Raw genomic sequence first — 116,956 nt, forward strand, 5'->3', positions numbered from 1 at the left:
ATTTTAGTCCCTGAAAGCGAAAAAAGTACGATAAATTCATTTATTTGTTAATTTTCTTTTGTTACCGTTATTGAAAAAGTCTGTGTGACACAGAACTTGTGAGCGTCCTACACATTAACATTACATTAAACAGTTCAAAAAATAGGAAAGCAAGCATAAGTTAAAATAAACATAATAATAAGCATAATTTCTTTATTGCTCTGAAATTTCTAATGTGACATTATCTTACTCAAAATATGATACTAAAACAAAAAATGCACATCCATTAAGTTAATCTTTACAAAAAAATGAGGCCCGACTTGATTTTACTACTACCTAATATTGTCACAATAAAAATTTTAGAGTAACAAATAGATTATGTTTATTAATTAAAGTTATATTTATTATTATGTTTGTTTTAACTTATGTTTCCTTTCCTAATTTTTTTTTAAATTCACCACCGAATGTGTCATGTAGGCTCTTTCATTAAGAGAAGTTCACATATAAAATTGTCACACTTTTTTTACTTTAAGAGACTAAAATTTGGACTTTTATCTTTTAGGGATGAAAATGACTATTTACTATAAAAAAAAATAATTAAGAATGCATGTTATGTTGCTAAACTTATTATAACATATTAAACATGAAGTGGGGGTCATTACGCTGACACACCATCCACTCTATCAAATAAAAATATCAAAGGTTTAATGTGTTTTTGGCATTCGAAAATTGATTCTAGGTTCAGAATTAATGTTGAATATATTTTCATATGTTTGATTTTATGTTAATGAAAAATTCAAAATTGATTATGAGTTTAAACAATTTTGAGTAATTTTTGCTTTAGATCCAAAATTTTGTATTGAATTTTACTCATAACTTGATTTTTTTTATAAGACATCCAAACATAAACTGCATCATTTCAAAATCATTTTTAACTAAAATTAATAATACAAAATCAATCTTGTCAACGGTCATCCAAGCATACTTAAAAATTAACCTTTTCTCTTCGATTTTATTAATTCATGTTTCCATGCTATTATGGAATATAATGATCAAAGCGAAAAGGGTTATTTTCTAAAATTGAAGTAGTTTAGTATAGGATGTTAATCATGCTATAGTTACATTGTTACACTATGTGTTCGAATTTTCTTTAGTTGTTAGAACTATAATAAAACATGACATCATGTTGCCTTGTATCAGCGAGTATAGGTCTGTGAATATTATTGATAAAGAGGATTCCCTTTCGAACACCACGGGCACACAAAATATGGGGAAAAGGAGCAAAATCTACTTTATTTCTTAGGTTATGGTATAAATATAGATAGATTCCGCTTGTATTTTTCCCCAGCTTCTGTCACAGACCTTAAAGTAGTTATTAAAATATATTTACGAAGAATACAATGGAGAGTTTGAGGGTGGAGATGGGAGCCCATTGGATTTCAGGGGCAGGGACGGGAAAATGGAGAGTTTGAGGCGGGGGCGGGGGTGGGATAAGCAAAAACCGTCCCAACCCGTCGGGTAGCCATGCCTAAACAGAATATGCAGATAAAACACCCAAGGCTCAAATACCCCCCAATACTAAAATATAGAAAACTATGCATGTCTACCAGAGATAGGTACATGTTTACTCTAAGGACTCTGTTTACTGATGATCTCCTCAATAAGATCTGCAGCTTCCTGAACTATTGGGATGCTCTGTGCACTATCTTCTTCTACAGTGATACCAAATTCCTCCTCAAGCCCCATCACAATCTCAGCCTAAAGGGCACGCCAAGTAAAAGTAAATCAGAACAATCAAATTCTTGGCTATTAATTTATACTCAGATTAGCTAAATAAATCTAAGGAGCATTGAACGGAAGCAACTCTAATGTATGGCAAGATGTCCTTTACCGTGTCAAGTGAATCAGCTCCAAGAGCCGTGAATGTTGACTCGCCAGTGACTTTAGAGTCATCCGATAGAGCCAGTTGGTTCTTTACTATTTTGCACACCTTTACTACCGTCTCTGGTTTAACCTGCTCAGTGCGTTCAACATTAAAGTGCAGTTATAACATTAATTAGAAAATCAAAGGTTGAGATAATAATGAAACACATACACATGTATTAAAAACTATGAAGTTGTTTAAATTTCAACCAAAATCAATAGTTATAATAGTACTTTATCGGTTCATCCTCTATCGTGCACCATTTGTCTTTATATTTTATTGTTGAGTTTCTGTGAAAATAATAACATTTCATCTTTCCCATCACAAATTCTCTAAATCAATCATTGTCCCAGCTTCAGATTGTAAGACTTCATGATGTGCAGTTCAAATAAGTTTCTATTAACTGCGGTTTCAAAACAGTCTAACATCTAGTAATTTAGTGTCCATGCGAGCAAAGTAAAATTTCTAAAAGAAAAGTTACATACAGCACAGGAAACTGTAAGGCGAATTGAGCGTGGCTGTGAGCTAAAAGAAAGTCCTTCTCCCATAGCTTGAAATAGAGCTAGACCTTTGGCCAGCAATTGAATTAAATGCCTATTCAGTATGCATTGAAAGAAACTTCGTTAAAGAATAAATATAAAAAGAACGAAACAAGAACTAAGCACTATTGCTGCTTTTCTAAATAAAAGAAAAACTGTGAGCTATTACTTAGAATCATTGGTGTTGTTCTGATGCACAATGCAGGAAAATAATATACAAAGTATTTTACAGATTCTGGTCTAAAATTTTCAGCTTCAATTTAAATCTTCATAACAAAATTGGATAGGGAGCCATAATGATGCAATCCTACCCCGCAAGGGCATTGGATAGAAAACTGCAAGTAGATTGGGCCAGATATGCAAGAGAAGGCCCTAGGGTCCTTATGAGCCTTAGGGTAGATTTCGGGCCCATGGGCTAAGTACGAGCCCACTTATCTTTGTAAATATTAGATTAAGGTTTCATTATTTTTGGGCCTTGTATTTAGGGCTCCATAATGTAGGTAGGGTACCCTAGAAATATAGGATTTTTCAGCCCTTGTATTTTAGGGCACCTAGACTAGTTTTTGTATTAGGGGTAGTTTTGTAATTTCACATGCACTAAGTGGATATTTGATGTGTGTGGTTGGAAATAAATTTAATTGAATTGGTAGAAGCCCAATCCAATTAAATTTTAGAGGGGGAGGTGAGCATTTGCTTACTACACCCCATTGCCACATCATATAGTCACACTTTGTGCATGTCCTTCATGCTTTTCATGCCTCATGACACCTAAGCACACTTAGTGGAGAATCTTGGAATTGATCTTGGATTAGTGGGCTGAACCATAACTAAAATTCACTAATCATAATTAGTGAAATTTTGGCTCCAAAGTTTGGCTCCACAAATTCAATTTCAAATTCAAGTGAAATTTGAATTTCCCTCCAATTTTGTGTGACACTTAGGCTATAAATAGAGGTCATGTGTGTGTATTTTTTTCAACTTTGAACATTTGAATATTAAACTTCAGATTTCAAAGCTCATTTAGAGCACAAAATTTCGTGCTCTTCTCTCCCTCTTCCTTCATTCTTCTCCTTCTTCCTCCAAGCTCTTATCCATGGCCTCCTATGGTGGTGAGCTTCTTCTAGACTCATCTTCTCCTTGAAGTGGCGTCTCCTCTCTCTCTTCCTTCCCCATTCCGCTGCCATTTATCTTCCAAGAAGCAAAGGAATCCATTGATGAAGAAGATCCTAGGCCTACAAGCTCCCATGGAGCTTGCATCATGTGGTATCAAGAGCATCTTCATCTAGGTGATGTTCTTTTGCTTCCTCTATCTTTTTGTTCGGTGAATTCTCTTTAATTCCTTGTTCTTCATCTTATTCTCCATGTATATCCTCCATTGTCTTGTGGTTTGGTGCTTTTTAGAGTAGATTAAAAAAAAAACCGATTAAATCTTAGATCTACAATTGTTCTTGCATTTCTATGGTTCAAATTTTGTAGATCTACTCTTGAATCTTGTTTTTGTGATTGATTTTAGGTTCTATCAATTTTCATTCATAATATTCTTGTGCTGAACCTTTAGATCTAAATTTTGTTCAAAAATATTGATTAGAAAAAAAAACACAAAAATCTAAGTGTAAATCACTTAATCCATGTTGTCTTAGAGTCATGTTTAGTCATAGTAATTGTCACATTATGTTCTAAGTTTGTGTTGAATTTTATTTTGTTGATTGAATTCTAGATACATTTGTTCATGTATTCTTGTCATTCTTAGCCTATCTTTTGAATTTTGAGTCTAATTCATGCATGTTATTTAGTTCATAACATGTTCTAAATCAATTCCTAGAGGTAGTCTTGTTCTTGAACTTTTTTTTTTTGCTTTCTAAGTTTCCTACATGATGCCTATGATGAAGTTGAGGTTTGGTGCTGAGTTGTGGCTAGATTTGTGAATCAAAATAAGTCTTAAGCTCTCTTTAATTGTGTTACTCAAGATAATTGAGCATAAGCAAACACAAATTGTAACTATCCAAGCCTTAAGCAACACAAACACTACTCTTGATTTCTAGGTTGAAATCGCTGGTGCTGGCAGCTTGAACATACGAACTTGTATAAATTACTGGGAATCGGTCACTACGTGTTTTGAGCTGAAACTTTTACTGAATTTTCTAGACATCTGGAAAAAAATTATAAAAAAAGAACCAAGCGATTTGGATTAAAGGAAAAAATAAGAAAAATATTACAAGTTGGCAGAAAAATCAGTGTCCAGGAAAAAAAAAGAAAAGTGAAAGGAAAGTGTGCTTGTTGTTTTGGCTCAAAATTTGTTCTATAATTGGTGCCTATTTTATACCAATCCTAGTTCTGAAATTTCAATTGAAAATTATTGTGAAAACAAGTGCCAAAACTAGAGGTTTCTTGAGTCTTTTTTTTTTAGTTTTTTCTACTCTACTTTAGAGCCATTCTAGGTTTCTCTTTGAGTCCTAGCTTGCTTTTTTGTGCTTTTCATTGCTTTAATTGTTGAATAATCCTTGGAAATTTGTCTTGTTAAAACTTTATTGGTTTAGCTTTCATTTCATTTTTTTTGGTCTTTGGTTATTGCTTGTCTCTTTGTTTCCTTGCTTGTGAGTTGCCATATAGGGAATTGGAAAGGAGGATTGGTGCCATATCTTGAAGAATTTGAGTCCAGAAGCAAGGGGCCAACCACCTTAAGAGCTATTGGACTAAGAAACACTCCAAATTGAGTGAAATACTAAAGATATAATAGCCACCACAATTGAGGACTTTTTTTTTTGTAATTTTGTAATTGGCAATTTGTTTTGCTTTCAAATTTTGTAACAAAAAGGCCTTTCATTGGAAGTAAGTTGGGAGCCTCCAATAGTTCACCCTACTTCCATTTGTGTGTAATAATTTTAGGCAATTTCCCCTTAGGATAGTGAGTGTTTTGTTGGGAACCTTAAATGAGGTCATCCAAACACTCTTAGGATCCGCCTAGTTTGCATTTCTTGCACTTTAATTTCTTGCTTATTTTCATAGTTTATTTCCTTTACCCTCCATTGTCAAACCGCCTAGATAGCTTGCCTTTTACCAATTAGTTTTTACCTTATCTTTCACACCTCTTTTAGTGTTTATTTTGGCTAGTTTCAACCATAGTTTCTTTTAGCTTTTGTTTTCAAACCCCCAACAAGAAAGAACCATAACTTAGGAACCAACATGAGTCTTCATTCTTCATCTAGTGTTAATGGTGAGGGTTCTACTCCTAAGGACCCCTTGTATAAGATATTAGATGAGTTGAGATCCCTTAAGTTGTGGAAAGAAAAACAAGAGAGAAAAGAAAAAGGTAAAAAAAGAGTGGAAGAAATAAGTCAAGATGAAAGAGAGAAAATAAGAGAGGAAGAAAGAAGAAAAATAATGAAAGAAATGAAAAGAGAAAAACATGTCTCCTATAGTAGTCATAACTCTTGCAAGAGCCTAAGTGAAGAACTTCGTGACTATTATGAAGGAAGGCATAGGTCACATCTTAGACCTCACTCCCATAGGAGAGAAAATGAAAGAAAGCCTCAAGAGGTTAACATTAAACTCTCATACTTCCATGGGAAGGACAATGTAGAGGCTAATTTAGATTGGGAAATAAGGGTAGAGCAACAACTTAAAAGGAAGTCTACTTCAAAATCTTATGGCTCTCACTCTTATCCAAAGAAAGACCAAGGTCAAGGAATCTTAGGGGTGAGACCTTCTAAGCCCAAAGATGATAAGGGTAAGACAATAGAAAAGCAACCCCTTAAGGCTAGTATGCAAGAGAAGACTAACTCCATGAAGTGCTTTAAATGTCTTGGAAGAGGACACATTACTTCTCAATGCCCCACCAAGAAAACCATGATTATGAGGGGCCAAGACATTTATAGTAGCCAAGATGAGGCTACTACTTCACCTTCCTCTAGTAAAAGTGAAGAAGCAAAAGGGGAAGAATCTAGTGAAGAGATCTACCCCCAAGAAGAAGGACAACCTTTAATGGTTAAGGAGGAGTGTAAGGAGGTAAGTGTCTCCTCCAAGAGGTTAGCTAAGAAGGAAAGACATTTTGAAATAAAGACAAATATTAAAGAAATTTCCCTTCTTAGACAACCTCCACATTTTCTCCTTTGTAAAAAGACACTTGTTAGCATTGCCACATCTCTTAGGCTTGAGTTTATTCCTCAAGTAAAGGAGTTGTTGGATGAGGGTTTGGTTCGCAAGAGATTAAATCTTTGTGCTTTGTTGGTGCCCAAAATAGGTATTATTAGGCGCCAAATCCCAAAAATAGGTGGTGTGATGAATGCTTTGGGTGGTGCAACACTCTTTTGTAAAATCACTCGTGCACCCAACATCTTCATGATTTGTGTACATAGGGACTCGTTAGGTAGGTTTGTTCTTATTTTTAGTTTCAATACAAACTTAGGCACTCATATGGGACACCTTAGGTTTGTCATATTTTTTGGTAGGAATAATCAACATGAAAATACAGAAAAAGGTATGTTCTATTGCTTTACTTTTCTTAATTTTTTAAATTGTGATCAAGGGGTTCCCATGAACCCTAAGAGAATAAAGGTCATTCCTGAGTGGCCCGCTCCACCAAGTGTAAGAAAAATTTGGGGTTTCCAAGACTTAACAAACTTTTACAAAAGGTTTGCCCCGTATTTTTCTATACTTGTAGCACCACTCATTGAGTTGGTGAGGAACCATGTTCCTTCATGGGAAGATGCCCATGAAATGAGTTTTCAGACCTTACCTTACTTCAGCATACTAAACACCACTAATACATATGTTTTTGTTATTTTTACAGGTGTTGAGGGAAAAAGCCCAGAGTTTCAAGAACCTCGGGATTTGAGGTCAAATCCTTTTCAAGGGGGAGGGAATGATGCAATCCTACCCCGCAAGGGCATTGGATAGAAAACTGCAAGTAGATTGGGCCAGATATGCAAGAGAAGGCCCTAGGGTCCTTATGAGCCTTAGGGTAGATTTCGGGCCCATGGGCTAAGTACGAGCCCACTTATCTTTGTAAATATTAGATTAAGGTTTCATTATTTTTGGGCCTTGTATTTAGGGCTCCATAATGTAGGTAGGGTACCCTAGAAATATAGGATTTTTCAGCCCTTGTATTTTAGGGCACCTAGACTAGTTTTTGTATTAGGGGTAGTTTTGTAATTTCACATGCACTAAGTGGATATTTGATGTGTGTGGTTGGAAATAAATTTAATTGAATTGGTAGAAGTCCAATCCAATTAAATTTTAGAGGGGGAGGTGAGCATTTGTTTACTACACCCCATTGCCACATCATATAGTCACACTTTGTGCATGTCCTTCATGCTTTTCATGCTTCATGACACCTAAGCACACTTAGTGGAGAATCTTGGAATTGATCTTGGATTAGTGGGCTGAACCATAACTAAAATTCACTAATCATAATTAGTGAAATTTTGGCTCCAAAGTTTGGCTCCACAAATTCAATTTCAAATTCAAGTGAAATTTGAATTTCCCTCCAATTTTGTGTGACACTTAGGCTATAAATAGAGGTCATGTGTGTGCATTTTTTTCAACTTTGAACATTTGAATATTAAACTTCAGATTTCAAAGCTCATTTAGAGCACAAAATTTCGTGCTCTTCTCTCCCTCTTCCTTCATTCTTCTCCTTCTTCCTCCAAGCTCTTATCCATGGCCTCCTATGGTGGTGAGCTTCTTCTAGACTCATCTTCTCCTTGAAGTGGCGTCTCCTCTCTCTCTTCCTTCCCCATTCCGCTGCCATTTATCTTCCAAGAAGCAAAGGAATCCATTGATGAAGAAGATCCTAGGCCTACAAACTCCCATGGAGCTTGCATCACATAATATGGTTTTGCAAGCAGAGTTAAGGTGGCCACAAAATTCATCATTGTATCATTCTTTAAACATAAAGCAAATGCTACAGGCACTAAGGCACTTTCTTTAGGCTGTATCGTTCAATTGCACATGCAATAAATGAAAATTTTATGTTTCACATTTTTTTCAAAAAAAAAAAACCACATGTCAATTAAGAAATCAAACAGATTTTTTCCACAAACACATGTTCTACGCAAATCCGTACACACGTAGTTATTATCATCGTTGTATTACATGCACAGTATTTGACAAATTAGATATAAAAAAATTTCTAGAAACGAACCTCTGCAGAAGTGGATTACAGAATTGAGAATTCAGAGAAAACTTGCACGTAAGAACAATAATAAAGAAATAGAAACAAATAAACAGACAATTGGAGGAATCATAAAGCGATCCATCACGAGTTTATCACAAAAAGAATGAGTAAAGCAAATCGCAGAATAACAGTCACAATTAAAAGGTTGAAAGCGCCAGGGAGGATCAAACGGAAAATGAAAACGATACCAATCTCTTATTCAAGTTGAGACGGAGACAACGTTCGGAGAGTAATGCTCCGGTGAACGTGTTCGTGGCCATGGAGGTTGGTGCAAAGATGCAAAGATAATCGAAAGAGAATTGAGAAGGTGGCGGAGAATGCGAAGAGCGTGAATAGTGAAGTGAAAAGGGCGTCGTTAAAGAAAGAATAAATAGAAACAGCTCTTTCCTTGCGCTGCTTTTGTTTGGTTCCTTCTCTCTCTCTCTTCCAAGTCAGACTCAGCTGAGAACTGAAATAGCCGTCGTCTAAGATTTGGGCCACACATTGAGCCCAAAATAGTTGGGCTAGAATCAAGGCGCGAGCCCAAATTACCAGACTGGGAGTTTGATTTGCTTCGCGTAGCTCACATGCATTCCAACAATTACTGTGTTTTCATTTATTGATTCTTCAACAAGGACAAAAGATGACTTTTTTTCTTTTAGAGAACACGAGTACCTTTCACTGGAACTAATTTTATTTGAGCCAAATAAAATAACTATAAGCTACAAACTACATGCCAGAACTACCTCGAAAATATTGGTTAAACTAAAATAACTTTATGTTAATTGATTCATGTGCTAAGGGATGCAAAAGATTGTTAAGTAAGTATATAAAAATGGTAATATTAAAAATAAATAAAACTAAATGTACAGCAATATCTTTAATTTTTCATGTGAGTTGTACATACAAATGCTAACATGAATTGGGCCGTATCGAAATGAAGGGAAGGAGTCCACTCACGGGGCATGACTCACAGGAGATGGGTTAAAATTTAAGAATCACCTGAATCAGTACATAAAAATCTATGTAGGACTATAGTTTATTCATGTGAATATGACCTGACATAATTTTGATTAAGAAATCTCACTTTACAAAAAAGGATACGATTATTTGATCCCACGTGTGCATTATTATATCATTTTCATAAATTAAATCAAACACTCTTGCTTCGGAAATGGATTTTAAAATCAGACTGTTTTTGAATGTAACTTTAAAACTTTTTTGTTTTATATGAATAGAATTTTCGACTTGTATATATTTTTATGACCTGAATGCTGAATGTGATGATGAAAATGTACGTGACCCTAAACCACGGCAAAGTTATGAATGAGAGAGAGGAAAGGGTTCACGTTCGTTGAAGGTGCTTCGTTGTGCAATTTGTGTGTTCTTTATCATCATTTAATGTGAGTGATAAACATTTGGCAGAGGTTTATTGAATTGCCTTTTCAATCATGACCAAGGTTGCTAGGTGAACCATCTTAATAGGTAATTTATTGTGGACCGTGTTAGAATATAAAGAGAAGGCAAAATTAGTTAATATAATTAAACTACTGATGATTTAGTTAGTTATTTAAAGAGATTTATTAGATATAAATAAATGAAGAAAAATAAGAGAGGATAAATTTATCATGTATATTAAACATTAGTTATTTGTAAAAGGAAAAATTCTTTTATGAAGGAAAAATCCTTAAAAGAGAATTTTGTCTCTTATTTTCTATTCTTTTTATAATCGGTTAATAAAATTTTCTTTTTTTTTTCTTTCTTATTTCAATTTCTAACATACCATTATTTCTAACTATTGATTTAAGGGTAAATAATCACTTTTGTCTCTTAATATGTAATTTGTTAATAAATGTGCTCCTCAAAGATGAAAATACAAAATTTAGTCCCTGAAAGTGTAAAAAGTGCAACAAATATGTCCTATCGTTAACTTCCCGTCCGTCGTTAATAAAATAGTCTATGTGGCACGAAGGGACAAATTTGTCATTGAAATGATTGTCAACGTGGATTGTCAGCCTATGAACATATTTGTTATAATATTTTGTTTACTTTTCGTCTTCCCACTCCGCTAATAAATACGTCTCTGAAATATGAAAATGCAAAATTTGGTCCTTAAAAAGTACAACAAATATATTCCGACGTTAATAATAGATTGTGATTAATTATTATTATTATTATTGTTGTTGTTGTTGTCGTTGTTGTTCTTATTCGTTTAGTACTTATGCAATATATTTTTAAAATTTCATTTTAATATATATATTTTTATTATTTTGATTTCCTTCTCAAACATTAATCTTTACTGTTAAAAAAAACATTTATCTTATATCTTATAATTTTATCAAATTTCTCACTTTTAATCTTTAAAATTATTCCATATCACAATTCCAACTTAAGTGTCCTCATATTTAGATTGAAAATAATATGTCAAGAGTTTTGAGTAGAAAAAATACAACCGACCGCGGGACCAAATTTATTTATTTATTTATTTTAAAAAAAGAATTTAATCAACTATTTTTTTATAAAAAAAAATCTCACAAAATTTAAACTAGATAAAGTTAAAGTAAAATTATAAGTCTTTTTCCTTAATCAATAATATATATATATATATCAAATATGAAAGAATCCCTTGGATAAATCTTATGTTCTTCCATTTGAGACAACACTTATTATACATAATATGAATGAAATGAAAACAGTTACTAACAAATAAAGAACTCAAATAAATTTAGATAAAAAATACAATAATTTTCAAACTAATATAGAGGTTAACTTTAAAACAAAACAAAAAAAAACTAATAAAGAGGTTTATTCTTTATTTTTGAGACGTGGAGTTGTATCTCTCACTGATTTAGGGGCTCCAGCGATCTTGCATTCCATTTGATATACTGTGACAGAGTACGTAATAAAGATTAATAATTAATTGAAGAAAAAAAATTCAAAAAATAAAAGGCTTTCATTTTTTTAAATGGTAACTCAATTTTTTTATATCATAAGACTAAAGAATTTTATTTTATTTTGGAAAATAAGTAGTTACATTGATTAATTAAAAAACTAATTAACAATTTAATAAATGGATAAATAGATAGTTAATCAAAATATAAGAGTTCAAATCTTAAGTTGTAGTTTACTGTTTTTTAATTCCTTTTTTCATAGCTTCTCTCCTATACAATTCATTATTAATGTTCGGATATATTTGTCGCATTTCTTATGCCCGAGGACTAAATTTTATATTTTCATTTTTCAGGGACGTATTTGTCAACGTAATGAGAAGATGAAAAGTCAAAAAAATATTATGACAAATATGCCCCTATATTGACAATCCACGTTGATAATCATTTCAGTGACGAATCTGTCCTTTCGTGTCACATAGACTATTTTATTAACGCTGACGGACAAAAGTTTAACGACAAAATATATTTGTTGCACTTTTTACATTTTCAGGGACTAAATTTTGTATTTTTATCTTTCAGGGACGGATTTATCAATGAATTAGATATTGTATTCCCATAAAATTTTCCGACCGTTAGCCGTCACTAGAGGTAATTTTTGGTGGCCGCATTTTTTCTTCTTCTTTTCTTGCCACCTCTACCCTCTTCGCCTTATTCTCCGACCCTGACTACTCCATCTTCTCTCACACCGAAACCCCATCCTATGCATTCTCCACCAAAGAAGATGCAACGATGAACATAACTAAATTATCAGGTGGAGAACCTAAATAAGAGCCTTAATCCGATTTTCATTAATTCAAAGTGTTAATGTTGTCCTCAACCAATTTTCCAAGGACCAAATCAAGTTCCAGGAGCTCTCGTTGTTTGTTTATATGTCAAAAACGAGTAAAGCTATCAAGAAAATGATTGAAAATCCCCTGAAAGTGACAGACCTATGGTTATCAGTAATAGAACACCATTGAGCATGCGAAGCTCATCCTCCCTCGCCTCGATTCTTCACTCTGAATATGATCATCTTGTCGGCGCAAAGCTTGGTGAAATTGATTTCGTCGACATTGATGTTTATGAACTGGTATTGTCCTCTACATTCAAGCTAGTGGAGGCACGAAAGCCGTGCCCGACAACACGAAGACAAGAGGTCAACTTCGAAGAAAAAGAGGATGGAAGTGGTGAGAAAAAGATGAAAAAATAAGAGAAGAAGAAAAAAACATCGCTGCCAGATATCGTCTCATCAGGGGCGAATGGTGGTCGGAGATGAGGCGGGAAGGGTAAGAAAATCAGGTGTTAAAGGTCCTATATAATAACATGATTCATTTGATGGTTAAGCATCATGATATCCATTATAACCTAAACCTATTAAAGTTATCTACCCTAGTATTGAGGGTTAATCATTTATGTAGTTTGAAATTTTTTTTATATACAAGAATTGAAAATAATATAAGAGGATTTACAATAATTTATATTTTTTTATTCAACAAATAGATTAGTTTGAATTTTGAGGTATGTATGTACGTTTTTCTTTCCTGTGCGGTAGGTTTCGGAAAAGTGTTGTGGTAGCTTTAAAAGAAAAGAAAAATAAAGAGAGGTGAAAAGTGGTTTTCATTTTTGGCCATCTCAAGTCTTTTTCAGGTTCAGGGTTTCTCAAATAATCATCCAACTTCCTTCAGTTTTGCCATTTTGAAATTAATGTCAAAAACAGGTGCACTGATTGTATCTAGATGTTAACTCTCCCCCTGTCGATGCGTGAGACATATTTGGATTGTTCTAGGAACTACAAGAAAATAATTTAATATTGATGATAAGGACTTCTTAGTAATTGCATGCATTATTAGTTTTGGTTAGATGTTGATTTCGAACCCATCATGCTAGATATAATTTTTTAATTACATGAAAAAGAAAGAAATTAAAATGGTATAATAAACTAATTTTCTCACATAAGTTAAAATCAATTTATGTATTTTAATAAAGAGATTTTTTACTCTCAATTCATATTAGTTATATATATACTTTTTTTCTTCATAATTGATCTTTATAAAAAAAACATTTATGTTTAAAATATGATTAGATATTATAAATGGACATCTTTTTCTAAGAAAATTTGAACCTTAATTTCCACTTTTGTAAGAGATTAGCTTTTTTTATTGGATCAAATGTCATTGTTAAAATAGGAGAAAATAAGTTTGATTCTCTCTTGAAACTCTTTGACCCAATCCATTTAAGGCATAATATAGTTTAGCTTATCTAGCAAAAAAGCTGATATCAAGTTTTTTTTTTTTTAAAAAAAAAACAATTTTTTTAGTTAAGTAGATTAGAATTGTGTTTCTCATAAAAGCTTACTAGACTTAACATACCGATATGTTTATAAATAATATTAATTTTGATAAAATAATAATAATATTCAGTATACAATATAATATCATGATTTTAACAATTAAAGTATTGTGTTTATGTTTTAAACTAGTTTTACTATTTATAAAATACAATACGTTTTTGTGGTTTTAACCATTTTTAGTTTGATAAATTCGTTGACCCGTATACGTATGCTTATTGGTTTGTTTAATGATAAGTCTTAGTCCATATATAAATCTATTGGTTTTTTAGTGATAGAGCTATTAGTTTGGAAGTATATATATTGAGATATTTAGATAAGTATAGATCCGCTGATTGATCTATTAAAGTCATAATATGAAATAAGCTTTTAACATGCTAACAAGCAATACTAAACTTACACAAATATCATGTCAAGCCTAAAAAACAATGTTATGACATACTATAGGAATTTTATTTTATTATAAAAAAAGAAGTTAATTAGTAGGAGATTTAAAGGAGAAAAAGGGTAAAAAAAAACTAAAAAGTATGTTGATGTTACTTTGCAAAAGGAATAGATTCAGGAAAAGGGTAAGGGTACGTAAGTGGAAGATATACATCATAAAGTGAGCTAATAATACGTATCATGGCTAACTTTCTTTTTTCTCCTAAACAATGAACAGATTTTGAATCTTTATATTCATGTTCAAGAAAGATTATTTCAAAATTGATACTAATGCAAATTATAATATGAGTAAATTACGAATAATCATCCTAATATTTCGTGTAACTATATAAATATTTGTTCTTTTTTTTTAATCATCACCGTCATCTTTCTTATAAAGGGTGCTAATCTAACACATAAGATATATCAGTCTAATATTTTTAAATATACATAAGAAAATATCAATGTAATATTTTCAAACATAGAGGAATGTTAGTATAGGAATATTTTTTTTTTATATTATGTATAATTTGAGAAAAATTCAACAGATACGAGGATAATTTACACTTATAATTTTAGTAATAAATTATTTTTATATGTTAGCTCAAGCTCATTATTTGTATTTTATTCAATAATATTTATTTTAATAGATTTTCTTTTTTCACTATATCCACCCAGGTTTCTGGTATGGATATGTTAATTAGTTCTTCATTTGCAAATCAATTGATCTCAAAATGATCTGACAACCTAGCTTTTTTTGCCATTCGCGCTCTACGTTGGATGATTGTATACTCTCCCAAAGGTTGATCTATCCAAGACTGATCTCTCTAGGGTCAGGTACTCAAAGGAAAACCTTTCTAGGTTGATCTTTCTTAGTGGTAATATTTGAAACTGATCTCTCTAAACTAATCAGCTTAATCTATCACTAAGTATCTCACAAATTACATATAAGGAGAATCCCTTTCATGATATGAGATTATTTTCTATCTCCGCCCACAATACAAAGAACTAATTCTTCACAATAAAAAATCATTCGTTAGTTTAAATTGAGTATTTATATCTTTTCAGGAACTCTAAAAAGAAAATTACACACTTTTTAAATAGTCACCTTAAACCCAAAAGAAAACCTACATCAAAACTCCTATGAATATAATAAATCAACAAAACAAAAATATTAATTGAAAATACATTTATTTTCATTAAGCAATATTTAAATACATTCTATAATCTAATTATGAAACATAAAAAAATCAAATGCAATTCAATTTCAACACAATAAAGTAATTATAAACAATCAATTACAGACTTATAAACCCTGTATTAGATTCATGTATACGATTACCATCTCTTGCACTTATTTAGTTATATACTTCCGGTAAAATGTAAAATAAGGCGCTATTTATCGGTTCAATTTGGATGTTCATGACTTCATATATATATATGGCCAGAAACGACACGGAAATAATTCTATAATAGTAAATTACTGGGATTGAATATAATAATAAACCAAATCATGGGAGGGATAACATTTGGAAAGTCCTAACACTGCTATATGATCGTTGACAACGCCACTACCTGAGTGACCAACAATAAAATAAAGGAAAAAGTGTTCCATTCCATGCATGATCATGCTTTCAATTGTAAATTATTGAATGATCGCCTTTCACGGAATAGGAGCCAGGCTTAAGAGCTTAGCTAAAGGAATGAACAACAATTTTTACTAATCATTAAAGGATGTCAATAATTTTATGGATTATTTATTTATTTATTTATTTTTAAAAGAGAAGTTTCTCTCTCGTGAGAATTCCTATATTTGAAAAATAAATATTGTGAGTAGTTATTTCAACATAATAAACTCAAATTATTTAATTTCCAAAATACTTTTTGTTTAAGTTTTTTCATTTTTGTTATTATTTCCATACAGGCTCTTAGGATTTGAGGTCACCTTACCCAAGATATGTCTATCTTAGTACTTATGATCTAATATGTTTATATAATGATTCTTAAGAGATAATCTTATCATATCTTATTTCCTTTCTTAATTTCAGGAATAAAATATAATAAAGACAAGAAAATATATTATCAAATACGTAATTATATTACAGTTAAGATATGATTAAGTAATATAATTAGGTAAGATATCTTTTTTTTTTCTTTAATTATATTACAGTTAAGAAGTCGTCGAATCATGACCCCAGTTGATAAAATTGATGGTGAACCTCAAGGCTTGACTTTCGATGGTGATATTTTTAGATGGTGGTGATTAGAGCAATCACCTTTGCTGTTTTTCTGCGGGAAAGCATTTGTGTGCAAAATGGGAAGGGTTTCCACATGCAAGGGGTCCATCACGGAGTGTTTCGGAGGAACACTGTTTCGTGCTCCCGACACAGTGCATCCTATTGCGGTCTCCATTATAATGCCATTACGAGGTGCAGAAGCTTAAATTTTTTTTATTTTTTATTTTTCTCCGGTGGGATTTGAGATGTTTTTGTTCATTTGCTTGCTATTAACATATAAGTTTTTTATTCATGAACATATGTAGTAATCCACCTTTGGGTTGTTGTTTTGACTTTTGAGAATACACTACATTTAGTGTTTGCTTCCAAAGTTTGAGATGCAGCGGTCTTGCATCAATGGAGGAGGGGCCACCGGATGAAAGAAACACTAAAAAAAAAAAAAAGGAATGTCGTTGTCGCTGCCAAAAATGGCGTCTGATAGTGGCGAATGGAGAGTTGTTGAGAAAGAGTAAGAATCTAGTGCAAACAATCCTATATTATAAGATTAATCTAAGAATTAAAAATGATAATTCATAATAGGCCATTTATCAAGGTGGCCTACTCTAGTCTTAGACCATCATTGATGGGATGATTTTTCAAAATTTACCCCATTTGGTAAAAAAAGCCGTTTAGTTGCTTTTTGTCCCAAATTTGACTTTATTTTCTCATATCTTTCTTCAACAAAACTATACTGGTATTTTTAGTTTTTTACAGATGCCATATGCCAAATTCTGACAGACAGTAGTAGTAGTAACTGTTAAGTGTAGCTGGCTGCGCCGAGCCAATAAAAAACGGCTCCGTGTCGGTAAAAGGTCTTCCGTAGGAGTCACTTTCTTTTGGGATGCTACGTGCTCCTCACTTGAAAAAGGCATCAAATTGGAAAAAAAAAAAAAGAAATCACAATATTTCAAGAAAAAGCGTTTTTTGTTTTCCATCCCCTCCTCCCCCCTTTTTCTGCAACTCAGTCGCTCTGTTTGTCTGCTCTCCTCTCCGTTTCGAAGAAGATCACACGCTTATTCCTATTCAATGCATCCACTTTTATCCTAACCTTGCATGTAAGAAAAAGAAGAAAGAAAAAAAATATCCAACTACCATATAGGCATATACGGCTAATTCCATTTTAGCGCATCTTTGATCTCTCTCCGCGCCCCGTGTTTAAACGCTGCCGTTTCTTCTCGTTTCCCAGCTATTCTTTCCACTTTGAAAAAAAAAAGAAGCTACTAATACTACTTTTTTTCTCGCTGCGTGGTATGTTCTTGCTGAATTTTAGGTCTTCATGTTCATCTACAATTTAATGCTTATTTTTCTTTTTTTCTTTTTTCGGTTTTCCATTGTTCGAGTTCAGTTCATTTGACTCGTTGATCTGCCACGACTTGACTCGGCCCCCGCTTCTTCACCGTCTTCTGCGTCGAATCGAACGGCTTCACTGAAACACTGCCGTTTTAGGCGACGATCTCGGTTTCGGGATAATCATGAGTAAAGCGCCGCTTCTCCTAATCGAACCCAAGGAACTCAAATTTATATGTGAGTGCATTTTTCATTTTTCGAATACTTCTATTATTGTGTGCGGCCATGCATGCTGATGCTGATGTCATTGAACCTAATATAGTTATGCGTTTGTATATGATCAATTGAATAATATGTGCCGTGATTTTTCGCCTATTATAGTTGAGTTGAAGAAGCAAAGTTCATGCTCGGTTCAATTGACCAATAATACCAACCACTATGTAGCGTTCAAGGTCTGAGCACCTTTCTTTTATGATCCCCATTATTATTATTATTATTATTATTATTAATCGTTTTTGTATCATTTATGTTTGCAGATCAAGACGACGTCCCCTAAGAAATATTCAGTGCGTCCAAATGTTGGAGTTCTCGCGCCGAAAGCTACTTGTGAATTCATAGGTATAGCTTCGTCTTATGTGTGTTTGTTTGGTATTTTTCCTTTTGAGACACTTGACTTATTATTCTATACATTAGTTAAGCTCTATTGAGAATAAGTACAGTCATTGTGGGTTGGATGGTTAAGGGAGAAGGGAGAAGGGAAGAAGGGAATGGTCGTGGGTTGGGTTCGATCCCTATGCTAACAAAACTAACATTCTAACAAATTAACATTTGCCTATAAAAAAAAATTGTGGACTTGTGGTGGATGATTTTGGGATATATGCCATTGCCAAATGGCCTGAATTTGGCACGAAACTGTTTTCTTTGAGTGCACAATGTTGCTTTTCAATTTTAAATTGTTGTGATTGCAGCCCTTAACTTTTTAAGGAATGTCGTTTTTCCAGGAACAACAGTTGAAGATGAATCCACACACGTGGAAATTAATTCTAGCATCTTAGTTTCTGTCACCCCCTCCCTCCCCAAATTCAATTTTCATTGTATTTATTTTGTCATCAAACAGTTACAATGCAACCCCAAAGGGAAGCACCTGAAGATATGGTGTGCAAGGACAAGTTCTTAATCCAGAGTACAAAGGTTCCTGCCGAAACAATCAGTGAAGATGTTACTTCCCGCTTGGTATGGATATTTATTAGTCTGTGATTTTGAACTCTGGTAGATTTTGTATTAGTTTATATCTTTTGACTTATTTATTTGCTGATGGCAGTTTGTTAAAGATGGAAGTAAATATATAGAAGAAAATAAGCTGAAGGTGACCCTAATCTGCCCACCCAATTCACCAGATCTCTCTCCTATTAATGGAGATTTCAAGAATGGGCTTGACCATGAAAAAGTTCAGATATATAGTAAAGATGAAATCCAATCCCCAGAGACCATGGTCAGAGGACGCTTCACTAATGTATGGCTCTAAGCTCTTTTCTTTCCTCCACTTTTTCTCTCATAGATATTTCAAATCCCTGAGAAAGATACTTGAAGAATTTCTTAGTTACATATTTTAAGGGTTTTGTTGGTTTTTATTTCTGGATTGTTATTTTCATAATTTAAAAGGTGTATCATTATAGAGTTGCAGACTGTCTTCACCTTTCGTGTTTCCTTGAGAATGCATTCTTTTAAATTGCCATAAGTTTCCTTCTTTTCCGGTGTTGTCATCTCTGTTGTTTTTCGTAGTCTTTGTGCATGTGTGGATGATCAACTTTACAATTTCAATTCATACTTTTTAAATAAGCCATTCACATTTTTTGTTCTGTGCCTGGTATATGTCAGGTTCTTAAAAATCCAGACATGGTTCATGAGGTATTAGAACTAGAAGAGGATATGGAGTTGAGGCCAGAGTATTATGTGGGACACACCATGAAACATGTAGGGGAGCCAAAAGAAGAAGCAAGGTTGAAAGTGTCAAAAAATAAGGAGTTGAATATGGTCAAGGATTTAGAAGAATTGAAGCCACAAAAAAAGTTAGAGGTTGAAGTGCCAAAAGATCTGGATTTGAACAAAATAAAGAATGCAGAGGAGTTGAAACCAGAGAAAGCAGCAGAGGAGTTGAAACCAGAGAAAGCAGCAGAGTTGAAAGTGTCAAAACTTCTGGTTTTGAACAAAGTAAAGAATGTAGAGGAGCTGAAACCAGAGAAGGCAGCAGAGTTGAATGTGTCAAAAGTTCTGGATTTGAACCTCGTAAATAATGTAAAGGAACTGAAGCCAGAAACAGAAACAGAGTTAAAAATGTCAAAAGATCTGGAGTTGAAAACAGTAAAGAATGCTGAGGAATTGAAGCCAGAAAAAGAAACAGAGTTAAAAATCTCAAAAGATATGAAGTTGGAAACATTTAAAAATGTTGAGGAACTGAAGCCAGAAAATGAAATAGAGTTAAAAATAACAAAAGATAGGGAGTTTAGAACAGTAAAGAATGTTGAGGAACTGAAGCCAGGAAAAGAAGCTGAGTTGAGAGTTTCAGAGAGTATAGAGCAGCTGAAATTATTGAAAGCTATCGAAGAGATGAAATTAAAGCTAGATGGACTTGAGTCAAAACTAAATGAGGTCAGGCATGCTACTATTCTTTTACTGTGAAACTTTTTATCTGCTTGCATATGTGACATGCTTCCTAGCAAGTTGCATGTTGAAGCAAATTGCTTTATAAATTTTCCTGCAACGAGATCAAGAGTTTGATTATTAATACCTTTATATATGTTTTCATTTGAGAGGTTTGAAGTATAAAGTATTATTTAGACCTTGTTTTCACAGACTTTTGTATGATTGTGACTATTGATGAATATGCTTGATTGTTATGTACATTACTTTTTCCCATCCTTTCATTTGATTAATTTGTATACACATGGTTTGAGACAGCCAGGGGCTAGGGTTGCTCTTTTATACATCTTTTTGAATGTACAGGGTGCAATATGTGGCATGATTAAGTTCCACAATGTGGTATAACTGCTGTTTTTTACATCCTTTTAGGCTTGATTAGTTGACATCCTATAGACTTAATTCTATGAAAATGTTTTCTTTTTATTGCATATAGCAATGAAGCAATTGTGCCTATGGGTTTCCTCATTAAAATGGGGCTTAAAGTAATAGTGGGTCTCGACTTTTATGCTAATCTGAACTGATTTAACTAAAGTGACGATAATGTTTCTTATTCCTTGCAGTCTGGAGTAACAATATCAAAGTTAACAGAGGAGAGGAGGCTCAGCAACCAAGAGACAAAAATCTTGCAAGAAAAATTAGTAAGCTTGGGAACTACTGTTATTAGTAATGTTCTTTTGTGGCCATTATTAATTGGTTTTTGTCATAATCCCTGAGATGCTTAACATAAATTGTCTGTCATTCTAGAATTTGAAGTACTATCAATTTATAAATGGTGCAACGAGAGAAAACGGGGTCAGGGGCACCCTTATATTTGATTACAATGACAAAACTGAGAAAGAATTAATCAAAATTTTAATTTAGATTGGCAATTTCATTTTTTTCTTTGTTGGGGATCAGTATAAATGTTGTTTGCTGCTTTTGAATTCTTCTCCATTTACATGCTTGAACTTGTGCAATTTTGTACTGTTTCAACATTTGGGGCGAGTAGATTTCATTTCTTAAATGCTGCTGGGGTTGTATTATTTTTTGCAGGCAGATCTTATTAATAAAGGTCCAAGAAAAGTTCAAGTCGGCTTCCCACTTCTATATGTCTGTATGGTGGCACTTATCTGTGTCTTCTTGGGATACCGTTTACACTCTTGATACCTGGACAATCAATCGTCTACAGGAAGCTACTGACATTTTGAATTTCCCCGAATTTGTTAATAGCGGAAGTTTAGGCATAAATCCCCTTTATATCTATGAATGTAATAGTAGGGGATCTGTATACTTGACGGTCTGTGATATTCGATTTAATCTGTCTAGTCCATATTCATGTACGTTCCTGGTTTGTATATGCAAAAATTACCCAGGTGCACAAGTACAAATAATGAGATATATAGCCCAGGTAGATGACCTTTTGTGGATAGTAGAAAACTGAGTGTTGTGTACACATACTTTAGACTGTTCTTCACTTCTTTATGATTTATATTCCCTCGACGTTGATCAGTGTTTCTCTGTGGGGTGGTGGCATGAGTGACTACCAGCCGTGATATAGCATCTAGTTTGAATGTTTAAAAAAGTATTCATAATTACCTTTATGTTAACGTGGAATACTTTGATTCTGTCTACCTCTGCAGCAATTATTCAAATTTAGGAACCTGTAATGATTTGGCACAACCAAAAAAATATGTTGCATGTACTTGTTATTTATTGACCACGATTGTTGATTTAGGACTAGTCCAAAGTAGATTGTTTATCCTCCTAGTATCAAAATTGAGGCTGATGCGGCCGTGCTTTCGTGTATAAAGTATCTTCCTAGCACTTAATAACACTTATTATTGTTTATCTATTATCACCAACAACTCTCTATAATAACCTCTTCCTTCAAATAGGCTAAATCTCACAAGTTGTGCGGATTGAAACTGGCGAATAACTGGAAAAAAAAAAAAACCAGTTATTATCCCAAGTATACCCCTTCATTTCAATATATATAAAAACTGTTCAGCCATATGTCACGTGTTGGTTGGATAATATTATCAATATATATTTTTTAACTTCTTTCTTTTACTGTTTCTGTGATCTGTACTTGCTTTTTTTGTTTTATTTTTTAACGTGCAAAGCACGGGCATTGCACCCTAGTTTTATCATAAAATTGGATGGCAAGCAAAGAAATTTTTATACTACCATTAGTTCATTACTTTAATTGTTAGAGTATAAAAGCTAAACCAAAAAACAATAGTCCTAGTTAATTTGAATAACAACCTTCTCTCTCTATATATATGTGGGATGTTTCAAATGAAAACACTTCTTAAATGAGAAATGAGAATTAATCATTAGCCATTAGATCACAATTAAAAAAAAATGAACAGCCAAGATTAAAACACAATTAAAAAAGTTATGTACCTCTCTTTCTCTCTCTTCTGCCTTTTCCTTCCTGTTTTGTTTTCACGTCATCACAGCAATGGCTTTGTCACTCTAATATGAGAGTCCATGACCCAAGCATAATAACTCTCTTTTGATTTCTTCTTCTTCAAGCTTTGAGCTTCTCCAAACCTCTCTTTGATCATGTTTCAGTTCATCTTCAATATGGTATCAGAGCTCTGCTGCGCAACTCTATCTTCTTCCCCATTCTTCATATTTTATTGATCTTCTTTTCTTCTTATTCTCATTCTTTTGATTCTTGATTCTTCGGCTTCATCATCATGAATAGAGAATCAAATCAATCCCTCAATGTTCATAGCCCCTACTCCCTGCATCCTAGTGAAAATCCAGCTACTGCATTGGTTTCACCCGTCTTGGATCCAACTAATTACAATTCATTGAGGAGATCCATGTTCACAGCTCTAAGTGCGAAGAATAAAGTGGAATTCGTTGATGAATCTCTTCCACAACCTGCATCGAATCATATTCTGTTCTCAACATGGAAGAGGTGCAACGACATGGTGGTATCGTGGCTGGTGCACTCAGTTTCAACATCGATTCAACAAAGCATCTTGTGGATGGATAATGCTGTTGATATATGGAAAGATCTGAAGTCACGCTATTCCCAAGTTTGCACTCATTGTGGCATCAATGGACACACGGTGGATGAATGTTTCAAGAAACATGGATATCCTCCTGGCCATAGACTCTATAAACCTCAAGGAGCCTCAATCAACAACACAATGACAGATGATGCAAGTAACTCAGAAAGCAATGATCATAAAAAACAAGAGACTCAGAATCATGAAATTCGATTCACACCACAGCAGTATCAAGCACTCGTGGCATTGCTTTAACAACAATCTAACCATGGGATATCTACCTCTAATGCTTCTCACATCCACTAGATTGGTACTCTCCCTCTTCGTGCTCACTCTTCTGTTATAAGTAATGCGGTTCCACTTACCTGTACCATACACTGAAATGATCCAGCTACATGGATATTGGATTCAAGAGCAACTGATCCAGCTACATGTTGCTTCCTCTCTGAAATTCTATACAAAGTATAAAGAAATTAATCCTATAGTGGTTAGATTGCCTACAGGCCAACAAGTTTTGGCAACACATTTAGGGACAGTAAATTTCACTGAATTCTTACATCTGGAAGATGTCCTATATTTACCCAGTTTCAATTTCAATCTCATTTCTATTTCCAAATCAGTCTCATCACTAAATTGTCAATTGACCTTCTCTGCCAATAAATGTTTGATACAGGACGTGACCAGCCTGAGGATGATTGGTATAGTTGATGTTGTGGGTGGCCTATACAAAATGTTGATGCCGTCTGCTAGTTCTGGTGTCAGTTCTGTTGTTGGTTCAGTCAAAGCCTTTCCAAATCAAGTTTTTTCAAATTGTCTTTTTCTGTAATAAAGTGCCTATAGACTTGTGGCATTTTAGATTAGGACATCCTTCACATGATAGATTACACACCATGAAACAATATTATCCAATTCTGTCTAGTGACAAATCGTTTGTCTGTGATACTTGTCATGCAGCTAAACAAAGAAACTTCCTTTTCCACATAGTGATTCTCATGCTTCTGCACCTTTCTCTTTACTGCATGTTGATATTTAGGGCTTGTGTGCCACCACATCTATAAATGGACATAAATATTTCTTGACTATTGTTGATGATCACACTCGCTATGTTTGGACTTTTCTCATGCTTTCAAAAGCTGAAACACAAACACATCTCAAAGCCTTTGTCACTTTAGTTGAAAGACAATTTGAAACCAAAGTTAAAGTCATACGATCTGATAATGGTGCAGCATTTATCATGCATCAATTTTTTGAATCAACTGGCATTGTTCACCAAACATTACGTGTTGAAACACCTCAACAAAATGGCATAATTGAAAGAAAACATCAACATCTTTTGAATGTTACTAGAGCACTTCTTTTTCAGTCCAAACTGCCACCCATGTTGCTGCACACCTCATCAATTGCCTTCCTACCCCTTTACTTGGCAATATATCACCATACCAAAAACTGCATCAAGTACCATATGACACTTCTTTACTTGCAATTAAACTATATCAAGTAATATTTTAATATATATATATATATATATATATATATATATATATATATATTATTTTTACACATAAAATTAAAATTAATTTTTATTTTAAATAATAAAAACCTTAATCGTTATCATAAAAACAACAAACACACAATTAGTTTTATATAAATTTATACCATAATAAAAACAAACACAATTAATTTTATACTAACTAAACTTAAACATTAATAATAACATAGATAATTAATTTTGTAAAATTTTACATTAACTAACTTAGAAATATATACCTCTATACATTAGAAGTGTCAAGGGGGGTTCAGGCCCCTACCTGCTCCTTCTCCATCCGTCCGTTCTTGCGTATATCACTTAATTATGTTTGCACATGTTAAAATTCAAAGATTTTGTAAATAATATGGATTGGTCCTTCATCCTCTAAATTATCATACTCTAATATTGTTTATCTATTAACACCAGCAACTCTTTATAATAACCTCTTCCTTCAAATAAGTTAAATCTCACAAGTTATACTGATTGAAACTTGCGAATATCTGGAAGAAAAAAACCCGATTATTATCCCAAGTATACTCCTTCATTTTATCATAAAAATTTTATACCATCATTAGTTCATTACTTTAATTGTTAAGAGTATAAAAACTAAACCAAAAAACAATAGTCCTAGTTAATTTGAATAACAACCCTCTCTCTTTTAACAATATAGTTTGTATACATGAATATGTACGTTAATGATACCCCACCATCCATTATTCCATTATTCCATTTCCCATTTACATATTTTCCTAAACAAAACACGAGTGTTTTTATCTCTCTTTTCCTCTGCAGCATAGTGCGCGCACACACTCGTTCAACCTCGTCTCCTCGCAAAATGTCCATCAGCAGCGCGCCGGTATCGATTTTCTTTTGCTAATTTCTTTCTTTCTTTAAAGAAGATATTGTGCATTACTTAATTAGAAAGTTGGAATAATTAATAAAAAAAATGTATCTTGATAACATAACGCAAATATCCAGTTCCAGTGGGAAGCTGGAATTGGAAGTGGAGTGAGAAGAAACTCAACATTAATATGTGCTTCGACAAGCGCGGAATCAGTGGAAGAAATGGTGTTTGAGATGGTGAAGGCAAAAGAATTGGGTGCTGATCTAGTAGAGGCTCGGTTGGACTTCTTGAATGACTTCCATCCTACTCAACATCTTCCTTCTCTAATCAATAACCGTCCTTTGCCCATTTTAATCACTTACAGGTATACATATAAATATCCACAATATTTATTTTTAACTCCATCATTAATATAATCTGTGCATGCATGCATGTTTTAGACCGATATGGGAAGGAGGAGACTATGATGGTGATGAAAGCCAGCGACAAGATGCTCTACGTCTAGCCATTGAATTGGGATCAGAGTTTGTTGATGTTGAGCTAAAGGTAATTTAATTAACTGCCTTACTGTTTTTACCTAGCATGCCAAACATAATAAATACAACAATGTTAAATAGCACGATACTATGAAAAGTGTTATCCGTTTTCGTACGGATATTATGCAAAAGAAAATTGTTCATTTATTATCCACCTAATACAAAATTTTAATATATGTTTGTATTATTGAATATAAAATACTAATATCATAATTTTTAGGAGTTTAAATTTATTTCTCTATTTTTTTTTAAATTAATCCTTCTTCTTTTTTTTAAATTAATCCTTATGTTCAATAAAATATCCTCTCACCAAAGTGTTTTTTCTGGTTCCTGCAAAAAGTATTTTTAAGGAAAAAAAATAAATGCCCATGCACTAAAAATAAATAAAAATGAATTGATTTTAAAAACTTTCATTGTTTTAAATATAGAAAATTTTAGATAATAATGTTTGAATAAAGTTATCTTCATATATACTACGCTTTTATATTTTTCTTCTCTTCGTTACCTAATATAAAAAATATCTTTTTAATTTTTGGTCTTTTATTGCATTATTCTTAATTTATAACCAATATAAAGGAAACATTTATGTTAATTATCATATGTGCATGTTTACTTATTTTATTGTTTTTGAAATAATTTTAAAAATAAAAGGGAAAAAATACAAATGAAAAGAAAAAAAGAAACGAGACTATGAATTGTAGCAGTACAGTGCCACAATAAAGAGTCTTAGAAGTTAGAACATCAAATTTGTAAAGTAAATAGATAGTAGATGTTAGCAACTCTAGCTAATATTATTGCGCATGTTTTTGTTTTTTATATTAATGTGATGCCATTTATTTTTTAATAACAAATAAAATAAAATACTAACAGGCTTAATTTTAATAAACTATTAATATAAAAAAATATGCATTTCAATATCAGTCAATCAAAAATACCCTAAACATAATTTTTAAAATGATTATCGTAAAAAAAAAGATTACATTAATAATCCATAATTGATACATTTTGTTTGCATTCTAATTAAACTTGAAAGGATTGCAACAAACTCTGGTTTTATTTTGCTAATTACGTAGGTGATTTTTGTATTGAAGGTGGCTGATGAGTTTTACAAATCCATTGGAGGGAAGAAGGCTGAGAGTGTGAAGATCATTGTGTCTTCACACAACTTGGAAAGTACTCCATCCGTGGAGGAAATAGGCAACCTTGCTGCAAGAATTCAGGCTACCGGGGCAGATGTGGTCAAGATTGCTACAACCGCCTTAGACATCACAGATTGTGCACGTCTTTTCCAAGTCCTAGTGCACTCTCAGGTAATTCATTTATTAATTAGCAAGAATCAACACCAGAGTGTTGCTAATTCATGCGTTTTTATCTTACATTAACATCAAATGCATATTTGACAACGCTTAAGTTATAGGTCCCAATGATTGGAATTGCAATGGGTGAGAAGGGATTTATATCACGGATACTCTGCGCAAAATTTGGAGGATTTCTCACGTTTGGTTCAATTGAGGCTGGAGCTATATCAGCTCCAGGACAAACAACTATCAAAGAATTGTTGGATTTGTACAATTTTAGGCAGATTGGGGTTGGCACCAAAGTGCATGGTGTTATAGGAAATCCTATTGGTCATAGCAAAAGTCCTCATCTTTATAATCCAGCTTTCAAGTCAGTGGGATTTGATGGAATTTACTTGCCTTTGTTGATCGATAATGTCTCAGATTTTCTCAACACTTACTCGTCTCCTGATTTCGTTGGATACAGGTATGATAATATCCTCCTAGAATCTTCCATTCTGTAACTTATAGTTGAATTAAAGGAACTCCAGATTTTCTATTTTTTTCTTGCAATGTTGACTCGTGTGAGTATTCTTAATAGACTTTAGGGACATAATTTTATGGGCTTTTGTATCAGATTGGGGTAATTTTTTTAAAAAAATTATCAAGCGTAGTTTTTGAATTAATTACGGAAATGGATAAATTGTGTTTTAAAAAAAATTAAAAAATTATCCCAATCTAGTACAAAAGCGTAATTTTATGATCTATAGTTTATTTATGGAGTCCAGCAGTTACAAAAATTCGGCAGGACAACATTTTTTTTGTGTGTGAAAAGGGCCAAGTAATGATTCTGTCAAAATTATGGTTTCAATCTCACGATTGCTTAGAGTAATTCTTGGTTATTTAACAAAAACAGCTACACGATTCCTCACAAGCAGAATGGACTTAGATGTTGCGATGAGGTCGATCCTATTGCCAAGGTATTTAGCCTTAAAACCTCTTTCCCATCTTTTCTATTATTTGAACTTAATATAGCTTCCTAATAAAATCATTTTAGTAGGCAATAGGAGCTATTAGTTGCATGATTAAGAGACCAAATGATGGAAGGCTAATAGGCTATAATTTTGATTATCTTGGTGCCATTGCAGCTATTGAGGAACGACTACATCTACAAGGTTTCTGTGTTTCTGTATTTTCTTTGTGGATATTGAGGAATAAGGACTATACGAGGTTTTGGATTTATTCATAGGCTTTTCTTACAACTGTTTGCAGATTCAAACGGAAGATCCATATCTGGTTGTTCACCTTTGTATGGCAAACTGTTTGTGGTTATGGGAGCTGGAGGGGCTGGAAAGGCACTAGCTTATGGTGGAAAAGAAAAGGGTGCAAGAGTAGTTGTTGCCAATCGTACATATGGTGAGAAAAATGTTGTTGGTTTAGTTTGGTTACTATTCCTGAGGATGCAGAGCATGATCTGTTTTGTTTCTTTTCTTTCGACTATTAATTTATCAGCCAAAGCCAAAGAACTTGCCACTAAAGTGGGAGGAGAGGCCATTACTCTATCTGAATTAGAGAGCTTCCACCCGGAACAAGGGATGATTCTTGCAAATACTACATCTGTTGGAATGAAACCAAAAATTGACCTGACACCCATACCAAAGGTTTGGTGTTAGTGATGCATATTCTGGTATTAACAAAAGATCTATAAATAATAATGTATATGCATTTGCGTAACAAATAGTTTCTGCTTAGTTTGCACTAAAACATTATAGATGTCACGCCACATGTTGTTTCTGTTTTAACAGGAAGCCCTGAAACACTACTCCTTGGTATTTGATGCCATCTACACACCCAAATTGACAAGACTCCTTCGAGAAGCACAAGAAACTGGAGCTGCCATCGTCTATGGTACAGAAATGTTCATCAACCAAGCATTCATGCAGTTTGAAATGTTCACAAAGTTGCCAGGTTAGACAAAAAGAAAAATAGCATCGTAATTTTCTTTTTTTTTTTATCGTCTCCACTTTCTACATTAATTCACTTCACAATATCTGTCACAGCACCAAAGCAACACATGAGGGATGTGCTGGCAAGAAATACGTGAGAATAAGATACTTCAACTTATTTGAGGTATCAACCAAGTTGACTTTTGTGAGTGTTCACGATTTTATTCGATGTCTCCGTAGATTAAAGAAGAAAAGGATTTATAATCTGTAATCAACCTTAATTCCCATCGAATGTGGGACTCTTGGTTAGAGTAATTTAAGCAATCTGCTTGGTTCCCCTCAAATTTATTTCAGAGGTCAAAGGCATGTGTGTGTGTGTGTGTTTCTTTTTTTTTTAGATATATATATATATATATATATAAATACATGCATAGAGATAACTACAGTATTCAGTACCTGTGATTGTGATTGTGATTCTGATCGTTCAATCTATGTTTGGTGGTCTGCTAGGTAGGTAATCGGGTGGTATGACAAAATCGGAAAATGATGGTATACACCGTATATTATTTGACACTTAAAAGATCATGTGATGGGAGAAAAAGAAATTAATATATGGTAGGTGATATAATATATAGAAAAGAGAGATAAAGAGAAATGGTGCATATTAATGAAATGCTTATTCATATATTATTACTGAACAAAAATATATAAAAAATAAGAATGTCAAACTCAAAAATCATACAGTGGATCGGAGTTAATATATTTTTTTCTTACCACTAAAGGGTGTAAAATAGGTATAAGTTTTGAACTTGACTTCTTTATATATATCTATATATGATAAAAATAAGGAGGTTTTGAATTTATTACCCGTATAAATTAATAAAATCTCTCTCTACTAATTGAATTTTAATTCCTAAATATTTAAGCTAGATTGTTATTCATGACTTTATGGATAAGGATTTTCAATTCATTTAGATTTTTTTTTCCTTAACAATGAGATATTAGTTTTCTTACTGAATTATTTTTTATTATATTACACGTAAGTATATTTACTATCGATCCCGATAAAAAAACATTATTGAATTATTATTAGTAGTAGTAGTATATTTACTATTGACTAGTTTAACTATGATTTAATTACGACTAGATGAAGGAATTATGAACTGGTATTTTACTGTTTTAATAATTAGTCAACTTAATAAAATAATTTTAATTGAATACAAAATAAGCATATTAAAAATGCTTCTATTGTGGGCTTATGTGTACAAAGAAAAGTTTAAGAAGAGCACCAAACCAAATTCTTGCAATCATAATACCATTTGTAAAATCACGTCCATTTCATTATTATTGTTTAAGTTTATTTGAAAAACATGAAATTTTTTAAAAAAATAGCTTACTCATATCTTGATTATTCTTTCCTTTAATAAGTTTCTCGTTGATTTTTTTAAAATAATTGAGTATTTAGCAAATATTTATGCTCTAAAAATAAAGTAAAAAAAATAGTTATGATTTCGTATTGACAAAAATTACTTAAGACTAAGAGATGACATTGAACATGGAGAAATTTTGTTTGAGAACGTTAACAGTTCTTTATTTAAAGTTAGAATTAATGTGAAAACTCAATATTTTTAATAATCAATTATATATATAAGTTTAGGTCTGTAATTATACATATATATAAAAGTTAGAACTTGACTCATTTAAATAAGAACAGTGTTTATACATAAATTTGAGGATATTTATTTAATTAAAAACTGGTTGTGCATTTAATAAATTAAAATTAACAATTCATAGATATTTGGGCTTATCTACACCATTTATCTTTACAACAAAAAATAGAAAGAAAATGGTATGCAGAATAAAATATGTTTTATGGGCTTTGGCACACATCTCACGAAAAAGCCATGTTCCCTCCGACTGAGTAAAACTTCCCTCTCGTTTTGAAAATTTTGTTTGCTTTGTGGCGCCCTCTTTTTATCTCTCTCTTGCAAGCGCGCGTAATGCTTTATTGCGTCTTCGATTTCATCGCAAGTAACTTCCATTCTCTTCCTTTTCGTTTCATCTTTGGGTTTTACATTCCCGATTCCTTTCTCACTATTGACTTCATATCTGTTTACTCATTACAGAACGAATAACGTAGGGTTCGAGAACGTAGCATTCTTACGTCCAGATGTGAAAATCAATCCCAGCCTTCCTCGATTTCGATTCATGTTTAGTATTCCAAAAAACCAGGTACCTTTTCTTAATTGTCCAATTCTGAATTTACAGTTCGTGTGCGCATGATTGATGATTCATACACATACTTTGTTTTGTTTGAGTACTATGCAAAATGTTGGTAGTTAGTTTTAATTCCATTGTATTAGGTTAGTTTGTGTCAATCAGGTGGAAATTGTTGTGCTTCTTCTGGATTGTGAATAGGTTAGAAAGAAATACACAAGTTGCACTTCGGAGGGCTTAGTGTGAGATTTGGGAGAACCTGGGTGGTTGGATTTTGATCTCAATTCTCCCATGGAATGCAACAAGGACGAGGCTTTGAGGGCTAGGCAAATTGCTGAAGCCAGAATGCAAAGAGGTGAATTTGCGGAGGCACTCAGGTTTGCTACCAAGGCCAAAAGACTGTATGCCGACGTTGAAAACATTGCCCAGATTATTACGGTTTGTGAGGTTCACATCGCTGCTCAGAAAAAACTCTCTGGCTGTGACATGGACTGGTATGCAATTCTTCAGATTGAAAGGCTGGCTGATGAAGCAACCGTAAAGAAACAGTACAGGAGGCTTGCACTGCTACTTCATCCTGATAAGAACAAGTTTGCTGGTGCAGAAGCTGCTTTCAAGTTGATTGGGCAAGCCAATGGGCTCTTGTGTGACCAAGCAAAACGTTCTTTGTTTGACAAGAAGTTTGGAGCCTCCGTGAAAGGTGCTGCGCCTAAGCCTAAGACCTCGCACAATTATTCAAATGGGAATGTGTTTGCCGCTAAACATAATGCAAATGCAACAAAGACTCAGAAGAGTTCTGATTCGCACCATTTCTCAAATGGGAATGTGTTTGCTGCAAAATGTGGCGCAAACGCAACAAATTATCAGAATTCTTATCCGAACTCCACTGGTTTCAGCAACCAAGGTGCACAGATGACATTCTGGACATCTTGCCAACATTGTGATGCTAAGTACCAGTACCCGATCCGATTTGTAAATGCAAACTTACTGTGTCAACAGTGTAAGAAGCCATTTAAAGCTCTTGCTAATGGTTTTGGAATCATGGGTGCGGCAACAGTGCTTACTTCAGTAAATATTCCGAAGGAGGCTCCAATGCATGGTCCCCCAAAACCAGCCTCAGAAAATACTGGTCGAAAACCCCTTGGTAGAGAACAAGCTGGTACGTTTGTGCGGTCAAATCCTACATCTATGAAAAAATGTGCTGCTGGAGTCGGTAGACGTTGTGGAGGTGAAAAGAGTAAAGATGGCAACATTCCTGCATCCAGTGATATGGAGCCACAGACCTCTCAAAATTTTGGAAGTAAAAGAGTAAGGCAGTCAGCACCAGATTCAGGAGAAAGTTTCAAAGCCAGAAATGGTGATGATACCAAAGCTGCCAATATTCGAGAAAATGCTGTTGATTCTTCAAATACAAGGAGATCTTCCAGGAAAAAGCAGCATGTTTCATATATTGAAACCTCTGAAGATGACGATTTTGAGATTCCTTCCAAAAAGCCACGACAAAGTGGACCACTTAATGCTGATGAAGCTGAGGAACAAAACGTGCCTGCAAGTGGTGAGTCGTCTGATAATAATATTCCAGCTACTCCCGGTGCGACTGATCAGAACAAAGAGAAGGTATCCGAGTCAGATATTGGTCTTGGAACGTCAAAGGAGGATAAGCGCTCCCCAAAAAATTCAAAGGTTCCTTCTCGTCCACGGATATTTCATTGTCCTGTTTCTGATACAGATTTCAATGATTTTGAGAAGGATAAGGAGGAGGATTGTTTTGCTGTTAATCAGTTGTGGGCAGTTTATGATAGCACTGATGCGATGCCAAGATTTTATGGTCTTGTCAAGAAAGTGGCCTCCCCTTTCCAGTTGAAGATTACTTGGTTGGAACCTGACCCAGATGACAAAGGTGAAATTGATTGGAATGATGCAGAATTGCCTATTGCTTGCGGTAAGTTTAGACTTGGTGGTTCTCAGCAAACTACAGATCGCACCATGTTCTCTCATCAGGTGCGGTGCATAAAAGAAACCGGCAGAGGTTCTTATCTGGTATGTCCTAATAAGGGAGAAACATGGGCAATTTTCAGAGATTGGGATATCAACTGGAGTTCGAATCCAAAAAATCATCTGAAGTATGACTTCGAATATGTGGAAATCCTATCAGATTTTTCTGAGAATGTTGGCATCGCAGTTGCTTATATGGGCAAAGTGAAAGGATTTGTTAGCCTTTTTCAGAGAACGGAGAAGAATGGAGTAAACATATTTTATATCGAACCTAATGAACTATACAGGTTCTCACATCGAATTCCTTCTTATAAGATGACCGGTTATGAAAGGGAGGGTGTTCCAAGAGGATCATTTGAATTTGATCCAGCGGCCCTGCCGACTCATCTCTTTGAAGTTGGTGATTCTGGTAATGTAAAGATGTGAATGGAGGGAAAACACCAGAGACATGAAGAAATTGAAGGACAGCTGGTTTCCTCATGTTGTGTTTTGATTTAACCTAGAAACTAGAAATGTTTTCCCCTGTATATCTTTTTTTTCCAACGAGCCTTTCAGATTTTGTCTAGGATTGTTGGCATGAGTGACTACCTCGTTGCCCAAATTCATATATGTTCCTGGGGTATCTTTGGCCCAAGGAATCAAATCAACTTCTAGATATTGACTAAAAGGGTTTTACTTGATGATGGTTCTTATAATTTAAGTTATAACTCACTCTCAATCCAAGCTAAATCTTCGTCTAATCGTCTTTGCAGCATGGCTTTTTTTAACCCCCAAAAAGGTATGACATTTTTTTTAGTTTTTGGAAAATAATTTCAAACATTTTGCTGAATAAATTTGACTATTAAATGTTTTTTTGTTATGGATTTTTATTTTTACAGCATGTTCTCGAAACTTAGACTTTGAATAAAAGTGAAATATACCTAAAGAATAAGATAAAGTTTAAATTCAATTTTTCACTAGTGTTTGTTTATAAGATTGAACTCGATCGTTTTCTTGATAGACAGGGTGTATCAACTGCACTTCCATGTATTATTATTGACTAAAAGGATGCTTCATCCAAGCTTGATGGTCTTTGCAACATGGCTTTCTTTGGTCCTTCAGTTTTTAAGAAAGGTTCTCTGGAGATGCCGAATAAATTCAACAATTAAACAATAACAATTAATAGTCAGTTGGCTTCAAAAATAATAGTGCAAATAGCATGTATGTTTTAGAACCTCGAGATCATGTTTTAAAAACTGTTTTAAAACTGTGATGTAACTAAACTCTACAAAATAAAAAATAAAATTAGTAAGAAAATATAGTTCTTTAGTCTTTTTGTAGCCAAACAGGGAATAAGGTTTTTGTAATTTAGGATAATTTTTTTACTACCATTGATTTTTTATTTTATATTTTAAAATATCATTTTCTAGGAGATTAAAACTGTTTGAATCAAATTAATAAAAAAAAAATTAAAGTAGTTTTTGAAAGAGGTTAATGGATTTTGAACTTTTTTACCAACTTGATTTTCACAGTTTTTAATAGCTAGAAAATTATATTTTAAAATATAAAATAAAAAATTAAATTCTAATGGTAAAAAATTACCATAAATTACAAATCTTTTATTCCCTATTTGACTTTCACCGTATAAAAGGATTAAAATGAATATTTTATAAATTCTAGAGAGAAAAAAACAACTTTAAATTAGAGGACTAAAAATAATGATATAAATGTAAAGATTTACAAACATATTTAAGATTTTTACCTATTATCATGGCAAAACATATGGAGGTCATTTGTCCACATTGAAGTCTCGCGGGGAGACTTGAATGTGATGGTAACTGCAACAAATAAAAAAGTACACTAATAAGACCTCATTTAAAAGAAATTATTTATAATTTATAATGACAAAATATTCATATAAATATTTGAAAAAAGAATTATACAAAATTACTTATAATATGTCTATATGTTATTTTTAACGTATTTCAATTAACTCTTCAAAATAACATAAAAATAATTTTGACTCTATTCTACAAATAGAATAACTCAATCTCTCTTCGACTATAAACAAAAAAAAGTTATACATAAAATGTTTACATAAGTACTTCTCAAATAAGACCCTAAATTGTTTACTGATTATAAGATCAAAGGACGTGCAGTGCTTGATCAGTTGACTGACTTTGACAGGGGTCATGGACACCGAAGCAGGTTCATCTTGAAATATCCTCTAAACTAATGTCAATGATGTCTATGCCGATCTTTCTCCCTTGACGAGTAAGAAACCCGATCTGCAAAAACGATAGGTGTTAGGAAAAGGAAGATGGAATGCTAAAAGGATATCAAATGCCAAACCCATTTTAACACAGATTCATACCATGCGACGAATGGCGTTTTGACTTCTCTGAATGTCCTGCATCCAGTACAAAAACTTAATAATTTAGCTCCCCCCCAAAAAAACAAAAGAAACAAACACCACACACACACAAGAAATCTATAGACACCTGAATCCTTTGCTCTCTCCCTAGAACGGTGACCACGATCCTTGAGTTTGTCCCTCTCAGCTTCCTCTCGTTCACGTTCTTTGTCAGAATCCCTTCCTCGATCTCTATCTCTGGATTTTGTTCTGTCCCTGTCCCTATCTCTGTCTCTTTCCCTACCCCTATCTCGTTCTCTATCCCTGTCCCGATCCCGGTTCCTGCGTGTCTCCCCAATATGGTCAGCCTTGGACTTCAGTATGGGTTCGTCTCTTGCCTCTCCTTCTGTACTCATGCCTTTGGATTCATCATCAGACCTTTTAGAATCTTTCAGCTTATCAATGGCTACATTTACCATTGCACCCTTGCCACCATTGGATTCAGTATTAGCTTCTCCTTGAGCTCCCTTTGGCACTGAGTTGTCAGTATCAGCTGGGGAACTATTTTGTGGAACATCCTACAAATTGGCAGTGATTTAAAATGTTTGATCAAACCTTATAGTTGATTGCCAATAATACAGGTTTACAAATGCCAACATTTATCTTATAACATCCAACCGATGCTGATTTGCACCACCACTAAGACAAATTACAATAAATATGGATAAAGTGGGCATCACCTTTGGTGTTGATTGAGACTTTGTTTCTGATGATTTGTTGGAAAATGTAAAGTCCCCATCCTTGCAGACTGGTATATATTGTGCCTTTGGAAGGCTATAAAGGTGAGCCAGAACCCTGCATACTTCATCAATCCCAGACTTCTCCCCATCAAATGCCTTCCACCACGGTGGATTCTCAGGAAGGGGTACTTGGAACCTGCGAGCAGCAGCATATACAACTCCACAAGCCACAACCTCACTCTTAAATCGAACACACAATGTAGTTCTCAAACTGCATGAGAAAAGAGAGTTCAGGAAGCATAAAGCCATGAATCAGAAAGCATCAGGTGAATACAAAACCACAGCCAAAAATACCAGTGCATTGCAGTTGGGCAAGTGAATACTGAATAGTAAACAAATTCTTTACTGCACTACAAATTATGCTAGGATCCAATGTTTGTCATACAAGATTATAAGAAGCATCAAGTGTTTGCTAATAATTACGAGATCAACAGTTCCAACAGCTTAATAAGGTATGATACCCTTCAAAACATCTGTGCTCATTTGATAACAACTACAAGCTGAATGGCTTCAACAGTTTAACAAGAATCTCAAAATTTTATACCATATTGCAACCGCACTTTAGGCCAAATCCTCTGGTATATACTGTGGTACTGTACAATATTCTTAAAACTTCTTTTCATTTTTATAATAACTATTGTTTTCATTTTAACAAGGTAAACTTAAATACTTGAAGGCTGAAATTACATCATCAGGTTGGGGGGAAAAAGAACTGCTGGACAATTTCGTGAAGGTTTTGTTTTTTACTTGATGAAATGAATTACCAGGATAGACTTGTCTCTTTAAACTGTATATTGCATCCAAGTACAATCACCTAGATAAAACATCCAAACTGGAATCACAGACAAGGACTACTATAGAAGCAAACTTTCCAAAGTATAATGGAACAGAAGATACGGTCTAATTCAGGATTCTTGTGGAATGGAATAAATCATGGCGTACAGTATGAACATGCACAAAAATACACAAGCTGCATAAAAAAGAAATAATATCTGCAACTATGCACCTATCATTAGCCAGATTCCAAGCTTCCTGTCTCAATTCTGGAGGTGTTTCGAGGGTAGCAAGGTAATTTGATATGAACTTATGAGGATGTTCAACATGACAAATGAATCCCATTTCTTTCAAAATATGTCTTTCTGTTCTGCTCAACTCCATTTTCAAATCAACATATTTCTATTCATGAACAAAGAAAATAGAAAACATTAAAAATAACTTAGATTTGAATTAAGAGTCATAGCATGGAACCACTTCAAGTATATGCATTTAATGCTCAAATCACGTTATACTATCACAAAAAACGTGGAAGCTACTCGTAGTTGCTTCCACTTTTACGCAAGTCTGAACTTGAGATGCAGCACCAAACATGAAAATAGTATGTCTGGGTACTATAGGCAAAGAAAGGTGAGAATGAGAAGCTTCTGACCTTGGAATACAAGTCTAAATGCTCCATGGGAAAACTCTCCCTCCTGCATTCCATCCTGTGAAAAACAATAATTACTTGTCTGGCTTTTCTAGGGTTTTCCTCCAGTTTTGAAGCCAACCATACACAGCTGGCAGCAACTTTCTGCAAAGAGATGCTGTGAGCATAGTAATTCACGAAACGCAAAGAGAGAAAGAAGAGAAAATAATATATCACAAGATAATAATGACCTTGACATTGAACCGTGCAAATGACTTCTTACAATAGAAACGATGAAATAGAACCTGCCCAGTAGCCATGACTGCTTGTGGCCTGTCACATAATTAAGGTAACAATTTGGACCAAACATGGTAATTTAAAATGAAAATGAACACAAACAGAAGGATACAATCTGAGCAAAATGCCACTTTCTTGGATGAGATCACAACCATAGATTCTAAGGGTGGTCTCAGTGGCTTCATCTATGCCATCTTTTCTAGAAGGTGAGTTTGCTAGCTGCTCATCTGTGAGGTAGAACGTGTCAATTGCTGTGTAGATCATCCCTTTATCCTTTACCCTAACATAAGAGGGCACAGTTTTGGTCATGAAATTTCAAAACTCTGTTGCCAAAACTTAAAAGTGAATCAAGAGATTATAACAGGATGGGAGCATTACACTATTACAGTAATGTTTTTAAAACTGGACCGGTTGTTAGACGAGTGCCCAGTTCACCATGGCCAATTGGTGATAAAAACTAGTATATACTTTTAAACAAGTAACATGCAAAATTAGATAAAAATACGAACTACACATAAAAACAAGTCCAAAACTAACACAATATTCTGAACTTGTACCACATCATCATCTCCCTCAATATATTCAATATTCTGAACTAACTCGTTGTGATGGATTCATAATTGAAATGTTAATTTTGGACTGCAAGTCCAATTCTGTTTAACTAATGGAGAAAACTCATTGGTAATGGCATCCCATGGTAACTAAAAGCTCAGATCAGGGGTCGAAAAGAAATTAAAATGCACTTGTATACAAAAAAAAAAAAAAACAATAGGATTATGATTTAAAACATGGTCACAGATTCAGAATTCAGAACTCTAGCAACAAAAAAAAATAACAATTAACAAAAGAGCATTGCTATATGTTACGAAAGTTTTCCGCATGAGCCGTGCACGAAATCACGTGTTTAAATGTTATTGGTTGAAATATAATTTAATTTAAAAAAAAAACAAGTTTTTTGCGGAAATCAAAAGGTTGCAGTTGTATACATGTTCGTGTGTCGACGAATTCGTAATGATAAGCGTTTCCCTTAACAAAAATCTAAAAAGAAAGAGGAATAAAGCAGAGAAAATCAGAAAACACGACATTTAAAGAATAAAACAAAAAAACAAAGAAAGTGGTATTCCCCGGAGACGGCAATTGCCGGAGTTGGAAGGTTATCGTCGTGGGTCCTTTTTAGGGTTTAATTGAATCGGGGCAATTACCTTGGAATCAAACTAAAAGGGTGTTTAGACTGACCTTCGAGAAAGAAGATTCGGGCAAATACCTTGAAATCAAACAGGGAGGAGCAGCATAACAGAGCAACACAAACCGAATAAACCAACGTAAAAGCGGTTCGAAGGGATTCACGAAAATTGAAAGGTTTTTCGCTAGTTTTTTGTTTTATTTACTTACTGCGCTAGCTCCCCAAAAAATGGCCAAGCCTGCCCCAATTCTAATTGAGCTGTTGGGCTAAAACAACCTGATTTTTGTCTTTTATTATTTACACCTCCCAATCTAACATCCCGATTTTGGTACCTTGAAAAGTTTTTAGTAAAAATAATTAATATTTGAATGATAGTTAACATTATAACATTTTAAGTAGTGAAATAATTTGTGATTAACGTACAGTACTTATAATTAAATATTGAGACTACTTAATATATATATATATATATATATATATATATATATATATATTAATTTGGTATGGATTTTGAAAATTTGGTGACTAACGTACAGTACTTATAATTAAATATTGAGACTAACTTGCAGGTACTCAACAATTCCGACTTCATATTCTTTAATATACTCTTGATTCATTATTGCAAAATTATTTGTTTTTTTATTTGGTTAAAATGTTCTTAAGTTGAGTTTTACTTCGCTTGAATATGATATGACCTTTTTGATCAAGTCATTTGTTTTAAACTTGGACTTGACCTGGTCATGGCATAATGAGTCTTTTTTTTTTTTTTTTTAATTTGGGCTTGCCTGGTCTTAACTTTGCTAATGATTGAATTCATATTAAGGTTAACATGATATTCAGAGAGAAAAAAAAAAGATACATACAATTTTAAACATGATAAGTAGGCAAGTGGAATAAAACTAAAGTCGTGTAAATTTACTTCCTTAACTGTTGGCTCTAAAATAGATGTATCAATGTAAATAAATAAATAACTCAGTAGTTTTAAACTCTAAAACAAATTCTTCATTTTGAAAGACGCAAATCTAAAACATACTTCATACTATCATGAAAAATAGAATAAATTTATTGAAAACGATTGGTTTTAAAAGATAAAGTGGAGGCAGAAAAATCCAAACCAAGGGAAAAAAAAAAGGATTGAAAAGGGACCTAATAAATGTGTTCTGAAGTAAATAATTAGTTGGGGGTGGAATCTTGATTAGTGGTACACCATTTGGCAGTTGACACTTGACAGAATTATTATGATGCAAAAATTGTGGACGTAAAATGGGGATGTCTGTCTTCACGTGCCACGTCACGTTCCAGTATATGGAAGAAAATGATTCTCCCCTGGGCCCCACGCAATAGTTCATGCAAGTTGTCAAACTTTAAACAAACTCGTGAAGTTTCATATAATCGAAAAATCAATTCTTATACTTGTACTTTATATAAAAATAACAATAAAATATTTATAAATAAAATATTAATTAAATATTTTAATAATTAATAAAATAAAATAATAAATTTATAAAATATTTAAATAATTAAGTTTAATAATAATATATAATATTTATAAAAATTATAATAATAATACATCATTTTTATTTAGAATTTAATGTTATTAATAGTAAATAAGATTTTGATATTATTAAAGGTAAAAATTTTACACTTTTGATACTATTAACTTGTTAACTCCTTATCAAATCTGCTTTACTTGAATTTATCAAATTTATTCATAGTCTAATAGAAAAGAATTTCAACTCTCGTTTCACGAGAATTAGGAAGTTATTTCCAGAGTTTGATGTTGGTGAGTTCCTGTATCCTGTGCCACTTTTTAGCATTTTCTACAGTGCGCACGGCTTCTTATCCTTCACCATCCCATTCCTCTTCTCTTTCCCTGCCACTGAACCCAAACAAACAAGCGCTGTCGTTGGATCTCACACAACCCGATTCTCGTGCTTTTATGGATTTGCGTCGCCAAGAGAGTTTGTGATTTTCATCTTGCGAAGCGCCTTGCGGATCTGTGATCGGAATACAGGATCGTTTCAATGGCTGGGAGTAACGAGCTTAACCCCAACGATTCTAAGGTAAACGCACTCTTTGCATCTTGCTTTTCGATTGAAATATGTTTTCTGATGGAACTTTCAATTCTTGAACCGTACGACGTTTCGTGATTGCAATCTTTCCTCTTTCAGTTCCGATTGATTCTCTTTTTTCTTCTGTTCTGTTTTTGTTTTTTTTTTTTTATTTAAATGACTTTTTGTGTGATTTTTTTTTTGGTTTTTTTAAATATCTTTTAGGTGTTGCACTGAAATGAAACGTGAATCACTCTTGTATTGATGATTCTTCGTCATTCTTTTGGGATTTGAGTTTGAATATGTTTTGATTTCTTTGAAGAGTTGGTTGAGCTTTGTTCTGTAGGCGCATTAGTTTTCAGTTTTGGTTGGATCAATTCCTGGTTCTACCTAACACAGTTTCACTGTTTAGGGTTTGTTACTTAATGAGCGGATTTTGGCAGTTTGATTCATCAGTTTCCCCAAAATTATGGGGTTTATTTGGATTTATTCTCGGTTTCTGATTATCCTCAGTTTGATTTATTTTTTCTCATTATCCTCTATTTTTTAAAAAAATAATTAAAAATGATATAAAATTTAATGTAGATGGTGGTTCCGCTGAATATGTGGGTTCTGATCTCAAATTTCAAGTTGGCATACAATCTTCTCCGTCGCCCTGATGGTACTTTCAACCGGGACTTAGCAGAGTTCCTTGATCGGAAAGTTCCAGCCAATGCGAACCCTGTGGACGGAGTGTTCTCATTTGATGTCATTGTTGACCGTGAAACCAATCTTCTGACTCGAATCTATCGTCTTGCTGAGGGAGAAGAACGTTCCGTGAACATTCTTGACCTTGAGAAGCCCGTGAACTCTGAGGTTGTTCCTGTCATCATATTCTTCCATGGTGGAAGTTTTGCGCATTCTTCAGCCAATAGTGCTATATATGACACACTGTGTCGTCGCCTGGTGGGTATCTGTAAGGCTGTTGTGGTGTCTGTGAACTATAGGCGTGCACCTGAGAATAGGTATCCCTGTGCATATGATGATGGGTGGACAGCTCTTAAGTGGGTTAGTTCTACATCTTGGCTTCAGAGTAGGAAGGATAAGAAAGTTCATATCTACATGGCTGGGGATAGCTCGGGTGGGAACATTGTGCACCATGTTGCCCTCAAAGCCATGGAGTCGGGAATTGAAGTGTTTGGGAATATACTGCTCAACCCATTGTTTGGCGGGCAAGAAAGAACAGAGTCCGAGAAGCGTTTAGATGGGAGGTATTTTGTTGGAGTTAAGGATCGAGACTGGTATTGGAGGGCTTTTCTTCCTGAAGGGGAAGATAGAGACCACCATGCATGCAACCCGTTTGGCCCCAAGGGCAAAAGCCTTGAAGGGATAACCTTTCCCAAGAGCCTTGTGGTGGTTGCTGGTTTAGACCTTGTTCAGGACTGGCAGTTGGGTTATGCAAAAGGGCTTGAGAAGGCTGGCCAAGAAGTGAAATTGCTATTCCTGGAGCAAGCAACCGTTGGGTTTTATTTGCTGCCAAACAATGAGCACTTCTCTCCTGTTATGGATGAGATAAAATATTTTGTCGGCTCTGACTGTTGATAGGCTTAACTTTTGCTATAATACACAACAAGTGGGCGTTAGAAGATTGTGTAGGAAATAGGTATGTTACTACTTAACCTTTTTTTTTTGTTTGCTTTTTGGGTTCTTTACTGTAGGACTTTGCTCCCGCTATTAGGTACTTACATGCTACTAAATGTGTCGTGAGATTTGGTGTAATCAGCATATAGCTGTGTGATGTTTTTCCTGAGCACATAATGAGGAAATTGGGTGCTGCGGATAGGTGAAAGCTTTTTAGGACAAAGGGAGCTCAGGTCATGTTTATGGGAACCACCAAAGTTGTGATTACCCACTCTGACTTCTAGCCAAAAAGGAGAGGAAGGCCTTATTCTATTTCTGGGCGTGACCTTGATGCCAATCAGGTGGGGCTTGTCGTTGTCTGGCTAGTGTTATATATATATATATATAAAAAACTAATTTTGGAACTAGGATAGGAAAATATCAATGATATGTTGGTGCTGTTAGGTTATATACGTCTGTGCTATCTTCATATGAGTGTTTTAAGACTGTTCACTCTTTCTCTATATAGCTAATTTTACATTCCCATGTCTTGGGTTGGGTTTGTCCTTGTTTGACGATGGAGACTCCTTGCAAATGTAATGGATGTCTTTTCCGCAGCAATGCTTAGGGTTTGTATTATGTTTGCTTCTGTATATATAGATATTTTGCAGCTTTTTCTTATGCATTATTATGGGTTAAATTTCTGCTTCAATGTGCATTGGTCTGTGAATTTTCGTTCATTAATCATAGTCTAATAATGTCCGTTTCTTATCGTTTACAGCATGTTTGGACGAGATTAATCTTAAAAAGAATTATCTATTAAAACTTTTCTCAGAAAATTATAATGAAATCAAAGAATTATTTTAAAAATAAACTGAATTTCCATCACGAGTAATTTTGAAGTATTGATGGCAGAAGATACTATAATTGTCTCTTTTGGAAAAGTATAGGCCCACAGAAACGTGTTAGCACTCCAGCTTCTCTTTTCTTTACGAGTACCCCACAGGCCCGGGGGTTTTTCACGTTTGCATCCGTGCCTTTATTTTGTAGAGAGCAGCCAGCATATGTCGCCCAAGAGGCACTCGTGCAGTCTTAGATATAAATTGAATCTAAATACAAAAGATAGGTGAATAAAAAAATCACGTTGAAGACGAGAATGTTAAATAAATTTGGATATAAATCTTTATCTTTTGAAATTTATGAGATAATTGTGGATACAAATATGTTGCTTTGTATATAATGTTATTCAATTTAATATATAAAACTTAAATTTAATATTAAATGAATCATTATACACATATAATTGGATTATTCTGAATAATTTGCACAAATCACTATATAATATATATTATGCAACAAACCAATATAAATACATTATTAATATATCTTTAAGAGGGTAACTGTGTATTATCATTTACCCAAAAAAAAAGTGTAAGTACCATATTCTCAAGTTTATAAATAGATATTAAAAAATTGTTATGTTAGATTAAAATTTAGTTAAATTATTCTATTTGTTATAAGCACTGAGTAGACATTATGTTTAACTTATTATGTTGGATTTAAATTTAGTTAAATATTTTGTTTGCTTCTGTAATTAAAATATAAAATAATGTTTTTAGTTAATTACATTTGTCACCAATGTAAGTTTGAGTTTATTGACGTGTATTTTTTTAAACCGACACTAGTTACCTTGTGCATGTGCACCTACGCTAACTGTAGGCAATTTTTTTTAAATGGTCACTCTGTTTTCAGATCATGATAATCAGTTTAATATTTTTCTAAAATAAAATTAAATAATTATTATTTTTCATACAAATTAATTTTTTGTTTAAATTTCTTGTAATATTAGCACTTAAGCATGTTTGTCAGCTTAAGTGTTACTTGATGATTTTAAACATTACATTAGACAATATTTCTACATAATCTGATTGAATACCCATGTTATCTACACACTAGTACACCATTGCCTTAGTTATTTCATATTATCGACCAGTTTGTTTAAATTAAAACAAAACAATTTTAAAAGTAAACAAAAAAAAAACGATTTGAGTAAAAAAGATTTATGTTTTTTAAAAAATAAATTAAATATTTTTTTGAAAAAGAAATAGTTTAAACAAACATATAAGAAAAACTGTTTATCTAAACAAATATAAACAAACAGACGCTACATCGCATAAATTCTTAAGTTATCTTTAAAATTATATATTATAATTTAATTTAGAGATTTTTAAAAAAAATTATTAGTCTTTGATTTAACAAAATTCCTTCATTTTATTTTTTATTGTTGTTTTTCACCCAAAAAGCACCAAGGTAAATATAATAAAATGAAGTAATATCAACATGATTTAAAAATTTCAGGAATTAAAATCTCTCAACCGAGAATCCAAGTTTCAGTTCAGTATATAAAATCAGAGACCTATAGTTCATAGAAACAATGGATTTGGCACTCGAAACTTCTTTTACCTATATTCTTTTTCACAGAAATATTTTCAGGAAGGAGAGCACACCACACATATGATTATTTTATAAAAATTTTAATAAAAGCAAGAAGAAACTGTTGAATTAATAGTGATAATATTTCAGGGGGTACTACAAAGCAAACGAAAATGTTTTCCTTTTGATCTTCTTTTCATTATGCGGGGGTCACTGGATGCATAAATGCAAGTAACAAGTAACAAAGATATGTGAAAAAAAAAACGTGAGATGTGATAATCTTCCATAACATTATGCGAAAATTAGCAACTCCAATTATCACTCGAAGGTTGAATGGAAAGGCAAGAAAAAGTTTTAATCACGACAACCATAGAGAACATCTAATAAAGAATGTTATTTCGGCAAAAATATCATTTCTTTCTAATGCTTCGTAACTATCTCGAAACACACAGATAGATGTTAACACCAAACAACATAGCATTGATTATAGGTAAGTAGCTTGCATATTTCTTCAAGTTTTGAGCTCAATGCAGATCAAAATGTTATTCTCTAATAACGATCAAGATACATATAGCTGAGCTCAACTAGTTCATATTATAAAAGGCATATATCTATCTTGATCCTATTACCAAAGTAAGTCATTCATTCATATAAGAAGTGAAAAAAGCACAAAAGTTCATCAGCGTCCTCTAGCAACATAAGCAGCTAAGACAGCAGCAAAAATTGTAGTTGCAGAGGATATCACAGTCCACAAGCTCTTACTCTTGTGTGCCTCAGCCACAGACTTGTTGAGTGAAACAAGTTGTTGCTTCATGTCATCTACCATCTCATCCTTTGTTTTGAAAGCCTTCTTTATTGCATCCAGTTCTTGAGCATACGGCTGAATTTCTTCCACAGGATTCTCATCGGCCGCCGCCACCACTTCATCGCCACCCCTTTCCTTGTGTTGACACACAAGTGCAGCAGCAGTAGTCTTCAACAATGACAGTGCTTTGTTTGAATTGCTGCACCAAACTTCAACCTTGGCATTCAAATCCTTGGACTCCTTTCGCGCCTTCGCGAGCATACCCTGCAATGCTTCATTTTCTTCCCTCAAAACACTCACATTGCCTTCTAGTTCCTTTTCCTTCTCAACTAGCTTGTTTCTTTCACTTCTCACTTGTCCCAACTCAGCATCACTTTTCGCAGCCACTTCCTTCGTTTTTGCAATAAGCAACTCTAACTTCACCACTTTCTTCTTCTCCTCGTCAAAGGCCTTCTTGATGCTATCCTTCTCAAGCACAGCTTCATCAACAGCATTTTCATAACGCTTAACCTGCGAAAGCAACTGTTTGTTTTCCTCTTCAAACTTTTTACCAGACTCTTTCAACTCATTCACTTTCCCTCGCAACTCAACAATTTTATCCTCGAGATTGACCTTGACCTCCTCAATCTCATTCCTTCCCTTAACAGCTTCATCAAGCTCGCGCTGCTTATCCTCCAACTCCTTCTGAACCACACTCAGAGCCTCACGAACACCATCTTTTTCCTCTGTTAACATTTCAACATTCATTTCCACCTCCTTCTTCTCCTTCAGAAGAGCACTTATCTCCATTTTCATCTCCTCTTCCTTCTGCATGGCAATGCCAAGGTTCCCTTCCAGTTCGAGAATCTTCGCACGCGTAATCTCCTCTTCCTTCCGCGTATAATCGTTGAGTTGCTTCAACTCAGTTTCCAGATAACCGATTTTCGTCTCTAGAGCACTGTTTCGGCTTTGAATCTCACTCTTCTCCCTAGTCACCGCTTCAATCGCCTCCTTCAACGTTCCAATCGCAGTACGCGACTCCTGAGAACTCTTAACCGCCAAATCTCGCTCAGTTTCCAGTTCCGCAATGTCTCTCTGTTTCCGAGACAAAAACTCTTCGCCTTCCGACCTAACCTTCTCCGCTTCCTCCCGAAGCTTCCTCTCTCGGTCGACGCTCGCCTCCAGCCGCTTCGTCTCGCGAAAGAGCCCGTCACGATCCTCGGCGAGAGCAGTCGTTTCGTTCTCGAGACGCGCGACGAGGTCGCTGAGCTGGTGCTTGAGAGCGGAAACCTCGAAGTCCCTATCTCCGAGCAGGGTGTCGAAGCGGAGGTTCATTTCCTGGAGCTGGTTCTTGAAGAAGACGGAAACGACGGCGTTTTGGAGGTGGAAGGCGAGGTTGGTGTCGAATGTGACGGCGGAGCGGTGGAGGGCGGACTGGAGAGAGTGAATCTGGTGGCGGCGTTGGGTGGTCTCCTTGAGAAGGAGGGCGTTGAGGTTTTTGAGGTTCTGAATCTGCAGTGCCGAGGAGGAGTCATCGGTTGGGGCAGCCATGGGGTCCAGAGATTCGGACACTTTCTTTTTGGCCATATTTGAGGGAGTGAGGGGTTATCTAGGGTTTTTTCTTATCTTTTACGCCATATATATACCACAGGATCAAGCTGTCTTCAAATTCAACCCAATCCTTCTTTACATTTCCAAATTCCAACCGCTTCGGAATTCAAAACCACGACGTTCGCTCACCACGTGTGGCTCACACTAAGTGCAACTGCAATCCAAACTTATCCTTTCTTTTCTCAACATTCAATGCTACTTTTTTTTTCCCTCTCTAGATCAGACTATATTCTATTTAAATCCGATAAAATTATTATCAACAGAATTTTTTTCCTATGACTGAAAAGTAAATTTTAAATTAAAATAAAAGATAAAAGTACGAGTTACATCTTATTTTGCTGTTTATATTCTTTAAAGGGCCTCAGTCAGGATTTCTAATAAAATTTGATCATTATCAGAAAAAAGAACTAAGATATTCATCAATACATCATCGATACAAGTAAAATTCAAATCCCTTAACTAAAAAACATAATTAAAAAGAAAATTTCCATTAAAAATGTTGTAAGTTTGCATTTAGTTTGACTAACATATGTCTTTGAGTCAACCAACTAGTGTTTAGTCAAAGTGGTAACAAACTATGGTGAATTAATTACATTATCAAATTAATCACTAGTTTTTTTTTTTTTGAAAAAAAATTAATCACCATTTAATTACTACTTTAAGCAGTAACCAATCATTTGATTAACCAAGTGTGGAGTAGTAATAATACGTGTATCAAGTTCAGCAATAATAATAATAATAATAATAATAATACGTGTATCAAAGTTTTGGGGATCCGGAGGCACTTGGATGATGAGGAAACATAGGAGTTAGAGGTGGTAGCATCAATGGATTGTTAATGGGTTAGCAATGAAGACGAATTACCTTTGATTTCTGCTTGGTTTTTGAAAGTGGTCTGATACTGTCCTTGACGGATCTTTCAGCCTAATTTTATGAGATTTAAAAGAGACATGGAGCCACAATCCAAAACCATTAAAATTTGGGCCATGAAGAACATACACTCAAAAATTAGGGAAGCAATAGTTTTTTTGGTTCAATTGAATCTTGTAGTAAGTTGTAACAATGGTGGTTCAATTGAATGAGATCATAATTCCCTCTACTTCATTTTTTGTTGCCCTCTTTTTTTCTTCTTCTTTCGGTTATCTTCTCCCTCACTTTATTCCTGCTCAATATTCGTGTTTTTTTTTTGTTGCTTATTATGATATTGATACAAACTACAAAGTATTTAAACAGTTAGAGATGGTGAGAGTATACATAAAATGAGTATTTTTCTCCCATACATTAAAGTATAAGGACATTTTTAAATTTGTGATTTTCTTATTCATTTTATTTCATAAAAGAGTTGATGAAGTAATGGGATATTCACTGTTAAGATAACAGAGTTTAGAAACAATAGCATACGGGAAAGGTGGGTCCTGAGAAGGGGTTCACGTTTTTTGTTTGGCAGTTGAATCACGGGAAATTCCTCACTCCACTTAATACCTACAGAAGCAGGTGGAACATATTGGCAAAAGCAAGATGTTGTTTCATAATGTTTGCTTCACAATCATAAGAAATATTTGATGGGAGCTTTTAGGTAATTTTAATTTTAATTTTTTTAGTTATTATTATTATTTCTTTAAACATGAAACATTTGATTAAAAAAGAAAATAAACAACGTAATATTAATGGAGAAAGTGGATGATTTTTTTTTATTGAAATATCAAAGTTAAAAATGAAAAAAAATATGAATTGAGTCTAACAGAAGGAGTAGTTCCTCACATTGTGACAAGTCATGATTCGTATTCTCTTACATTGTGATAATATGGGTTGCTTAAATTTAATGTCCAATGTATCAAAACTATTTTTTTTTATTTATAATGAGCTTTAATTTTAAACACTATTTTAAGTATTGCCTGGAGAAAATGTTTAGTGAGATGAATTCATTTGCTAAACACTTTTCAAATTTACATAAATTCAAATAAATTATAAATTAATTACAATATGTTGTCAGACTCGTTGGGTTAATTGGTTTATTGGTACGGGAACCAATTCATATCAATTGCATCAGGATTAACATTTTGATTGGAGAAAATAGAGCAACACAAATCAACAAAATAACGAATGCTTTAACACATTTTCTAATACACTTTATATTTTTTGACATACAATGATCACATTAAAGTTAAACCTATAACTTTATACATATTATTCCAAATCTCTCCCCATTAGGGACCGGCCATAGTAATTCTAATACACATTTTTATTATTAGTTATTCATGGGATTCACGAATTTGTAAAAGAAATTTCTTCCAAAATTGATAACTTCTATCACTAACATATATTGTATTCACATATCATCTCCGAATCTGACCTGGCTCTTCTATTTTATTTATTTATCTTATTCTTCGGTGGCTTCTACATGAATCAATCTTCTATAGATGTTGGCTGATATAGTATTGAGAGTGCCTCTTGGTTTTATCAACTTGTTTCATCAATCAAAATAAAATAAATCTTCAGTCTATGTTGCCTACGCAGAGTCATATTTGGGAAAAATCACTGGTGCAGCTAGCAGCCATTGTAGTAGCACCATGACCATTGAATGGATCATTTTGAGTAATATCAAAAACCCTGAAGGGTATTTATTTGAAGAGAAAAAAAGGAAGTAGAGTAATATATAGGACATTTGATGGCCTTCAAATTAAAAGTTTGCAATATATGTACGTTGATAGCAATTAAGTTCGAGCAATTCCATGTTAATCGTGTTGGTAGCATAAGGGTAATTCTCCATTACTGGAAAAAACAAGTTTAAATTTTTAAGCCCCAACCTTTCCTCAGTCATCTATCCTTCTAAACCTAAAATCTTTGTTAGGAGCACGTCTTCGGAAGTGATTACTGCCAACTGCAAATTTAATTTTTAGGAGCACATTAATTGATAATATATAACTAGCTCAGTCATGCAGTTTGAATGCATAAGAGTTTGATTGCTAATGGTAACCACTTTTAAGTAAGAGGAAAGTTAAAATTTGATATAATTTTAAATTGATGGACATAAACCCCATCTTTGGAGCAATGTTAAAAACAATACTCGTTTTGGAAAATCTTACCATAACCTGATTCCTACAAAACATATATATACTCTGAGCACCATTTCAACTACGAGGGTGAGACTCTTAATCTTTAAGTGGCTGTTGAATTCATTTTTTAACATCCTAGAACAATCTCAAGCACTTCAATAATAGAGGCTAGAGCTATTATTTTTTATACATGTACTACTTGACCTAAGTACAAGAGAGATTGCTGACTTGACATTTAGATTGTTAATGATTTGATAGACGCCCACGTTTAATCTTGTTTATAACGCCAATTAGAATAACCCCGTTATATGTTTTTGCGTGGGACAATGTAGCCTCCTTACTGTTTTACATGCACGCACCAACTTATATTAAATCTTGTAATTAGTTTAAGACATTAAGAATGCAGGATAAGGCACAAGTCACAAACTCGATCCCTTATTAATGTGATCTGAAGGAAAGTAAAATATATGACAAATACACTTTAAACGGAATCTGCCCAGCTGGAAACTCTTCGTCAAATACATTTGCTAAGCATTATTAAATTAGATTAGAACAGGAACTTCCCATACCAACGTTTTGGATCTATCCCATAACTTCATAAAGAATTCACTCATGAGAGAAATTTTAAAATTTTTGAGATTCCTTATCAGAACAGTATCAACTTCAGAACTACTATTTTGTTAAGACTAGAAAATTGAACTTGACAAGCTATTCTCATCATCATGTTGTGGAAATCCGACTAAATGCATCGAATTGTTAGGTCATGGGCTAATATTATTGACCTTCAATAGCAAATCAAAGTTTGTGGATGTGAAATAAGTTGTTATACTTAGAGAAAGGTAAAATCTCAAACATGTAGCTGAAAGTTAAAAAAGGCCTGTCTCTTAACAAACATCGAATATTTTTTTTACTAAAAATAATGTATCAAATTCCATCATTTGAAATGCTGCTTCTGGGATTGCCTAGATATAATTAGCAAACATTTAACAATAGTACTATATGTTTAGGTAAAAAAGAAGTTATTGATTAATGCGATATGGTATTGTGTAACTAACTAGAAAAAAAATTGATCAGCTACTCTGTCATTACTCATTATAACAACTATCTTAGCTTGGTTTTGGATCTTGTCTGCAAATGACGTGCTGACTAGGAGACATCTTACCTATCTGGAAGAAGTTGACCTTGTAAAATACACCTATGCATTGAATGTAGCACATTGTTCAGACCAAACATAAGACTGGTCACTACAAATATTGCTCACACTACATCAACACAAAACACCAGCGTGTATATTTTTTTCTTTGCTTATAACCCTCAGTCTGATAATTAAAAACACTGCATAACTATTCAATCAGTAGCATTGTATTTAAAATATTATTGATAAATTCAAATTAATTCTGAATATTACTGTCAAATTATTCTAGGATCTCTCTTTTCTGTTTCTAAGGGGCATTATATTTCGTTGCTGACAAATTGTGTGATTGTCGAAAAAACTAGCTAACTATATAGATTCTAAGAGCAGATGCACGACCAGTGCTGGTTGAACGTAAATCTAAGCAATTTGTATTTGAGGGATTTCACGTTTTCGCACGTTATCAGAACTCATTGTCCTGCGCTAGGATGTGCATTATATGGACCAAGACTACGCATAGAACGCTGACAAAAATAATGAACTTCTCAGTATTAACGTTGTTAAGATTAAAAAATTGATGACATCGCTATTAAGGTTAAGGTACCCTTAAGTTAAAGCATTCGAGTTTGACGCCTTAAGAAAATACTAATAGCATCTAGCCAGCCATATCTATATATATATAGGATCTGTATATTAGTACATTGGGAGGTTTTGAAGTTACTCAAGAAAGCATGCTATTATAAGCAATTTTAATTAGTATAGTTAATTTCTACTTTGTACTGGTTATTGCATCAAGTGTAAGACAGTTTATTCAACCACGCACGCCCTATATTATAGAAGACAGTTCATTGGCAAAAATTAAGATAGTTAATATCTAAACAGCTGAGAGATCATGGGTTATTCACATTGCTTTTGGACTAAATATGGGCCAACTCTGGCTTAAATGATAAATCCAATTTCACGACCTGATCCACTGGACAAAATCATACACAAAGTGAAAAATACAAGATAGAAGTGGGGTTGTTTTGTTTGCAGATTGGACATGATTTGTTCTGAGTGTTGTTTCCAAATTACAATGGCAGCAAAACATCTCTGCCTCGTATCACACTACCTAGAAACCGATCCACCTGCGGCCAAAATCTGTTGCTCCATCTACAGTCACACAAGTAGAAAGATATATAAAAGTTTATTGATATTAACAGGTTCTCATGATTTTATAGAAAGTACTAGAGAAGATCCTCATGCCCTTACCCTGAAGAGAGTTTCAAGCTTGCTTTTCACCAAGGAATACTCGTGTTTCACTTGTTGCAAGTTTTTAAGGCAGCTGAACACCAAGCATTTTTTCTTTCTTTCAGAATATGGAGAATTTTCTTTTATGAAAGAAAAAAAAATGAAGCCATAGAAACAACTAGGCCACATGATATTTTGCAAGATTTATAGGCATAAGATATATAAGTATTTTGATATGGAATTGTCAAGAACCTTACCCTTCAACGTTTTGCTCCTCGCAAGTGTTTCGGAAGGAAATGCAGACCCTGTGAATTCTCTGAGCTCCAATGCTGCATTTCCCAATAACTTCATTTATCAAACTTTTGATAGTTGTAGAAAGACCAAATAGTGAGGTAAGACAAATGGGAATGTATCCTCCAGAATAGGCTCTAACAAAGGTGAGTGAGGTCCATGCCACTATGCTACATGTTATTAACAATAATAATACAACTGTGACTAATAATGTTGTATTTCTAGTAACAGCAAGTGGATACAACTTCCACCAACTTAAGAAAGCAAAGCCAGCATGACCAACGTAATTTGTTTTAAGATAGATTCTTTATCAAGTTTCAGGCGGGTAGAAACTAGTTATGAAGAATTATTTACCTGGAGCTGCTACCCTTCAACTGGTGAACATGAGCATCCAACCTTTTAAAATCAATGCTTGGCTGGCCTCTGTTTGAGACGAATGAATCAACATTATTGAAATGTGAAGTTTGGAAAGAGGCTTCAAAATATACATGATTGCTTGGTCTAAAGATGTGTATAAATAAAACAGGAAATTTTGGTACCCTTACAGTGCTTTTGTGAGCTCATTAAGAAGCCTATCCGCGTCTTCAAAAAAGAGAGTCACCACTTCAACCACAAAATCTGGGTTACTTTCATCTTGAAGTTGCTGAAGCTGGTTAAATTGGTCATCTAGAAAGCCCTTTTCAAAGAGAACAAAGACATCATCACAGCAAGAAATAGCAAGGCAAAGCAGAAAGCAGATGAAGTAACACAATAAACATAGCTTATGAACCTTCCCTTTTCTATTTCATTTTAATGTGTAATGGCAATTGCATAGCATGCTTACTTACCTCATGAAATAGAGAAGCAGTATAATCAACAAGTTGCCTCTCCAGCTGAACTATACCATCCATTATTAGTCTCAAGTTCTAACCACCCACTCAATATTTTTTTAGGTACTCATTTCTTCTTCTGCCTAGTTTATATAGTGTGGTTTTTATTCTATACTTGAGACAACTATCATTTATATTTTATAATATATATATATATATATATATATATATATATATATATATATATATTTATAATAAGGAAACAGTTTTCAAAGTCAGTCACTTATTGTGCTTCTGTTCATTGCTTCCCCATCAACCTATCATTTGTGGCCACCTTTACCTCTAATAGTTTAAATTAATAGGAACCATAATCTAATCTAAAACTCACGCCACGTACCATTCATGTTTCCATCTTTTTCATTTGGTAATTATTGCCTCCCTTTTTTTTAGTAGATTGGTAGATATTACCTCCATCTTTATCTCTTCTTGTTTTGCATTATTATTTTCTTAAAAGCCTAGCTTATCATTTTAAATTCCACTCCTCAACCCTAGGTGGTGACTTGCCTATATTGGGGTAAAGGTGTTATTTTCTTTTCCAAAGTCAAGACCATAAGCCTCTCACTTCACACTTGCCTGTAAATTCTTGCTAAAACTAAGCTTAACTTGCTATGTTTCCAACTGCAGAAGCAATAAAGTGAACCTCACCTAACTTCCTGATCATTATATCCAAAGAGGTAAAGTTTAATAAGCTTGTTAAAACGGACGGAACACAACATTTAATTTATTTTTTTTATGTTTGGTAGATTTTAAAAAGAAAAATAACATGATATAAAAACCACAAAGTAGTACTGTTTAATTTTTACTAGAAGGATAATACCAAAAGAACAAAATAGAGCAAGATTTTTTACTCTATTCCGGTTACATACCAAGTTCTTATAAAAATATTTGATCAAGTTAATTAAAAAAGTAGTTATTTGTTATGATTTTTACAAGAAATTGCTAATTACAAAAATTATAATGATTTTTTTAAAAATTATATAATCATTACACGTTTTAAAGCATAAATAGTTTTTGAATTCTTAAAAAAAAAAAACTCAAACAAAGAATCGAATGAAAAGTAGGTCAATTATGGGACAATATTCTTTTTTCTTGGCAACACAATTCGCTAGCTTCACAGCTCGCTGTCATGAAGAGAGGGGAAGAGAAACTCTCTAGAGGGCATCTAATTGGGATATTTTTTTGACTAATTTTGTCTTTTCCAAACTACAAATGAATGTTTTAAGTAACAGATAATAAAAATTTAACTTATCTATCAATTTTACACTAATTTGGTATGATATAGGATTAGACTAGTAGTTATTTCATAGAATATCTGGTGTAATCTTTCTTCTCTATCGCTTTCCCTTGAGAAATTCTGGAGTATGGTATTTGTAATACTAGAAACTCATTATATCTCTAAGTTGTTGCTGTTCTCGCATTTGTTGTACTTGCTGTTGCTGTCGATGTTTGATTGGGTGATGCTTCCCATGAACAACTGCTATTAATTAATTCCAAAAGCGACAATTTTCCATAGAATATGGCACACTTTTCATTTTTCTTTCTCTCGAGGAGGTAGGAAAATGTTTAGATTTAATAGTCATGACTCATGATAGCTATACAATTATGGTTTATAAAATATTCTTATATTTATTTTTACCGTCAGACTATTTTTATCTTACAAAAGTAATATTAATTTTTATAAATAAATTTAATATAATGTGACATGATTAACATATAATCTTATCTTTTAAATATGTAATTAGTAAAAAAAATATAGTTAATCAACGCATACAAATGAAAAATCATATCTTGAGAAAGATTAACTTTTTAGATGAATATTAGTATCTTAAAAAATTAATTCTTGTGTCTCAATGCAGACACCAATATAGAATATGTGTGTCTATCTACTTATAATTATAAAGTAACTTTTATCTTAATGAAAGAGGTTTAAGATTTGGACATAATTTTTTTAAAATTAATTCGAGTGAAACAGTTTGGATAAAATATCTATCTCAACATCGATTATTCTTTACTTCATTCTTTAAGGGAGCCATCTTTCTTACCATAAATGTCCGCCATATGATCTAGCCTTTCTGTATGTGAAAGTCCAAATTTCAATGGTTTTCTTCATAAGCGATAAAATAGAATGTCGAGTAAATGTATAATTTAGTTTTTTAAAAATATATCTTGTGCATTTTAGTTTGAGAAAGTTTAATTATGTACAAATTAATCATTAAAATGAATAAGTTAATCATTCTATGAACAAAAAAAAAAACTGACCCATTAAGTCCACGCTTATTTTTATAATAATATTTCATTTTTTTTTCAAAGACTATAAAATAAAAGAATTATTAATAATGGAAAAATTCAGAGTATGAAAAGGTGGAAGCTGAGGATGCTCAGAGAGATTTTGAGGGAGGACCTGAAATCAAGTGAATTAGTATACACGTCTGAAGCTAAAGCTGAACTGTAAGGGGCAATCTTTGAACAGTAAGTATCCGTTAATTTGTGCGTTCAGTAAGCAAGAGTTGTCTGTTTAAGCACCCAATAAGTGGGGTAGTCCCTCATTTTATTTATTTATTTATTTTTATGCAAGAATATTTTAATTTTTTTATCTATATGAATTAAAAATAGATATTAAAATTTACAGCAATTCATTTAATCTCTTCAACCTTCTACACCCTCCAACATAAACATAAAACAACCAAAACAATGATAAAACAATTTTTCTTTAGATAAATAAAGCAATTGGTATTTATACAATTTTTTTAAACTTTAACTTTTTTATAATAGTTTTGTTTACTAAAAGTTTAGATAAATTAAGACACAAAATTCACCCGAATCAAACTAAAATCAAGGCTATTTAAAACATTTTTAATAATGAATTTCATTTTGACATCTTAAATCACTTTTTGGTGATGAGTCTCACACTATCGTGTATTAAGATTTTACTTTTTTTTTTCTAATGATAGATCTTAACTTGAGATCTTGAGTCAATTTTGGTGAGTATTACCGTGGATCCCACTTAAATATATTTTATTAATTATTTTAAATTAAATTCAAGTAATTAATTATAAATATTTTAATTATTAAATACTAATATTAAAAAAAATATTTTGATAATTAAATTTTTTTAGTTATGACTTGAAGTTAAATTGACGGAAAATACATAACATGCATAAACAACAAAAATATTGACATTAAGCAAGAAAAATTAAATTTCCTCATTGTTGTGACTAGAACGTGTCCAAATATACTTCACCGCTTGAAGTTGTTAATAAACTTCTCTTGTATGCATATAATATCTTATTTGTAGGTATGTAAGAGAGTCGGAAAGAATACCACGAGATACATCAATGTTTAAGATCTCTTCGTCTACATGGTCATAATCAATATCAACATTACTATTGTATGTATCTTGTTCGTCTTTAACAATCATAATATTCTTCATCGCATCGATGTTTCAATTACACGATGAATCATATATAATTGTAAATTGAGATTTTAGCTCACCAAATACTATCTCTACATCCTTTCTTGTCGATTGTTGATATTTTGTAAATAATTTTGTTTTTTTTCTCTGTGATATCATGATGTTCTTCACAAACGTTGTTTAATGAGAATAAATGTCATCTGTATCTTATATTATATGGGTTCCATTAAATGTAAATTACACTACAAACTCAATCTTATAAACTGTTATTAAACACCAGCAATTGGTTTAATGTGTTAAGGTCATTGTTTGAACATGTTCAATAATTTAATCTAAAAAATAAATAAATAAAAAATTAACATCTTACAAATGTAGCAAACGGTAAAAAAAAATTGTCTCATAGGTGTGTAGCAAATGTTCAAAATCTTCCCTGATTGGCAAGCAACGGTTAAAAAAAATTACACTATCACTTATGAACATCAATGATACCTTCACTTTTCTCCTTCCCTAATCAGACCACACACAAAACTCTTCTCCTCCTTTGACCCATTTAACAGTATACATAGGACACAAATCTCTGCAGTGGTCAGTGTGTACGTAGTGACTAGCAAGATGAGGCTGTGGAGCAAAGTTGGGTCCCGGGTTCAGCTGTTGCTGAGGTGCCCCGCACAAAGTAAAATTGTACGTGTTTCACTTTTTATATAGTCACTTGATCACCAAATTTCTTAATTGTTTCAAAAATGTTAAAATTCTTAAAGTAATAGATATTCTTTTAAGTAACTAGAATTGAGAAAATAACATTATTGCTCAATTTCGCAATGGCAATTTTGCATTCATGTGTTGTTATCTGAGAGAGCATATAATCAGTTCAATAACGAGTTATTGCTGTACTGTTTTACTACCTTCTAGGTTTTGAACCAATTATTGAGGAGGCAGATCCCTCCAAAATGTATTCGCTTTTCTTTCAATCCAGGTTGAATAATTTGCTCAGCACTATATATATATCTGACAAACCATTTGATACACAACACAATTATGTGTGGCTGGGACTGGGATGCAGGACTCTTCTTAGGTCCCTCAGAATCCCCGTTTAGTATCTACGTAATAACACCTCACACATTCCTTTACAGCCAACCCAACCACCATGCTATTGCTTTCTATCAAAATATTATTACGAATATATATATAACAAAAACGATAACATAATTAACAAACAAAAACAACATTTTTGTATAAGTCATATCGCGAATATTTTAACAATATTTTTTATTTAGATGAATTTTCTATTTATTCCTTAACCTTTGATTTCATCCATTGTATGCGGCGTGCTCATTCAGACATAATATGAAGGCAATAAATATTTGTCGGAAAAAAATGAGGGCATTAAATATTTAATATATCTTATTAAATGTTAAAAATTACTCCTACATCACCTTCACTCATTTTTATTAGTCCATTTCTAGAAGATAATATACAAATTAGAAAAAAAGTAATTAATATGTTCATTCATATTAATATTATTTTTAACTTATCTGACGTCTATTGTTATTTCTGCCTTATTTATACTCAATGTGTGAAATATTTAAAAATTAAGTAAAAATAAAAAATATAATTAAAAATATGATTAATATTATCTTAATTTTCTTAAAAGAACATCAAAGATAATATTAAATAACTTGTACACTTTTATAAGTTGATATTTTTAATAAAAATCACACGTGATAAAACTAAATATCATTTATGTACAAAATAAATGTTCTTGCATACTATTTTCAAATTTCAATATATGTAGAAAATCAATGCTTTAAAATGTTGATAAGGAGTTTTGTTTTGTTATTGGGTTAATTACAATCCTTGGATTGGATAGTTGCATTGCTTCCCCGGCTGAAGTTGCTTTCTAAGTTGTTATTGGGACCCTCTCCAGCTAACTTATCATCCTACCGTGTCTCCAGCAGACAGCAAAATCTTAACATGTCCGTGTAAAATTTTCGATTTTACCTTACAAAATTTATTAGAATTTTAAATGTCAGTTCAACGAAACCAAGCAAAATTTTAGAACTGATTAGGATCCAAAATTGGTAGAGTTAAAATAACTTTTAATTTAATTTAAATTAAAATTTTATACTGAATTTCATTTTTACTTTAGTTTTATTTATTTTTAACTTAAATTATAATAAAATATTCAAACATAAATCATATTACTTGAAAATTAATTTTATAAAATTAATTCTATTTATAATCAATTTTACTAATATTTATCTAAACACGGCACTTAATCATTATATATAAATTCAGTAAAAAAAACATTGTAGATAAATCAAAGAGGAGATAAATATAATGTACTATATGATCCAGATTTATGCTGCAGACTAATTACTGCTGGAGAGGATCCCAGTGCAGTTTTTGGGTATCAGTGCCCATTTGTTTTTATATATAAAAAAATTCAAAATATGTTTTAGTTTTAGTTTTTTTTTTTTTTTACCAGAGAACTTAACGAAAATATAAAGGCTCATGTAAGGAGAAAAACATTCAAACGATTAACTAACATTTCCGAAAATAATAGCAACTTGCAGGGCTTTCATCGAGTTTAATTTGAATAACTACAATTTTTTTATATAAAAAAACATTGGAGAAATGTTGCACTTTCACTAAATACGAAAATGACACATCATATATAATTAAAAAAAAATTCATATGCACCACTTAAAAAAAAAAAGAAACTATAGAACAATTCATTAGTTTAAACTTTACGCTTGTTAAATTAAAATTTAATCCTTAGTTATTCTTGGCTCTAAAGAATTATCTTGCTTCAAATTAGTTCAAATTTACTTTTTATTAACCTTATAAATAGCAAGGTATAAGTAGGAAAATAAGGTAACATATATTTTTAATCTCCATAAATATATGATAAAATTTTATTTTACATTTTCCCTTTTTATTATTTTTAATTCTTATAAATTTAATTTTATTGATAATATAACACCTGCTTTTTTTCGGAAAGTTAATTGAATTTAAAATTCTTCTATTTTATTGGCTGATAATATGTTAGATATACGTATTCTCACTATTCTGCTCTCCAGTCATTAAGGAGACAAGAATGTAACAGGAAATAGCGTTATTTTTTGCTCTCGCACCGTAATGGGTAATTTTTTAAAAAAACTAGGATAATGGGCATATTTTAAAAAAAAGTACGAAAACGAATAAATCATAATTTAAAGTACAATTTTATTATGAAGAAATCATATTTCAAAACATAATTTTATTTTTTAAAAAATTGTTACACTAAAATCATATATGTATGTAGGATCTCAATTTTTTTTCTTTATGAAAATTTAAAATCATATGCACATACGATTTTAATATGTTTTTTTTTAGTTATTTTAAAAATAATGTATTTGAACATAAATTTGTTTTTTTTTTGTTTTTGATAGAAATTGTGTTAAGTAGGTAATACTTATTTTTAATAAGTTTTGACTGGCTAATATAAAATATTTGGATTTTTTTCATAAAACTAAGAAAAGTAAATACATATTACATATAAAAAAAATATTTGTCGAATTATGTCTCATATCTAGGTCTTCGCGTGTGATGTCGTGGTTTTTTTTTTCTTGTTGTTGAGTTGGTTTGGCTTGCCCTTGTCTTAGTCTACAACCACCTTGAGTGGGCTTAGGTTCCCCTTGTTGTAGTATCATCATCGTCATTATTGATCCCAAGATCGTCACCATCATTGTTGGTATTATCTTCATCTTCATCACTTTCATCGTCATCATTGTTCCCTATTTAAGGAGGTAATGTGGAACGATAACAATCCATTAATGATGTTGGATTGTATGCAAATGATAGTGTTGTGGAATAGGTGACAAACATATTTGAATGTTCATGAAAAATATCAAAAGTATAAGGAACTTGATGAAACGCGGATTGAGATGTATATGTTGAAAACCCTATTAGCATTACGATCAAAGGAAGTTGGGTGGAATATATTAGGTTTAACATCAATGTACTGCATTTGACATATTGCATCAAACTTTAACAAAAAGTTCCATAATGTTAAGCTAAAAAAATAAGTCATTAGTATGGGTAATTATTTAAATTTTTTAACTTATGTATTTATTTGTTTGAATGAAACATTTATTTATTGATTTGAATTGATATTTTTGTCAAATGAAGCAGCCAAAGTTTGATGCAAATGAAATCGGAGTTTCGACAAGCTATGAACTGTTTAGAGCAAATTTCAAAGGAAAAATGGACCTGAGCCTATAATGGTGGCAAGAGATATGGACACATGACAACCAACCTTGCTGAATGAATGAATTCTGTTTTAGAAGGAACATGTGTCTTGCCTATAATTGCCTTGGTGAAAACAACATTTAAGAGAATAAAATCGTGATTTGTTGAAAGAGGAATACATGCATCCTGCATTTTACAGACAAGACACGACTACCCCGAAAAGGTAGCTATCATGTTGCAAGAAAATTGTCATTGTGCTAGGATGCATCATGTGCAAAGGTACACTCGTGAAACATGAGTTTAAGGTGCAAGAGCTAGCAAATCCCTAATTAAGCGACGAACAACGGCCTATACTATTAAATTAAATGAATGGTGTAACTGTGAGGAATTTCAAGCATTGCGACTACCTTACTCTCATGTTATTGCAGTTTTCTCTTTTTGTCACCTAAAGATCGACTTGTTTGTTGACCTCGTGTACAAATTACAAAACATTTACTAAGCTTGTGAACTTCAATTTTTGTTCCTAATCCTAACATACGACAATTTCAATCAAAAAGATCAACTACTAGTCACATACAAAATGAAACAATTGAACCAATTTCAAATAGACCGAAAAAATATTCAGTGTGTGAAAATGAAGGTTATCATCATGATAATTATCCATATAGGCAATGAACGATGTTGAATATTTTGTAATCTTTAATCTTTCAAGCATAATTAATTACTATATATTGTTCAACTTACAAATTTTGTCCATATACCACTTTTCTTTTAATATATTATTTTAAAAAAATCATAAATCATAAATTTTAACATAAAATAAAACTCATTTAAAAAAACATAACTAAAATCATACACAATACAATTTCAATTTTTAAAAAAGAAAAAATATAAAAATAATGTCCTACCATACGATTTCATTAGAAAAAAGAAAAAATAATAAAATCATATTTTAACATATGATTTCAGTTCTTGTAGAAAAAATATTTTAAAAAAATATCTATTATGATAATTTTTTTTAAATCTGTCTATTTCCGTAATTAACCCGTTATTTTCATTTACATACCTTTCAAGATCAAGATACTATTTTCAAATGGTCAAATGAATCTCTTGAATTCAGCAAGAGTGTCACGAGAAATATAAATAATCCTGCATGAATGAGAACAAAAGAGAGCAGAGTAAAACAAACAAGCTATCTATCTGCCCCCTCCCCCTTTTCTCTTTCAGCTGTTCCCTTTGCCTCCAAAGCAATGAACTATGAAGAAAAAAATATAATACACATATAAAGAACCCACACCCAGAACCCACACAAATAATTTGTAGTTATGAATTTCAATATACATCATTTACATGGAAATTAGAAGGTCAGAAGAATCATTGGACTGGGAAGGAATTTCGAGAGTGAAGAACATTAAATTCCTTGAATCAATGGTTAGTAGCCTTTAGCTTGTTGCAAAGAAATCGCCTGCATTTGCCAATTAATTTCCTTTACAGCAATTCCAAGAGGGAGACAAGCATAAAATAAAATAGTAGTCATCAACCTGCAACACAAGCATTTTTGTAGTCTTGAGAAAAATAAGAACCAAACAGACAAGATATCACAATCATTCTTAAAGTCTTGTACACACACACATATACAAGCCCACAAAGCAACTATAACTAAACTGAATATCATTGAAATCAAAAAGTAACAGCTTCAGATTTATACCTTCCTCAGAGAAGTCAAATACATCACCAAGCATGTCATCATTATCACCATCTTCGTCCGATTTCCCCCTGCCACAGGGACTGCTACAATCCACATCAGTAATAACCTCTGTTGATTCATGACAGTCAACTGATGCTTTACAATAACCTTCTTGAAAATATTGCTCAAAGTCTGGTGAGTCACGTATTGACTCCTCACAAGTTACATTCATATTCAAATCACAGCCACTTAAGCTTGAATTGAAACTGTCACCGGCTTTTTCATGTTTTGATGATTTTACCTTTGCATTTGCACCATCTGCAAAATTTGAGGCACCTGCTGAAACATCATTTGTGTCAACAGTTTTGACTTTTGAGGCTTAAAAGAGGTGATGCCAATACAACTACCTCTCTGTTCTTGCAATTAATCTCACTATTAGAAAAGTTAATTGAAGAAAAATTTGTTAACAAGTGAGATAATAGTAGTCAAGAACAAGTGTGTTACATGGTTCACTAAAAAATATGACACAAGATTTCAGATTGAATTGCTTATTTTACCAACAAATGTCTTTTCAGCTAAGCCAGGTACCATCAACTTTGAATGGAAAATTGCAGCATCTTCTGACAACTTCTCTTCAGTTCCATGTGAATCAGATGAAGAGCTAGAGTATCTTCCCATAACAATACCTCTGACAAATTGTAGAATTTGTCAGCACGTGCATGGACAGTTAAACAGATGTTTCAAATTTCAATCGCTAGTTAAAACAATGATGAAGCATCCCTCCAAATTTAAACTCAAACAAATGACAAATAAAACAATGCTCCCCTAAACATCACACTCAATATATAAAACTATGTAAAAGCAAGAGGGATAGGAATAGGAAAAATTAAAATAATAGCAGCTTGACACAAACAGGATGTTTCAAACTCACATGACTTCCTAATTATATTATATTTTTAAACTTAAATAAAGCATCTCCAGATAGCACTTAAGATTGTAACTGCATCGTTAATGATAGATAAAAATAAACTGAGATAGATAACCCATTAGTTTGTTCGTTAGTTGGTTGGTTAAAGAAATAAGGCATGTTGCCTAAAAATAAAAGGGGAGGTAAGAGAGATCATCTTGTCATTTCTTAGAGGATTGGGATCTTTGGGCATTGGGAGGTGCAGACCCTCGAAGTTCCGCAAGTTAGGCAATTTTCTTTATGTAATTCTGATCAAGTTTCTATCAACTAGTATCAGAGCTCTGATCTTGGAGCTGTGATGAAATTGTTTGTAAAATGATGCTAAGATTTTATAGGAGAGAAGTAACTACAAGTTTAGAACCATTGGAGTATGTGAGGAGGAGAAAATATTGTGGATTGCTGAATTTGCATTCAGAGGAGAAGCTCTCAAATGGAGGTGTTCTTGGAAAGAGAGCAACTAGAAGGCAACATGGTTGACCTTTGAGAAGGTTGTGCTCAAGTGGTTCCAACCAGATCTTTGGGCTTGTCTACAGTACTTAGAGGAGGAAGAAAACAGAAGTGGAGATGAAGTTCTTGGGATCAATAGCCAACAAAAGAACCATGGCAGCAGAGAAAAAACAAAATTGCTGGATAGACCAAGAAAAGAATCAAGAAAAACAACAAATGCAGAGCTGGAGAGAGAAAAAATAGGCGGAAGACGTGATAAAATAGCTGGTAAACACATTACCATTGTGAGAACCACTAGGGTCATTCAGTCATGGTAGCGAGCGAGTCATGCAAGGTCAACAAACTGATACTGCAAGAACTATCACAGATTCGATTAGAGGTAGCTGGGTCTGAGTTGCAAGCATAAGAGGAGTCAACAAGAAGGGCATATCAAACAGAGAGAGGGTGGAAGCGCCAGATTGGAATTACAAAACCAGGGCCAATTATTTGACCTAATGAGCCCAAATTACTAAAGAAAAAGAGTGGGCCTTAAAGAAAAGTGATGCATTTGGCTATTTAGCTAGCAATGAGCAAGTCCAGCCGGTGGAAGGACAAAAACAAGTTCCATAAAACCTATAGCCCATATCCACACTTCAGGTGTCAAGTCTCGACCACAAAACAGGGACCCACAATTCATGTAATCTATCAGGGCCTCTATCATCTGCTGACTTTGCTATTTTTAATGGCACAAAAGAGGATTTTGATTGATCATATTTCATGCAATGAGGCCCTGGTCAAATTTTAATCTCTGCTTTTATATACTGTTCACCTTGAGAACAAGGTGGAACTTTAGGGGAGGAGCATTGATAGACACCCTTTAGTTAGTTAGTTAGTTATGTAGGTTAGTTAGTTGAAGAAATGAGGCATGCTGCCTATAAATAAGAGGGGAGGGAAGAGACAGATCATCTCGTCATTTGTGAGAGAATTGGGACATTGAGAGGTGTAGATCCTCAAAGTTCTGCAAGTTGGGCAGCTTTCTAGCTTAATTCTGATTTAGTTTCCATCACAAAACTATAGCAACAAAAGAAGGAAAGTGGAAACAAGGGAGCATCTCAGCAAGAATAAAAGAAATGCAAAGTAAAGAGCAAGGTCGGGCACTAACTGTAACTTCAAAATTAATCTTTGACAACTCAGAAAGAGGAGACTCAAGCATATTCATCAGTGTAGAAAAGAGAGCCTGATATTTAAATTGAATGCATCTAGAATGCAAAATTTCTTAATGGATAGCTACTAGAAGACATAATATCCACTGAACCAACAAGGCAGATAAGTGATCATTACCTGTCACCCCAAGTAGATTGAATTCTATGGAAATGGTCGAAGATGGGCAACAGATCCTTCTGTTTTATTTCAATCTCATTAACGGGAATATTCTCTATTTCAATTTCTCCACTTGTATTAAGTTCACATAAATTCAGCTCTCCAGCTTCCAAAGGACTAATCACAAAGAAAGACACCTGAAATTGAGGGAGAAATAGTTTGATCAAAAGAATAACTATAATGTTGAAGAATGTTCAACACATAAATCAAATGATTACCTCAGATTCTTGCCAAATTGGTATCCGCCCAGAGCTTATATGTACCTCTGTATTTGAGAAGTGACATTGCTTATTAAGTTTTATAGAATTATTGTTCCTGACGCTATTATTATCTTCATAATCTGAACTATCCAAGATCATTTCTGCAGCTTCCAGTCCACCAACAGTATTCCCCAATATGCACACTTCTTTTTCTGGCCAATCATATCTCCTACAGACATCCCACCATTGAACAGGTTCAACCTTCACACGCAAATCTTCTTCTTGTATCTGTGCTGAAGGAACTAGGGCTGTTCTTGAAACAGTTTCACTTGACTCTGCCGCCAATGGTGGTAGTAGTTTATATTGGATTAAATGACCAGAAGGGGTATAAACTAATAAGTGCTCCATGGCATGATTTTTTAAGTATGAATTGTGTGAATCATGAGGAATGGAACTGTGAAAGACAGCAGAAACAGCACCAGATGGAATTGAGACTTTCCCTGCTGCAGAAGACGCGGCATTACTAACCGTATTGAGCCATCCAGCATTACTATTTTTTATTCGGCTAACCACAGAAAGAACAACAGGAGGTGGGGGTGTCAGGCACAACTGCTGCTGGTTTACTGGGAAATGTGGAGTGAACCACCATGGTAGAGGAAAAATTGGCAAAAGAGCAGGCCCATCAGTGTCTTGATCGTGCATCTTAAGAACTGTCTCACCACCAAATGGGGCAAGAACAAAAATATGGCAAGTTCCCTTGGAGGAAATGATGGCAACCCACTGACTGTAATGGCTAAAACAAATATCTTGTATTACCTGTATAATATACACAATTAAGTAACACCCTTCTCAAGCATATAAACAGAAGTATTTAATTTTGATATCCTGTTATTTACACTATCATCCAAACATATACTGTCAAATCAGTAAAGAACTTTGAACCTAGGAAGTTTAACTCTTTCAATGATGTGTCAACACATCATTAGCTGGTAGTATAAAAGGATTTACACTAACAGTTGATCAAATCTGGGCACTAAACATAAAAGGCATTAAAGTAACACTGAGAATAGAAGCATACAGCAGATGTCATGCCACGGTGGAGCTTGTAAAGGTGCACATGTGAATAGTTCCAATCACTGCTTTGGGAACCTGATCCATTCCTTGAGCAGGATGGCATAATTCGAAATATATTAATATTGTTGCCATGAATTGAGGCTGTAACTAAAAGTGTCCCACTTGGATCAAAACATAAGGCAGATATTGGACTAGTATGAGCCCTAAATTGTGCCACAACAGCTCTAGAAACAAAATCCTTGACAACAACCTGCAACAAATGAGTAGTACTAGTCAACAAGCATATAGAATGATTACTTTCCTGTTTCAACTGACATAAAACAATGATTAAAAGAAGAGCGAGGAAAGAGAAGAGACTACAGCAAAATACTTGGTGCTATTAACTACCTTAGAAAATTCTTCTTCTATGGCTAAGCTGAACCAATAGATGGTCTCAATCAAATTGTAATACAGATGCCAATATTACTTTAAGAAAGAAAATATCTAGTCAGGGTCCAGCACATTGCAAACTAAAATCAGACTATAACATGCCAAGTTATTTCCAGAATACTCACCATCCCAGCTGGATCTGTTTCTGTAGAATTTAATGCAAATCGAGTAACTTTCCAACTCGAGTTTGAAGATACAGGAGAACTGGATCCATCAGGTGTTAGATCTTGATAGTATTTAGACAATGTTTTGTATCCCATATCACTGAGATTGATAAGCCCTGCAGCCAAATGCTTGCTAGATTCCATGGCATATCGGGCTACCAGGTTTCCACTGCTGGGTGATGTTGATGGGCTGACAGCAGGAGGAGTAAGACTCTGAGGACTCAAGCGACCTGTGTTTGACAACAATGGGCTGTTTGAGGCATAAGCTAACCACCGGGGCCCTACAGCCATCGGACCATAGCCAATATTAACCCCAATCATTCCTTGTCCTCCCAACTGAGGCACAGGGTAAGTGAGAACACTGAACTTATTCTCAAGAGTAAGAGCATCAAAACAATATATCTGCAAGCAAAGTATATAAATGAAGAAAACAAATTAGACAGATTTTACCCATGGCAATAGCAAACTAAGTAGCAACCTTGCAATGTGTCAAAGGAAATTGGTAAGACCAGCCCATGATCTACCCAAAACAATCATAAACTCAACTTCCTCAACAAAGTAACATGCATTTTTCACATATAAGTGCTAAAAGCAAATTGAGAAACAACTTGAGTCAAAAACTTACTTGAGTAGCTAGACCCACAGCCACTATTCGAGGACTGCATCTAACCATGTAGACTGTTGAACGAAATCTCAGAGCATGAACATAAGTATGGGACCTTAGTGAGTAAAACCGAACTGCTGTAGCTGAGCTGACAATATTTTCTGCTTGAGCTTCATTATGGCCATCTCTGACATTTAGCATTTTACCAGGGATCTTTGATTTATCACATGCAACAACCAAGAGTAAAGGATGTGATGCTCTAAATCCTTCACAGCCTTCTGATATTGCAGGGATAGGCTGCATCTGTAAAAATGAAACTGGATCATCACGTTTCGAGACAAGCTCCCTTACATTGGAGGCGTCTTCCACATCAAGAACTTGAAATCCATTGGAATAGCTGAGTAAGAGAACATGCTTGAAAGAAGACGGACTGAGTTCTAGCCTATCAAAACAAGCCCAAAGCATCTGCTTGACAAACAAAAAGGTGAATAATCCTGACTCCTTCATTCATAAGTAATAAATTTACAGCTGAAAAGCAATTATGAAGATTGCCAAAGCATGGTGTTGATCAAAATACAAATCTATCTGTACAAATTGGGATCCGTAAATTATTCAGTAGCACCAGACCATAATGAATGCTTCTAAAAATGGACACGTATATAATGACCTATTCTATACCAGCTTTGCCATATCCCCAATGAGAAGGCATATTAGCATTTGTTTAACTACATAATCAAACAAACCAGTCTCAAATTAATTCTGGTCTGCCATCATGAAAAATAGAATAACAAACCAATATCTCTTTGATTTTTTGGAGTTGAAGAAATCGCTATGGGGTTAATCAGAACATTCCATGTCTCTTTTACTTCACCCATACAAAACCAGAAAGAAAACTATTAGAATCGCGTACGAAAAAAATTGAGACATGGTCATGTTGATTACGTCCTTAACTTCACTCAATAATCCAGAATAAATGCAATTCAAATGTTAGGGACAAAACACAAAAGTTAGCAATAAACGGTTCTTTTCGTGAGATTGGGGACAGTGTGTCAGCGACAATAACAATATTTCCAAAAAGACAACCGAGCATTTGGAAAACTTTCGCGGCACTAAATATTCCTCTACGAACAACGATCAAAACTCACGCACGTTTGACTTGTCGATTTTTAACAGCATTCACACAAATCACAATTTCAGAAGGCAACAACTGAAGAGTAGCATTCACGCAAAATGCTACCTGGTCTCTGCGGTCGTGTCCGTCACCGGAGATGGAGGCGGCGACGGAGGCTCCGGCGGAGCGGACGCCGGAAGAGGCGGTCTTAATGCAAGACGATATGAACTTGAAGGAAGAAGGAACGAATCCATTGCTGCTCTTGCTCCTGCTGCAATCCTTGTCCTTGCTCAGATTCTTCATAATAATATTCAACGAAGCGATTTTCCACAGGCCACCGGTGAGTCACCGGGAATTCCGTCGACGAGAGTCGCGGAACGCGGGCGATCGAATATAGCATAAGAATAAGAGGCGTCGGGATTCGCCGTACGCGGCGGCGGAGAGCTCCGGCGCGCTTTAGTTGGTGGTTGAGGAAATTTGACCTTAACGGAGACGGTTCCTTCTCTCTCTCTCTGTCTTCCGTTTGGAGTTTAGACACAGGGCGAGCGACTCTGCTTGTGCTTGGTGCTAATCGCAATGCTTATTTTCCCTTTTGCCACTTCGCTCCCATCACATTTTCCAAAATGCCCGTTACGTCCCCTTCCAATGTTTTCAAACTTCAACTTCGCTCCAAATTACCATCCACCCCTTCCATCTTTCATTTTTCAACTTATCATCACTGCTATTAAAATATTATATTTAAATCATTATTTTACAGTGCAATCACGTATATGATAAAAGTGTTTGCGATTCCGGCCAATTTTAGTTAAATTTGGGATCCAACTTATTCAAATTTAATCAAGTTGGTTCGGTTTGATTTTCATAATTTTTATTTTGAAACTCAATTCAACCCAACTCATTCATAAACTGTTTCGTTTAATTCAACGGATTATTCATTTAAATTTGATATTTTTTTTCTTAGAATTACTATTTTATATCATGATTTATTCAAATATCCAATACAATTAACGCGATATTATCAAATGTCTGAAAGTAGTAAAATTAATTCATTTAATATTATCAATATAATATTCTAAAATAGACTAATACAAATTAAAATAAGATATTCTTCAACGAGATTTACTTTATTAGTCTGAATCATGACTATTTCATACAACCTAATTTATTGCAATAAGTTTGATTGCAACCAGATTTTCTAAATATGATCCGTTAATATTATAAATATGGCAGAAAATTATAAATATGAAAAAATGGTGAAACAAATAATAATGTATTTGAAAGTAATATCTTTCAATACTAGTAGTTTTAACACTTTGAGTTTCAATGTTAACAATATTTAAAGTCAAACCAACACAACTCTAAAAGTTTAAACACAAGCTGTTAGCACAAAAATTAACACAAAAATTAATTGATATTTTATACAAATATAAAAAATGAAATAAGAGATTACACACCTAATTCAATATTTTTCGCTTCATTTATTTCAACTTGCAAGTCATTAACATTTTGCATAGTAGATCTAAGCCAATTTTTGACACAAATGGGAGCTTCAGCAACAATGAATCTTACGGAACTACAAAATCAATCTAAAATTCTACCCATTGTACTAAATACACACTCAGATGATATAGTAGATACAAAAATGATCAATATATCTCTAATCATATAGGAAAGAATATAATATTAATATTTGTATCTTTTCAATTTCCACCAATTCAAAACGTCAAACTCAGGATGGTCATCTTCAACATCATTTTTCCAAATACCTATCTAACTCATTTTTTTGCACCTCATCCTATTTTTTCTTCATTTTCATTCTAAATTCATTTTTTTAGTTATATATATATATATATATATATATATATATATACATGTATATAAATAAATAAAATTTATATTTTAATTACGGGTTCACGGGTCAGGTCAACTGGTTAACAAATCTATAAATTTAAACCTATGATCCAACCCTAATGAATAATTTTGATCGGTCCAATTTGTTTTTAATCAAAATACATAAATAATCCAACCTAAATTATTTGAATCGATTTGGATCAATTTGGGTTCACAGGTGGCACGTACCCTTGAACACCCCTAATATACAAGAGGTTTGGTATATGGGTGGATAAACGGGTTCAGGTCCATAGATTGGCCTGTGGGACCTACAATCCGCACAGACCAGAACCATTTTTTTTAAAAAAATCCATTACTATACAGGATTTTAGGCCCGTCCCTCATAATTTGTTAGTTGTGCGGGTTTGGATCATGCGGTCCATGAGTTGGGCCGCAAACCTGCAACCACCAGCTAAGCCCAACTTAAACTCAATTAATCTTAAAAGCTCAATCCAAACTTTCTTTGCATTTACATTTATGTTGAAAATTTATTTAGTTGTGTTAAAACTTTTGTAATTGAGTATTTATTAGAGATTTATTAAGACTTTTTTTAATATATATATATAATTGAGTGTAATTGACTATTTTTTAAGAGAAAAAAATATATTTATTTTAAAATTATAGTTTTTCTTTTTAAAAAAATAGACCCGTGAATCAACTTGTTTGGCTGGCGGGGGTAGATCAAAATATTAAATTCGTGTAAAAGTGTGAAACGGACTAACCCGATCCATGACTAATACAAGCTTATGCGAAACAGGTCGGCCCACTTATTCATCCCTAATTTGATACGATGGGATCTGATAAGCACGGATTGGTTGGTAATTTGAATGCTTGGAAGCGAATCATTGGTGGATCAGTGTGAGGGGCAAGTTCGACATTTGACGTGGTCCGCACGTGTGTCTCATGTGGTATTTTCGTGTTATGAACAAGTTTAGGGGAGAATTCTTGTACGCAAGTATGTAGGAATGCCTTGAGGAATTAAAAAAGAGTGTTATATAAATATTCTTGAGATAAATTCTTACAACAATTTATATTTTTTTATTTGTCATATCAGTTGCTGTATCGCACGATTTTCTCATCTAGTTTTTTTTTTCTAATTTAGAAAAATACGATATAAATTGATTAACGACTATAATTTATCGTAAAAAAATACAGTCCACACGGCATGTTGATTACCAAACGACAAGGCGTGGGAATATCTTAAACTAGATGCCGAACCTAATTAAAATAATTTTTATTGGCCTTCCAACATCAACTTGTTTACCAAGAAAGTGACAATAATAATTGAGTCGTAATTGTAGGTAGAGTTAGAGTAGATGCAAATCCACCTTGTGAATAATATTTTCAATCAGTTTAGCTTTTTTAAAAGTTCACGCATAATTGGCGAAGACAAGATTATGTGCAGAATTGGCGATAATAGGGTAGCCTAAGCCCACGCAAATGCCCAAATTCCTGGCTTATGTTTTCATCATGAGTATTTATATACGATTTCATGAGTAAATGGATATTTATAAATATTGTGTGGCCTTGAGGGTAATTCTCACTATAGATGTAAAGATTTTTGTAATCTATAAATAATCTATAAGCTTTTTTCTTTTTATAACAATCCATAAGCTTATTTGATTAAGCTTCAAAGGTAATTTTATGATACCTTTTTTTCTGTTATTTTTCAACATTTAATTAAAATAGCTAAAATATTTCAAAAGTAAAAATGAAAGAGGTCCTACGTTTAGAAATATCTTGCAAAGAAAGTTATTAGCAATATAATTTAACTATTGTTACTTTAAATTACTAATAAATAATGTTTCTTAATCTTTAAGGAAATTAAAAACCTGTTGCGCCGGAAACAATTTCATCAAAGTGTAAAAATGTAGTTAAGCGATGTTACTCATTAATACAAACAAATTGACTTCTATAGCCTTTTCAAAAGACTTATATAATGTGTATTCACTGGAAAAAAGGGTTCTGGCTTACATAAAAAATCAACAGTTGATGTAATGTATGTACAGAAGCACAATAAATAGTGCACATAATAAGTACCATTGCCAAGAAAATGTATACAAGTTGCTCTCCATGGAAATGCAGGTAGCCTTTAATATTTTTTGCATTTTCATAGTGTCCTAGAGGTTCATTTCCATGGACTTAATTACCGAAGTTTGCCCCAAAAGTTTTATACAATCTTCAAGTCCTAAAACTAATGATGTCCTTAGCTCTCGTTAACCCAATGCAATCTGCTCAAATCGCTTGAGATCTCTTAGATGTTTTGTTGAGTTGTATTCTTGCGCGTCTAGTAGCTCTTCTGAGTATGCTCTTTGTAGAGGCCTCCTTCGGCTTGATTTTGTAGCTTTCAGAACATGGTCTTCACCTCTTAGCAGTGTTACAACCTTCAGCCGTCAAAGAAAATATGATCAATCAATCTTCTATGAAATTACACTGCTCTTTCAATCTTTTTTTCTTTTCACTATCTCTTTCTCCCTTAATTATTGTTAGCATCTCTAATATTAGACAAGTACAAGGCTGAGCTCCAAGTATAAACAATTAACAATATATATATATATACACACACACATACAGTTATGACTGCATTTTTCTCAATCAGCTTCATTCATAAATGTTGTCGCTTAGCCTAACCAAAATGGTGGCGTCACATTAGCTATCATTAAAGACTCACAGTACAATAACTGAAAAGATCTTAATTAGTCTCTTTGCATTAATATGATGGTAATTTGAGTTTGAATGAACTAATAATGTGCATCAATCTAGTTCGTTGTGTACTTGCCTGACTCATGCGGGGGCGTAAGATAGGAGAGTGTTCAATGCACATTGATGCAGTTAAAACAACACAACCCATCTGTTCTCGTTTATAATCGTCGCCAAGAGAAGGATCAACAAGGTCCTTGATATGATTAGCGTCAAGCAATGGTTTTGCCTATAAAACACAAGAAAGCACAAAGCGCTGAGGCCTCTCGTGTAGTGACAATTTGTTAGATAATATTTTTTGAGATAAGTTAGATAATATAATACACCCCATTTTAGGAAAAATGATTTACCCATATCACAACACTCTGCTGCATATGATCCACCGCTGGACGCCCAGTTATGATCTCCAAAAGTAGGACCCCAAATGAAAAAACATCAGTTTTCTCATCTACTATTCCATGCATGAAATATTCAGGAGCAAAATAGCTGCCAATCAAGTAATTAGAGGAATTTATTAAATCATGAAAATTTATAAAACTCCAAGCATTAGTAAATTTTTTATTTTTATACCCAAATGTGCCTTCAAATTTTGATACACTATGGTGAGTCCATTGTTCTGGTAACCACTTTGCAAGTCCAAAATCACATATCTTGAAAAAAAAATCTAAATCAATTAATAAGGGAGTGATATATCAGAAAGATTGCGTCAAACAATAGGGAATACGACAGAGCCTTAAGAGACATGGCCTAATCTAATTTACAAGCAGAACATGCTTTAACAAGTAATGAAAGACAAGGTTTAGCCATTAGCACAAAACATGACATAACAGCTCAGTTCATGTATTATCTCTTGGCAAAAGCTGCAAGATTTTCAGAGGATAAGAATAATATTGGAAAATAGTATTATATTGCTTAATTAGTGATGATATACATGAGGAGCTGATGGCTATAGAAGATATGTTTAGCTTAGCTTAGAATATTGGAAAACAGGATAAGTTGACAACAGCATAAGAAGACAAAATTGTTACACCTGAAACTAATGACTAAGTTAATGCTCCTACACACATCCACAAAATTTCAGAATGCATTCATGGAGCCAAAGTTTCATGTATCAAAGTAATACTGCAAACAAGTTATTTTATCATTCACTCTAATGAAGCTCAGTAAAAACCTGTGGCTCAAAATTCTCCGTGAGCAGAATATTCTCTGCCTTGATATCTCTATGAATGATTCGCCTGTGACAACACTCATGCAGATAGAGGAGACCATCAGCTATTCCCAGAGCAATTTTATACCTTTTACTCCAATCTAATTTCTTTTTATCTGAACCTGGAACACACACCATGAAAGAATAAACAGTAAATACTAAATGCATTAACCTCAAGTTTTCTCATGCGAGGAATCTGCAATGCTAACTAAAGTACAGACCATGAAGAAGAGATCCTAAACTTCCGAGTGTAGAGAGTTCAAAGACAAGTTGCATTTCCCCTTCTACACAACATCCAACTAGCTTTGCAGTATTAGGATGGTCAACATGAGCAATTACACCTAGCTCACATAGAAAGCCTGCGGTTTTTTCATCTGTGGTCCCTTTACTCAATTTCTTCACAGCTATTAATTGTCCATCTTGGAGACACCCTTTGTAAACCTCAGCAAAGCCACCTCTTCCAATTATATTTTCTACATGTAAAAGGAACAATAATGAAAATCTACCTAGTCAAACATATCGAATTTAAGAGTAAAAAATGAGTTTTTGAATCAAATTATGACATAATTAGGGTGAGATTTCAGACCATCACTAAAATTGTTGGTTGCATTTCTGAGTTCAGAGAGGCTGAAAGTGACCCAAGAAGACCTGAAGTTGTATAGCTTACTTAGAACTTGGTTTTCTCTGCTGCTTTTGCTTTTCCACTTCGGTATCTTTGGCACACTAATAAGAGGAGGGAGGGAGCCTAGGCGCTTAAAAGATTTTTTCCTCCAAATTTTGAAGAATTTGGACCAGTGAGAGCGTGCCCTCGTGGTTGAACAAGTGGCTTTCGATTCATGTGATTGGTCGTGAGAGTCAAAGTCTTTCATGCAGGCTTCCAAGACTCCTCTTGGTGATGCTATATTTTCTTTCTCTTTCTCCAATTCCAAATGCCTCAAGTCTAGGAGCAAAGAAAAAATGAAAAATCATGAGCAGAGAATATAATAAGTCTTGGAATTTGGATTGAAAAGTGAGGAATTGGAAAGAAAAAAAACCATGGGCAGAAGATGAACAAGAAAATAGAGAGGCTTGTCTCTTGGTAGCTCTTTTGGGCCTCGTATTGGCATTGGTATCGGGGTGCAGCAAATCAGATTGAAGATCTAAAGCTTCTGCAATTGTAAGCTTCTTCGGTTTATTAGCTTGGCTTTTCTTCTGGTCACTGCAATGCATGGCACATAATCTCAGATATTAGAAAAATGAAAAACAAAAGTGGACGTGATTTTAATTACAGGAAGAAGGAAGAGGCATATGCATACATACCACAAACAACAATCTAGTTTGTGATTGGCCATGAAAGAGAAGAAAAGACAAAATATAGTTAACGGTTTTGGGTTGATAATGGTGGAAAAACTAAGAGGGCATTGTTATTACGTTAGTTTATATGTAAGGCGTGTTATGTTTGTTGGTATGTATGCGTTAGAAAGTGCAGTGATGCGATGAATAATGGAAGTCAGAAAGGGATTGATTGCATTGCAGATGGATGAGGTTGTGGTGTGACAGGAACAGGTGGTAAAATGAAAGGTTTGCAGCGACATGTGCTCTCAACCAACGTTTCAGACAGACAAAACAAATTGAACGGCTTTGGAGAAACGGAGGTTGGGGTCGAATCGACCCTTGGTTTTATTTGGGTTTGAGCCAGTCTTTTCGATTATCACTATCTTAACTTATGTGCACTTCCTCACAAATTAACTTTCAATTTCGCCCTTTTACACGGAAAGGTTCTTCATTCTTGATTAAGAAATTAATAATAATAATAATAATTACTAATGATATATATTATAATAAAAGTTCAATATGTTTTTGGTATATGTAAATATAAACATGTTTGCTTTTAGTCTTAAAGAAAATCAACTCCTTTAACTCTCTTGTTTATGGAAAAATATTAAGCATGATCCTTGTCGTTATAAAAAAACGCACCATCTCTTGTTTATGAAAATTGAGACTGTACATGACACATTTTTCATAAGTAAAATATTGAAAAAAAGATAATTATTTTAGAGACTATAAGCAAACATCATCTTCTCTACCATTAAGTGTGTATTAACCAACATAAGATTGTTTTAATTTAACTAATAGTCTATAAAAAATATCATCTTGTACTATGTAGAGATTAAAAACATATGTAACTCCTTAAATAATCAATACTAATATACGACACACATATATCAATTAGTTTTTTTTACAAGAAACATATATCAATTAGTTTGTATTTAGTAACTTATTTGAAATTTTAGATAGACAATAGATTTTGAAGGTTGTAAGTTATTGTATTGTTTTTGTGATCTTGAAAATAATTTTTTTAATTTATACAAAATTTTCACAACAAAAAAAAATAAAAAGAAAAGAGAGAGAAGTATGAGATAGAATGAATTAATAGTGAAAACGAATGATAAAAATATTATAAATTAAATGTATAAATAATATTACTATTTTGAAAAGGTGGTATATATATTAACATTAATTATTTGGATAGCATGAAATGAGAGAAAGGATTTTAAGATTCATCAAATGTTGCAAATGTAAATTGTTATTTTTTCACAGCAAGGTATGACACATAACTTGGATCCTTTAGAGTGTGTTTGGGTTTAGAAGAGAGAGACGCAGATAAGAGAAATTTTTGAATTAAAATAGAGTATAAGAGGTGTGAGTACCATAAAATAAAGTACAAATTTTATCTTGTATGTTATTTCTCTTATTCAAAACAAACACACCCTTAAGTATACGTCAGGGTTCAATCCCTATATCAACCTTGGCCATCAAAATTATAGCATGTGATATTCTATTTGAATTTTATTTTTCTCTAATTTTTTATTGTCTATAATAAAACATACTATTTTTTGTTTTGGATATAAGTGATTGTTATTAGAATAATATGCATGAGTGGTCCTAAAAATTAAATGTCTAAAAAATTGTGTATTTTGGATAAAGATGATGAACTAAAGTTCAAATATTCAATCTTAGCCAAAAACAAAAGTTTAATTGAGAATCCTAAACAAAAAATACGCAAAGATACAACATTTCTCCTGTGAAACGTGTCTAACAAACTTAAGACTTCACACCTTAAATTTTTGTACCATCTCATGCACACAACTTATTGAAAATCTTCCTATGTTTTAGCCAACTCAGTAGGTAGAAAAAAGAAAAATTGAGGATGAGGATGTTGTTTAAGAATGCGGAAGAAAAATAGTAATGTGTCATCTCGGGAGAATCATCGGCCATCTCAGTGGGACTCGGCACCATTTGCTGATTGCTAACTTTGCCCCATCACTATAACTCATGCATGTTTCATACAATTAATCATTTTTCACCCTCTCTTCTCAAGTTTCCCTTTCCACTCTCTTTACCTCATCATTACCACTATCTTTGGGTGGGGGGTGAGGATGTTATTATAATACTCTCACCCTTCCAATCTTTTTAACTTGCTTTCTTTTCAAAATCTACAATCACAAAATTAACACATACATTCGTCAAACAAGAGTTTATACATACATGTGATAATGGTTTTCTTTCTCTATGTGCCTATTCTTCTTTCACTTTCTTTCTCGTTCCTTCTCCATGTGTTTAAGAAGCATATTCACATTTCCTTATTGGATCTTGTCACCACCTTCAACTCTACCAACATAATGATTGACAACTACAAGCTTTATCCCAATCAGATTGGTTTTATTGAAGATGTTAGTGAAGGGATTGAAGGGTTTATGACTTGCACCAAAAATCTTGGTTTCCAAAGCATTGATATTAGTGATAAAATCGATGATAATGACAATAATAATGATGATGAGGATGAAGATAATTGTTGGAGGAAAACAAGGGTGACAGAAGGTAAAGGAAACTTTCCTCCACCACTTTCGTTGTTGAATGGGAATGGACAACCTAGTTTCATTCTTGTACCGGTAAGGAAAAATGGAAGGTTACAACTCAGCAAAGTAAGAATTAAGAAACCAAAAATTCTCTATGCTACCCGACAAGATGGACGATTGAAATTGTTCCTCGTTCCAGATCAATGTGTAAAGGATAATGCACAAGAAGATGAGAAAGAACAAGAACAAGAACTAGTAGATGACATGGAGGAACATACAGAGGAGGAAGAAGGCATGATGATAGTAGAATCAATGGAGGAAGAGGAAGAAGAAGATGATGATGAAGTGGTTGAAGAGATTACCTATTATGAGCAAAAGGATTTTAGGATTGGAGAGTGGAAGTTTCCTAACGAAAGATCTAGGAAGTGTCATGAAGTTTTGAATCATATTCAAAGCCATCATCATCATCATGGTCATGGGAGTCATCACCACCTACATATGTATGGATTTAGCATTGCATGAGATCAAGTTGGAGGTTCCTATGGTTGCCCCACTTTTGTTTCATGGAGTATGTAAATTTGTGATTGTAGATTTAATTGTGTCTCCTCAATGTTTGCACTAAATTTGTCACACGAAACACACACAAGAATCCATTTTGCATCCAAAGTGTAAATACATAAACACTATGGCATTGTTTCCTTGTTGGATAAGTGCTTTATTTATGGTACGAAAAATAATAGTGTAATCAATGACAGATTCACATATAAATGAGGGGGTGCACTTGCATCTCTCACTTTTATAAAATTACATATAAATAACTTGAATGTGTATATTTTATCCCCCCTTCTAATTTTATATATTTGATCAACTTTCATTAATTTTTTACTTCTTTCATGATAATAATTATTAATTTTATTTTTTAAATAGATTTTCTCCCTGATTTAGGATTCTAGATCCAAAAGACTGTAATATACCAATCTCTCTATGAATTTAAAGCAAAAAATAACTTAAAAAATTACATAATCAAATTGAAATTAGCTATTTAATTTCGTGTGTAGTTCTTGTCGATCCATAATTCCATACAATATTTCTAGAATTTTCTTCGAAAAAGACAATAGCAAATTGTGGAGTTGAGTCCTTTGTAATTGTGCTATGAATATCTAAATGGTGAGAACTACAAAGAGAAAATGGAAATTGTTGAGGTATCCTTTGTAATTGTGCTCTAAATCTAAGTAGGTACCAGTATGTTTATTAGTTCTTAGTTTTGAAATTTTTGAAAATTAAAATTAATTTAGTTTTCAATTTTTATTAAATTTAAATGAAAAATCATTTCTTATTTCTTAATTTAAGTTTGTTTGGAAATGGAGCCATCAAGTTATCATGGGGGTAGGGGACAACAATTATATGATGAACCTGTGGTGATGATATATAATTAGAAATAGTGACACTATTGGTGAAAATAAGACAACAACAACAACGTAACAATGATAATAACATAATGATACAGGTGATTATTATTGTGATGATGATTATTGTTATAGTGGCAACAACAAGTAATCTATTCCTTCCCTAACAATCATCATTTTAGTTTTTTGTTTTTATTTCAAAATAATAGTCCTTTTAGTCTTTTTATGGTTAAAAATTCAAAAGTCAAAATACCCATATATGATAGCCTTGGGCACATTAAGCATGGCCTAGGCAATGGTCTTTCATGTTGTTAAATTGATCTTGTCAACTAGCCTTAAGCCTTATCTCTTAATTTCTCCAAAAATGAAACTTAGAAGCTTCATTCTCCATCATCTTGCACGAGTTCTTCAAAGGAAGGAGAGGAATCCATTTTCTTCTTCTTCTTTCAAGTTTCATACAAGTGTTCTTGAGGATTCTTCCTTCAAAGCTTTGGTAAGAGGTTCTTAATCTTCTTCCCCTTCTTGTTTCCTCATCATTTTGTGCAAAGCTCTCACTCTTGATTCCAATTTTTTTTTTCATCCTTTGAAGCTTGAAACATCCAAATCTGAGATCCTTGTTCCTTTGAGAATTTTCATGCGAGCTTCATCAAGGTAAGGGGGTCTTTCCACTTTTTGAGCCTTGATCTTGTTACTCTGGAAGTTAGACTTCATTGCATGTTGTATTGATGTTCAAAATTTTATAACTACTGCTTTGGCTAGAACTATGTGATATGTTGTTTTTCTTGAGATTCTAAGGTTAAAAAGAGTTCTTTAAGTGTCAAAACTTAGAGTTAGTTTTAAATTTAACTTAAATAGGAGTTTTTTTTAACAAAAGTTATGAACAAAATAAACTTAAAGATATTTTTATAGGATTAAATATGTCACGAAATTGGATCGACTATTATGATTGTATGAACTAGTTTTCTTAAAAATTTGATTTAAAAAATGAATTTTTTTAGTACTATTTAAAACAACATAACGTTTTTTATTAGTAATTTTTTTGTTTTTTCATTTTTTCATTTTTCTTCCTTATAATTTTTTTAGTTCTTCTAAAATATATTTATTTATTTAATCTTAAAATACTTTAGATAACTTTATAAATAATAAAAAATACTATTTGAAGTACTTTAAGATAAAAAAACATATTTTATAAGAATTAAATTGAAAAAAAAAATTTTACAAAAATAAAAATAAAAAAAAAGTTAAATTACGAGAACGTATTTAAGCCTTTTTATCTAAAACCGTGCCGCATCGCAAGTACCTTGAACTTGAACCTTATTACGCCCATAGTATAAAACCTAATTCAGTTCAACAAGTGGCAGAATCTATCTAGATAGTCTCCTTGAACTTTGAAAAGAGTATAATATTCAAAACAAAAAAAAATAATCAAAATTTTCAACTGGCGTTTGCTTCAAATGGTTGCACTCTTCCAGAAAAAAGTTAATGGAGTTCGCGTCTATTAAGACATTCATACGCAAACAAAATTGGAATTAGTTTGTACACGTTTACACTTTACAGCTCCTCTGGGTTGACCAGAGGAAAATGTCGTAAAATCAATTTAATTTAATAATTTATAATTATTAATAAAGATAATTATTTTTATTTAATGTATACATTTCTTTAGATAATTTTGTTTTTTTATTTAATTCTTAAAATTATTTTAGAATCAAACATTTATTAGAAAAAATAACTTCTCTCATATGAAAATTAGTTATATATTTTAATTTAAAATTAAAAATGTAAAAGAAATTAGTAGTTTAGACGCATAGCGCCTGTTTTCAACTATAATAATATTCTGAAAAATCAGTTACAAAAAGGGAGGATTTGGTGTTCATATGGATTAGTAGTTTAGACGCATAGCGCCTGTAGTATTATTATAATTTGTGAGGGGTAAGAAAATCAGAGAAGTTAAAATATGGTTTCTGTCCTTCCGAAGAGGATAATAGTGATGCGGCATGGGGAGTCACAGGGGAACCTAAATACAGCGGCTTACACTACCACACCCGATCACAGCATTCAGTTAACGGCGCAGGGCATGACCCAGGCCCGCCACGCCGGCGAGCAGCTCCGCCGCGTGATGGGCGGCGATGGGTGTTCTCCTGACTGGCGGGTACAATTCTATGTGTCTCCCTACGGACGCACCCGATCAACGCTCCGCGAGCTCGGACGGCATTTTTCGAGAAAGAGGATAATCGGCGTGAGGGAAGAGTCGCGGGTTCGAGAACAGGACTTCGGAAACTTTCAGGTGGAAGAGAGGATGAAGGTGATAAAGGAAACACGTGAACGTTTTGGAAGGTTCTTCTATCGCTTTCCCGAGGGAGAGTCCGCCGCTGACGTTTTCGATCGCGTTTCAAGTAACCTCCTCCTCCTTCTTCTTTCCCATTATCCTTTATTTTTGGTGATGTTTGTCATTGTTCGAGTGGTTTGCAGGTTTCTTTGAATCTCTGTGGAGGGACATAGACATGAACAGGCTTCGTCATGATCCTTCCAATGATCTGAATTTCGTAATTGTTTCTCACGGTCTGACATCGCGTATTTTCCTTATGAAGTGGTTCAAGTGGACGGTTGAGCAGTTTGAGCACCTAAACAATTTTGGCAACTGCGAGTTCCGCGTTATGCAGCTTGGAAGTGGTGGAGAATACAGCTTAGCTGTTCATCACACAGAGGAAGAAATGCTAGAATGGGGACTCTCTCCTGAGATGATAGCTGACCAGAAATGGCGCGCCACCGCGATCAGGGGTGACTGGAATGATCAGTGCCCCTGGTACCTTGATGCTTTTTTTGATCATCTTCCTGATGATGATGCTGTGGAAAATGAAGCTGAAACTAATTCTTTAAGTGTATGTGCATAGCTTGCTTGCTTCCCATATGGTTTATGGGTTCATTTTTAACACTCCATTCTAGGTTGATTTTTATTTTTATTTTTTTAATAATGATAGCAGAAGAAATTTCAATAGAATGAAAATGGGGAAATCAAGGGGAAGGAAACTAGGAAACTATGGCTTTGTATAATTGTATTCAAGCTTTTCATGTTTCTTGTGGGTTATTCGTTATAATTGCAAAGCCTGCATTATCATTGTTTGCAAAAGATTGTGATGGCTCGCTCATTCTGTTATGTATCTCTTGGTGACAAAAAATAGCCTGATACTTCTATTACATTAAATACGGTTTAGCTTTACCATTGTGTATGCCTACAGGAACAATTTTAAATTCCCAGTTAAGATGGAGTTTTCAAACAAGCATCTAGAAAATTTTAAAGATAACGTGATTGATTGATTTACCTTGTGAGAACTTTATTGGTCCCCAAAAATCTGGATCCGTTTCATTGATTATTTTTAGTCTAGAAACAAACACAGATTTGCACATGACAAAATTGGAGTCCAATGCAAAATTTTATTATCTAACCGTATCACTGTCTTGTGGGAAACTCATGTGAAAGAGGACTTGTGCATTTAATAAAATGGATGTTTGATTACTTTAGAATTTAAGTTTCTTTGGATCAAGTCTCGACAGCAGAAGAGGCCAGAGAAATATTTAAACGTACAAAGTAAAAGAAAGAGAGCTAATTGTGGAATAACCAAAGATCAAAGAGATTGTTAAAGGCCACCCGTAACATTTACACGGGGCTTCTGTATTGTTTCGTAACATGAATTATTAACACTAACATTATTACACCCGAAACGTGAAATTAAGAAAAGGGATTGGACTTGTCGTTCAGATCAGAACCCACTTTCAGAATTGATCGCGGAGGAGATATTGGTTCTTCCTCTTGATCCAAAGAAAATGATTTTTGGAAGGACCTGCTCCACTTCCTCTTCAACTTCTTAGGTGGGGGAATCTCTTCCACGTTCTCACTTATGCTTACGGTTTTCTTTATAGACCGCGTTGGTGCCAAACTTGGCGTTGGCAATGTTAATGCAGCATTCTCTCCTTCCATTTTATCAACATTCATGCATGGCTTACTCTTCTCTTCAGCTTGCTGCTGTACAGAAGAAATAGAGTCACCAGGGACACCTTCAGTTGGTGGAAGCTTCTTGCCATCATCAACTTTGCATTGTGTCTCTGACTGTACCTCCTTTTTAGCATTAGAATCCGAACTTCTTACTGCACTTGAGCGTGAACTATCACGTCTTGAACACCCTAAAGTCACTGTCTTCAACGCTTGCGAAGCCAGAGCTTTCGTGAGGAAATGATAGAGCCTGTAACAGATGCCCATAGGTTGAAGATGGAATTCTCTTTTGTCCATCTGCCAAAACTTACCCACAGATAAAGATGTGAAAAGGGTGGAAGAAGAGTTAATCCCACCGTGAACTAGGAATATAGAAGTTTAAATCAGGAAGTAGATATTGAAATATTTGGAAGATATTCTTTGCTTTTCTTAGAAGGGATGTTATCCAAAAAGCTTACAGTCTTTATAAAGTTAATATTGAATCTGAAAGTAGAAAGCAAGAATATAAGAAGGCATTGCTTGATACTGCATCTCCCCCGCTCTGATCAAGTTTAATGCGTAGCAAGAGCACACTTTAGCGATACAATTAATCAGGACTAACACAAATACAAAGATTTATAGGCTTGTTTTAGTGTCTCTTTCCAAATTATTAGCAGGGTTGGAGAATAGAATCACTTTGCCCATTCTTCCACGGTTACTATTTTATTAATATTTTATGTTGGAGAATTCCTTTCCTGCATGGTTTCCATTGATCGATACATTATTTTCCAGTTTGCCAGCAAGAAAGAAACTAATGAGAACGACGGAAGGAAAAAAAAAACCCTCTCCAAATGAGTTTCATTCGAACAACAAAATTTGCATAGGTTTACACCTATATTTGATTTTATTCAGAGGACAAGGCTCCAGTGACAAACAAATGTAAGATTTCAGCTCAACAACATCGGAACATCTAACAATCATAAACTTTGGCTAATAAAAAAAAACAACCATAAACTTTGGTCTCTTTTTTCAAGGAGATAACTGTGATGCTTTTGGTGATATCCGTCCACACAGACGCCAGGTTGCACCAGCATGAAACATAGACTTCTCAAATACCCATATATCACGGACAAGAACCTGGAAATCATAGGAAACTGGCAATCTGGGCATAAGGAAGAAGACATTTATCCAAAATAAAGAGCAATGCACTGAACTTGAGTAAACAATTGATTTTGGAGGTCAAAAGGATGCATGCTTAAAACAGTATGAAGTTCCCTCGGCTAAAGCAGCTTGTCATTTCATAGAAAACGAATGAGTGGCCTACTATATAATTCATGCCACAGAAAATTGATTCCAAACTGTTTCCCTCTATCAATGAGCAAGAAAATAAAAGCCAACGAAGAAAGAAGTGACTATCTTTTCGTTGATGGTTTAATGCATTTTGAAAAATTGGCAGAAAGAAAAAGGAAATGAATATCCAGGAATTCCACAAGAATGGAATGGAAACAGAAATTAAGAGCCTATTTGATTCTCTTATCACTTTTTTTGTTTTATAAACTGTTATCTAAAATGGTTCCCCGCACTAGTCAGCAATTAATTTTTCATCCAAATACTATTAAGCTATGAAAATTGTTTCCAAAATAAGTGTTCTAAAAAAAGCAGAAATAGTTAGGAGATGTTTTCTCATCCTCTTCTGTTTTCTTCAATACTCTTGCTTATGTGCCCTGGAGACAAACTGTTGGAAAACTGAAATATTTTAATGGGACAAACACTTTCAAATGTGTTAAGAGACACATTTTAAAAGACAAAAGCTGTTGTTGAAAGCAATAAAAAAAAGCCCCAACTATCATTACCTCCTTGCTTTTATCTCCAGCTACCACAGAACCTTTTGAGTCATATGCTTCAAATTTCTGCAATTAATATAACATTAATTCACTGTTCTGAGATTTTGAAATTCCTTTTACTCATGAAACCATGGCATAAGTTTTCTGGGATTGGACTAATTTTAATGTTAAGCAAACCTGTTTAGCCAAAATCTCTAGTGTAAGTTGAATAAATGTTTTATTTAGGTCTTTCCGATCAACTCCAATCTGTAATTGAAAAGAAAATCAGCACAAAAATCATTATATTGATAAGCAAATTACTGATTTCAAAATATGTGCACACGTGAGTGCAAAAGAGTGATAGTACAATTCAGCATCATATATTAGCTGCTACAGGACCTGGTCAATTAATACTTCAAGCAAAAAAATATCAATTATATACAATGAAATTGTTTAAATATTTAATCCCAGAAAAGGTCTATGCAGCAGAAACTATGAAAAAGCTTCAAAATTAAGCTTTTGTTCATGGTGCCTACAAGACATAACCGGTAACTCCAGGGAGATGTCCAGAGAAACTTTACAAAGATACCAACAACCAAAAAGAAATTAACTTCAAAATTTTCACTTGTAAAATGGTCAGAACACCTCCAACAATACATCCTACCAAAGCAAATATTATTCCTACTTGATCCAATGGGACCAGATTTTGATCAGTTTTTTTTTTTTTGATCAGCAAAATAAATGTATTATATATATATATATATAAAATTGAAACAGTACCAGAGGTACCAATACAAAAGGGATATACAGTCCTTATATCTAGACACCAGAGATGAATGGTATTCTAGATATTAGGAGAACATCTAGTTTGTTCTATTTGTATCACCCATTACATAAACAAAACCCTGTCTAATATTGCTTGACCAGATTTTGATCAGTGATGCCTCAATGTTAGCAAGTTGACATGTCAGCTCTTTGATGTGACCCAAATGCCAGTAAAGGCAGATGTTCTTTCTCTTATTTCATATTTGTGCTACATTTTGAGTTGTCACATCATATCTTGACCAAAGTATAAACACAGTGCAGAAGAATACTAACCAGACGTGCACGCAAAGTCCGAATCTTAACAACAGGCTCAACCATTTCCCAATATACCCTGCTCCATGCAGTTTCTCTTTGTTTAATTTCATTCTTAAGTGCCTTGGACAAGAAAATGAAACACAAGATCTCATAAATTAAACTACATTCTCTTTAGAAATTATTGATGCAAAAACTGTACAAAACTGTATCAGAGCTCAGATTCACTAATAAAATCACGTAAAGGAACTGAAGCATACAGAAAACATATTCTCAGTAACTGCTTTCCTTAATGTTCTTTTGTCACCTTTAGCTATTAGAGTGTTTATCTGAGAAAAAGAAAAAGGAAACATCAGCATTGGGGCAAAAAAGACATCCCCACTGAAATCAAGGAGAAGAAATTCAAAACAGAACAAAACACATACTACAATGCAAAATAAAGAAACTGCCAGGAAATAGTGAAGATAAATGGTCGTTGCAGGTGAAAATTCGAAACACATCAAAAGGTCAGACATCAATGTCTTCTGTTCTGCCCTTAATTTCTTCAAGGCATTTCTTTAAATTGATTCCCCCGAACACTATGTAAAGTGACAATATCACTACAAAACGGCCTCCCTTCAATTTCTTTCACAATGCACTCTCCTAATCTATTAAATTATAACAATCATGCATCTACATTCTGTCAAAGAAACTGCATGCATTGAATCCCGGTATTCACAAGGTGTGGCAGAGGTGCAGAGACACAAAATAGATGAAGTAAATTTGTTTCTTAAGAAAGGCATCAAATGCCATTTAGATATATTCTTTACCAGGCAGATAATCTGTTCAATTACACTGATGGATGACAAATGAGAAAATCAAGTACGTAAGAATTTGAAATCATCACAATAGTAACTCAACAACCAAAAGAGATTTCAAGTTTATATAAAGACTGAATGTTCTGAGCAAAGTATTCATCATTAATTATTTTTACTAATTTTCATCACTTGTATCAAATTAAATTAATTAAAAATTGATCCCTCTAGTTTTCAACAAATTGATGTAAAGTAGACCCATGTCATATGACACTCTTGTTGATTTGGAACTGATCCACATCATCACCATTGTCAGTAGAGATAGTGCAACACCAGCAAACATGAGCCCCAGAAGCAAAGATGTTGGCATGCCAGCTAGTTTTGCAAATGTGACACTATCTTTGCTGACATAGAAATAATGGGGCACATGGAAGACTGAATTTATTTATATCAATTTGCATTTTGAAAAATATGAGAGTAATACTATTGAAGTTGGAACTAGGGGGACCAAAATAGAACTTGTTTGAAGCTAGAGGGACCAAAAGTGTAATTAATGCACTATTTTTTCCTCTTCATAATTCCTTTTAGTTCTACAGTAGTACTGTGTAGCTTAAACTAATAAGAGGCAATTGATAAAAGATCATTATCAAATGGAAGAAGGAGTCGTAAGACAGAAAAAAAAATAGTGTAGTTTGATTTATTTAGCTGATACCACTTAGTGGGAAAATACTTCGTTGGTTGGTTGTTGTTTGATGTTGTCACTATGAATTTTTTTTTAAAAAAATCTTAGTAAAGGCTACAGATTACAGAATACAACAGGTACAAACCTCCTTGTACATATTGGCAGCCTCATTGTAGAACTGATTTTTTGAATATCCCGTTTTTCTTAACTTTGCAATAGCATAGGCACTTTTGAGCTGCAACAGAGCAAAAAACAAAGCTTGATTAAGGTTATTGATAGCATCCATTAAAATAAAATGGTCCAGGTTCAGTACTTTCAGTGTGATTTTTTTTTTTTTTTCCTTTCCTAATCTCTCATAAAAGAGATATTTAGGAGAGAATGGACATCAAAAAGAGGAAAGGAATTCCTCCTTAAAAGAAAGCAACAATCTGCTGTAATTCTCCAAGATTGGGGTAAAAGAAAAGAATGGAAAAGAACAATTTCGATCAACAAAAATTATTACATTATAGTTAGGCCCTATTCTCTAAATCCGGGGGAATAGTGCAAACCAAACTTAAAATAAGTTATATACATCATCACCTCAAGAATGATGTCATTTTTTGTTCTTCTCAAACCACTTCTAGTGAACCATCTGATACATCAGAGAAATTATACATAAGATCATGATACATAATTATAATAGTTTATAAGGAAATATAATGCTATACACAGGTTGAAGGCACATCAAATTGGTGAAACAAAATACATAGAAAAAGGTGTAACAAATTCTTGGTTAAATATGTTTTGGTCCCTGCAAAAATTTTGAAATTCAGTTTTGGATCCTCTAAAAAAATTTGTCCGTTTTTTGTCCCTCTAATTTTGAAACGCACAACCTTTTGGTCTTCAAAGTGGTTTAGATAGAGCTTAATAGAGGGATGAAAAGTGGTTTAGATAGTGCTTGAGGAACAAAAGTGGTGAATTTCAAAATTAGAAGGACGAAAAATAGACAAAAAAATTTAGAGGGACTGAAACCAAACTTCGATATTTTTAGAGGGACCAAAGACATATTTTACCCAAAATTCTAAATGTTAAAACAAACCCATAAATAGCTATGCAAATTTTAGAGAGTATGCTAGTGATAAAAAGCCATGTATAAACCATGGAGATTTAAAACCAGAGATCTAACCTCTTCCAAAATGGGATTTTATCACGAGGTTCATAAGGTTCATAGATAAATCCAGGACTTGATAGGGATATTTGTTGTCCCTGCATCAATGATATGTCAGCAAAGCATCAAAGTTATTATCTGATCTGCAAAATAATGCCTTGTTTGATATCTGTTTCTGTTTTCAATTTTTAAAACTGTTTTGAAATTTGTTTAAGATCAATTTTTTAAAACTAGCTAAATTAATGCTCAATTTTTTGTTGTTCTTTTATCTTTAAAACTGAAAACAGAAATGGAACAATCTCTAAATGACCACAGACTGTCATCATAGATCAAATTTGGTTACATTATCCTTTTAAGAGTACTATAATGACAGATTTTGTTAAGTAGATAAATGCAAATTCAAATAAGAGGGTAACCTGAAATCCATCTAATCATCAACTCTCTAGGTGACTGTTTTAGAGAACAACACACAAACTAGGTGCATGTTCTTATATCTAGCATATCCAAGTTGTTAATGATGGACGGTTCTCATGTGGTCTGCCAATTGAAATGCTAATTTGCTTTGAATGTTGCAAAAATATTCTGAATTTACAAATGATCAAAATCTTTTTAATGCCTTAGCTATAGCCATAAACTGCATGTCTTAGGTTCCACTCATCATCCCATCGAAGAGTAGAAAAAACAGTTTTTTGAAGAATCCCTTTACATCAATTGGTATTTTTTTTCATAGAAAGGAAACATGAGATAATAAATCCAGTAATTCAATTCAAATAGTCAAATAAATGGCTATATAGCCCAGCATAAAAGAAGGGAATAAATGAGAGAGACAATAACAATTCAATTAAAAACACCAGAACATCAGAAGCTCCATAACTAAAGACTATACCTGAAAGATAAAGGAAACAGGTACTTTACTTCATACAACAAAACTCATCAAGTAAATTTTATAAATCCAATACAATAAGTATACATTGGACAATGCTAGTATATATCATATACCATGAAGAATAGCAGAAAATGCTTGAGTGTCATAAAAACGAAGAAGACACTTAAGAGAGAATTACCACTTGTCGCGCTTGTGCTGAGGCTTTGACTTGAGTACTTAACATCCTCCTATTGTTCATGAAAATGGACAACTCAGCAGCCTAAGAAATGTTAGAAAAGAAACACATAGAAAAAGACACAAGAAATTTAGGAACTCAAATCCCAAAAATCACTGTCTTGATAAGATAACACGTTCAAGAATATTTACCATTGTAGATCGAAGCGTCAAAGATTTTACACCAGCAAAGGGAAAACCATCTTGGCCCTTTAACAAATGGGAATGGAAGCTCCTGAAATTACCCTCAGAACCTGATCAAGCAAAAAAAAAACTCGTACTGTCAACAAATTGAAGCTCAAAAACCAATTCTGAATCATACGCATAAATCTCTCTTATAAAATCCCTTTCGCACCCAAACGAAACAACAACAAAATGTTAAAAGAGATTATTACCGTTTGATAGAGCAGAGGAATAACTCTTGCAGCTGCCGAGCCTGAAAATTCAAACACACCGAAATCATAGAAAAAACTGCATAATGACATTCATTTCAAGCTGAAAACAACCGTTTGGCTTTCATGAAGAAGATGTATTTTTCTCAGAAAGCATGGAAAGTAGTGTTACTCACAGATACGACGAAGATTCTCCAATCTGAGATGAACGATAGAGTGTCCGAACTAAGTGTAAGCGTTTGAACGGCGTCATCATTTTCAGCTTCGATTCAGAAACATTACAGTCACAGTTACACCTTTTTATTCACAGATGAATGATCGATCGATCTATGCTAGATTGAACCACAACACAGGTCTCTCTGGTTTTTCAAGGGTTTAAGCCTTTAACTTGATTAAAAAAAATAGTAGAAAACTAGAATTTACTCAGAATGAATTCGAGTGGGCCAATAGAATAGTATACCCATTTATCCTCAGGTTGGGCCTGTCCAGGAGGCTCCAATTTGAGTATTTTAGGCCTGGGCTGTGGTTGGACATTGGCACTTACTATTTACACTCCTGCTTCGCTAAGTACACCCAAATCTCCCTTTTTTACATCTTAATTATCCATTATACCCTTTTTACTTGCAGGATTATACCCTGAGAACCCATTTTCCTTTCCGGAAGTTCCTTTCTAGAATATTATATATCTATTCTGGAAATATATTTTTGGAACTAGTTCTAGAAATACATTTTCAGAATAGGTATATGATATTCTAGAAAGACATTTCTTGTAATAATAAATTTAAGATTGTTGAAGTTGTAAATGCTTATCTTACATCTTTATATTTGTTAGTCTTATTTTCATCTTATCATTAGTGTTCTTTAAATCCTATTTAAAATATTATTTTTGTTCTTTAAATGGGTTCTAAGGGGTGTACTCCTTTAAGTAAAAAGGGTATAATGGATAATTAAGATGTAAAAAGGGGGATTGGGGGTGTACTTAGAAAAAAAGGGGGGTATACTCCTTCACGTGAGGTCCAGTCCGTTTATTAATTGTTCAAAATCATCATCATCATAAAGTCATTTTGATAAAATTAATTTGTATCTTTTAATATTGGCACAAGACTTTGTTTTTTCTTCAAAAGAATCTGTTAAATAATTCACGAATCTAATTTTGCTGCTGGTTTGGCACATTAGCTCATGGGTAGCCCAAACAAGAAATAATTAAATAAAAGGATCAATATGTTCACACATCACAGCATATAACACAAACCGAGAAATGTGGACTTTGTTAATGCTAATGCATCTGTCTTTTCACTCTCATTGGATTGCATGGACACAGTTGTGATTGCTAAGTGTAAAGGCTCACGGAATCCATAGTGTTGAAGCAATATTGTCTCGTGGAGATGCTAGTTAAGACAAATTACACGCATCCAAATGCAAGACAAACCATCTCTTAAGTCTTAAACTTATGCAATAGTCTTTCAACAGTGCAATACCTAAGTCTGGTTTTCTTGAACGGTATAAGGATAGTAACATGGCAATGCAAAGCAAAAGGAACGGTTTCCTTTTGGATTCAGTTGCTTTCTTACTATCATAAGCAAGCTTTTCCTTTGTTATCGGGACTTTACTTTGAAGCAACCGATTCTGGGTGTGCAATGCAATGCATGCATAAAGCTAGCTATAATCGGTATTCGTCTACCTATGTTATAGGTGTTTGGCACAAATAAAGTGAGAGTTGCCATGGATTCTAAGAATGTTGTTGCTTTTCAAGTTGTCACATTTTGTATATGCTTGGCTGTGGCAAATTCAGTTGACTTTGGTTACCCAGCAGTTTTCAACTTTGGTGATTCAAACTCAGACACAGGTGAACTGGCTGCAGGAATGGGATTTCTAGTTGTCCCGCCTTATGGACAAAATTACTTCGAAACCCCATCTGGGTCATAGTTGACTTCCTAAGTAAGTTTCTAATCTTTCATGAATTTGTCTTATACTTATTTCAATAATCTTGATTAGTCTTAATGCTCACATTTATTTCACCTTTTAATATTCCTTCTCTAAAATTTAGGACCTTACATCTAATGCGTTAATGTACAAGAAAGTCCTAAGGCCAGTTAGGAACTCAAGAAATTTTAGTAAGCTCTTCTATGCATGATCTGATGTGACCAAGGGGAATCACACCCTATTTTTTTTTACTGTGCTTTCTAGATTCCACTATATTGGGCCCAAGGATCATAAGCGTACCCCTCTTCAATCGGACGGTCCTAAGCCCCTCAAGTGTCAAAGCCAAAAAGACGGGGGCGCTTGTTCGGACGATCCATAATCGGTTGGTCCATAATGTAACTTTGAGAGGGCATGTTACTGGCAATGCTCCTCACTGATTATTTTAAGATTATACATCGAATTAAGTTAATTATTGATATAATATATCAATGGTTCACTTCCATAATAAGTATATGACTTGCCAGACAAACCATCTAATGTTACATATGTGAGGTACCTAAGCCATAAGCATATGTAACAAGTGTTTTGGAACAAGAGGAAACTCTAGAAGGCTTGAAAATCATCCATGCTATGATGAACATGAAGCCATGTCCACCACCACCACATGTATCATTTGCATTGACATGATAGTTCCATGTGTTTTTGGTTGATCATTGCAGTGGATTCGATGAAATTTCCATTCTTAAATGCCTACATGGATTCAGTGGGTTTGCCAAATTTTCAGCATGGATGCAACTTTGCAGCAGCAGGTTCAACTATCCTTCCAGCCACTGCCACATCCATCAGCTCGTTTGGATTTGAGGTTCAGGTATTTCAGTTTCTGAGATTCAGAGCTCAGTCTCTTCAATTTCTTCAAGGTATATGACAAATAAATCAAGTGTCTTCTCATTACTTTGGTTTCAAAATCTAGTTTGCTGTTTATGACATTCATTCATTTAAAGGAAAATTATCACAATAAAGTTTCAGGAAAGAAATTTGATCAGTACGTCCCAACTGAAGACTATTTTGAGAAGGGATTATACATGTTTGACATAGGCCAGAACGATCTTGATGGTGCATTTTATTCAAAAACATTGGACCAAATACTTGCCTCAATTCCAACAATCTATTGGAATTTGAAACTGGAATAAAGGTTGGTTTCATTGTGTCTAATAAAATATGAATTAGTGCATTTTTATTCAAATTATTTCCTAAAAGTTTCTTTACTTCCAAAGTATAAAATAGTTCTACTGAGATTAGCATTCACTCTCTGATTTGTGTGCTAGAAACTGTATGACAGCGGGGCTAGGAATTTCTGGATACATAACACGGGTCCACTCGGATGCTTGCCTCAGGTTGTTGCCAAATTTGGCACTAATCCTTCAAAGCTTGATGAACTAGGATGTGTTAGTTCACCCAATAAAGCGGCCAAATACACAGCTTCAAGCTTTTCGTAGTAAATTTAAGGGCCAGTATCCAGATGCAAATGTTACACGTTGATGTTTTTACCATAAAATCAAACCTCATTGCAAACTATTCTAAATATGGTGAGAGTAACTTAAAACATTTATTGTTGCCTCATCTTAATTCCATTTTACTCTTGATTTTGCTATATAGTTTTGGATGATGATTGTTTCCTAGAGATTTTGATGTTTATTTTTATAGATTTTAAATTCCTCATATCATATTGTGATATGGCCTTGGCATCGTGTGATGTGCCCCATGCAGCAGCAACTTCTGTTTTACTCATACTTCTTACTATAGTCTTTTAATTACTCATCACTGTGACATGATTTGACAATGGAAGAATATAAAAGAACGACTTGCACATACACTACATAACACTCCATGGGAATTCATTTTCTTCTTCTTTTGAGCTTTGTTTTCTCCCGAGTCTCCTTCCTCTTTTTACCCTGTAATCATTGTGATTGCAGCACTTGTTTACAATCCTTAAAATGCTAGAAGTGTGTCCAAGTCAGTGGTCAATATAGGAATCAGGATAAACCTGGCATAGTTTCTTTTGTAACACATAAGTATTTGTTGGGGCAAACATTGAACTTTGACAGTCAAGCTTCATGCGGGCTAGCAAAGATCTTGGATGGAACCACAATAACAGCAAAAGGTTGCAATGACAGCAGTGTGTATGTAATCTGGGACGGGACTCATTACATTGAGGCTGCAAATCAATATGTGGCATCACAAATTCTCACAGGAAACTACTCCAACACTCTTTTGGGAGGCAAATTGCCCTTCCTTCTCTAGCTCAAGTTCTAAATCCCTATCCGTTTACTGTTATAATAGTTTTATTCTTTCTGTGCTGGTTAGTGAAACTACCAGCTGATTGTAACCTTGATTGACAGTTAAGGTCTTACAAACATATATGATTTAAGACTGATTCAACTCACTTTGTGACATAGTCAGTGAAAGAGTTTCTATGGAGCTTACTTGGACTTATCATAAAAGTATTTAAACTAAAAATTGAAAGTGTTTGGTTAAAATTAAGGAATCTCCCAAGTCCTGTAAGTTCATAATATTATGAGGCGGCATTAAAGTATATACATTAATGCAATGTACAAAGCTAGGAATTAGGAACCCCAGTTCTATATTAGATTTATTGAAGAAAAAAAGTACACTCAACAGGAAACTGAAAGAGGAGCAGGGAACTATAACTCGTTCTACCTGACTTAAGATCGCCAACCAGCATATAAAAATGGTCAAATGCATATATACTTCAGAATAGCATTTACAAGCAAAAACTGCCATCTTATTCTTCAGCTTTCGCAAACTCAATTGTGACATGAGCATGGTTACAACTGTACATTATACATCTGAATTTGAACAGTGAAAATTTGAAAAAGAGATCTAGTAATATTATCTTATTTTTTGGATACATAGGCATAGTACTGTGCCATAGGAACAACGAATGCAATGACCAACAAACCTCCAACTACAAGAGTGAATTGTCCACGCTTCTCTTCTGTCTCTTCCTTGGTTTTGAAATTAGACTCACGTTTGTTGTCTTTAACTGTTGGCCCACCAGGATCTGGAAGCCCATCAATGGCAGCAGCTAGCCGTTTAGCAGTGCTAAAAATAGCTTCATTGTACTTCTCATCCGTAGCCAATACTGCATATATAAACCAGACATAGGTAGTTTTGTACCCCTTCAAAAAGTAAAAATGATTATAGCTGTTCCTTACTGAGTAAAGCTTCAGAAGATCAACAAGTTTTATAAATAGAAATTAATTAGAAAACATTCACAATATAAAGGTTTTTATATTTTCGTTCAATCATATACTGTCATGATATATTGTAAAATTGTCATGGCACATGACTTTTGATCTCTATACCTGGATAATTTTTATGTTTTACACCTAGAAATTACTTGTTTTAATATCTACACATACACTTTTTAATCTCTTTTAGTTCCTATCCAAAATAGTATGTACTAAAATGGATTAAAAAGTATATGCATAGGGACTAAAACAAGTACTCCCTCCAGACTCATATATAAGCAAAAGAGTAATCTTATATGTTGAACTTAAATATAAGTAAATCTAACTAATTTTGTCATATTTAATGTTATCATTTTTAAAATACTTTTCATTTAATTCTAATTCTATTTTCAATGACTCTTTTTTATTCATGATAGTAAGTTTCAATGAAGAACATTATAGAAATAACTTTATTTTTTACTTAAGATTAAGAAAATTAAATCATGTCAACTAACTTTCTTAATTAGTGTGAAATTAATTATTTTTGTTTATATATGAGGCTAGAGGGAGCATGTCTTAGGTGTAGGACTAAAACAAGTAGCTTCTAGTGAAGAGACTAAAATGTAAATATTTGCATGTATAAGAATCAAATTAGTAATTAAGCCTAATTACTTTAAAAGTCGTAGATTCCTAATCCTATAGTATATTATAGAAATCTTTGTACTATGACAATTAAACTCTTGTAAATAATACAAACTTGCAAGTACCAGGAAGGTTCTCTGAGACGGTAGCATCAAGGATCTTTTCCCCCACAGCTTCAACAAAAGCCGGGCCACCAGTGACTGCTCCTTCTTTCTGACTCGTGACAAGCACCACAATACCCTTCTTGTTCCCTTCTTCTACAGAAGGGTACCAACGCTCCAAGACTTGGTCAGCATACTCAAATGCATCAGCTTTGCTCTGCATTCAACCACATTATACTATCAAAACATTTCATTTAGCATTTAGCATTTTGTTTGGTCCTTTCATGCTTCACTTTAGTTGCATGGCAGAGAACATGAACAAGTTTGCACAACAAGCTCAATGCTTCTTCACAGCACATCATGTGGAAACATATGAAAGAAAGTTTCATAATTCATTATTTAAGCACATAGTTGTGTAACTAACCGTGAGCTTTCGAACAGTTATAAAATTGATCCGGAAGTTCTTCCTTGATTCCAAATCAGACAACAACTGCTTCAAATCGGACCTGGTTACCCTACTAAGCACTCCTGCATCATCAAACACATAAGAATCTTTGGGTGGACCCTCGTTAAGTACATCAAACTCAGATGCCAGTGCATTGCCATTGAACAAAACTGGGCTAAAGTTGAGTGCCAAGGAGATAGCCAAAGCTGCTAGGCCTTGTTGAGCATGAGCCAACCAGCTTGTGCCTGATGAAGGTTTAGGAGATAAAGTTTGGTTCTTTCTGAGACTAGAAACAATGGGTTTCGAGCAAAAGAGAGAATTTGACTTGGGTTGCGGAGAGGGAGCCAAGAGAATTCTTGAGGGTGAAGGTTTGATGTTGAGGAGTGGAGAGAGAGAGTGAGGAGGAAAAATAGTTCCCATGATGGGGATCAGCAAGGATTCAACTTCAAGTGCAGAAGAGTGCTTCTTCTCTTCCACATCATTCCTTGTCCTATGATTTGGTTCGGATTTCGGGTGGTCTGGATTGGTTGGCTGTGTCTGAAAGCGGATAACGTCTATTAGCCATGTGGATCTTTTGGTCCACAACTATAAATTTTCCATTTTTCTTTCTATTTTCCCCCTAGTGAGCCTGCGTTTGTAGATAGATAAATATAAATAAATCTATGCTAAACTTTTGATATATTATTTTGCATGATTCATGAATAAAACTTATTATCACATATTACATAGATCAACCCATATATAGTTGTTTTAGTTTAACTAGAATCTCTCTCAAATTAGAATCTAAAATGTATTTTGATAAATACTCAAAAGAAAAAATATTTTGTCATATACAATAATTCTTTTATAATATTTTTTTTTTCTTTAGATGGGACAATCTCATTTGAATTGGATAAAATCAATTAAAGTTTTGTGAAGTGTTGAACATTAGTATGTTTTTGGTGGAGATCTCTAATTAAACTTGACAATCTCACGCTAGTGGATTCAGGTGTATAATTGTGCCTCATGGAAATGATGGAAGATACAAGAATTCCTAAAAAGAAATAAATAAAATTTACTTATTACAGTGACTTTAAGTGCCCCTGAATTGAGAAAATTTCAAAAGCAATTTATTTTAGCTGAAACTGATGATAACTGTCTCCATGCACTTTCTTTCATGGCCGTTCTTTTCTCCAATCTCATCAGCATCACCAACAACACCAAACCTCGCTTCCCTTTCAGCTCAAAACCCATAATTTGTGGGGCCAAACGGAACCTCATCCTTCAAACTCCTCTCGTCTGCATTGGCATTGGCCTAACTCCTCAAGTCTCAGTTGCGCAATCTTCACCTCAAGAGTCGTCGCCGTCCAAATCGCTTCTTTCTAGCTTTGAAAACACGACATCTTGGTTTCAGTTCTACGGTGATGGGTTTGCCATTCGAGTCCCACCAGAGTTTAAGGATATCATGGAACCTGAGGTGCACTTAACTACTTTTCTCTCTCAATTTTTAATTGTAATTTCCTAAATGACTCAAAAGTAGATTAATTCTTTATTAGTCATTTTTTTTATTGTTGAACTTGGTAAATTGTAATTTAGAAAATTACAATTGGAAAATGATTGCAAAATGTGTTAATAGAAACTTTAAGTTGCCTATAACTTTTACTAATGACAGGTTTGTGTAACTCAGCTGAATCCAGTTTCGGTTAGTTGAAGTTTGATGTAATAGTTAATTAAGTCACCTTTTTTGGTTGAAGACAGTTCAATAAGATAGACTTATTAGTTAAATAAGGTGTCTATAATGCACGATGCACCACTGTAATATTAATTTTCCAGAACCTGCATCTTAACAACAAAGCATTGAAACATTATGAAATTTTCAGTTGAATGAGCTAGGCTTCCATTTGCTTGCAGGATTTCGATGCTGGACAGTCTCTTTATGGGGACAAGGCAAAGACAGACTTTTTCAGCACGGTTTGCATCTTCCGATGGGTATTTTTTATATCAAACTCCCAACTCCCTATTTTCTTTGCACTGGTGTATTTTTAGAAGGAAACATGATCATCTTGTCTGTGATTGAAACAGATCAGAGATTCTAAGTGTTGTTACTCGGCCAGCCAATCAACTTAAAATCACCTTCTTACAGGTAATTGGACAGTCAATGACATTTTATTATACACATACACACACGGCATAAAATTTTCACAATGGTTGAGTAATTAGTAACAGACAAGCAAGGCATTTTGCTATCTGTACATCAGAAACCCTTGTTTGCCTTTTGCCATTTGGTTCCTTTCTAGTTCAATGCTGAGTTAGCATTAGACTCTTTCTTATTGCAAGTTTTTCCTTTTTATGAACTAGGACTAAAATTAGGAACTTTTTGCTACTGATAATAGTTTCATAAAGGATGGAGAAACTGATCTAATCCTTGTAATTTATTATCACTTTACTTCGACATGATTTCAACTATCAGAAGCTCTCATTAATGTCTTTGTCCTAAGAGAACACATGCACTAATGTACAGTACAGTATATCAGCCATCAGGCTTTTGTGCCTGTGTTATGACAAGTCACTGTTAACTGAGATTAGATCTACTCCTATTTTTTATTATTGATGTGAATTCCTCAAGGAACTTACATATTCGTCACTGATTGGAACAGGCTCAGAATATAACTGATTTAGGTTCTCTGAAGGAAGCAGCAAAAATTTTTGTTCCAGGTACAATTTTTTAAAACGTATACATGTTTTTGTAGGTTCAGAAAGAAGTTGACTTTGTTCTAAGTTTATCTTTATGTTACAGATTGTTATATCCTAACATTTAGTTATTTGAATGATATGATGTGCTTCGTCACTCTTTCTGTTTACTCAGTTCTTGGTTTTAGTATTTCATTTTGCTCATGATGTGAATGCAGGAGGCTCAAAAATTTATTCTGCAAGATCAATAAAAATAAAGGAAGATGAGGGTTTTACGTAAGTTCATTTTCAACTTACTGGAACTATATACACCAAAGGCTCCCTCCTTATTTAGGATAAAATACATGAATTAGTTCTTTTTTAGTTCTATATTGTTATTTAAAAAAAAAAGGATTATCATAGAACAGAAGGCTATAAATATACAGCATTGATACCCTTTCTCCCATTGTTTGATTGGATACTCAAAATGCTAGTGAAGAAAACTCTGGATGTGTGATTTAATCCTTTAAGCCATTTTTATTTCATCTGGAACCAGTCCTATTTATGTGTCTACTCTCTATACCATTGATTTTTTTTTTATTGCATCAAATTCCAATGCATTATTGACTTTTATAATTTCAGGACTTACTATTTCTATGAATTTGGTAGAGATAACCAACACGTAGCATTGATGACAGGCATCAGCAGTGGAAAGGTTTGTTACTACAAGCATTTTAATGATATAACTAACCCATCCACATATACTTGATTGGGTATGCAATGGCAGGAGTATCATTGGTCATCAACTTTTGCTAGTTGACCCAGTGCCAATAGAGAACATTCCCATTATTCCCTCCGGTCTCAAATGTAAGCAACAAAAAATCCATATATTTTGGTCTCAAATATCAGCAAGTCCCAACTAATTTTACTATATTTAATGAGATCATCTCCAAGATGTCCTTTATTTAATTGGGATTCTATTTACAATGATCATTTTCTTGATATCAACTTCCAATCAAAGATAGTTTGGGAAGAAAACTTATTTTGTTAGTGGGATTAACAAAATTAAATGATGATAACTAATTTTCTTAATTAGTGTGAACTGTGAAGTTAGTTAGTTTTTTTTTTTTTTGCTTATAATTGAGACTAGAAGGAGTAATTCTTTGCTGTTGCACGTCAATCACTTTTATATTTTCACCAACATAAATTACAGAAAAGTAAGACATCAGGTCCTTATATTCTGTAGGCTTTTATTGCTGGAGCAACTGCACCACAGTCCAAGTGGGACAGTGATGGTGTAAAACTTCGTTCTGCTGCAATATCATTAAAACTTCTGTGGCCATGTGCTGAATTTTTTTAGCTGGGTATGTCAACTCATTATTTCAACACTTCAGTGATATGGTTTTTAATATTTTCATGTAGACAAGTAGTGTAATTCTGTCTTCTATTTTAAGTCAAGATTTTTATATAAACTTCATAGAGTATTAAAGACCAGTCGTTTCCCTGTTTCATAGTCTAAATTTGTGTTTGAAGCTGAAGCCTGGGGTAAAGTAATGTTTAATCCAGCTGCTGAGAACTGAGGTTGTTATAGTATTATACAGAAAATCACAACTATGGCTAGAACAATGACTTCTTGTACTACTTTTAACTGCTTCTGTACGACTCTTTCTAGCTTCCAAATTAATGGTTTATTATTTTGATTTGAAGCAGTTCTCTACTTGTCCCCTGCATGATTGCAGACTGCAGTAATCTTGACACACGATTCAATTTCATTGGGTGCTCAGCTGCCTGTCAAAGTTGAAAAGTAGTTAACAATGCATTGGACATTAAATTAATATTCTGTTGAATGTTGTGAGGCTACTGCTTTTACTGATTACTGAATTTTTGATTTAAGTATTGACATTTAATTGGATAAAATGCATTTACTATTTTTATGAGTTACTAAGGTATGATTCTATTCTTACTTATTGGTCGTCAAATGAGAAGTGTAATAAGTTATTTCTCTTACCAATTTTGTATCATAACCCATAAGCTTTACCTTCCTAATTCTTTCATTTGATGATGTATATCAAGCGTTTCATATGAAAGTGTACTGAAGTTTTGCGAGTGAGGGGAGAGATCAGTGGACATCAAATGCATACATAATACTCAGTAAAGAATAATTAACCAATCTGACTAAAAACAATATTAATGAACACTCGGCTTAGACTACTTTTTCTAAATGAACTGGTTGGTTGCTCAGCATGAACGAGTATTTTACTATTTTTAAGTTGCCTAATCTCTTATCTCTTATTTAGCATAAATGCAGCACCAAGATTTAGAAAGCACAAATGCGACCCAAAACATAAATATGATATCATACGGGCATGAACTTAGAGATACACAACACAAGCTTAAAATATGCACAACAAAATTAGCATAAATTGCATTAATCAAACTGAGAGAGAATCATTATTTTAAAAGTGTGCATGAGTTAATATGGACATAAAGTTATAATTCATATAAACATTATTGAAAAAAATAGGTGTTGAGATAAGGTTAAGATAAAATATACAAGTGAAGAAATCTTAATTTTATGAATTAACTTTTGAGGTTGAGTTAAACTTTAATCCAAATCCTAGTATGATATCAGAGCCTAAAAAATAGGATAATCCTCATTTTTTGAGCTTACTAATAGATTTGAATTACACTCAAACTCACTTTCTAATAAAAAAATATCTTGGTATTGATATATACATATTACTATAAAGATTTAAATAAGAAAATAAAAATATAAGATGCATATAGCAGTACCTCAGAGTGCATTTTTATTTTAGATTTTGGTGGAATTGATTTTAAAAAAATGATTTGTGTTTGGGTATAATATTTTTAAAATGCATTTAGAATAACTGATTTTGAGCCTCTTTGTACGTACTACCAAATTCCGTTTCGCTGGCAAAGTGCCTTTTTTTTGGCTTTAAGAAAAGTGTCTTAGTTTTGAGATCAAGATTATATTTGTTATAATTAGAAAAAAAAGATGTTCCTCTTTTTATATATATAAAGGATCAGAAGTAGTAATATAGGAGTGGCAAGGAAATATAGACAGCTAGTCAATTTACTGCATGAAGGTTAGGTTTCTCTCATTATTCAGAAATAATTCTGAAAAAAAAAATATGACTTGCAGTTTGTTGTCACACTCAAGTCAACGTTACCTGCCAATAGGTGCCATCCTCCACGTTGTGACTTGTCATAATTCTGAAACGTGTTTAATATTTATGTTGGTGTATAGAACCAAGCTAACCAAGTTGTTTATAACTCTCCCTTTCGTCCTCTAACTAATCCAAAACAATGTGTTTGTTTCCTCAGTGATCATCACCACTTTCAGAAAGAACAACAAGTACTTAACCTGAATGCTCACGATGGCTTTGGTACAGTATATAGACTCAACTCATTCTTCTAGTCTCCACGTACAATTCTACGTTGTCGTAAATTTTGCTTGGTTTGGTTAAATCATTACAGGGGCTGTGTTCTGGAATGGTGGTGTTGTTGGTGACCAAGTTTCATAGTGCTGAGATTTTAATATTCAGTGAAGACTTGTTCTTTCTTTACTTGCTTCCCCCAATCACTTTCAATGCCGGGTAAGTATGTATGTTTATCACTTATCATCTTTCTCTATCTGTCTATTATTTCTCTATCAATTAGTCTATTTATTATCTTATTTTCAAATGGCATGTTAGTTCCAAGTCAAGAAGAAACAGTTCTTCAAGAATTTCACAACTATACTGCTCTTTGGAGTCGTTGGAACAGTTGTTTCATTCTGTCTGATATCTGTTGGTAAGATCTCCTTTATTTTTTGTTCTAATTTCAGAGCTGAACCTTTTGTTGAATACCAATGATAAAGAGTTGCTTTCATGGTCAATTACACAATCTATGTGGAATGAAGTTAAGGAACTGAATAAAGACTCAATATAATTTCTTCTGCACAACTTCTCTAGGTGCCCTTCTGCTTATTCAGAGGATTGGCATATCTAACCTTGACATAAAAGATTACCTAGGTGAGAAATAGTTTTTGGTTTACAGAAATCTCACTCTCTGTCTCTTAATCTAATCATCACTTTTCCTTCTACATGTGAAGCAATCGGTGTCATATTGTCAGCAACGGACTCAGTTTGTACACTGCAGGTGCAAGTATACAAATATGTATTTCAAATTTACTATACCAGAGAATAGTCTATACACTAATGTAAAAGGTTTTTATATTGTCATATGTGATATCATTTAATCCGATATACATATTTATATAATAAAAAACATGAAAATACATAATTATATAAAATAATTTTATTCAATAAAAATAAAAGAACTCACATGAATAAAAGATTCACATTTGTGTTAATCACCAAATTAAAAACTTATCAATTAAAGGTATGAAAAGATTTTCGACTTAAAACAAGGTTGTTCAAGTTTACAAAAGAACTCAAGTTAAGTAGTAAAATAAAATAGAATAAAATGACATGTTTAGAGTTAAAACAGAAACTCATGTCCAATGTCACATCCTATAAGACCATTGTGTCTCGACATCTTCTACCATAAGGTTCCTTAAAGTAATTCAGTTAGTCATCTATTCTCATGAATACAAAGATTCGAGATCATCACACTATCCAAATACAAACAACACACGAAAAGTAAATTATCACGTTCCTAAACAAATAAAAATAAACAAAAAACACTTATATATAATATAAGTATAACAAGCTAAATTTAGTACAATTTGAATCATTTTACCACTCATTGTATGACATCACCAAAGATTTAATCACAAAATCACATTCCACACATTTACATTAATCACGTGTTAAGAACAACAAATCTCAAGTAAAACACAATATTTCACACTCACACAATTCATTACCCACTATCACGTAACAAGTCACAATGATGATTATAGAGTAATGTATCAATATTAATTTTTCTCTCACTATTAAGTAGGGAGACATAGAAACATATGTTACGAAATCATTATATTAGTTATTGTATTATTTTAAGATATTTCAACTAGCGCATTAATCAAAGTAATGAAAATATATAGCATCTAGATAGGTGTATGCTAATTTATTTATTTTCTAAACTTTGTTCTGTAGGAAATATTATAAGATATAATAATAGAGAGCATAATACAAAAAAAAAAATATAATATTTGAAAACTAAAAAATATAATTCAAATAATTGATGTACAAATATAAAAATTCAACAGTTTAAAACTAATTTAAAAACTAAAAAATATAATTACTCCAAAATATTTCTACCAATAAAATAAATTAAAATTTATATAAAAATATCATGTAATCATTTATATACTTGTCATTCTATATTTATTAAATACTTTCGTAAGTAGTTTTATCAACGAATTATTATTTAATAAGTTAGTTTAATAATTTTTAAGCTATTTTTTTTACCGAACATAATAATATAAAATTAGTCATTTGATTTAGTAATTTGAGTCCGACTTGATAAGCTCATCTAAACAACCCTAATTAGGGTTGAGATGATTCCTCATGTAACAAATAAAAAACAAACAAAATGATAGGCACGTCTAGCTTGGCTCATTTAATCATGTTTAATTTTATTTTTTTTCAAATTTCTATACATTTATTAGAATTTTGCACAATGTTTAATCTTATTTATTTTTAAACAGGTTTAATTCGGCCTCTTAGTCCACATTTTATAAAGAAGTTTGATTGCAATCTAAATGTGAGTTGCAAGGTGGGCAGGGGCAAAAAGCCTAAATTAAAAACATTATTTGTAATTGCTTTTTGGAGGGCGACGGAGACGCGGGCCTAGGATCTACCGGCTACTGCGGTGAGGACAGAGGAAGGGAGGGCTTTTTTACCGGAAAGGTGCAATTTTTTTTTTGAATTTTCCATATGGGTGTAAGTTTTAAATTAATGACTAAAAGGAGGTAACTGCAACAATGTGGGATGACTTCTAAGTTTGAGGTTATAAAGCTTTAAATTTTTTTTAACTAAAGTCGTTATGATTTTAGTTAATTTTTTTTACAATCGTAATCCATTTTTTATTTTTATTTTTTCCTTTTAAAACTTTAAAGTGGTATTTTTTTTGTATTATGACTTTAATTTTTTGAAAAAAGTTATAATGTTTTAGTAAAAGTTTTTTATTTTAATTTTTAAGGTTATTTTATTTTGTTTTCTAATTTTTTAAAATTATAAAAAATTTATTTACTTAATTATCGAATAAAAAATTTTAATTTTACTTGTTAACAGTTTTATTTAATATAGTGTATATTTTTTATGGTTTTATTTTATATTTATATATTTTTTTAATGTTTTATTATTTAAAATATATTATATTTTTTTAATATTGTTTTATTTTATTTTTTTATTTAAAATTTAGATAACCTATTAATAAAAATACATACTAAAATTAAAAATAAAATAATACATTAATATAAAATGAACAATACAAATTAAAGCGAAACATAAAAAGTAAAAACTATATTAGTTATCTACTTGTTTGTTTAAATAGTTAGTAGGATTATGTCGTACACAATAAGCATTTTCTAGCCATCTAGGTAATTCCTTGTCTAGAAGTGAATGGAATAAGCGTATTAATTGTCCATACAAACAAGTAGATATCTAATATAGTTTCTACTTTTTATGTTTCTCTTTAATTTATATTATTCATTTTATATTAATGTATTATATTATTTTTAATTTTAGTATGTATTTTTATTAATAGATTATTTAAATTTTAAATAAGCAAAAAAATTTAAATAAAACAATATTAGAAAAATATAATATATTTTAAATAATAAAACATTAAAAAAATATATAACATAAAATAAAACCATAAAAATATATACTATATTAAATAAAACTGTTAATAAGTAAAATTAAAACTATTTATTTGATAATTAAATAAATAAATTTGTTTAAAATTTTTAAAAATTAGAAAACAAAACAAAATAACCATAAAAAATTTAAAACTTTTATAAAAAAAATTTTACAGAAACATTTATAACTTTTTTTAAAAAGGTATTATGACTTTGAAGTTATAATACCAAAAAAATAAAATAAAAAATTATGATTTTAAAGTCGTAAAAGCAAAAAAAAAAATAATTTTCAACTTTAAAGTTGTAAAAAAAATTGTATTAAAGTCATAAAATTGTTTATGACTTTATTTAAAAAAAATTTAAAGTCATAAAGGTGTAACGATTTCTGACTCAGAAATCATAACATTTATTACGACTTACTCCCTTTTGGTAATTAATTTAAAATCAACCCCCATATGAAAAAATTCAAAAAAAAAAATTGCACCTTTATGGTAAAAAAGCCGGGAGGGAGCTGTGCTAGGGTTTGAGTGGGGATGGGGTACCTTGCGAGTGAGTAACAGAGGTGAGGGTAGTTTCGTATGTTTGAGTCTTTTTTGAGGTGCAGGAAGCAAAGAAGGGGTACATTAAGTAAAAGCTATCATTAAGTTATTTGGGCCCAATTGATTTTTGGCTAAAATAATTTTAAATTTTGAGCATTTTAATAAATTAAAAAAAAACATATGAATGAACTAATCCGTATAAGTTATATCAAAATTAATTATTATAAAATTAATTATTTAAATTTACATATACATTAAATATATATTAGACATTTTAGTATTATATATAGTAATATTATTTATTTTATAAAATAATTAGTGTATTAGTTAAAGTTGGTTAGAATGTCGTACTAATAACATAAAACTCACATATTTGATTCCTCCTTAGATTATTAATTTTAAATTAATCCGAAAAATATATTTTTTAAAAAAAATTGAAAAAAACACTTACAGACGTAATTCATGTTCGGGAATCGGGAAATGTACGTGTTTGGGCAAGCCTCTCGGGCTCTCGGCCACCCTTACACTTCTGACTTCACTATGGATTGGTGATAGAAGAACAGCTCTTTAAGTGAAACATCTCCTTGCCTTTATTTTATATTATTGGTATGGATGACTAAGGATAGATTAGGTTCGTTAAAAAATGCTCTTTTTTTTTACATTAACAATAATAAAAAATATATACATTTTAATTTATTTCGTATTTTTAAAAATTTATATAAAAAATAAGACTTAATTATCAATTTAGTCTATAAATTAGTCAATTTGGTCCCAAATTTTAAAAAAATTTAATTTAATCATCAAATTCTTAAAAATAAACCAATTTGATTTTTAAAAGGTTTAATTTGATTCTCAAGTTTTTAGAAAATGAATTAATTTGATTTTTGAATTATTTTAAATGATCCAACTTGATCCTCAAATTTTTAAAAATTTAAGATCAAACCGATTCATTTTTAAGATTTTAAAAAATAATTTAAATCTTTTAAAAACTTAAAGATGAAATTAAATCATTTAAAATAATGTTAGGGACCAAACTGATCATCAAGCGTAAAGTATAATAAAAATCATTTTGTTGGGTTGAGAAGCATTTTGTATAAGTTATTTTTATTAGGCTTTATATAAATCTTTAAAAAATAAAATGAGATTTTTATGATCATTAATAACAAAAAAGATTTAATTACAGTTTGCAAAAGATACTCCTTTTATATCCTTGTGTTGAGAAGCGGATGATGATATGAGTAGTTAGACAATTTGAAAAGCCTTTGAGCAGTGTCTCATGCGGACCAACATTGAGTATATTCGCTATCACTTGGGTTCTTTTCCTCCAATTATTAGTGTTTTCTTTCTATATCATTTCCTTTATTGGGGTGATTGTCATTGTTTATTTTACTCTCTTTATACTGTTTGATCAAAGGAAGGAAGTCACCTTATCTAGTCTTGGCACTATTTCTTGATTAATTCAACTGTATGTATGTATGTTATACGTTGTTGCCATCGAGAAAACTATTCTTATTGCATCTCTTTTTATGTGCTTATGTCTAAGAGCTGCAATCCAAGCCTAATCTTCGTGTCTTGGTATAAGTGGCACTTAACAAAACTTTTGCTTCAACCTCTCTTCCTTTTTTAACAAGTAAACTTTGAAATAATACAAGAGAGAGGGTTGGAATCTATGAACGCCACATTCCCCCACAAGAGAACAAGAAGGTAAAAACAAACAGGTGTCAAGAGTTGGAATTTTCTAATTAAATTAAATACAACCCCTGGAGCTTCAACAACAACCAATGAATTTACATGCATATTATTATTATCTTTTGCTTAGCTGCACAAACGGACGCTGTGACCCCTGTAGGGTTGTAGATCGATTCATGTGGAATCTGACATTATAAAAACATAGGGGAAGAGAGAAAACCAAATGGAAAAGGTCGAGGTGTCTAACATGTATTTCGAAGGACAATTGAAACTGAAAAATGGGTTGTTGATTTTTAGAGTATATATCTAAATTTTCTAAAATTAAGTGAAATTTTGGATTCTTGTATAGAAAAAAAAAATATTGCTGGGGCAAGCAGTCTTATTATGTCGTGGATGTATCCAATCCAAACGAAATTGACATCTTCAACGAAAAATATCTAGATTAAAAATAAATCGGAAAATGTCACAAATATCCTCTCACTAGTTTTTTTATTATGTTTGTATCTTTAGGCATACTTAGATCAGATAGAAGAGAAATTTATTAACTTCATCAGTACTGAATATACTGATTAATGACAAATGAGATTGATCCGATCGATCTTGTTCTTGCTTAACTCCAGTGTATGAAATTCTTCTGACATTGTTTTGTCATTATAGAAATTGAAAGTCTCACAAGATTGAGGGAAGATATAGCTTTTACTGAATGAGATTCATTCGAAACTAACTAAATTTCCGTTTGATTGAGATACTTGCTTAAGTCTGTTCATGAGTTGACTGCCTCTTCCCCTTTTCTTTGTTTACCATGATTTGAATTTAAAGATTCATCACGATAACTGCCTCAATATAAAACATGCTTGCAAAGTTTTTTTTCTTCTTCTCATGAATTTTTACATGTAGTTATTACAACAAATTGTATCAACTAATGAATAATATTTGTTAATTTTGTAGTAGAAAAATATAATAAACAAAGAAAAAGAGAGACAATACAATGTGGAGAAAATATAATGATTTTTTCTTAATCAATTAATCACTTATTAATTTCAGGAAAACTGAAAATTAAAAGTGACTTACTCCTAAAGTATAGGAATCACTTATTGATTAGGTTAATCCATAACTGAAACAAATAAAAATAAAATATGCAGTTACAAAAATAATTTAAAGAAATTTAAACACTCCTCCTTACTTTAGGAACTGCAAACTTCAATTCTTTGCCTAAATAGTTCAAATTTGTTGATAGGCAGTGACTTTATAAACATGTCAGTCAGTTGATCTTTAGACTTGTAGTAAATTAAGTTCACTTCTCCACTTTGCTGCATCTCTCTCAAAAAATAGAGTTTGATGTTGAAATGTTTAGTCTTTCCATGACACACTGAATTGTTTGCAATAGCAATGGCTGTCTGATTGTCAACAAAAAATTTAGTTTTGTTTTTGTGTATCATAGACATCTCTCGCTCCATTGCAATTTTCCATTTTGGATCTTTTAGTGCTTCCTCACAGCTAGCAGGTTCATAAATTGCTACATTACATCTTTGATAGATGTCGGACAACAACCCTTTTCCTTTGATTGGAAGGTCATCTTTTAATTCATTCTGCATAAGCTCTGTTGTTTGCTTTCCGGGATTATTGTCTCCACTGTTGAGGAAAAACCCAACTATTTGCGAGTTGTTCCAATCCCATTTCTGACCTTCATTGAAGTGCACATCTCTAGTGACTATCATCTTTTTAGTTTGAGGATCATAGACTTTGTAGGCTTTTGAAACTAAACTGTAGCCCACAAAAATGCCCAAAATTGTTTTCTTGTCAAGTTTGTCATGCTTAACTTGTGGAACATGAACAAAACAAACACAACCAAACACTTTAAGAAAGGTTAGTGAAGGCTTAAACTCATACCAAGCCTCAAATGGAGTTTTATCATTCAAAGCCTTGGTTGGAAGCCGATTTTGCATGAAAACAATTGTAATAGCTGTCTCTGCCCAAAATGTTTTAGGCAGCTCCATCTTATGCAACATGCACCTAGCCATCTCCATCACGGTTCTGTTTCTCCTTTCACTAACTCCATTTTGCTCTAGAGTGTATAGAGTTGTGAGTTGATGTTCAATGCCAGCTTCTTCACATAATTGATTAAACTTTGCTTAAGTATACTCTTTCTAATTGTCTGATCTTCGAAATTGAATCTTGCAGCCACTTTGGGTTTCTACCATATTCTTGAACTTCATAAATACTCCAGCCACTTTATGCTTGAATTTTAAGAAAAAAATCCAGCACATTCTTGTAAAGTCATCTATGAAAAGAACAAAGTAGAGACTACCTTTTAGTGATGGTGTTCTTTGAGGTCCTGCAACATCAGTATGAATTAGCTGCAACTTTTGAGAGACTCTCCAAGCTGATTTTGAGAATGACTTTTTGATTTGTTTACCAAATTGACAAGCATTACAATTTGGTAAATTATCAGAAAATTCTGGTAAGCCTTTTGCTAAGTCCTTTTTTTCATATCTAGCATTCTTTCAAGAAGGAAATGACCCAATCTCTTGTGCCAGAGTTTTGTGGGACTGACTTGAGTGTAATAAGCTGCATATTCCTCATTTGTTGGATCAAACGAGAAGCTTATATTTCTCATTTTAACCCTTAGAACATTCCGGTCAGCAATGTCACAAATAAGACAATGTTTATGCTCAAAGAACAATTTAAATCCCTTTTCAAGCAACTGACCTACACTTAGCAAGTTTTGGTCAATTTCAAGTACATAAAGAACATCTGAGATAAGTTTTGCACCTGAACTTGTTGAAATTGATATAGTTCTTTTCCTTTTGCTTGAATATAATCACCGTTCCCAATCTTGATCTTCAGACATCAATAGGCTTCAAATCCTTGAAAGCAGACTTGTCATATATCATGTGATTTGTACAACCGCTATCAATCAACCAACACTCTGAATTACTCGCCATAGGAAAACACGTTGCAGCAAAAATGTGATCTTCTTCATCTTGCTCCATAACTTGGGCATTGGCTTCAGGTTGCTGAAATTTGCTTTTACAAATTACAGCTTCGTGTCCAAGCTGATTGCACTTACTGCACTTTGCATCTAGTCTTCTCCAACACTTGAATGGTGGGTGACCCATTTTTTCCGCAATGCTGACAAGGTGGGTAATTTTCCTTTTTTCCCTTACCTTTGTTTTGGTTGTTTACACCATTTTTGTTGCACGATGGCTGGTTCTTCTTGAAATTTTTCTTTCTGCTGTTCCCAGAGTCATGATGCTTGGCTTGAAGTGCACCTTCAACCGCACGATCTTCTCTCATCAGCCTTCACTTTTCTTGGGCTTGCAAGGCATGTACCACTTTTGCCAATGTGTCTTAGATAGATCCTTTGTGTTCTCCAATGAGACTATAGATGCTTCATACCTCTCCGGCACCGTTACCAAAAAAATTTCAACTATTCTGGAATCAGCAAAATCACCACCCAACAACCTTATCTTGTTGGCAATACCGAACAATTTGTCTGTGTAATCCTTGACTGCCTCAGACTCTTTCATTCTTTGCAACTCAAATTCCCTCATCAGATTAAGCACCTGCATGCTACGTATTCTTTCATCTCTAGCATATTCCTTCTCCAGGTAATCCCAAATTGCTTTTGCTAATTTGAGAGCCATGATTCTTGTGAAAATGGTTTGAGAGACACCGACAAATAGACACGACTTTGCCTTTGCCTTTTTTGTTTTTTTTCTCCTTGTGAATTCTGATCTGGTTCATAGTAGGATCATCTGACAATGAAAGTACGTCATAATCCTCTTCAACAGCTTCTCAAAGATCTAAGGCCTTCAGGTAAGTCTTCATTCTGACTGCCTAGAGATCATAACTTTCCCCAGTAAAGACGGAAAGAATGACTAAGGAAAAACTTATTTCAGGATCCATCAGAAATCAAAACACACAAACTCCTTAAGAAGAGACTCTGATACCAATTGTTAGTTTTGAGGCAGAAAAATATAATAAACAAAGAAGAAAAGAGACAATACAATGTTGATGAAATATAATAATTGTTCTGGGCAGCAATACAATATATAGCAAAACAGAAATTAATCATTTATTAATTTCAAGAAAATTAGAAATTAAAAATGACTTGCTCCTAAAATATAGAAATCACTTATTGACTAGGTTAATGCATAACTGAAACAAATAAAAATAAAATATACAATCACAAAAATAATTTAAAATAATTTAAGCAATATTGGAGTAGACTATATACTATTGGAAAAGGTGGCTGTTGAATTTATCATGAATGTAGGTAGGTTAATCGGTGTTTTCAACGGCTTTTCATGCAAATATCCTGTCATTCTGAATAATATTTCTTACAGCTTATCACAAAATGTATTTATTTCTGGTGCAGATTGAAGGTAACAAAGCAAACGCAGATGATGCGATCAAGCTTGACAGAGAGGGTTATGTATCTGAAACCAATGCAACAAACATGGTATGCTGTCAACTTTGCCTTTAACTGTTAGAAGTGTTTTTCTCTATTTTGCTAGTATGCTAGGGATACTTGATATAAAGGAATTAGTCCTACAAGTTTTTTTTCAATGAAATTGTCTTTAATGAAAAAAATTAGTCCTACAAGTGTTTTTAAAATGTCTTTAATGTCACTTTTATGTGTAATTTTTAATGTTATATGTTATGAGTTTTGATATTTATATAATTGACATTTTTAACCTTAATAATTCATATAACTATCAATTATTATTTCTTAATGTTGACTCCTTTTTATTCAAACACATTAACCGTTTTTAAAATGTTTAAATACCTTTTTAATTAGCTCTTATAATTTAATATTTTTTTTATTTTTAGTCCTTACAAATTATTTGTTTTATTTTTAATCCTTTGAGTAACACTTTGAATATTATAAAAAATATTATCTAAAATGTTATAAAGACAAAAAATAAAATAAATATAATTTGTTATGATTAAAAAAATAATTTTACAAGAATGGAAAATAAAAAAATATATTAAATTATAATGACTAAAAAGGTATTTAAACATTTTTAAAACAAGTGTTTCTCAAAGAATTAGTTAAACGGGTTGAATTGATTTTTGCCAAATTACCTAGTTAAAGACTAATTTTACAGATTTTTATTTGATTCTTTTATGGGACAATATGGTTCCATTAGATAAGATATCACGATCATTCCTAGTCCAACACTGACAAGTTCGGTTTGATTTTGATAATCATGGCTATTTCAATGAATAGTACATACATCCAATTAAAAGGTTAAATTCAATGTGTTGTGAAAATTCTTATGTACTCAAAATTACTTTAATACATTTAACCACATTGATAAATTTTATTACGTTTAATTAAATAAATGTTACTTGTTAACTTTAACTTTTTTAGGGGTGCTTACTTTAACTTAACTACTGAATTATTTCATCTATTTCTTTTTGGCTATTCACTTTTAAAAGAAAATTTTGTTTTTGTTTATTTCTATTTTTTATAAAATTTATTTATCTATTTAAAAGTTCAAGATAAAATTAATTATTGTCTTTTCAATTGATGTTCTTTTTTAGTATAAATCTCAAGTATCCTTCCTAAGAAGTCAACCAGAGTTGGGATAAATGCATTAGAATTTGATCCTTGTTGCCATCATTATATATACTTAAAAAATACTCTGAAAATAATCTGGCTTGAGTTGCCTACAATTGTTACGAGGGATGAAGTTCTCTCCCTGAGTCAAAATAGTAACAAATAAAAAATCCAAACATATATTATAAATTAAAAAATAATAGTAATAGTCAAATATATGGTTTATTCTAAAATAATTCCATTTTTGCGGGATGGAACAGATACCTATTTTGGTTCTGACTTCTGAGGGCTGCAATTTTGTTGCAGGCAGGGACACCGTTGGGTATATAAGGATTTTCTAGTGCTTTAATATCTTTTCCTTGTAATAATAATCACCCATAGAGATTTAGTGGACTAACGCAGCATTATGGAGAGGTTTTTATACTTGCATAGGACTTTTCTTTTTACCAGAGATTAGGAGTAGCAGAATTCACTTTTCTGTAACTTTTGCCTACCTTTGTTGGTTGGTGGTACTGCTAGTTCAAAAGAAACACATATTCAAATACTTACTCCTAAGATAGTTGAAGTAATTGAGGACATCCTTATAAAATTGGAAAGTATTCCATGAATCTGTTAATTACTGTTTAGGATTTGAC

General features: G+C 33.0%; 13 protein-coding genes, 1 long non-coding RNA gene and 3 pseudogenes across 24 annotated transcripts; 9 read left to right on the forward strand and 8 right to left on the reverse strand.

Annotated features, from left to right (window-relative positions):
- Nucleotides 1–1,247: 1,247 nt before the first annotated feature.
- LOC114402671 lies at nucleotides 1,248–9,029 on the reverse strand (annotated as a pseudogene).
- Nucleotides 9,030–16,632: 7,603 nt separating this feature from the next.
- On the forward strand, nucleotides 16,633–22,047 carry LOC114403793 (vesicle-associated protein 2-2-like). 4 transcript variants are annotated; one of them, XM_028366954.1, is made up of 9 exons: nucleotides 16,633–16,725; nucleotides 17,918–18,096; nucleotides 18,241–18,311; nucleotides 18,396–18,477; nucleotides 18,977–19,092; nucleotides 19,181–19,372; nucleotides 19,738–20,508; nucleotides 21,120–21,197; nucleotides 21,592–22,047. In XM_028366954.1, exons 2-9 carry the CDS (start codon nucleotides 18,045–18,047, stop codon nucleotides 21,700–21,702), a joined length of 1,473 nt encoding a protein of 490 aa, XP_028222755.1. In that variant the 5' UTR covers nucleotides 16,633–16,725; nucleotides 17,918–18,044; the 3' UTR covers nucleotides 21,703–22,047. The 4 variants fall into 4 exon arrangements, with proteins under 4 accessions (XP_028222755.1, XP_028222754.1, XP_028222756.1 ...); XM_028366953.1 differs by lacking the exon at nucleotides 16,633–16,725 and adding an exon at nucleotides 16,940–17,041; XM_028366952.1 differs by lacking the exon at nucleotides 16,633–16,725 and adding an exon at nucleotides 17,442–17,820.
- Nucleotides 22,048–25,864: 3,817 nt separating this feature from the next.
- On the forward strand, nucleotides 25,865–30,039 carry LOC114401401 (bifunctional 3-dehydroquinate dehydratase/shikimate dehydrogenase, chloroplastic-like). Its single transcript, XM_028363912.1, has 11 exons — nucleotides 25,865–25,948; nucleotides 26,071–26,300; nucleotides 26,377–26,482; nucleotides 27,564–27,782; nucleotides 27,890–28,236; nucleotides 28,666–28,729; nucleotides 28,810–28,924; nucleotides 29,022–29,165; nucleotides 29,262–29,410; nucleotides 29,555–29,717; nucleotides 29,810–30,039. The coding sequence occupies exons 1-11, from the start codon at nucleotides 25,928–25,930 to the stop codon at nucleotides 29,851–29,853; spliced, it is 1,602 nt and encodes a 533-aa protein (XP_028219713.1). The 5' UTR covers nucleotides 25,865–25,927; the 3' UTR covers nucleotides 29,854–30,039.
- Nucleotides 30,040–31,723: 1,684 nt separating this feature from the next.
- LOC114402501 (meiotically up-regulated gene 184 protein-like) lies at nucleotides 31,724–34,587 on the forward strand. Its single transcript, XM_028365100.1, has 2 exons — nucleotides 31,724–31,927; nucleotides 32,114–34,587. The coding sequence occupies exon 2, from the start codon at nucleotides 32,204–32,206 to the stop codon at nucleotides 34,331–34,333; it is 2,130 nt and encodes a 709-aa protein (XP_028220901.1). The 5' UTR covers nucleotides 31,724–31,927; nucleotides 32,114–32,203; the 3' UTR covers nucleotides 34,334–34,587.
- A 1,282-nt stretch (nucleotides 34,588–35,869) lies between these two features.
- Nucleotides 35,870–40,150, reverse strand: LOC114403733 (cyclin-L1-1-like). Of its 2 annotated transcripts, none has more exons than XM_028366864.1 (9): nucleotides 40,003–40,150; nucleotides 38,851–39,018; nucleotides 38,693–38,774; nucleotides 38,466–38,606; nucleotides 38,046–38,215; nucleotides 36,980–37,250; nucleotides 36,388–36,817; nucleotides 36,261–36,296; nucleotides 35,870–36,174 (listed from the first exon to the last, which is right to left on the reverse strand). In XM_028366864.1, the coding sequence occupies exons 2-9, from the start codon at nucleotides 39,000–39,002 to the stop codon at nucleotides 36,125–36,127; spliced, it is 1,332 nt and encodes a 443-aa protein (XP_028222665.1). In that variant the 5' UTR covers nucleotides 39,003–39,018; nucleotides 40,003–40,150; the 3' UTR covers nucleotides 35,870–36,124. The 2 variants fall into 2 exon arrangements, with proteins under 2 accessions (XP_028222665.1, XP_028222664.1); XM_028366863.1 differs by having other exon boundaries at nucleotides 39,975–40,116.
- A 1,448-nt stretch (nucleotides 40,151–41,598) lies between these two features.
- Nucleotides 41,599–44,283, forward strand: LOC114403407 (gibberellin receptor GID1C-like). Of its 3 annotated transcripts, none has more exons than XR_003664651.1 (3): nucleotides 41,599–41,984; nucleotides 42,558–43,614; nucleotides 43,690–44,283. XR_003664651.1 is itself a non-coding variant. In XM_028366351.1 (2 exons), the coding sequence occupies exons 1-2, from the start codon at nucleotides 41,946–41,948 to the stop codon at nucleotides 43,551–43,553; spliced, it is 1,035 nt and encodes a 344-aa protein (XP_028222152.1). In that variant the 5' UTR covers nucleotides 41,599–41,945; the 3' UTR covers nucleotides 43,554–44,283. The 3 variants fall into 3 exon arrangements, 1 of the variants encoding a protein (XP_028222152.1); XR_003664652.1 differs by having other exon boundaries at nucleotides 43,735–44,283; XM_028366351.1 differs by having other exon boundaries at nucleotides 42,558–44,283.
- Nucleotides 44,284–46,457: 2,174 nt separating this feature from the next.
- On the reverse strand, nucleotides 46,458–48,546 carry LOC114403716 (chromosome partition protein Smc-like). The gene has a single exon (XM_028366834.1). The coding sequence runs from the start codon at nucleotides 48,373–48,375 to the stop codon at nucleotides 46,684–46,686; it is 1,692 nt and encodes a 563-aa protein (XP_028222635.1). The 5' UTR covers nucleotides 48,376–48,546; the 3' UTR covers nucleotides 46,458–46,683.
- Nucleotides 48,547–53,435: 4,889 nt separating this feature from the next.
- On the reverse strand, nucleotides 53,436–55,069 carry LOC114402696 (histidine-containing phosphotransfer protein 1-like). Of its 2 annotated transcripts, XM_028365349.1 has the most exons (6): nucleotides 54,936–55,069; nucleotides 54,654–54,784; nucleotides 54,463–54,531; nucleotides 54,075–54,146; nucleotides 53,839–53,911; nucleotides 53,436–53,739 (listed from the first exon to the last, which is right to left on the reverse strand). In XM_028365349.1, exons 1-6 carry the CDS (start codon nucleotides 54,996–54,998, stop codon nucleotides 53,695–53,697), a joined length of 453 nt encoding a protein of 150 aa, XP_028221150.1. In that variant the 5' UTR covers nucleotides 54,999–55,069; the 3' UTR covers nucleotides 53,436–53,694. The 2 variants fall into 2 exon arrangements, with proteins under 2 accessions (XP_028221150.1, XP_028221151.1); XM_028365350.1 differs by lacking the exon at nucleotides 53,839–53,911.
- Nucleotides 55,070–63,705: 8,636 nt separating this feature from the next.
- Nucleotides 63,706–71,285, reverse strand: LOC114402931 (autophagy-related protein 18h-like). Of its 3 annotated transcripts, none has more exons than XM_028365634.1 (9): nucleotides 70,788–71,285; nucleotides 69,572–70,015; nucleotides 68,908–69,348; nucleotides 68,358–68,603; nucleotides 67,298–68,095; nucleotides 67,041–67,216; nucleotides 64,864–64,994; nucleotides 64,328–64,624; nucleotides 63,706–64,160 (listed from the first exon to the last, which is right to left on the reverse strand). In XM_028365634.1, exons 1-9 carry the CDS (start codon nucleotides 70,962–70,964, stop codon nucleotides 64,156–64,158), a joined length of 2,715 nt encoding a protein of 904 aa, XP_028221435.1. In that variant the 5' UTR covers nucleotides 70,965–71,285; the 3' UTR covers nucleotides 63,706–64,155. The 3 variants fall into 3 exon arrangements, with proteins under 3 accessions (XP_028221435.1, XP_028221433.1, XP_028221434.1); XM_028365632.1 differs by having other exon boundaries at nucleotides 64,328–64,645; XM_028365633.1 differs by having other exon boundaries at nucleotides 64,328–64,642; nucleotides 70,788–71,284.
- Nucleotides 71,286–74,471: 3,186 nt separating this feature from the next.
- LOC114402419 (receptor-like cytosolic serine/threonine-protein kinase RBK2) lies at nucleotides 74,472–78,143 on the reverse strand. The gene is made up of 9 exons (XM_028364983.1): nucleotides 77,758–78,143; nucleotides 77,493–77,656; nucleotides 77,045–77,398; nucleotides 76,680–76,931; nucleotides 76,423–76,580; nucleotides 75,822–75,901; nucleotides 75,602–75,737; nucleotides 75,331–75,480; nucleotides 74,472–74,935 (listed from the first exon to the last, which is right to left on the reverse strand). Exons 1-9 carry the CDS (start codon nucleotides 77,787–77,789, stop codon nucleotides 74,768–74,770), a joined length of 1,494 nt encoding a protein of 497 aa, XP_028220784.1. The 5' UTR covers nucleotides 77,790–78,143; the 3' UTR covers nucleotides 74,472–74,767.
- A 1,660-nt stretch (nucleotides 78,144–79,803) lies between these two features.
- LOC114401587 (protein FANTASTIC FOUR 1-like) lies at nucleotides 79,804–80,995 on the forward strand. The gene has a single exon (XM_028364138.1). It carries the CDS (start codon nucleotides 79,995–79,997, stop codon nucleotides 80,817–80,819), a length of 825 nt encoding a protein of 274 aa, XP_028219939.1. The 5' UTR covers nucleotides 79,804–79,994; the 3' UTR covers nucleotides 80,820–80,995.
- A 2,554-nt stretch (nucleotides 80,996–83,549) lies between these two features.
- On the forward strand, nucleotides 83,550–84,920 carry LOC114403172 (phosphoglycerate mutase-like protein AT74). The gene is made up of 2 exons (XM_028365961.1): nucleotides 83,550–84,096; nucleotides 84,173–84,920. Exons 1-2 carry the CDS (start codon nucleotides 83,658–83,660, stop codon nucleotides 84,592–84,594), a joined length of 861 nt encoding a protein of 286 aa, XP_028221762.1. The 5' UTR covers nucleotides 83,550–83,657; the 3' UTR covers nucleotides 84,595–84,920.
- A 1,580-nt stretch (nucleotides 84,921–86,500) lies between these two features.
- On the reverse strand, nucleotides 86,501–93,082 carry LOC114403171. 2 transcript variants are annotated; one of them, XM_028365959.1, is made up of 12 exons: nucleotides 92,861–93,082; nucleotides 92,688–92,728; nucleotides 92,446–92,546; nucleotides 92,258–92,338; nucleotides 91,212–91,291; nucleotides 90,626–90,677; nucleotides 90,192–90,281; nucleotides 88,831–88,899; nucleotides 88,592–88,693; nucleotides 87,692–87,760; nucleotides 87,524–87,580; nucleotides 86,501–86,824 (listed from the first exon to the last, which is right to left on the reverse strand). In XM_028365959.1, exons 1-12 carry the CDS (start codon nucleotides 92,938–92,940, stop codon nucleotides 86,648–86,650), a joined length of 999 nt encoding a protein of 332 aa, XP_028221760.1. In that variant the 5' UTR covers nucleotides 92,941–93,082; the 3' UTR covers nucleotides 86,501–86,647. The 2 variants fall into 2 exon arrangements, with proteins under 2 accessions (XP_028221760.1, XP_028221761.1); XM_028365960.1 differs by having other exon boundaries at nucleotides 86,501–86,807; nucleotides 92,861–93,080.
- Nucleotides 93,083–93,986: 904 nt separating this feature from the next.
- On the forward strand, nucleotides 93,987–97,091 carry LOC114402201 (annotated as a pseudogene).
- Nucleotides 97,092–97,349: 258 nt separating this feature from the next.
- Nucleotides 97,350–99,575, reverse strand: LOC114403399 (UPF0603 protein At1g54780, chloroplastic-like). The gene is made up of 3 exons (XM_028366341.1): nucleotides 99,026–99,575; nucleotides 98,626–98,818; nucleotides 97,350–97,770 (listed from the first exon to the last, which is right to left on the reverse strand). The coding sequence occupies exons 1-3, from the start codon at nucleotides 99,464–99,466 to the stop codon at nucleotides 97,523–97,525; spliced, it is 882 nt and encodes a 293-aa protein (XP_028222142.1). The 5' UTR covers nucleotides 99,467–99,575; the 3' UTR covers nucleotides 97,350–97,522.
- A 385-nt stretch (nucleotides 99,576–99,960) lies between these two features.
- Nucleotides 99,961–103,658, forward strand: LOC114403400 (annotated as a pseudogene).
- A 1,294-nt stretch (nucleotides 103,659–104,952) lies between these two features.
- LOC114402558 lies at nucleotides 104,953–105,901 on the forward strand. Its single transcript, XR_003664463.1, has 4 exons — nucleotides 104,953–105,102; nucleotides 105,194–105,312; nucleotides 105,412–105,508; nucleotides 105,670–105,901. It is a non-coding gene; the product is annotated as an uncharacterized LOC114402558 (long non-coding RNA).
- Nucleotides 105,902–116,956: the final 11,055 nt, after the last annotated feature.

Source organism: Glycine soja, chromosome 20, assembly GCF_004193775.1.
Source record: "Glycine soja cultivar W05 chromosome 20, ASM419377v2, whole genome shotgun sequence".
NCBI lineage: Eukaryota > Viridiplantae > Streptophyta > Magnoliopsida > Fabales > Fabaceae > Glycine > Glycine soja.

Excerpts from the sequence above, each read along its gene's own strand:
- LOC114403793 (XM_028366954.1), top strand. The coding sequence starts at position 18,045 with ATGAGTAAAGCGCCGCTTCTCCTAATCGAACCCAAGGAACTCAAATTT. Across the intron at positions 19,093-19,180 it reads AAGATGTTACTTCCCGCTTG|TTTGTTAAAGATGGAAGTAA; the intron begins GTATGGATATTT and ends TGCTGATGGCAG. Across the intron at positions 19,373-19,737 it reads TCAGAGGACGCTTCACTAAT|GTTCTTAAAAATCCAGACAT; the intron begins GTATGGCTCTAA and ends GGTATATGTCAG.
- LOC114401401 (XM_028363912.1), top strand. The coding sequence starts at position 25,928 with ATGTCCATCAGCAGCGCGCCG. Across the intron at positions 26,301-26,376 it reads CCCATTTTAATCACTTACAG|ACCGATATGGGAAGGAGGAG; the intron begins GTATACATATAA and ends TGCATGTTTTAG. Across the intron at positions 28,730-28,809 it reads AGGTCGATCCTATTGCCAAG|GCAATAGGAGCTATTAGTTG; the intron begins GTATTTAGCCTT and ends TCATTTTAGTAG.
- LOC114402501 (XM_028365100.1), top strand. The coding sequence starts at position 32,204 with ATGGAATGCAACAAGGACGAGGCTTTGAGGGCTAGGCAAATTGCTGAA.
- LOC114403733 (XM_028366864.1), bottom strand. The coding sequence starts at position 39,002 with ATGATCTACACAGCAATTGACACGTTCTACCTCACAGATGAGCAGCTA. Across the intron at positions 36,818-36,979 it reads AGTCTCAATCAACACCAAAG|GATGTTCCACAAAATAGTTC; the intron begins GTGATGCCCACT and ends GCCAATTTGTAG. Across the intron at positions 36,175-36,260 it reads AAAACGCCATTCGTCGCATG|ATCGGGTTTCTTACTCGTCA; the intron begins GTATGAATCTGT and ends TCGTTTTTGCAG.
- LOC114403407 (XM_028366351.1), top strand. The coding sequence starts at position 41,946 with ATGGCTGGGAGTAACGAGCTTAACCCCAACGATTCTAAG. Across the intron at positions 41,985-42,557 it reads TTAACCCCAACGATTCTAAG|ATGGTGGTTCCGCTGAATAT; the intron begins GTAAACGCACTC and ends AATTTAATGTAG.
- LOC114403716 (XM_028366834.1), bottom strand. The coding sequence starts at position 48,375 with ATGGCCAAAAAGAAAGTGTCCGAATCTCTGGACCCCATGGCTGCCCCA.
- LOC114402696 (XM_028365349.1), bottom strand. The coding sequence starts at position 54,998 with ATGGATGGTATAGTTCAGCTGGAGAGGCAACTTGTTGATTATACTGCT. Across the intron at positions 54,785-54,935 it reads CTGCTTCTCTATTTCATGAG|GGCTTTCTAGATGACCAATT; the intron begins GTAAGTAAGCAT and ends CTCTTTGAAAAG. Across the intron at positions 53,740-53,838 it reads AGCTTGAAACTCTCTTCAGG|ATGGAGCAACAGATTTTGGC; the intron begins GTAAGGGCATGA and ends GTGTGACTGTAG.
- LOC114402931 (XM_028365632.1), bottom strand. The coding sequence starts at position 70,964 with ATGAAGAATCTGAGCAAGGACAAGGATTGCAGCAGGAGCAAGAGCAGC. Across the intron at positions 70,016-70,787 it reads GACACGACCGCAGAGACCAG|ATGCTTTGGGCTTGTTTTGA; the intron begins GTAGCATTTTGC and ends TTTGTCAAGCAG. Across the intron at positions 68,604-68,907 it reads AAACAGATCCAGCTGGGATG|GTTGTTGTCAAGGATTTTGT; the intron begins GTGAGTATTCTG and ends CATTTGTTGCAG.
- LOC114402419 (XM_028364983.1), bottom strand. The coding sequence starts at position 77,789 with ATGGCCAATCACAAACTAGATTGTTGTTTGTG. Across the intron at positions 77,399-77,492 it reads TTGTTCATCTTCTGCCCATG|ACTTGAGGCATTTGGAATTG; the intron begins GTTTTTTTTCTT and ends CTTTGCTCCTAG. Across the intron at positions 76,932-77,044 it reads AACCAACAATTTTAGTGATG|AAAATATAATTGGAAGAGGT; the intron begins GTCTGAAATCTC and ends TTTTACATGTAG.
- LOC114401587 (XM_028364138.1), top strand. The coding sequence starts at position 79,995 with ATGGTTTTCTTTCTCTATGTGCCTATTCTTCTTTCACTTTCTTTCTCG.
- LOC114403172 (XM_028365961.1), top strand. The coding sequence starts at position 83,658 with ATGGTTTCTGTCCTTCCGAAGAGGATAATAGTGATGCGGCATGGGGAG. Across the intron at positions 84,097-84,172 it reads CGTTTTCGATCGCGTTTCAA|GTTTCTTTGAATCTCTGTGG; the intron begins GTAACCTCCTCC and ends AGTGGTTTGCAG.
- LOC114403171 (XM_028365959.1), bottom strand. The coding sequence starts at position 92,940 with ATGATGACGCCGTTCAAACGCTTACACTTAGTTCGGACACTCTATCGT. Across the intron at positions 90,678-91,211 it reads AAAATCCCATTTTGGAAGAG|ATGGTTCACTAGAAGTGGTT; the intron begins GTTAGATCTCTG and ends CTGATGTATCAG. Across the intron at positions 88,900-90,191 it reads CTGCCAATATGTACAAGGAG|ATAAACACTCTAATAGCTAA; the intron begins GTTTGTACCTGT and ends TCTTTTTCTCAG.
- LOC114403399 (XM_028366341.1), bottom strand. The coding sequence starts at position 99,466 with ATGGGAACTATTTTTCCTCCTCACTCTCTCTCTCCACTCCTCAACATC. Across the intron at positions 98,819-99,025 it reads TAACTGTTCGAAAGCTCACG|AGCAAAGCTGATGCATTTGA; the intron begins GTTAGTTACACA and ends GGTTGAATGCAG. Across the intron at positions 97,771-98,625 it reads CGTCTCAGAGAACCTTCCTG|TATTGGCTACGGATGAGAAG; the intron begins GTACTTGCAAGT and ends TTATATATGCAG.